Source organism: Strongylocentrotus purpuratus, unplaced genomic scaffold (genome assembly GCF_000002235.5).
Source record: "Strongylocentrotus purpuratus isolate Spur 01 unplaced genomic scaffold, Spur_5.0 spur5_scaffold_20, whole genome shotgun sequence".
Taxonomy (NCBI): domain Eukaryota; kingdom Metazoa; phylum Echinodermata; class Echinoidea; order Camarodonta; family Strongylocentrotidae; genus Strongylocentrotus; species Strongylocentrotus purpuratus.
In genome coordinates this window covers 18568940-18713118 of record NW_022145606.1, presented here as the reverse complement: position 1 = coordinate 18713118, position 144179 = coordinate 18568940, and the positions used below count along the sequence as shown (strand labels likewise).

Below are 144179 nucleotides of genomic sequence, written 5' to 3'. Positions count from 1 at the left end.
GCATAGCGCCATAAATCGAAACTAAAAAAAACAAACTTTTTTTACTCTTTCGCCGCATAGGCCGCACCCCGACTTTTTGATATTTTTTCTTCCAAAAATACTGCGGCCTATACGCCGGCAAATACGGTATGTATTTTATTGTTTTTGTTGTTTTATTTCATTTATAACTACAATTCAACTATTTTGACTCCAAAACAAACATCTAAACTTTAAAGAAGACTGAATAACCAATGTTTTAACTATTTTTGGGAAAAATGACTTTTACATATATGTTTTGTACACAAATCACGAAAATGAGCGATTTTCGGGCTGACATGCAAAGACAAAAGGTCACGCAACCTTGTAACCGTAGGTCCGATTTTCAAAAAAATTGTTTTAAAAGATGCGTAAGACTCGAAAGTAAAAAGTCGTGAGAGGAAAATTTTATATCTGCCGCGGTTTCGAAGTTGTCGCGAAATTTCTACAGGGGGGGTCAAATTGACCCCCCCCCAGTTAATGTAGGGTTAAAGATAACCACTGCCCAGTTATACGATTTTTGTATGATACAACGTTCTTGCTCCAGTTTTCATTCGAAACGATGCTAATTCCTGTATTTGGTTATAAGAATTTGTTTAGACAATGTTTCTTTAGGCAATATTCCGACTAGAAAATGTTAATTACTTATTCTTACAAATGTATATACATTTGGATTTAGATTGGTCATTCCATAAATTAGGGACCCACTCTGTGATATTTTTGGTGTCTCACTTACATTAGGAGCCCACACATATTTGTGGCTCTGAGTAAAGACTCAAATAGTGGAGTGAGATTGCTAAGTGATTTCCAAGCATAATATTGCATCCTCATACCTAGAATCACTTAACAATCATACTCCACTATTTAAGTCTTTACTCAGAGCCACAAGTACGTTTGGGTTCATTATGTAAGTTGGACACCAAAAATGTCACAAAGTGGGTCCCTAATTTATAGAATTACCCATATGTGAGTGTTGTATAGCGATTGACTGAATGCTGGTCTGGAGGCAGGGTGGGAGGATGTGAGGGTTTGTTTGGGTAACCTTGACCATGTATGCAAACAGACACACATGCATGCATAAAATGTGATGTGCTCTGCGACAGGTAGTCTCAGGTGTAATGATTAATGTCTCTCAGAGGTGTGTGATAGTTTAAAACTACAGACCCTTGTCAGTTGTAATGCATAACAGAGGATAGCTTGTAGGCGCAAATCTTGTCAGTCACTGTGCGTTATGAGACCACAAGAGGCACTGTTCTTTGACACAGCCAGAAGCTTGTAGATCTAGGCTCTGCTCAAGTCCTTTAGAAATTGTGGTCAAGCGTCAAATAAGAGGCTTTGCTTTCAGACTAGGCATACATACATAATCTCTGAGCTCAGTGGAGTGACATAGAAAGAGAGAGAAAGAGAGAGAAAGGGAGAGGGAAGAAAGAGAGAGAGAGAGAGAGAGAGAGAGAGAGAGAGAAGAAAGAGAGAGAGAGAGAGAGAGAGAGAGAGAAAGAAAGAGAGAGAGAGAGAGAGAGAGAGAGAGTGTGTGTTAGGAAGGGGGAGAAAGTAAGAGGCTTAGGAAGGGGGAGAGGGGGAGGAGGGAGACAGGATGGGGAGAGGGAATAGAGAGAGGGAGAGAGGCCTAGGAAGGGGAAGAGGGGGTGGAGGGAGACAGGATGGGGAGAGGGAATAGAGAGAGGGAGAGAGGTTTAGGAAGGGGGAGAGGGGGAGGAGGGAGGCAGGATGGGGAGAGGGAATAGAGAGAGGGAGAGAGGCTTAGGAAGGGGGAGAGGGGGAGGAGGGAGACAGGATGGGGAGAGGGAATAGAGAGAGGGAGAGAGGCTTAGGAAGGGGAGAGGGGGTGGCAGGATGGGGAGAGGGAATAGAGAGAGGGAGAGAGGCTTAGGAAGGGGGAGAGGGGGAGGAGGGAGACAGGATGGGGAGAGGGAATAGAGAGAGGGAGAGAGGCTTAGGAAGGGGAGAGGGGGAGGAGGGAGGCAGGATGGGGAGAGGGAATAGAGAGAGGGAGAGAGGCTTAGGAATGGGGAGAGGGGGAGGAGGGAGACAGGATGGGGAGAGAAGGAGAAAGATTGGAGAGATAGGATGGAGGGGGAGAGAAATGGGTGGACAAAAGAGAAAGAGGGGGGGGGGGGGTGGGGGTGGCAGATTTGGTGAGAGCATGAGCAATAATACCCAAATTCATAGCAGATGTAGAGGGAAAACGGTAGTAAAAAGGGGGAAGATACCCCTTATATACCATATCGTCCTTGTTTTTACGAAGTGACGGTAGTGAGGAAAATCGTAACGCAAAGTGAATGCAATTTTTTTTCACTACCGTCACTTCGTGAAAACAGCGACGATATATTGTGGTACCGGACGTTAGATTACATGGTTCGCCGTTCAAGCCCTGCTTCGGCACTAATGTCGTTTAGCAAGACATTAATCTATGTTTGCCACCCTCCATCCAGGTGAAGTAAATGAGAACCCGTTAGGAAGGAATTCCTTGAATGCTTTAGCACCGTATACAAGAGCCTGGGTAATAATATTTTACTTCGTATTATAGAGTATATTCATGTAGCAGCTGCACTATATAAATGGACATATTTGATATTGAAATACCAGATAGTGGTAGTCTATTTCTTTGTGGTTGAGATCCATTAGGGACTTAATCCCTAACTCTGTTAATTGCTATTTTGTTGAAATTACCTCTTGCTCACAAGCGATGAATAATGAAGGCAGTAGACGGTGCGAGACAGTTGGAGAGTTATACAAAAAGGAAAGGAGAATAGATACAGTTCGAGAGAGATCCCAGTCAATTTACCGGCATTCCGCCTTAATGCCAAACGCTCAATTGCTTCTGAATGATCACAACATGCATGTGAATTATCATAGCCAGAGGGTGATGCATGTTGAAGCTAAGCTTATTGGAATACAGCAATTAGTGTTCATACATACATAGAATCTGAGGATTATATTGGACTGACCAATCATAGCAGGTTAAAGCAATGTTTCTCTTCTCTTATCTCTCTCTCTCTCTCTCTCTCTCTCTCCTCTCCCTCTCTCTCTCTCCCTCTCTCATTCTCTTTCTCTATATCTCTCTCATGCCTTTGCCACCGAAAGGGGTGCCGTATGTGTCGCAACTATATAAGTAGATATTTTGTGAATTACCAATGTGATCGGCAGTGACAAGCCCCTGCCCAAGTCGGCCATCCACCTGAAAATGTGTCACCGCCTGTTTATATAAACATGCATGTTGTGTTAGGGCTAATTGCATTAGACAGTGCCATGCTTTCTACTTTTCAACCTCAAAGATACAGGTGTACCTGCATGTATGTACAACTTTACAACAGTGGACAAATTTGGCATCCATTTAAGTCCAAAACATGAATTTTCACTTACAAAAGAGGTATTGTGTTACAGGAAAATACATTTGGGGAGATATGGTTTTGTTAAGTGAAGAGTGGTTTTAAAAAGCCTAATCAAAAAATGAGAATACTATACATGAGAAAGAGAGGGTGGGGAGGAGAGGTGGAGAGAAAGAAAAGATCATGAAGGGATTTCATATCTAATCTAGATGTACTTATCTCTCTAATCTTCAAGAGAAATTAAGACAGTTAACTTTGTTTATAAAGACCGCTTAAGGGATACATGAAAAGTGGTCTTAAAAGCAGACAGTTTTTATTTACAGGTTCCTACCACATTAGTTTGGCCAGGAAGGATTAGACCTCCCTGCATGGTCACTGACAGGTGGTTATCTCATCAAATCAGCTCTCAATTAACATAAGAAAAAGAGGATCATGGGGGACCAATGATCACCAATTAGGCATTTTTTGCTATATAGAGGGCGCAAGCCGCTATTAGTAGTGCAGTGGGGCTTTAATACATGTGTAAATGTAAGTCACTATTCAAGGAAGGGGAAATTTTTGATCATGAAGGGATTTCACATCTACTCTAGATGTACTTCTCTCTCTCTCTCTCTCTCTCTCTCTCTCTCTATCAATATTTTTCTCTCTCTCCCTCTCCCTCTCTCTCTCTCTCTCTCTCTATCAATATTCTAGAAAAATTGATACAGCGTAACTTGTTTGTAAAGGCATCTCATGGGAGAACATGTATCAAAGTGGCCTTCAATGGCAGGTGTGGTGTTTATTTACAGGTTGCTTTAGGAATGTTTCAAAGAGATATATCTTGTTCTAGGGAAACACAAGAATATGGTATTCATAGACAGGTGTCTTGTTAAATACAGGTGGCGACTAAAGCAAGTTGGACTGTTCCCTAGTTACTGTTATTGCACTGCCTACCTTAGGTACATAGCAACATTAAACAAGAGAGATAGAAAGAGAGAGAGAATGGATGGAAAGAAAATAGAAACAGGTGGTCAGTTTGGTCACTGAAGCAAGTCTGACTGTATTTTTAATGAAGTCTGTTTAACATTGTATTATTCTTAAGATGATGAACTAGATCCTTATCAAATGATTGGTTGAGAGCGTACACGTACCCAGGCATTCATTTTGCCTAATACGTATTTTACTAATGACCAGTCATTAGCAGAATCATGTTATACAACATTATTGTGTAAAACAAATAAAACATTGTCTTGTAATAAAAATAATACACATCATTTTGTTCGGGCATTAGTCAAATTACCCACACACGGTACCTTTGAAACAGTCCAAAAACCCTTGTGTTAGACTGTTCCACTCGTTACCTTGTGTGGGTAATTTTTACCAATGCCCTCACTGCTGTGTCTTATTCGTATAGTGCACCTTTTGAATTTAGTTTTTATCTAAAACTTCGAAACTGCAAAATAATTGCTTGTTCTCTTCATCTCCCTCTAGTACAATGGGTTTCCATGTGTGGGTTTTAGACGTACTGGTTGTAGACTAAATGGCAATGAAGCGCATGAGCTTGGTAGGGATGTAGCAATGAAGGTCAATCTTAGTCTCATGAGATTAGATAGCGGACAGTTACTATGTCATTACAGTTATCTGGGGATTTCATCTGTAAGTGAACTCAAAATAGTATTCTTATTTCGGCGCAGGACAAATCTGATACGTAGAAGCTGCTACAACCAGCCAGTCTGATTGGTGGGTAGATTGTAACCTGATGATAGTGCTATTAGAGGTATTGCCTTGCATCGCCTGTCATTCAATCTATCCTACATGGAGTCATTCACACTGCTGTAAAAATAACCTGCGTTCTTCTCACTTTCCAGAGTTTCATCGGACGTTGCTAGGCAACTACCCGCAAACATGACAAAAAACTAGAAATTGAAAAAATTCACCTGGTGTGTTTCGTTAAATTCCTGTAATTGCTAGCTCACAAAACACAGGTGAATGATTCCTCAGGTTTCTGCTCACACCACTCTCCTTTCTTCCGATCTATCCTTTGTGGAGGAGTGACAACTCATGCATCCGCAGTACTCATTGAAAGAAAACAAAATTTAGCAAACTCCAACAGTTTTTTAATGGGTTTTCCAGTAGTATAAATGGTAGTTATACAAAACGATTTTCCAATTAGTTTTTCTGTGTAGTGTAAATAGGCCAGATGTAGAGGGTTGATTGCTAGCAGAAACCCACCTGTTGTTACAGTATGCGTTCAGGTAGCATCAGTATTTCTTCTGTTCGGCCCTGGCTGGAAGGGCATTGACTCTGTATATATTAGTATGTGAGTTAATGCCCTCCAAGCTCCAAACAGAAGATTTTTTTTCTCTATCAAGGCCTAGCTCTTTAACTGAAGTAAGATTTAGGATTACACAACTATATGAATATTTCTTATTGTGTAAACGATGATGATAACTCTTCTACTGGGAAGAAAACGTCCACGAAAGCATAATGAAACTAGAGTTGTAACATCAAATTCTGTTTGATCGTTAGTCAAAACCAGACGGTTTTCGGTTAAACAATTTAATTTTTTTTTTTATAGATTTTTTTTTAATAATTTTTTTTTTTTTTTTTTTTTTTTTAAGATTTGTGTTTTAATTGGAAAATTAAAAGAAATCACAATATTTACAAATAATTTACATAATTGAAAACTCAATCATTGAACAAAATGTCCTTTGGCAAAGCAAGTTATCTGCATTGCTCTCTTCACCCAGTTGTTAGGTATGGTAGGATGCAAAGGTAATTGTGGTTGGACTAGCGACTAGCTGGAAAGCTCCCTAGGGAGTCTAGGATGTGCAGAAAAGTAATTGAAAAGGAATTGAATCCAGTAAATGGGGTAATGATGGTACTGTATTAAAGCGCTTTGGTCAATTAATGGTAAACTATATAAGAATCCGGTATTATTATTATTATTATCATTATTATATTTATTCTTATTCTTATTCTTATTTTATTCTTTTTCTTATATCTAGATCTCGTTTCAAATGGCAGTGATGCTTTGTGCTTATATTCAAAGTCACGCTGCGATAAGTGCCTTTAAGATTCTAAGTGGATCCCTCCCTATAGAAATGCATGTCCCTCACTTCCTGTGAAAAGGCATCTCTCTCTCTCTCTCTCTCTTTCTCTCTCTTTCTCTCTTGCATCCTTACCTTCCTTCCCTGCTCTTTTTCTCTCACTTGTTTCCCCTCTCTCTCCCTTCTTTCTATCTCTCTCTCTCTCCCTCCCCTCTCTCCCCCTCTCTCTCCCTCCCTCTCCCTCCCTCTCCCTCCCATTCTCTCTCTTCCCTCTCTCTCTCTCTCTTCCCTCTTTCTTGCTTCCTTTCATTCCTTACTTGTTCATTTTTTCCTGCTCGTCCCCCCTCTCTCTCTCTCCCAATCTCTCTTTGTATAGCTCTATCTCTGTCTTGCTTCTTTTCCCTCCTCTCCTTCTCTTTCTTCTCTTTCCTTCCCCTTCTCTCTCTTCTCTTTCCTTCCCCTTCTCTCTTTCCTTCCCCTTCTCTCTTTCTATTCCTTTCCATCCCTTTCCATCCTCTTTTCTATTCCTTTCCGTCCCCTTGTCTCTTTCTTTGTTGTTGTTCCATTCTCCTCTTCTCTCTTTCTCTATATCACCATGATTCCTTTTCCCCATATAGCCTACTTTTCTCTGTTTATTTCTATCTTTGTTCTCCTTCCTTGCCTTCTCACCTTCTCTTAGTCTCTCTTGTTCTTTCTTACTTTAGTGATTTTGACATGCGAATGTTGTTGAATCCACGATCAATGAATGATATCACAAAATTTGCAAAATAACACCCCTGCCCAAGTAACTGTTGATGCAGTATACCACACAATCTACCTGAATGCAGAAGGATAGTAATTAAGACATATCATACAGAGTTAACCCATTGACTACCAAATGATCACTCCCCCATAGAAAGATCCTTAGGGGAAATACAGTAAGAAAGAAAGAGAACTAGAAAGAGAAGAATTGACGGGCAGATACATGTCAGTGTAGAGAAAAGTCATGAGGGGAAAAGTGTTACGCTGTTAGCTTTTTTGATATGCCTTCTACAGTACTATCATTTGGAGAAATATGACCTTTTTTTTCTTGCCACTTTCTGTCCTTTTATCTGGTATATTTCTTTTTGTATTTTGTATTTTTATTTTGTATTTTTTGTATTTTTTTTTTTTGGGGGGGGGGGGGGAGGGAGGAATTCTTTTAAACAAAAACCATTGTCAAAAGCCATTAAAGGCATTTTTAGCAATATTAAATCTGAGATGCATGGCCCTACGTCTTATCAGTGTCTGTGATATGGTGTAATATTGAAGCCCTAACAAAATTGATCATGAAGTGCCTCAAAAAAGTTTTAACATACTCGCTTTTTTTCCAATATACTGTAGTGTTTAAACACCGTTAGAATAAACGAAAAATGAAATTTTGATTTACAAATTGCAATCATAAATATCTTAATAATGAGGCTTGTAAAAGTAACGGGATTCCTGACTGACCTAAATGTTTAAAATTATGATTGCAACATGAGCTAAATCCAGGATTTTGTTTCAGAATCTGAGGTAATGTTACCGAGTCACTTTAAGTAGAAATTCATATTTCTTTTGGGCCATCCCTGGGCATTAAGTTGTTCTTTTAAACATTGTTTCTCATTTGTGTATGTTTTCATTGTCTAGGTATATTATTGTTTGATGTTGTATTCCTGGAAATGAGATAAATAAATTAAGGGACATGCAGGAAGGGGAAAGATACATCAAAGGAAACAAAAAGAAGAGAGATTTTAAAATAGAAAGGAGAGGAAGAAAGGTAGGCTAGAAAGATGTGGCAATGCTGAATTATAAATGATGCAAAAAATGATTTATGTAGTAGTGAGAAAGAGAGGGGGAATGATATTGCAAGAAATGTAGAGATGAATTATATAGAGACTCGTCACTGTAGTGCCTAGTGGCTACGAAAGAATACTCTCATAGCTCATTTCAAAGAATTCAAGGCAATGCAGCCTTAATTCTCTCCCCAGAGAGCGACTCTTATATTATTTACACCTCCGTTTCTATGGTAACGTTATAAGGAGACCGTCAAGTGAGAAATTGCATAAAGATTGACAGATTTGGTTTGAGAGAGCTCACAGGTGATTAAGAAGGTTCAATCAAAATGGCCACATAGCAAGCACTTCAGTGTCTGCGAGTCCTCACGTTTATTAAACATCTTTCCATCTAAAATTCTAGGAATTACAAGCTGTTCATGAACAAAAAGAGCAAAAATCATCGAAAATGTGTTGTCCATTTAAAGCCCCACTGTCCTACTTGTAGCTACTTGCTCCCTCTATATAGAAAACTTCCCCAATCGGTGCCTGTTGGTCCCCCATGATCCTCTTTTTCTTATGTTAGTTGAGAGCTGAGTTAATGAGATAGCCACCTGTCAGTGACCTCGCTGTGTGGTCTAATCCCTTCTGGCCCAGTAGTGGTGACGGTCTTTAAATTGCAGGATACTGGACCATTCATGAATAAGAGTTATTTAATACATAATCACTAAAGTTTCTAAAATGGCAATGCAGTGGAGGCGCGATAGCTCAGTTGGTAGAGCAGTGGTCTCGTAATACGATGACCCGGGTTCGAAACCAAGTCAATGCGCTAGTGCCCTGATGATGATAATACTGTTGATAATGATGATGAGAATACTGTTGATAATGATGATGATAATACTGTTGATAATGATGATGATAATACTGTTGATAATGATGATGAGAATACTGTTGATAATGATGATGATAATGATGATGAGAATACTGTTGATAATGATGATGATAATACAGTTGATAATGATGATGATAATACTGTTGATAATGATGATGAGAATACTGTTGATAATGATGATGATAATACTGTTGATTTTAAATGATGATGATAATACTGTTGATAATGATGATGATAATGATGATGATAATACTGTTGATAATGATGATGATAATACTGTTGATAATGATGATGATAATACTGTTGATAATGATGATGATAATACTGTTGATAATGACGATGATAATGATGATGATAATGCTGTTGATAATGATGATGATAATACTGTTGATAATGATGATGATAATGATGATGATAATGATGATGATAATGATGATGATAATACTGTTGATAATGATGATGATAATACTGTTGATAATGATGATGATAATGCTGTTGATAATGATGATGATAATGATGATGATAATGATGATGATAATACTGTTGATAATGATGATGATAATACTGTTGATAATGATAATGATAATGACGATGATAATGATGATGATAATACTGTTGATAATGATGATGATAATACTGTTGATAATGATGATGATAATGACGATGATAATGATGATGATAATGACGATGATAATGCTGTTGATAATGCTGTTGATAATGATGATGATAATGCTTTTGATAATGCTGTTGATAATGCTGTTGATAATGACGATGATAATGATGATGATAATACTGTTGATAATGATGATGATAATACTGTTGATAATGACGATGATAATGATGATGATAATGCTGTTGATAATGATGATGATGATGATGATGATAATGACGATGATAATGATGATGATAATGCTGTTGATAATGCTGTTGATAATGCTGTTGATAATGATGTTGATAATGCTGTTGATAATGATGATGATAATACTGTTGATAATGATGATGATAATGCTGTTGATAATGATGATGATAATGATGATGATAATGATGATGATAATGGTGATGATAATAGTGATGATAATGCTGTTGATAATGATGATAATGATGATGATGGTGATGAATATGGTGGTGGTGATGGTGATGATGATAATGGTGATGATGATGGTGGTGGTGGTAATGATCACCTTATATGCACAGTAGGTGCTTAATATATTCTGGGCTCTGTCTTATAAAGTATTGTGATTGATCCAAATCAATCACAAGTCCTCCAATCAATGGCAAGTTTGCAGTTTCCTATCTCTCATGTACATAGTTACGATGATATCACCCACAAATAAGCTGCAATTAAATATCAACTCTTTATATTAATAATAATAGTGTAAACTTATAGAGCACACACACTGTCCAGGGGCGCTCATGGTGCTAGCCTAGCAAAGGTTCTCTTTAATACAAGTAAAGTAAATGTTTATTTGATAATTGAGTTATACCATCAGAAACTCAAAAACAAGATGGGGCCCTGATGAAAATGATGCAAGTACCAAGTGATAATAGTGGTAATTCAGCCAAAGCTTGTTCACCTGTTGATCGATGGTAATATGATTGCAGGGCCCTCAGGGAGAACAGTATGAATACTGATGAGGCTACCCTGGGTAAACAATACATATTATTATTATTATTATTATTATTATTATTAATGATAAACAAGCAATACTGTTTCTTTTATTATCCAGATGACTGGTGTTACTAAGGAGAAATGTCTGTCTCTCATCCAGCGGTATGAGGTATCTGAAGAGGGACGCCAGAGAGGATACCTGGGTATTGATGGTATGTATATATATCCAATCATGTTATTTCTTTTAAAGCCCTACTGCACTAGTTTGGCCAGAAGGGATTAGCCCTCCCTGCATGGTCACTGACAGGTGAATATCTCATCAAATAACCTCTCAATTAAAATATGAAAAAGGGGATCATGGGGGGACCAATAGTCACCGATTAGGCATTGTTTGCTCTAAAGAGGGCGCAAGTAGCTATAATTAGTGCAGTGGGGCTTTAAAGTATGGTGTCTCCTGTTTCTGGGAGAGTAGAAGAGGAGTGGATCACTGTAAAGGGGCGGTAACACATACATGTACGTTAGTCTACAATTTACCTAGCTATCCGTAAGGGGGGATTACCGTAGCCTAGACTACCTAGAAGAATATTAAACTAGGTTAAGGTAAGTTGAAGTATGGCCATGCATAAGTATGTTAAAGTACAGTAAACTAGGTTGAAGTAAGTTGAAGTAAGTACTACCGGGGAGATCCACAATTGCCATGTTACACTACGTTAAACTAAGCTGAAGTACGCTCAATGACAGTGATTATGTTGATTATGGGGTATGCTACATTCGGCTATGGTTGTTACTACGGGTGAATTACTACTACGTTCATTCATTAATAACAGGTTAATGGAATACAAATAATGTACTTTGTCACTATGCCCCCGGGGAATTTCAATATGTTAGTAAACCGGTCTATTGATTTGCATTGGTCAATGTTACGGTTATATCTTGTAGGTTTCACAAGCTATCTACTTTCATCAGAATGTGCAATGTTATGGTTATATCTGTTTGTCTTGTAGGTTTCACAAGCTATCTACTCTCATCAGAATGTGACATCTTTGACCACCAGCAGCGGAGGGTCTGTCAGGACATGACACAATCACTATCACATTACTTCATTGCAGCTTCTCATAATACGTAAGCATTTAATGGCTAAGGGTGGTTTTCTCGAAAGCGTACTAACTTTAGTCCATGGTTTAATCCACCGACCAAGTATGGAATGCCAAAAGTCCATATGACTATGAATATGACTTTGAATACTTTAATATGTCACTAAATTGAAATAAAATATAATAACGTAATTAATAAACAACAATATAACTATAATATAATTATGTTATCATGGTAATTTAGGGACATATAAAATTATTCAAAAATATATTCATATGGACACTTGGCATTCCTTACTGAGTCGATGGATTAAACCATGGACTAAAGTTAGTCCCCTTTTGAGAATACCACCCTTTGGTTGTAATTATTAAAGGGGAAGGTTGGTGTTAATAAAAGCAACAAAAAAATGGGAGGAACAGATCAATGACAGTTTGAGCAAAACCCGATGAAAAATAAGACAGTTATGAAATTTTGAAGGTGCAATCAGTCAAACACAAATTGGCAACTCTGTGATGTATCTTGTGAGCTCCTCCCCAATTTGATAAGTAAAGAAAATGTCATTAACTTTCATTTTTTTTAATTTGTGGATGACGGAATAGATTCGTTTTATACGTCAGCGGTTGTATTAAAACATATTTGCAATAATTATATTCAGGGTGAATGTATGATTGAATATTTTCTGGAGGGAAGATATATATTTTTGAAGTTTTTTAGTGCAGGGCAAATGGGATGGGACCTCTCAAGATACGTCACAGAGTTGCCAGTTTGTGTTTGATTTTTAATTGCTTTTTGCTCAAATATTCTCTGTCCTTTTTCTCTCATTTTTCTACTTCTATTAAAACTAGTTGAAAATCAGGGTGGGCTTCCCTTTTTAGTATTTGATCATTTTCACAATACTTCATATTGCTTGTAAAGTTGTAAGTATCCTTTACATTACTCCATTACAGCTTCTTGTAATACATAAGTAACTAGTCGTTGCCACATTAATATATTTTAGCTTCTCATAATAATTAGTTAGCTTAACAAAATGTAGTGGCACAAAATGACCTGTAAGGAACACAAAATAAAATACAATTACCTGTAGTGATGTTTCTTATTTCAAATTTACTTTCTGAGATATCCCTAAATGAAAAATTTAACTCATGTTAAGCATCCCTGAGATGGTTTAGCATTTACAACCTCCATATCCTCAAGAGGTGGTAATAACTCTTTGTAATAACATTTTGATATTCTGCATTTATGCAGTTTGCGTTCTTGAAGCGTCTTTTTGTGACACTATATTTTGCTATGCTTCTTTACTCCTTATGATATTTGATTGCATCTTTCATAATACTTATTTACCTGTTGTTGCATTATTCAGTCGTTGTGAAATCCCTTGATTGCAACTTCTTGTAATGTAATCGTTACCACACAACTTCATTGCAGCTATTTTTATAATGCACAATGGGAAGTCCACCCTGATAATTAAGTTGGTTTTAATAGAAGCATCACAATCAGAGAAACAGGTCAGTACAATTTTGAGCAAAACCTGACTAGAAATATGAAAGTTATGAATTTTTTAAGGTGGGATCCGTCAAACACAAGTTGGCAACTCTGTGACGTATCTTGCAAGTTTCCCTCTCATCGTCAATCATTCGTTCACCCTAAATTTAACTATTGTACCAATGTATAAACCAAATATTTTCTGAAATCAATAACTACGAAAACAAAAGTTTATGAAATTATCCGTACAGAGCAAATAAAAGGGGAGCTCATAAGATATGTCACAGGGTTGGTAATTTGTATTTGATTCATTGCACCTTCAACAATGATAAACTTCCCTTTTTTTTTATAGGATATTGCTAAAACTGTCACTTATTTGTTTCTCTCATTTTTGTTTGCCTTAACAAAAACATCAACTTAATATCAGGGTGGACTGCCCCTTTAATTGTTCATAGTAATGGAGTGGCAATTTTTGTGGCCAGGTTTTTCTTTTTCTCATCTTTGTTTCTTGTGTAATAGAGTTGATTGCTTCTTGTGTGCATACCGGTACTATTATTTATGAAACTCATCTTGTTTAGGATATCTTTTTGTAAATTTGAATATGAAACTGATTAAGCCTCAAACAGGAAGTTTTTTGGTAGTATACAGGAAGGGTTTGGTAACAGATTGTTGCATGAGTATCCTTGTACAGTCTTCACCACATGTAGTCTGAAGGGCTTTGGTCGAAAGCAGATGAGTCCTTCTTTAATAGCATCTAAAGTCTTCTTAACCCTTTGAACCCTTAATTATTTCATAAGTTACGCATAATTGTTTGGCTTATGTCAAAAATAAGTCAAATCTATGAAAGTTGAATAATAGTTTTTCTTGGTATCTATAAACTGAGGACCTAACAAGAAATATAAATAATTTTTCTTAGCATCTATACTGGGCTCTTTAATACAATGTGTGTGGATGGTTGTATCCGACTGAGGAGCTAATGTTGTTTTTTTTTTTTGTCTTTGTTTTTTCTTAGGTATCTAACTGAGGATCAATTGAAAGGACCATCCAGTGTAGCAGCCTATGTATCAGCTTTACAGAAAGGCTGTAGATGGGTGGAATGTAAGTCACAGCAGTTGAATGAATATTTTAAACACACTCCATATGACCTGAATGCTAACAGATGAGGCCTAGGTGTACATTGTATCTTTCCTAAATACAAGTAGTTAATTATAAACTTAATTCATTAATACCCTAATATTCATATGTTATTCTTCTTCTGCCTCTTCTCCTTCTTTTTCTATTTTCCTTCTTCTTGTCCTCCTTCTTCCTTCTTCCTTCTTCCTATTTTTTTTCTTCATCTCCTTAATTCTTCTTCTTTGTCTTCTTTTTGCCTCCTTCCTATTTTTCTTTATCTTCTTCTACTTCTTCTTCCAGAGTGATATTGAGAAGAATAATTTGCATGAACAAGAGAGAAATAAAATGCATGTTTAACAGATAAGTTTAGCTGTTCTACAAATCTCTGTCCTTTGCCATCCTAGAACAATCTAGCAGTGCCATTCCACATCTTGTCTTAAAGCCCCACTGTACTACTTGTAGCTACTTGCTCCCTACATGTTATAGAAAACAATGCCTAATCGGTGCCTGTTGGTCCCCCATGACCCTCTTTTTCTTATGTAAATCGAGAGCTGAATTGATGAGATAGCCACCTGTTAGTGACCTTGCTGGGTGGTCTCATCCCTCCTGTCCACAGAAAGCCTAAACGTTCCCCTTCCAGTCAGTTCTAGGTTCCCCTCTTGATTTGGTACCTTCTACGTTTCCTTCCAACGAATCTTTCAAGAGACTCTGTGGCCAATGTTACATTGATAATTTTTTCTAAATGATGCTTGTTTTTCAGTGGATGTATGGGACGGTGCTAATGATGAACCAATCATCTACCACGGTCATACACTCACATCTAAGATCCTCTTTAAAGCAGCCATTGAAGCCATCAACCAACATGCATTTGAAACATCAGAGTGAGTATTTCTTCAGAGATGCCATTTTTACTGGAATATTCAGAAATTTTGTATTTTTACAGATTTTTCAGTTTTTTTCTGTATTTTTTGTGTTTTTGTTTTTTTGTCTCTCTTCGATCCCTGTTCTCTCTTTCTCTCAATTCTTTTTTTTTTGTACCAAGTGCGTATGTCTGCCTTCGGCTAGAACATTCTGTAGATGTACCGTTTTCCATGCGCTGCTCTTTATATCACTGTACAGATCATTGCTGTGTGTGCGGTATATACACGACAGCAATGGTCATGCCTGTGCTATACAAATCCTATTTTTTATACGCTATGTTGGTATGGTACAATATGTAGACCTACGGAGCTATGCTTTGAACCTTCCCCGAGCACCGGGGAAGCGTCCAGCCTGGCCTGGTAGCTAACGTTTGCCACTTCTGCCATCGCCACGCAAGCAGCAGCTGATATAGTAAAGCAGGGCATTCTCGGATACCTAAAACCACCATTTAATGCATCATGTCTGTTGAGATTTTAGCAAGAGAAGAAGAAAGGGAAGGTGACGGAGATTGAGAAGGGAATAAAAAACAAATGGGGATTGTCATAGCTTGAGATGAAAGATTGCCAAGGGTTTTTTCTCCAGCTACGTTCGATAGATAAAGGGACCTGGCGTCGCAATTTGCATCTAGTGCCTACGAAAGCAAAACTTTTCTTCTTCTAAGAGCTGTTTGTTCTATGAGTATAATACAAGTAGAATATCATCCTTGTACCGGTATATTAACGTCAAGCATATGGGCTGAGTCATGACATACAGAAGGAGTATTGTATGGATTTGAAGGATGACATGGAGGGCAAGAGAAGTTTAAAGGAGTTGATGCTGCCTGGCAAAGTGTATGGTCATGGAGGAGGGTGGGGTTTGTTAAAGGCATCGTAACAATGTTAAATCTGAGATGCATGGCCTTACATGTTATCAGTGTCTGTGATATGGTGTAATATTGAAGCCCTAAAAAAAACTGCGCTTCAAAATGATCAAGAAGTGCGTAAAGAAAGTAAAAATCTTTGAGTGAACGGTTTCACCATACTTGTTTTCCCCAAGAGACTGAAATGTTATGAAAACCGTTAGGAAAATGCAAAATTTGGTTTTAATTTCCAATCATTAATGTCTTGACAATCAGACAGGCGATCGGCTTGTAAATGCCACGGGGTTGCAGACTGACCCAAAAGTTTATAATTATGATTGCAGCATGAGCTAAATCCAGGATTTTGTTTCAGAATCTGAGACAAAGTTACCGGATCCATTTAAGGCCTATGGGTTGTCAATGTCTAGAGTGTCTGGTATATCTTAACTTCTTGGATTTGATGTCATTGTGATTGTCCGTCCTTCACAGGTATCCGGTGATCGTATCAATAGAAAACCACTGCAGCCCCGAGCAACAGAGAACCATGGCGCACTACATCACGTCTGTGTTTGGTGATAAGCTTCATACTGAACGGATAGATGAAGATCTATCCTACCTACCATCACCTCATGATCTTCAAGGCAAGATTCTGATCAAGGTCAGTACAAACTTCAGGCTTACTGTAAATCTCTGTGTATAAGACGCACTCTTTTTCCGCCGGAAAATTTCAAAAATCGGGGGTGCGTTTTAGGATATTTTGAGTCCTCAAAAATGCTACTTTTTTAGTGTTTTTCGAAAATATCTGTGTCTCTCAACATGAATTACATAATGTGATTAAAAAATAGGATCTACTACTTGAAGTTAAACAACGTTCATGTTTTTTTTTTGTCTTGGTCCTATAAATAGGGTGCGTCTTATACACAGAGATTTACGGTATTCAGATATGGGGGATGTTTCATAAAGACTTACCGGTAGATCAACTTAGTTGTACTTAGAACTATGACAGGCGATTAACATGTATGCCCTTAAAAATTCTTGAACCAGATGTACAATTAGAGGGAAAAAACCTTAAAAATTGTGATCTTTAGATAACGTATTTTACTTCAATAATAAAGTATCAACAATTTCGAATTCTGTAGATTTGTGACGTCCCTTGAGAGACCAATAGTGAGAGCAATCAGTGGCATGAATGGCCTGCCATAGTCCAACTTAAGTCGATCTTAGTCTTTGTGAAACACCCCCGTGGGGGGGGGGGGGGGGTACACTGCTTTTAAATAAGGTAGCTTAGCAAAATGTAGCGCTTCAATTTTACTTTATCAAAGTCTCAAGGGAACAGGGCAGATGCAGTAATAAAGTTCATAAGACTGAACCTCAGTTTATTTTTGTCTTGTGAAACTACACTATTCTGAACTGAACTGAACTCTTCTTCATAAAAGACATTTTTTTATTTATTTATTTATTTATTTTTTTTAAATATTTTTTTTTACATACCGCACGTCAAATAAATGCCTTATAATGGTGATTTGATCCCAAATTCAATAGAAAACTAATTTTAAAAAATACATTCTTGAGAATGAAATGCCGATAATACCAAAATAACCAAACAAAATATACCTACTCATATGGAAAAAAACAGCATGAGGAATGAACATTTCTGCATTGGAAGTGTGTCGCGCGTGGTTGTCAGTTTTGTTTTTATGAATTCCTTTTTTTTGCGTGAAATTCCTTTTTTGGCCATCATGATTCCTTTTTTTTGATGGCACAAGGTTGGCAGCTCTGGTTTACCTAAACAGTTGGAGATAATGAATGCCTTCCCTTGTCGGCTGTCTTTTCATACAATTACAAATCCAAGGTTATTTTCATAGACATGACCTCTTGTCTTGCCTTTTAAATTTATAGTGTTATAAGCTACTGGGCAGGGCAGGGTAACAATGATCCGTGAAATGTTATAAGCTACTGTTGTATAGGGCAATAATTACCTGATGATGTTATAAACTTCTGTCATACCGGGTAGCTGTTACCTGTTTGTTAAAAGCTACTGTGATACAGGTCAATGGTGAATTTTATAGTGTTATAAGCTACTATTGGGCTGGGCTATCATGACCTGTATAACGTTATACCTGTAAGCTACTATTGGGCAATGCTATCATGACCTGTATAACGTTATAAGCTACTATTGGGCAGTGCTATCATGACCTGTATAACGTTATAAGCTACTATTGGGCAGTACTATCATGACCTGTATAACGTTATAAGCTACTATTGGGCAGTGCTTTCATGACCTGTATAACGTTATAAGCTACTATTGGGCAGTGCTATCATGACCTGTATAACGTTAGAAGCTACTATTGGGCAGTACTATCATGACCTGTATAACGTTATAAGCTACTATTGGGCAGTGCTATCATGACCTGTATAACGTTATAAGCTACTATTGGGCAGTGCTATCATGACCTGTATAACGTTATAAGCTATTATATTCCACATACTAAGAATCTTGCTCTACGATTGGTCAAAAGTAAATCACGTGATGAAAGATAGATCACCCATTATTGATGGGAGAAGCAAAAAGTTTGTTACACTGTGTAGATAGTACTACTATCTACACAGTGCAACACACTTTCACTGTAGATAGAGGTACTATCTACAAAGGGCAACGCACTTTCACTGAAGATAGAGGTACTATCTGCAAAGGGCAACGCACTTTCACTGAAGATTATCCAAAAGCGCACTAATACAGGCATAATTAAGCGCGCATTACCAATGAGCACAATTAAAACAAACACATGCGCGCACCGTTACCAGGGGTTGGGTTAAACTACTGTTTAACTTTTTTGATGTGAATTTGGGCATGGTGTCTTTTATGTAGATGCATACACGTCCTTTTCTTTTTGTAGTTAAATTGATTTAGATGTGGAATATAAAGCAAACAATCACCTTTTGGTTTCAGGCGATGGCAAACTATCACTTCCTCGTCGATCAGAATGTATACGCTTTCTTTCCTCAGCTTCGCTTCTGAAAGATTGCTACATCCAGATCGCCTCGGAAGTGATAGTTTGTCCCATCACCTTCACCAACGGTAGTTATTTGCTTACTATTGGGCAGTGCTATGATGACCTGTATAACGTTATAAGCTACTATGTTACAGGGCAAGAGGTTACCTGATGATCATGAAGGAGATGAAGGTGAAGTGACAGATGAAGATGAGGGATCAGACACAGACAGAGGAAAGAAGATCAAGAAGGTAACTAAAGTATAGAATTGCCAACACCACATTTGGGCAGTGCTTTCATGACTTGTATAACGTTATAAGCTATTATATCCCTTCTATGAATATTCATAAGTTTTCTAAATAAATGATTGGTCAATTGGTGGCCACATTTGTCTAAGGTCCTTTTGAGACAAGCATTCCACTTTCTGTGGTTCTAGTTACTATTCAGAGCCCTAAATTCTTTTCCAAAAGTGAGAATAGAAAGGACAAACATTCATGCATATATTGCGTCTATTTTGTTGCATGACCACAGTTCCTTTGATAGGAATTTTAAAAAGGAAAATAATCTTTAAAATCCTTAAACTGGCAATATATTGAGAGATTCAAATCATTGTTTTTCAAGCAAAATTTGTAACTTTTCAAAATAGCCCATAACCATGTTTATTTTCAGAGACATGGCACTATATTTATATAACATTAACAGCTAAAGGAAATTAAGATTGTTACCAGTTTAGAGAAGAAAATGTGATCAAGTTAGCTCTTTACAAACTCCTGTAAGGGCCAGCATATAAATCTGTAATCACATACCTGAGGATAATACATCTTGCCACAATCTGCTCTGTAGGCAGTCCTCCTATATCTCACTTTCCTTTCTTTCAACATCTTTTGTTTCCATGGAAACCCATCTCCTACATCACTCCCTTCAGTCAAAGGAGTAGAGAAAGTTTGGGAGCTGTGATGAGATCATTTCAATCTTAATGTTACATTTAAATGGAGAAAACAGTAAAGGTTTCTTTGTTAGGTTTGTTTGGATGTTTTTCTCATTTCAAGCCCTCTTTTGTTATTGTATCTTTAGGGTAGGTTGATCTTATCACACGGCTGTGTTCATATTATCACACGACTGCATTCATATTATTTAGGGTAAAAATCGTATACTGTCACTGTATGTGTAAGGTACAGTCAAACCTGCTGTAATAGTGTTCACCTGTATAGAAAGACTACCTGTCTATAAAGCCCATACTTTTTGTTTCTCATCTGGTTTCTCACTGAAACTTGTACTAAAGGAACCTGTACATAGAGACCACCTGCCTATAAAGATCACTTTTTATGCTTCTTTGAGCGATCTCTATAAACAGGTTTCACTGTATTAGTTTTTATTTTTGTACAGGTCTCTGTAGGTTATAGTAGGTGGCTTGGGGGAATCATCCTGACAGAGTAGACAGAAGTTCCAAATTTGGCATGAACACTTCTTATGACCTACTAATATTAGTTGAGGAGCCCTTGTGATTTAAAAAAGCTGTTTGTGTAAATCGCTAACATCCAAGATGGCTGCCATCCATTATCATAGAAACAATATTTTCTGGTTTAATCTTTACAAAAAGAGGCAAAAATTTGTTGACATACAAATTTTTTGAGAATATTGCACATATCCTCACATATTAAAATGAACTTGTATAGGTTTATCTTTTGCTTAGATTCATCTTTTCACTCTTGTTAATATTTTGTTTTATGTAGCATAGATTGTTCTTTTCGCAATGTCTCTCCTATGTTTAATACCATAAATTCTTCTCTTCACAATACACTTGAATAAGTTTATCTTCTGTGTTTATATAATTTTTAATACGGTAGATTCTTCTATTCACACTAGTCTATAGTAGATTCTTCTATTTGAACGCAGACCAAAAATCAATCAAACAAACACTGTATAGGTTTATCTTGTAAGTTTTTATCTTTACAGTAGATTCTTCTATTCAAACTGTACTCGTAAAGGTTCATCTTCTATGTCTTCTGTTCATACTGTATAGGTTTATCTTTTGTGTGTGTTTGTCTCTGTCTCTGTAGTCTAGATTTTTCTCGTTCAGGAGGCCAGATGACCCAGACCTCAGGGTCAAAAGGTTACGAGATAAATTGACCCTGAATCAGATAATGGCTTCTATTGCTAAGGTACTGTCGTGCTGTGGCTTGCTTGATCGCCTCCATCATTGCATCAGGTTCCTGCATTCTAACAGTCATTGGATGCACATTTTGAATAAATAAACCATTATTATTTGTTCTTTTGTGGTTTTTGTAACACTCTCAAGGCTAGTTCAGATATGACACATGGGGGGTGTCTCACAAAGATCCTTAGTCTTACTTAACTCGATAAGTTGGACTTTAAAATTATGGAGAGCTATTTGTAGGCTTAAAATTAAATATATTCAAAAGCAAAAATTGAAGTATTTTAGACTTTTTATAAATTCCACATCAAGAACATGAAATCTCCTTGATAGTAGAAAAAATGAATGATTTGAATCAACATTTTATCCCTTTTGAAATAGCTTTTACAAAAATATTTTCATAGATGCCAACTGCTTTCCATAATTGTTAAGTCCAACTTAGAGATAAGTTCAACTTAGGATCTTTGTGAAACACCCCCCTGGTGTTTTTTTATGATGACGATTCACATTTCTCTATCTTCTAACACAGAGCTCAGTGAATAAGTGCAAGTCCTTTGCTCCACTCAGTTGTCATTCATTTACACATGTTTTTTTGTATGTGCTATATCTGAACAAGCTATTTAACCCTAGTCGTTTTTCTTGTATGCAGGTGAAAATAAAACAATTTGCCATATTCTAATTTTTATCTATTTCTTATTTAAAAGAATTGAAAATGGAGAAGAAAAAAAAATTAGGCTATGGATTAAAAAAAAGATAGTTGAAAAGAGTAACCATTAAACCTTTACGGTATACTATTACCGGTAGGCCTTCTTTTGTGGTTTTTCTAACATTTTTAATGGTTCATTCAGATATGACACAGCAAAACCGTGGTGGTTTTGTATGATGATTCTTCACATTTCATCTTCTAACACAGAGCTCGGTGAATAAGTACAAGTCCTTTGCTGCACTCTTGCGCCATATCTGAAGCCTTTTAACCCTAGTAATTTTTTATGTGCAATTTTTTTATTTTTTTTATTGCCATATTCTACTGGTATTTCTTAGAAATCTAGAAGTATTACTGTATCGCAACACACTGACTCTTTTTCTTTTAATGACAGAACCCTAATACGCTTTACATGTCTGTATGATATAATACACAGATACACAGATTATTGTGTTCACATTGGATCTTTCTTGCACACACACAGCTATCTCTTCTAATCCCCATATGCCATTCATTTACATGTACACATACAAAACAAAATTCTGAGGTTCTCCCATGTTACATGTATGTATGAACAAGCCTTTAGTCTTTTTTTCAATTTCTTCCTCGGTCAAAATATTTTGATTCTAGTTCTTCTGTCTTTAATCACAAAGTTGGTACATGGGGCATTATATTTCAGTGTATTGAACCACTACATGTACACGCATCACGCTATGTCGTAAATGTTTATTATATTTCATACTGTTATGTTTATGATGTTGTTTTTGTCACTTGCTGCAGGGTCACAATCTTGAGTTCTGGTAATAATAAGAAAAACTAATTTGGAAATTCACACATGATTCTCACCACATTCATGTATAATTGGCATTGGGACAGACAGACTATCCACTTTACTGCAATCAATCAGAACTGGCTCTCACAAGTGGGAAGAATATTGCCACTTATCTCCTCTCACCTTTGCTTGTATTCATATAATATTGACTTGGAAAACAATCTGTGAGGAACATGTACTATCGAGGCTCGTTAAAGAGAAGGTTGAGTTCTGGGAAATGTGAGAAATAATTTGAGAGCTTTCATTCTTTTTATGTCGGTGTGGCTTGATATCATAGAAAAAGTGTCCACTGAAAAGGATGGATCTTGAAAATTCCAAAACCTGACAGTTTATACCTGAACTTATCTGCTAGATGATCAAAATTTTCCAATCATGCAACAGCATGACCACAACTGAACTTTGTCTTTAATACACCACCAATGTCCACTGACAAGGAACATGTTTTGCTCAATATGTGGCTAGATTTAGTTGATCAGAGATCACAATTATCATCTTTCATCATCACAAACCATTCTTTTTCTAACAGCTACTTCAACTTGTTGTCTTTATAAGTTTGTTTCATTTAAAGAGAAGGTTGAGTTCTGGGAAGAGGTGAAAAATAATTTGTGAACGTTATCATACTTATTATGCAAGTGTGGAAGAACATCAGATAAGACATGTTCCCTGAAAAGCATGGCTCCACAAATGCCTTCATATTCTAAATATGTCATGTAATATCGTAAAACTCAGGGGTAGGATTTTTACGCCACGTGTTCGTGTAGTCCCATATACATCTTTCTGTGTACAGTGTTTGTAACTTTACCAAGACTTGGCCAATTTCTTATCATGTTGATGATTGCAGAACCTTGCAATACACACACATTCTTATGTGCTAGATGATCAACCTTTTCTGGTCGACTCCACACCGTTTCTTTCACAATGCAATCGCATGACCAGAACTCAACTTCATCTTTAAGTGCCAGAATTTTGGTATTACAACTAATTGATTCCACTTGCTTTGTTCCATAACCCTTTGCCTGACTCCTGGGCCTCCGCCATATGTACATGCTGCGATTGATATCAATCGAAAATAAGTTGCGATTAATAGCAACTCTTTATAATAAGACGGAGCGAAATTCTTTTTGAATTTGTAAATGAAAATGTTTAAACCAAGTCTGGGCATAAAGACTACATTGTATATTAATGCTTACACTGCCAGTAGAGACCTTGAGAGGAAATTTAGTCTACATGCTCTTGACCCTTTTATTATCTTTACAGTAAGTCGAGAGAAATTGTCTGCGAAGCCGTTGGAGTTTTGGAGTTTTCTAATGTTGTTTTGATAGCATGTGAACTAAAGACATGCATGTATACTGCGGTGTCATTTCATTAGAAGTTCTTTTTCATTGTCTAGCCTGGAGCATTTGATTTCAAGTGGATATGATGCTTTATAAATCTCATGTATAATTATTAGATGATATTATTAACGCATTAGAGGCTTATTTCTATTGTGTTTCATTATGTATTAATGACTGGCTCATTCTTCAACAGTTTTGAAGCTAACTTGTTACCTTATATTTGATTTAATAATTATTTCTGTAGTCCAACCAAGAGACCAATGGTCTATGAGGACCACAACTTGCATTTAAACCTCCATATAAAGACCATATTTCTTCTTTACTTTGAGGTTTCTTTTTGTGTTACACATGTGTACAGTGTAAAGCCCTCTGCACACAACATATATGATTTGACTACTATCCCATCTGGGAAGACTTTGCAATTGCATTTGATATGAATATTCAAACATGTAAAATCTTAATGACCGATGATCTGAGTATATGATTAATAAAATCCAAATTTTAAAGGTGTTCATGTTTTCTTGGAGGAAGAAAAGCTAAATTAGGTCAGAATGTAAGTGACATCAAACCAGCATTGTTCTGTCTACAATTTAGCCTGATTTAATGCACTGAAATTTTAATCGCTTGTATTCTTATCATTATTTAGAACATACACATACATTTCAATCAGGAAGATGATGTTTGTATAGATTTAGAGGAAACGGGATAGCTCAGTGGTAGAGCAGTGGTCTTGTAACCTGGAGGTCCCAGGTTCAAAACCAAGTCGATGTAGTGCCCTCTGCTAAGGCATCAATCCTCATTACCGGGTCCCTCAGAGAGGACTGGCTGCTAACTTACAAGCATACAATTGCTTTCTTAGCAGTCAGGTAAAAATATATCATCCAACTATCAAATCAAATTTCCTTCTCAGTAAAATAATAATAATTTCTTTAAGAATCAAATCGTAAAGTGTGTGGCGAGCATTGTTCATGTTTCCCTGTAATGTTCAGATATTATTGTTTCTTGTTTCATAGGATGGAGTTAAGAAGAGGGCATTAATACGAGAGTTATCCGACCTAGTCACCCTATGCAAATCAGTTCGCTTTCTAGGATTCAACGAAGCAAGACAAGATCGTGAGTAATACCTCCTTTTCTATGAGGCATTTTCACAGAGTGGGTCAACATGGATGCTGGTTTTATGTGTAGCAAAGGTCTTCATCACAAAAAGTATAGCACAACATTGAAACCACTGTACAAACCAATATTTCATTGGTTGAGAATACAGCAGAGAAGTTTGCCAACAGAATATTTATTTCTCCATGATATAAAGAGTACTGGTAGTATTTTTATTTGTTCAATTTTTTTTTTTTCTTTGGGGGGGGGGGGGGGGGGGGTTCTTTCTTCAGAGTGATATTAGGAGATTTGTTCCTTTGTTACGAATACAGCAGAGAAGTTTGCAAACCTGATATTTTTGCTGTCCATGTTAAAAAAGAGTGGTAATTTTGTTTCTTCTTATTTTCGTTTGCTTGTTTGTTTGTTTTCAGAGAGATACTGGGAGATCTGCTCCTTTGTTGAGAATACAGCAGAGAAGTTTGCTTACATGATATTTTAGCTGTCCATGTTAGAGAGTAAAGAGTAATAACTTTGTTTTTGTTTATTTGTTTGTTTGTTTGTTTTCAGAGAGATACTGGGAGATCTGTTCTTTCGTTGAGAATACAGCAGAGAAGTTTGCTAACATGTGTCCCGAGGACTATGTGAGCCATAACAAGAGATATCTATCCAGAGTCTACCCCAATCCAAACCGAGTAGATTCAACCAATCTCAATCCACAGGATATGTGGAATGTGGGATGCCAGATAGGTGAGTAAGGAAGCTTGGCGAAATGTTGCGGCACGGATAGATTCATCTCCAACAAAATGCATAATTGTTAGAAATCATAATTTTGTCACACCGTGGTAGAACCACATTGTTAGGATATGAACCTTATAAATATATGTACTATTTTGATTAGGCATATTGTTACCTAAATTTTCATTCAGATATTTAAAAAAAAGAACCTTTTGATTATTTAAACATACATCACTTACTATTATGCCTTGTGCGTTCCGTACATATCTTTTCTTGCCGCTTCATTTTGCTAAACTACCTCAGCCACGTTCAGATATGACATGGCAAACTGATATGGGTTTTTATCTTATATAATGATGTAAGTGTACTGCCAGGGGGTGTTTCACAAAGATTCTAAGTTGAACTTATCTCTAAGTTGGACTTAAAAATTATGGAAAGCCATTAGCACCTTTGAAAAAAATTTGTAAACGTTATTTTGAAAGGCATAAAATGTTGATTCAAATCATTCATATTTTTTATCATCAAAAAGATTTCATGTTCTTGATGTGGAATTTATAAAAAAGTCTAAAATACTTGAATTTCTGCTTATGAATATATTACATTTTAAGGCTCCAATGGCTGTCCATAATTTTTAAGTCCAACTTAGTGTTAAGTTCTACTTAGGATCTTTGTGAAACACCCCCCAGGTCACATTTCTGTATCTTATGTCTCTTAACTCAGTGAATCCCAATTTCCATTCCTTTAATAAATGCAGCGATTTACCACTTCAAATATGAATGAGCCTAAATGATAACAACTTAAAGGGTTGTCATAAAATCAAACAAATCTTAACCTTTCGCCCATCGTGAAACACTTGCAGATTGGTACATGACAATATTTACCAACTGACAGACTGATTATGCATCACAAAACTACCCAATATCTGGTCTTGATTACTTACATGTACATGACAACACTATTTAGGTATCTTTAATAGTGAAATATAGTGTCACGAAAAAGACGAGTCCAGAACTCTAAAAGGGCCCAAGGCTGAATACAAATACATAATGTGACATATCTAAATGACAAGGGGGTAGTTGTCCTAGAATTCTTTAATCAACCTCCATTATAATATATTCCACTATAAGAGAATAAAGACTGCTCAAGGGAGACAAGAAAAGTGGTCTTCATAAGCAGGTGGTTGCTTAAAGCAGGTTTGATTGTACTGTGTTTGTTTTGTTTTTAGTGGCTCTGAATTACCAGACTCCGGGATTAATGATTGATCTCTATGATGGGAAGTTCCTGATGAATGGGAGCTGTGGATACGTCTTGAAACCTGCCATCATGAGAGAAGGTATGGAGTAATGAAAACAGGAGAGAGGGAAAAGGGCATAGATTAAGAAAAAACAAGAATGATTGGAAGAAGAAAGAGTAGGAGAATAATTTTAAACAGAGAAAGGAGGAGGAGGAGGAGGAGGAGGAGGAGGAGGAGGAGGAGGAGGAGGAGGAGGAGGAGGAGGAGGAGGAGGAGGAGGAGGAGGAGGAGGAGGAGGAGGAGGAGGAGGAGAAGAAGAAGAAGAAGAAGAAGAAGAAGAAGAAGAAGAAGAAGAAGAAGAAGGAGAAGGAGGAGAAGGAGGAGAAGGAGGAGGAGGAGAAGGAGAAGGAGGAGAAGGAGGAGGAGGAGGAGGAGGAGGAGAAGTTTAGGTTTAAAAAGAGGAAGAAGGAGAAGAAGAAGGAAGAACAAAAAAAGGAAAAAAATGAACAAGCAGAAGAGGGAAAAGAAGAACAAGAAGAGGAAAAAGAAGAAAAAGGAAGGAGGAGGAGGAGAACAAGATGTGGTTACGGTTGACATAAAGTCATTGCCTAGTTGCTTGAAGTGCATGTTTCCTAGAAGGTTCCATGATGATAATCAAGGCCCATCAATAACTATTGACTCTAACTTACAAATATTATCATATGTGTTTTCCAGAGATCGCATATTTTAGACCCAACTCATTTGATGTGATTCCTGGAGTATCACCCCAGATCCTACACATTAAGATCATCAGCGGTCAACAGTTCCCTAAACCCAGAGGATCAGGATCAAAAGGAGAGGTGAGTTTAATACAAACTAATGATTGCCTGAGTAGGGGGGTGTTTCACAAAGATTCTAAGTCAAACTTAACCCTAAGTTGGACTTAAATGTTATGGAGAGCCATTTGTTGCCTTATAATTAAATATATTCAAAAGCAAGAATTCAAGCATTTTAAACTTTTCATAAATTCCATATCAAGAACATGATATCTCCCATGATAATAGAAAGTATGAATGATTTGAATAAACATTTTATGCCTTTAAAAAAAACTGTTACTAAATATTTTCAAGGATGCTAACGGCTTTGCATAGTTGTTAAGTCCAACTTAGGATCTTTGTGAAACACCCCCTAGGTGTGTAGAGTAGTTTGATCACATGACTGGCCATGCAGAGGTTGTGGTGAAAGATAAAGTAATCTAATCAGCACTGAACCAATTTGATTCATTGGATCATTGGGACTCTCCTCAATAGGACTGATGGTGTGATCAGCTGTCAACAAATATCTGTTTCCAGAGTCCTGTCTGATAAAGAGTTGCAATTGATCTACATCAATCGCAAGTCCTCCAATCAATTGCAAGTTTGCAGTCTCCCATGTCTCCTATCTCTCATGTACATAGTTGTGATTAATATCAATCACAAATAAGTTATTGATATGAACTTTTTATAAAACGGGACCCTGATCTGGGACCTGTTGCATAAAACTTACTATTAATAGTAACTACCATCATGATGGTAACATTGCAAAATCAGGTATTCCATGGATTTAAAAGTTGATAATATAGACTTACTTCAAACATGTCTGTTTTCAGTCAAAATTGTATTTTATTTGTTCTGTAGGTGATAGATCCCTACATCTCAGTGGAGATCTTTGGTATCCCAGCAGACTGCAAAGAAGAAAGGACGAAGACAGTACCTCATAATGGTAAATATACAATATTCTATATTTTACACTTCCCTGCTTATGTAGAGACTTTTAATAATGATAAGTTATAATTCCATCGCTGTTATTCAACAATGGCGCAATGTACTGTATTGAAAGTAGACTAAAAATCTGTGGTGCTTTTGCTTTGTCTGCTCATTTATAATGTGTTATTCCTAGCATTCTGGATCAAAAGATAATACAATGAGACACTGCCCTGCTGTGGGTTAATAAATCAATGTTTGTGATGAGTTAATCTTTTAAAATATTTCTTTTCAGGTTACAACCCAATCTTTGATGAGAGCTTTGAGTTCTCTGTCAATCTTCCAGAGTTAGCCCTGGTCCGCTTTGTGGTCCTAGACGATGACTTCATTGGTGACGAGTTCATTGGTCAATACACCATACCGTTTGAATGCTTGCAACCAGGTGAGTTCATTGGTCAATACATAATACCACTTGAATACATCTAACTAGGCTAGTTCATTGGTTAATACACCATATCATTTGAATACATCTAACTAGGCTAGTTCATTGGTTAATACACCATATCATTTGAATGCCTCTAACTAGGCTAGTTTATTGGTCAATACACTATACGATTTGAATGCATAAAACCAGGCAAGTTTATTGGTCAATGTACCATTTTTAGTCCTGTGTAATCAAAATACTGGAAAATTGTTGATATAAGGTTAATTTGTCAAGTTTGACCAATGATTTAATTAGGATTTAGGAGTGAGTTGTACATGTGTACATGTGTTCATGTGTACAAGTGATCCAAAGTTGATGATCATCTTTCGTTCCATGAATGATTTTCTCCTTTAGGGTATCGTCACATCACATTGCTGTCTAACACCGGGGAACCCCTGAAGCCAGCATCTCTCTTTGTACACGTAGCAGTTACTAACAAGAGGGGAGGAGGGGTAAGTCTTTACCTTTGACCTCTTTCAGTATTGACCTATGACCTCATATTGACCTCTTATTGTTCCATTACTTGATAATGTTATTACATTAATTACATTAATTGCTCATATTTTTAACATAATTTGAAGATGGTGATGACAATGTGTTCTTTGATACTAGACCACTAGTATACATTTATAAAATGACCTTTGACCTCAAGGACCAATGACCTTTGATCTTTTATATTATAAAAGATTTTAAGTTTGACATTTGATCCAAATTAGATGGGGTTCCTGTGGCAGAATAGATTTGTGCTCAACAAAATATCCATTAAAAAATATTAGCATTACAACTACTACCACTACTCCTATTTCTACTTCTACTACTACTACTACTATTGAAAAGAATCATGACGTAAAATACACTTTGAGACTGGACACAAGTATGTACACCCATGAATGGTATATGGAATATCATATCTAGTAGTAGTAGTTGTTGTACTAATAGTAGTTTTAGAAGTAGTAGTAGTAGTATTAGTAGTAGTAGTAGTAGTAGTAGTAGTAGTAGTAGTAGTAGTAGTAGAAGTAGAAGCAGTAGTAGTAGATTATGAGATTGGTAAGAAAGACAATTATTGTTCAATTTATAGATAGATTGTTGAAACATTTTTTGTTGATAACATTAATGTGGCTTTAATTGTCAGAATGAACATTCACTTAGGTACAGTCAACCTTGCATGAGTCGACCTTGACGTGCTTTGACACTGGTTGATGACACATTGCAAACTTGTTCAACTTTTGCGATGTGAATGCAGTGCCTTTTCTTTGGAAACGTTCCAAGAATTTTATTGTCTCTGGCTATTATTCAACTTTAAAAATGTTAATAATAGTCTAATACAGAGGACTAAAACACTAATGGGGCGTTGCAAGAAAGTTGCGATTGATTGCAACTCAACTTTCTTCCAATGCCCCACTAGTCTCCTAAATTTCCTAGGATTTTGTTAGGATTAACGTTTTAACAATTAAATGAAGTTAAATAGATCTCATTTTTACCTTCCCCCCTCTCTCTCTTACTAATTGGGCGTTGCAAGAAATTTGAGTTGTGATCAATTGCAAACTTGCAATTAATCGCAAGACTTACGCTTGGTTTGGGGGATTTGCAATTGATTGCAACTCAAATTTCTTTCCTTCTATGAAGAAAAATTGGGACTTTTTATTATCATCAACTTAAGAGGTTATTGCAAACATGGAATGTCTACTTGTGCAAGGTTGACTGTATTTTTCTTAAACTTTTATAGATTTGTTTGATGAGTAGATTTTATACGTTAGTAGCTCATGTTGCTTTGATGGTCAACTATTGTTACTATTTTTAGTGGCTTTGCCCTTGGGAATGGAAGGTGAGATCTAAAGCTGTCATTATTTTGAGTCATTTTATGATTTCATCAAGGTTCATCTTAATGGGCTTACTTCAACGTTCTGTGAAAGCATACCCAGTTGTTCACAAAATGTTGGGGGTAGTGTTTGTGAAATTAACCACTTTGTGAAGACCCTACAGAAAATCTATGAAAGGTCACGTCCTAAATCTGCATCTGAATATGATCATTCGGTTTCGTTACGCAGAGGTCGTGTAACGTGACCACCTGACTCAACGCGATGATGCGATGATTTGTAGTAATCCTCTTAATGTTTTGTAACAGTAGGGGATCATTAAAAGCAACGGTTTCTTGTCATTGCATCTTCAATTCATTAACTTTTAGTTTCTCAACACTTACCCAAATATGATTTTCAATTTTATTTTAAATGTTGATACATGGTTTCATTGTTAAGTTTTGCATTAAACGTTTTCATTGGAATAATTTTTGGGATACATCCTAATATTTCTGTTTCAGAATATAAATAATTCATGTCTGCGAGTGCATTAATGAATATGCACTACCTGCAGGTTAATTCACAATCAGATAATGAACAAGACCTGTCAAGTTCATTATCCGGCTGATTATGTATTAACCTAGTGCAGTGCATAACACTAATGCACAAGCTTCAAAAATCCTTTTTGTTAATTTATAAAACGTGTGTACAATATGAATACGTGTGTACAATATGAATATAAGTCGAAAAATAAGAAAAATACCAAGAATCACAGGGTCATGGGGCCCACTCTGTAAAGATGACATCACAGTGCATAAGTGCAGCCAAACAGTGTAGTGCGTGTCTCAGTGAGTGCATCAATATCCTTGCCATTTGAAGCTACATTCTGTACGCATACAGGCATCTCAGCCGTGCATTATCACGTTTTGATGGGAACTATTTTGCATGGTTGGTGTGGTAGGAAAGAAAGATAAACAGACACGTGGTGTCATTTACCAATTATATTGCCTACATTCTTGAACCCGTTTTATAAACTAAATTAACTAGCTTTTAGCGAGTCCAAAGATTGAAATTTATCGGCGGGCATTGCTCTCTATTAAAGGGCATCAGTATCCTATAATTTTCAATTACAAATCATGTGGTTATGGTAAACAGTATTTTTAAAATTTGATTGAATAATACTAACTTTTGAATCATACTGTAGTTCAATCATTAATGTTATGCTGTGAAGCAATTTACTCATTATTTTTGTATTCATTTCATTTATCATGTACATTGTATACCAGGTATTAAAATTTCGTTAAAATACAGTAGGGTTGTTTTTTATCAAGGCTTTAACCCTATTTTCCAGGAGGATATTCACATTTAGTTTTTGTTTATTTGGGTTTTCATATAGTTTTTCTTTTGTTTAAATCTATTTCATATCTTAAGGGTATCATGTGTAATTACAATGTATCAATATGTAGACATTACACACGTGGCGAGAGCATATCTGATTGCCAGTGGCTCTGAATAGAGCTATGCGACCATACACTTTTTGTTTTTCTTCTTTTTTTTCTTCTATATGTTCATTTGTACGTAAATATGTTTTGATACAGAAAATAAAACCAAACAAAGTGAGTATGAGAACCCTGGTTTTTTTTGTAATTTTTGTAATTTTTTTTTTATTACAGCCCAAGGATAGTTTTAACTCAAATTGCACTGTTTTCTGTGTATGTACATGCAGTAAGATGCATTTTTGATATTTTAAGTTTCTGGAATTATCTCCTCTTTGTTTATTGTTGTAAACCATGATATAAATTAAACCTCCAAGCAGTTCTTATCATGTATTACTAAGCTACCTTAACCGACGTAAAAGGGTGGTACTACAAGCAAACTGTCTTCATTGTGTATTGTATCTTGAAACACTTTGTGGGTCGCACTTAGCAATCTGTTATACTTGCAGATGTTCAACGTTCACCAATTTGCATCAACAATAGACAGGTTACAATAGTATTACCTAAAATGTTTTTGTGACTAGAAAACAATTGATATTGATAAATGATCGAGATAGTGATCTAGAAAAGTGTACAAAGGTCTACCTTTAATGTCCTTTAATGGATATGATTGTAGAATGAGAATGATTCCTTTATTATTTTTGTTTTCATTTGTAATTATTTTTTTATTATTTATAGAAACCGACAAAGAGAGGAATGTCTGTCAAGAAATCCAAGAAATCCCGAGAGTATACCAGGATGAAACCCATTGGAGTCAAGGCTGTGGATGATGCATTCAAGGTAGGTTTGGTCTGGATCAAACTGGTTTGTCAAATACAATAGATTGAGATTCAGTCCAGTTTCATCTGGATTTAACTGGTTGGAGAATACATTATTTCATTTAGTGAAAACTGGTTTGGTAAATACAGAAGATATAGTTTCAATCCAGTTTCATCTTGAGGTTTTGCTGAGTGCAGTCGATATGGGTACAATCTGGTTCCTTTAGGATCAAATGGGTTAGGTGAATACAGTAGATTTTGGCTGATTCCAGTTTCATCTGGATCAAACTGATGTGGTGTATACAGTCGATATAGGTTCAGTCCTGTTCCATTAGAATCGAACAAGTTATTGGGATCAATCTAGATAGGTGAATACTCTTCATAACGATTTAATATAGTTTCATGGGAATTAAATTGGTTTGGAGAATTTCAGACTCTACAGCTAGAATGGAAGGAGAGAGGACTATGAATACAGAGCGTGAACGAATGATGCTTGTTTTAGTCCACCTTTTTGTTCACTTTTTCCACTTTTTAAAAAATTTCCCAGACTGCTTTCCAGCCGCTTCGTGAAGCGATAGATTTACGAGAGAACATTCAGTGTGCTATGATAGGCTTCAAGGAGTCATGTGGTCTGGCATCGATGGCTAACCTCAAGCAGTGTGTCAGATCATTGTTCAATCGTTTAGCAAAGACGACTGAACCAGTCTCATTGATGGTTGAGATGGAAGGAGATTCAACGGTGCTCAGGCTAGAAGGAAATACACCTAATGTACTCAGGAAAGCAATAACAGCATACACTGCAGTATGTATACCTCTTTGTAGCTTTCTATCTCTTTGCATGCCCTCATCTCTCTTTCTTTCTTTCTTTCTCTCACTCTTCCCCCCCCCCCCCCCGCCCTCTCTCTGTCTTTCTCATTTCTCTCTCATCCCCACCCTCCCTCTCTCCTCCTCCTCTCTCTCTCTCCCTCTCTCTCTTTCTCTCTCTCAGTCTCTATTTCTCTGTCTCCGCCTCACTCTTCCTCCATTTTTTCTTTTCTTTCCAGTCCTTATTTCCTGTATATGTGATAAGATTAGTCGAAAATTTATTTATGTCATTTCACTGGGTTGATGCTCAACAGTGTATTACATGTATGGACATGAATCTCCTGTCATTTTAGTATCAAAAAATTCTTCATAGTGTCCGTCTTACTGTGAACCATACTGAAAAACGTCTAAAATACAAAGCTTCATAATAGTTTTCTATTTGCTAAATGCTGTTAATAATAGTAATGGTAATATTCTGCCTTTAGACAGCACTTTAGTTCATCTACAATGTCTCTGAGCACTATACTGGTATATTAGATTCAAGATTTCCCACACAAATATGTATACACATTCTCCACTCCTTGGGGAGTATTCCAGCCAGGTGCCATATATCACAGTTGCTCAAAACGTTGAACAAACTACATGTACAACAACATTCCCTTCCTACTGGGTACCCATTTAACACCTGGGTAGAGGATGGCATATGTGGATTCATGTCTTGCCAATGGACAGTAGTGCCAGGCTGGAATTCCAAACCTCAAACTTTGGATTGAGAGTCAATGAATGAACCACTATACCACAGCACTTCTCAGTTACTACCTGGGTCCTGTTTCATAAAACTTGTTATCAATAACAAGTTACAATATATTTTATAAGCTACTGAAATCATATAATTTGATTGGCTGAGGGCTAATTTGTCATAGAAATTTAGCATTTGATATTAACTTTTATGAAACAGCGCCTAGGACCCTGTTGCATAAATCTTATCATTGATTGTAACTTTGTCATCAATGGCAACTACCATGGTAAAAGGGCTGAACAGCCAATAAAAATCAAGGTTTTCATGGTAATTACCATTGATGGCAGAGTTACCATCAATGGTAGGTTTTATGCAACGGGCCCAGATCTTGTTCTCTTCCCCCTCCAAACACCCAATCATGATCACAGAGGTCGTGACCCCCAGGTTACCGAGCATGACTATAGAATGTATTTATTGATTTACCTTTTACAGCTTGTAGAAGAATGCAAGAAGCTGACGGAGCAAGCAGAAGGGATCTCAGTCAGACTAGATGAGGCACATACAGCAGGCATGCAATATCATGTAAGTTTTCATTATTTCCCATTTTGACTATCGAAGTACATGTAGGTACAATAATTCATAACAGGTGAATGAGATAATCTGTAACATGGCACTTATTAAACAAAGATATGTGCACTTCATAGACCAGTTCATGGTTAGCACATCTCTGCAATGACCCCGAATATCCACAGATCTTCAAAACATGAAGAGGTCCCACTTTGTACGTTTTGAAATAATCACTCCTTCAGCGATGGAGGTGCTACATAAATAGCCTTCGTTTCCCCTTTTTCAAAGAATACTTCCACCTGTGTATCATGGAGTGAAGTGAATGTGCATGAATGAATAATGATCACATAACTTTCATGAGTACGTTTCCAGTATTTCGTCTCCGTGTATTTCAAAATTTATTCTGCAATGACCTTTATCTGCTCATGCTCAGACTGCTACCATGAACCGGCTCATTTGATTACATTATGAAAACAGTGTATTTTTCTTTAACCTCACTCCCTCTTGTTTATATATCCTTCTCCGTATCATCCCCCCTTTATACATCTCATCATGTCTGTCTACCCTCCTCCTCTTCAATTGGTGAATTGCTGTTTGGGCCACAACCAGCTCATCTACTAGTCTATTAATCTATTGTTCATGAAGTCTAATAAACATTTAGTCTAATTCCCAGTTTTTCTAATGCCCATTTCATCAACCATCCATAAGGGCTAATTAACATTTGATGCTGAATAATATTATATATGATTAAATGATTATTAAACCATATGGATAGTAGACGAAATGGGCATCAGACAGTCTGAGTATTAGAAGGACTGGAAATTAGACCAAATGACTACTAGCCTGAATGCTCATTAGACCAAATGATAAGTAGCCAACATGATTGTTAGACCATGTGGATAGTATTAAACGGGCTGGGGTTAGACCATATGGGAATAGACCCTAGACTATTTTGGTAGAAGATGAACTAGTTGTAGACCAAATGGCGATAAACCAATTAATCTTCCTCTTATTAATTCTGGCAGGACAATTTGACTGAGCTCCTTAGTAAAGAAGGCATCAAGGGACGTAAGCTAACAAGAGTAAGTATCACATCGATACATGTCACATTGGATGCTCAATTCTTAGTCAAAAGTGAATCTAGACAAGCCAAAATTCTGCCCTCGGTATTTTGTTGTCTTTCTACAGAGCAATTTCACCACTTTATATGGCACACAAATAACCCCCCCCCCCCCCCCCCCCCTGTGCCATAGTATCTTTATCATGGAAGAGATATACCAAAGGCTTCAAGATTATATAACTGTTTCCAGTGCAAGATTACTCTAATGTCAAACGGTTGTTATAGAGCTTATCAAGGCCAGAAGTGGGTAATTTTACAAAGCCATTGTGCTGCAACAGTGCAGAGAGTACAGTAACAGACTGAGATTAATGCCTTTTTCTTGCAAAAACATCTTCATAAAAAGTCTACAAAAAAATTCTGTACTCCTAATTTTGCTTTGAAAGATTTTTAATCTTTGCTAAGAAAGGTTGGCAGGTATGATACATGTATATGCATATGCTCCCGAGTTGTAAAGATGTCTTGTTTTTTCATACAGTCAACAGAGAACTTTTCTTGGAACATCCGGGTTTTGAAAGGTCAGAAAGAGATCATCATGAGTGCTAAGGATGAATGCCAGGAGTGGATGAAACAGGTATTGGATTGTAGTGTATTTATAATGCTATTTATGTATTTTTAAACCACCTTTTTTAGAGTTTATTTTGTAATTTTCCTCCATTTTTAAAATTATAATAAAGGCCATTAAAAAAAAAGTTCATGTTTAGCGTCTCTGCCCGCTTTCTTTTCTGAGGCCGCCTGCTTCTTTTTTCTCAGTTAGTTTTACAGCTTCATTCAAATCTTTGTTATATATTATACACATCTTGATTCTTTTTTTCTTTTTTTTTAAAACCAGATTTGGTGATAAACTTAAACTGAATTGAGTTCAATTATAAGAACAACCAAATATGTTGAAGGGAAATCCAAAGTTGATTGCAAACTACTCTGCTTTCATTTAAATTAACTTCTTACAAGGGTTGGATTGCCCTTTGATGAGGAAGAGCATTACTTACATTTACCAATATAAAATTATTTCTCTGTAATGTACTTTGATAAAGTTTAATGTTGATGCCCAATGTTGTTATTGTTGAATGGAATTAATAAAGAAGCAAACTCTCTTGGTTTAGATACACTTAGTAGTAGAACAAACCCTTATGCTTTTTATCATGGGGAATTTTTCAAGAAATCACATGTTTAGTGTTCACTTTTTTAGGATAAGATTTTACCATTGACCATATTTTTTTGTAATGTTACCCGGTAAGTAAAAATCAGTCCTCATTTTTAAGCTGTTATTTGTCATATTTAGAATATGAAGGCATTTGAGGACCCATGCTTTTCAGGGAACATTTTTTAATCTGATGTACTTCAACACTTGAATAATACAATGATAACGCTCACAAATTATTTTTCACCTCTTCCCAAAACTCAACCTTCTCTTTAAGTTTGGTGTATGTATATTTCAATATTTCATTATTTATTTTTGTCCCATGTCTTTGCAGGTGTATGAGACAGCAACGTCACTAAAGCAGGCACATGAGGGCGATATCCAAGAAGACGAAGATGAAAGTAGATGATCCTTTATTCCTGATAGAGGGCAGTGTTTACATCTGTTGTAAAGAAAACTATACAAACTTTGACCCTCGAACTAATCTGAATCAAGATGCTGGTGGTAGCCATGGTTATCCGCAGGCTGTCCTCTTGTCGTGACCTTTGACCTTGCATCAGCTGTAAAGCTACTTGGAGCCATGGTAGTCCACAGGAAGGGACCTCTACTCTCTATGACCTTTGACCTCTGAACTGATATTGGTAATGAAGCTGTTTGAATCAATGTGTTAATTGAAGTGACTATGACCTCACAGAAAGGTCAACTATAGTTGCTCAGTGTATCTTCAATCATGAATGGGAAATTTCTCACAAAGACCCTTTATATGGTTCGGGTTTTCAATTTCTCTTATGTTATTTCAAGTGGTCAATACTGGTGTATATTGAAATTGTTCGGGGATTGCTGGTATATCTCCTAGTCCTCATCGTTTATTGAATATTGTCTTCTGTGTTACCACCGCTTGTAATCAAACAGGCTTGCTACATATAGTCTTGGTTCAGGCATACATAAGAAAATGGGTGTACGGTCTAACTTAATATATTGTGTATTGGTACTACTCTAGCTATATGTCTACTAGCTTAATACAAAAACCACAATTAAAAACAGTATTCATGGAGTGGTAGTCTGAAAATGATGTTATCTTTAACATGTATGTTGGTAAATCAATGAAACACATAATTATCATAACAAATCAAAATTAGAAGAAATCCTCACTTAAAGATAAGCTTGAGTTCTGGTAAATGTAGAACAAAAAAACTCACAGAATCCAAAACAACTGCTGCAACCCAGTGGTTTCTGTATTAAACCCATGGGGTATATGAGAAATCTGTAGTCAATGCGTTAGCATATTTTCGTAACGTGAAAGATAGCATCATTTCAGAATACACCCTCTGAATCTAATAATGAATGATACAGTAATCATCAAAATTTGGATATTGTATGGAATATTGGTTATATAAGTGATGATAGTGAACACTTTCACTCAATCTCACTCTTTTATCTTAAAACGCTCAATTTTTTTATATTTTTAGTTTGTAGATCTTGTTATCATTCTTAGTTTATGCATCATTAGTGTTTTTGTTTGTTTGTGCAATACTTTTTTTTAAAGATTTTGCCAAAAGTGACTCTGTCTCTCTTGCCATGTTCAGCACCCTAGTAACTATGCAAACCATATACGTGTGCAGGGAATAATTTTCCCGGTATCGCATCGCAATTTGCGACGCATTTTCAGCCATTTGCTACACATCTTTTTTTATGAATCGCAATTGCTGCGATGCAAATGCAAACATACATGTTTAAGGGTGGGCTCATCACACCTCTGTACAAGTACAAGTGCGAGTGAGAAGCCCGTTTCGCGATCTGAATAATCTGAATTACTAGGCTAGCTCATCACACCTCAGTACAAGTGCGAGTGAGTAGCCCGTTTCGCGATCGCCGGCCCTGTAAATCAGAATACAGGGCCGGCGATCGCGAAATTGGCTACTCACTCGCACTTGTATGTTTGCATTTACAGCGTCTACTGTGCGTGAAGTATACTGCAGTCACTCTCTAACCGTGAAGCTTATACACATACACCCATTGTCGCGCAAGCACATGGCATGCTACGATCACCTTCTGACCGCGATTGTTGTTTTGAGGCATGGTTCGCGCGATCATTGCACAATGCAATGACAATGCACGTGGGATCTAATTACATGCATCGCATGTGCGCGATGATTCAAGATTCAAGATTCAAGATTTGTTTATTTCTTTCCACTTGCATAAAAAAAACATTTCATTCAGTAACAGTAGTAACAAGTTCATCGTAAACTAGCATAAAAACATTAACAATGAAACAGTTATAAAGACTTTAACAAATGTGGAAAAAGAGGTGGTCTGTTAAAAAAGCACAGCTTGTTAAAACACAGATCACCTTTACAGAAACAACATTGTTTTAAAGAAGTAGGTTATATTACAGGGGGAGGGGGACTAATACTAATCTAGTTACCTATACAGACTATAAATAAATATCAGATCTACCACTAATTTACAAAATATGGTAGACTAAAAAAAAAAACAGAATAAAGATAATGGAAAAGTAAAGAAATAGGGGAAGGAGGATAATGTACAACACGGGGGGGGGGGGGGGGGGGGGGGGGGGGGGGGGGGGGGGACAATGCTATTCCAGTTACCTATATTGAATACTAATAAAAATCAGATCTATTCACTGTAGGTGTACAGTAGATGAAATTTCAGCTTACGTTTGAAGACAGAAGAGCTTACAGACAGTCTAATAGAACAGTCTAAAGAGTTCCAATACTTTGGTCCAGTATGTGCAAGTGTATTAATCCTAAGCTGAGTTCTAGCTGATGATACATGGTATAAGGCAGCCTGCCTAGTAGAGTATTTGTGTACTTGGTTATTCTTTACAAAAATAGATGCTATTGACATGGGAGCTTCACCCTTCTCCAACTGATACATAAGATATCCCAGATATAGAAAATATATATCTTTTACCTTCAGCATTTTATTTTCGTAAAATAGCTTGTCAGTGTGAGCACGCCAATCAGCTGCCGAAATAATTCTCACTGCTCTCTTTTGAATGAGCAGAATTTTATTTAAGTAGGATTTGGCTGAGGCACCCCAGGCTAGCACACCATAATTTAAGTATGGCAAAATTAAGGAACAGTACAACATGCTAAGTACTTTTTGGGAATACAAACTTCAATTTGTTGATCATACCAACATTTCTAGAGAGCACTTTACTTAAATGAGTAGTATGCATCTTCCAAGTCAATTTATCATCAATGTGGAGACCTAAAAATTTAATAAATGAGACCTTTTCAATATTTACCTGATCAAAGACTACGTTACCAGGCATTACTGTTTCACTATTACTGAATAACATATGTTTAGTTTTTAATAAGTTTAGTGACAGTTTATTTGCATGAATCCATTTAGTCAAAACACAAAGCTCTCTATTTACAGTTTCTAAAAGAGTATTTAAGTTTCTATGAGAACAGAATACACTTGTATCGTCTGCAAATAGCAAAAAAGAAAACGTCTCTGAGGATTTTGGAAAATCATTTACATATAAAATAAAAAGCAGGGGACCCAAAAGGGAACCTTGAGGTACTCCACACGTGACAGGTAACATATCTGAACAAATTTCGCCGAGCTGCACAAATTGCTGTCTGTTACTAAGATAACTTCTAAACCATTCGAGTGCAGGTCCTCTTACCCCATAATAAGAGAGCTTGTGCAACAAAATATTATGGTTCACCGTATCAAAAGCTTTGGAATAATCCAAAAATATACCAACCGTATGGAGGTGTTTATCAAGTGCCGAAGATATTTTGTCTAAAAGACATAAAACAGCATGAGAAGTTGTGTGTTTCTCGCGAAAACCAAACTGAGAATTTGAGAAAACTTGACACGACTTCAAAAACTTTATCAATCTAATATATACAAGCTTTTCCAAAATCTTGGAGAATACAGTAAGTAGAGAAATTGGTCTATAATTACCAGTTTCTACAGGGTTCCCTTTTTTATATATAGGCACAACTTTAGCTATTTTCATTTTTTTAGGAACAATTCCATGCATTAAAGACAAGTTATAAATGTGAGTGAGAGGTACGACTACAAATGAAATTACTTCTTTTATCAAATCATTAGTTATACCATCGTATCCAGGGCTCTTCTTCCTTTTCAAGCCACTTACAACATCTATAACCTCAGAATTCACTACAGGAACAAAAAATAAAGACTTTTCATTTGGACTGGTTAAATAATTTCCATAGGTTTCCTGTATATCAGGTATGGAGCTAGACAGAGTAGCACCAATGTTAGAAAAATATTCATTAAATGCTTCACACATAAGTTTCTTGTCTTCAATAAGACCATCCTTCCAGGTGAGTTTTGTAATACTCTGTAGTTTAGGATTGGTTTTCAAGACATTTCGAATAACTTTCCATGTACCTTTAACATTATTACACGTAGACTGGAATTGAAATTGATAATAGTCTTTCTTTGCTTGGCGCAGAGCAGAAGTCAATATATTTCTATAGTTAGTATACTTAAGCTTGGCTACACCAGTCTGCTTTGCTTTGTATCTACAAAACAAACGATTCTTTTTATTTATTGACCTGAGTAAAGACTTAGTGACCCATGGCATACGAGGTACTCTTTTATATTCTTGCTTACTTCTTTGCACCAAGGGAAAGCATCTGTCATAAGATAACACCATTATATCCATGAATTTATCAAAAGACTTATCAACTTCTGTTTCACATAAAACTTCGTTCCATTCAACAGTTTCCAATTCTCTCTTAAATTTTGTTATATTTCCCTGAGTGAATTTCCGTGTTAACTTATCACAGGATTCAGTACAAGAACTCCTTAATGCTAAAGATGTTCTAGCAAATATAGGGAAATGATCCGATATATCGGCCACTATTATACCAGCAGTGGGAATAGGGTGCAAATTGGTGAAAATATTGTCAATTAAGGTTTGTGAGTTATCTGCTACTCTAGTTGGCTTATTAATCAGAGGAATCAAAGAAAATGTACTTAAAGTATCAACAAAATTATTAACAGAGTTATCGTGATCATAACTTAATAAATTTATATTAAAATCACCCATAATAATTATTTTTTTATTTCTGGATAATGGGCTTGAAAGAGTGTTAGACAATTCTTCAATAAATTCATTCACATCACCATTTGGTGGCCTATAGACTACTCCCACTAACAAGTTTTTTTCTCCAGGAATTATAATTTCAACAAATAGAGATTCTAGTGAATCATTCATAATGTACAATTCTATTTTTGTATGACACTCAAATGAAATGGGAATATACATTGCTACACCACCACCGGATCTGCTTTGTCGATCATTAGTGATTAGTTGATACCTAGGAAGATCGTACATGGCAGTTGGATGACTAGAAAACCAAGTTTCAGTGATTCCAATTATTGGGTACTTATCCTGAAAAGTGTCCAAAAACAAGGAAAGCCTGTCAAAATTTGCATTCATGCTACGCACATTAAAGTGCAAAAAGGACGTTTCATTGGCAGGACAGTTTTCTAAATGTTCAGAAAATTGTTTTTCAGTAAAATATTTTGAGTCGTGCACTGTAGCTTCAACCTCGTCATTCAACATATATTCAAAATGTGTTGCATTCATATTCAACTCTGCAACAATATTATCATCAGACTGAGTGTGGCTCAATTGAGTAGCATTAACCTGAGGCATCATAACCTTGACTAAAATCTGCACATAGATCTGTGGTTATAAAGAAAGTAACTGGATTTAGCAATAGCACAAAAAGGGAAAAAAAGACATACACATAATTGACGGAGATGTTAAAAGCCATCCTTTCCGCATGGACAAGCATCACCTGTACAAAAATGTGATGTGTTAACATATTTACAAACTTCCTCAAAATGAGTAAGGAAAAAAGACTCATTTACAGAGGAAAAAAACTATTAACAAGTAACGACAAAAAACAAAACAAACGTGGGTTGCTTCTGGGGCCCAGAATCAACCTAAGAAAAATAATGATTTTCTCTAGCGTACATAATACATATAGAGGTCTACAGACTGTTTAACATACATTCATTATGACTCACATCATTCACATGTGAAGAGATCAGATTGGTCGTTTTACTCACTGGTTAAATATCCAACCAAGTAGAAAAAGAGGTTAAAGAAGTACCTGGAAAATTCATGATCGTACCTTGGAGTTGTTTGTTTACTGTCACTGCAGCAAGTGGCCATATCCATTTGAGGACTAGAAATGTGAGTACACCCACCATGTTTACATGTACATTCATCTTATTGTAGTGGGCTGAAAATGTGCGCTTTGCTATGTGAGAAAAAAATTGCGATACAAATTTATCCAACTGCTATGCAAAAATTATTTTGTATAGCAGTTTTGCTATGCAATTTTTTTGCTGAAAATTATTCCCTGGTGTGCTGTCATGTCAACCTTAGCTAGCTTCATGGCTTGTTACACAACAGAGTTTGAAGAAGGAACATGTGACCAATTCATTTATTCTTCTCACCTATCTGGCATCACTCAAGTTCCATTCCCCGTGGCATACAGAGGAAGCATGCAGTATAAGTATAGCCAAACCTTCTTTAGCGATCACCTGTAGAGAACAACCACCTGTCCATAAAGACCACTTTTTCTGTTTCCTGCGAAAACTTCATTGAAACATGTACTCATACAGACCACTTGTCTGGTGTCCCAAGAGTGGTCTTTATATACAGGTTTCACTGTACCTGTGCATGACTACCCCGTTTACATACGGCATGTTTCTACAGCCAACCATTTCGTTTTTTGCCGGAATTACTTCATTTTTTCCTCCCAATTACGGTATTACGTTTTTTCTTCATAAAATACTCTTTTTTGTTTACATACCGCACGTTAAACAACTGCCCTAAAATGGTGATTCGATCACAAATTCAATAGAAAACTAAATTTAAAACATACTTGAAAAGAAAAATATTCTCAAAAAGAATGAAATGTCGATAATACCAAAATAATTAACCACCAAAAAAAATTCCTGCTTGTATGGAAAAAACAGGATGATGAATGAACATTTCTGCATTGGAAGTGTGTCACGCGTGGTTGTAAGTTTCGTTTTTATGAATTCCTTTTTTTTTACTTGAAATTCCTTTTTTTTGCCATCATGATTCCTTTTTTTGGTCGCACAAGGTTGGCAGCTCTGTTTCTATAGGATATCAAGTATTATAAGATGATGATGTGGATCCTAATCAAATTATTGGTTGAGAGCGTAGATGTGACCAGGCATTTATTTTGCCTAACACATAATTTTGATAATGACAGGAGAACAAGGCAAGCTATTGTTTTCTTCCGCAATACAAAAGCAGGGACCTTGGTTTGAAAGTTGATCTTATTGAAGATACTCTAGCCAAGTTCAGCGTTGAATAATTTGTCGAACGTGAAATTCTAATTTTAATATGTTCATTTCTCTCCTAAAACTGTCACTTATCTACAGATAGGGGTGTAGAATACAGAGCAAGAAGCTTTGTTTATGTTTGGTTCACTCTTAAAAGGACAGCTGAGTTCTGTTTTCAGATCGCAAATGCCTTCAAAGTGCATGGTTATTGCTGTTATTCTTATCTATGACATTTCTAGTGCCCTTTGAGGATCTAAAATTGCTATGAAGGTAATTTTAGACCCCAAAATGTGTGAAATTGAGCCAATACGAGCATACCAATTCAGCTCCACTTTCAAAAAAATATGGTGACTGTTAATTGATTAATCAATTAAACAATATATTGGCCGGCTGGTTCGGCTTAATATAACCAACACAAAAAAGGCAACATCTGCATTGGCTGAAAGACAATGTAAAAGGCGCTATTTCTTTTTTTCAACGGCATTTTCAAATTATCGAGTATTTGTGGTGGGACACAGATATTAGAAATCGTTATATTTATGGATATTTCAAAGATGATTTTGTCATTTAAATTGTTTGTTCTTTCAAATTTGACACTCAATTTTTCATTATTTCACAAAAAAAAAAAAAATTGTGTAGCGCCCTCTGCAACAGAACTCAACTATCCCTTTAAGCATTATGCCTGTGCTCATTCAAAAAGCCAGCATCCTTTTGTACAAGATGTTTGATTATTTTACTTGGTGGATTAAATAATAATATAACTGGGCTAAAGTCTGCGGAATCATTTTTATAAGGGAAATTGCTACCCTTATTTAGGTACATATACATGTAGTGCTACACGTACGTATATCCAACTATAATCCATGGTTAACTTAATCATGCTATCATTGTGCTTGTATGTTTCTTTAATCACAGTACTGTTAATATTTGGTATACAATGTATGTGCTGCTTTGCTGTATAGGTTTTTATTTTCTACAATAATTTGCTGCCAAATGTATGCAATACTTACCTTTGTTTTGTTTTTTTATAATTTTACACTGCAAACACATACTACAGGTGTTTAATTCTTCACTAATTTGTCATACGGTAACTCTGACTTTATCAAATATTTCACAAGTTACATGGCCTTTGGCCTACATGTAGTTAATGAATCGACCAGTCTACTAACATATTCAAATTGTATGCAAATTTTATGCATACTGTTTAAACAATGGTTGCCCTACATAGCAACAAGTAATATATGCAGACCGGATTCCAAGAATCATAAGTCATTCATTACTAACAGGTTAATGGAATAATAATAATAATAATAATATTTAGTTTTTATATAGCGCTTATCACAAATGTCTCTAAGCGCTTTACAAATATACTATTACCCCAGTCATTGGATTCAGTGCTTGCCCGCACACATTGTGTGCACAATCTCCACTAGGTCCACAGGAAAGAAACATCCTTCAATTTGAATATGTTAGTAAACCTACTTGCTACCTTGCTTGGCGTTCAACAATAAGGAATAGAGCAAACGTCGATCTGGTGCTGCTCAGTGGCTGCTGGGCTCACGATCAATTGGGCAAAAAGAATTTCCGTTTTGGGGTTAACTTAATGAAATTTGAAGTGGACTTTAAAAGATTATTATTAAACCAGTCTGTTGTATAATGTCACCTTATATGTATATGCGATCAATTAATGTATCACTTCTTGTGTAATGACTTTACCATTGTTTGATGGACAATAATGGGTTATTTATGTCGGGAATATGTCATTGTTTATGTGGGTAAGTTATCAGGGTAATATTATGTCTGGTACAAAAGTTAACCTCATGGATTACAAGACGATGTACAGATCTTTAGAATAGAAAAATTGAATAATGAATGCATTAAAAGCAGTACTCTTTCTAGATTTTTTAAAATAGTGTTCATACATGTTTGTTCACAATTATAGTCAATCAGGTTTGCTATTGAAATGTCCATTCTATGAGCTAGTTCTCTGGGCCCTGTTTCACAAAACTTGTTATCAATAACAAGTTACAATATCTGTTATAAGCTACTGAAATCATGGCATTTGATTGGTTGATGGCAAACTTGTCACAGAAATTAAGCATTCCTTATTGATGATACGTTTTATGAAACAGGGCCTTGGTTGATGATAAGTATATAGTGTGTGTGTGTGTAGGGTCTGATGTACATGTAGGTTCCTGGTGGTGTCATTTTATGTTGACTTTGTGTGTATACGCTTCATACGGTCAAACCTGTCTTAGTGACCACCTCTCTACAGTGTTCACCTATGTGATCTCCCTCTAGGAAGAGATGTGTGTTGTAGAACCTGTGTAGAAAGGCCACCTGTCTACTGTGCCAACTTTTAGTGTTTCCCTGTGATGGCCTTAATAGACAGGTTTGACTGTAGTTATAAATGTTGCCAAAAGAAGGGGTGATTTTCTGACGTTTTAAAAACAAGATATCCAGTACCGGTATGTCATTTTTAAAAGAGCAGGACATTTTATGAAAAAGGATCATATATTTCAAAGAGGAATCTGTAACTCAGATGGCATGGTGAATTCTGTGAAAAAAGGTATTTTTTGTAAATTTGAACTTGCTATGCCAAAAGTAGGGTCATATGTACAGACAATTTTGTGTCTTCTTTTAGGCGGAAAGGGGTCATCTTTTGTTGAAAAATGGTCTTAGAATTAATGAAACACCGGGTAGGCGGTCAATTTTTTTTTGCATTTCCTCTTTAAATATGAAGTGACATCACCAGGTATAGCTTGTATGATCCAGTCATGAACGCTTTATTTCTAGTACCTCTCTGCACCGAAAATGATGTCCAGATAAATTTTGCTGAGAAATGATTGGATCACAATGTGTTGATGGGATTTATGTAACTTGGTCTTGTAATATGATATGCAACTAGAGGGTTGGAAAAACATGCGTTTTGACACCTTAAAAATATATTGTTTGTATTTAGTTAGTAACACTTGCCATTTATACTAGTACACTATAGTTTGCCTGTTTTTAGCATGATTTTTGTTTCTTGTAAGATTAAACCAATCAAAATAAATGAGTTTACTTGTGAAGAAATGAACTGAGATATGGATAATATGACGGTTGTTTTATAGTGACTTCATATCTTCAGTTTCAATGTTACTTATCATTTCTTTGGAGTTGAAGCAATTTCTTTCAGATCATCTTGATTGATGCACTTTTCTTCATCTTGAGGATTCAGATCAGATTGTCTGATTTGGATTAACACTGAACAGTTAGAGATTATATATATATATTTTTTTTTTCTTTTTGTAGTTAGCTTTCTTATTACCCTAACCTGCCTCTTGATTCCTCTCAGCTACCATCTTTTTTCTCCTCAGATTTTTGGTCTCTCTCTCTCTATCTCTCTCTCTCTCTCTCTCTCTCTTTCTTGCTCCTTTCTTTATTTCTCAGCTACCATTTTTTTTCTCCTCAGATTTTTGGTCTCTCTCTCTCTTTTTTGCTCCTTTCTTTATTTTCATTTTTTTTTCTCTCCCTCTCCTGATCTCTCTCTCTCTCTCTCTCTCTCTCTCTCTTTTTCTTCTCTTCTCGTTCATGTTCTCTCTCTCTTGCTCCTTTCTATTTTCTCTCTTTCCGTCCCTTTCTGTTTCCCTTATTAATCATTTTCTCTGCTCTTTCCTCTTTCATGTTCTCTCTCTCACTCTCTCTTTCTAGCTGAAACCAACCATCAACTTAATGCAGTGTTTACAGACCTACCATAGACAGTTTATATCATGTGGGTGTATATATACAGAATTGTAGTTGTACATGATGCAATGTAGAACCTTTTTATATTATGAATGAAGCAAGGTAGTGTGTGGTTTATAAACCACTCCCGAGGTGTGTACTATATATATAGTATCTAGGCTGGCTCCCAGTCACCATGAATTATTTCTCCATTCTCTGGAAATAATCTGAAGTCCATTGTGCATGGACATGTATATATACAAACCTCTTACACTTTGTAAAGTCGTGTGAGAGACGTTGAGTGTTTTAGCCCAGATATAATGTTCACTGAGCAGGGAGATAAAATCATTGAGTCTGGAAACCAGACTAAGTGATGGTGCAGAAGGGTAGATGTATTTATAATGAGATTTATATGCAGTACAATATCATTTAATGCTCCTTTATGGGACGTGTGTAATGTGGTAATAGATGATTATTATGTCATGTTAAGACTGACAAAAATGAATTCAAAATAAAAATGCAGAAGATATCAATCTTGTCTTGTTTAGTTTCTTATTTACATATCTTACTTTCTTTTTTTCAATTTCTTTTCCATAAACATTATTGGATACCTGTTGAACTCAAAAGGAACCAAAAAGTCCATACTAAGTTACTTTTATTGTAAAGTTTAAAAGATTTTAATAAAACCAATGGAAATTTGAACAAAATCAGGCCAGGAACAAGTTAATTAATTTTTTGAAATAGCATGCCAACAGAGGGCAATATTTAATTTGATGACACCATTTATGGACAACTCTCCATGCCTTCTGACCTTGAGGTTTCATAATTCTATCATTTTCTTCATTTTTATTCATGTAGAATAGTATCCAGCATACTATATCTGATATCCAGGGGAGTAGATTATCTCAATCATAAGAAAACATAAATTTAAAGTACAGAAGGCAAGGAAAGTTGTCCATAAATGGCAAGGGTCCTTTTATTATGACAAGTGCCTCCTTTTTCTTTCTAATAAGTGCCCATTTTCACCTCTGACAACTGCCCCTATCAAAATCTTATAGGTGCCCCTTTTCCTTCGATCGACAAGTGCCCTTTCCCTTTACAGTAAGTGCCCCTTTTTTAATCTGTGGTGAGTGCCCCTTTCACCTCTGATAATATGTCCCTAGTCATATCTTAGACATGACCACTTTACTTTGACAAGTGTCACTTTTCCTTAGTAAAGATCGAGTGTCCTTTCCCCTTCTGATAAATGCTCCTGTTCATTTTATTATGACTTGTACCCTCTTTTCGTCTCAATTAAGTTCCCCTTTTTGTAAATTCTGATAATAGCCTCTTTTCCATTTTATTAAGACCCCCTTCCTCTTCTCTATCATTTTGACACGTGCCCATTTTCCTTTTGACAAATGCCCCTATCCCTTTTACTTCGACAAATAAGCCTTAATAATTAATCATACTTTTCTATTCTCATCTATGCCTTTTCTCTTCTCTGGTAAAAGCTCCTTATCAGGTGCGAGAAGTGCCCCTTTTCACCCCTGATGATTGCCTCCCTTACTTTGACTAGTGCTTCTTTTCTTTCCAATAATTTTGTTTTTCCTTTTGATAAGTTACCCCCATTGGCGTATCGAGGGGGTATTTTGAATGTTCAAACACCCCCACCCTTGGCAAATGTTTTTATTTTTTATTTTTTTAAGGTGTTATAGAATATAAAAAAACACCCTTTATCTGTGTTTTAATATATGCCCCCCCCCCCCTGGTGGTAAAAACAAAAATGTTTGTTTTGCTAAAGTGGGGGGGGGGGGTGGATGTTGAGGGGGGGGAGGAGTGATCCCCCCCCCCCCCCCCCAAGGGGAATGAGCCAAAACAAAATGTGCTTGGAAAAGAGTATCTTGGACCGTGTAAAGATCGAGAAAAACAAATATTGAAAATCTGTTTCAGGACAATCACCCTCCGAGAGATAAGCACCACCCCCCCCCCCTCCCCCTCCCGAGCGAGGACAGTTAACCCCCGAAAAAATAAAATTATCAGGGTGGACTTCCCTTTTAATGGACATAGGGGGGGGGGGGGTCGTAATTGTCCTAGGGGGGGGGGATTTTCTGGAGGTATTGTCCTCGAGGGGAGGCGGGTTGCCTGGGGGGGGGGGTATTTTCCTGGGATAATTGTCCTTGAGTGTAGTTTTCTGGGAGGTTATTGGCAGGGGGAAATTGTCCTAGAACCAGTGTTTGCAGAAGAAAAATATTCACCTATAAACAATATTATAGCCACATTAACATCGCAAATCTCGGCCAGCTTGCATATTAATGTCCAATGATTTATTTTCTTTTCCACAATGATTTATTTCTTCCAGAGATTAAAAAAAGGGTTTGATAAAAAGAAGAAGAAGAAAGATGCCCGGGATGGATGACACTCGAGCGATGCGGCCTGACTGTTTGCTCCCCGTTTGCTCATGACTGTGCTGAAAAACTCGCGATCGAGGACAAAGCAATATGGCGGCGTGTGCTCTCGAGCGTATTCACCAGCGCGTTTGACGGCTACATGTCACTCTGTGTATTGTGAAGAGGATCCGCGTTCTATGTATCTTCATTTCTGTGGCCCCATGTTCTTGTCGTTATTTCGCTGATGACCCAATCTATATCTTTTCGAACATATCTGATAAGGCTGGCGTACGTATCAGCGGAAACTTGTCAGAATCGTATACTTGATCGATCGAATATACTGTAGGGGGATAATTCACATAAAGAGAATCTTTCATTTTAACAAGAAATATTTCAATAGAAGATAGAGTAAAAAAAATATGATATAGTATAAATTCTAGCATACAGCTTTTAAAATAAGTTATGAATTAACTTAAAACAAACTTGATTAATTATTATTCCATTATCCATGGCCCCCACAAAATAATAGAATCGTCCGACATACTGCAACCTTGCGACGAGACGCTAAATCCTTTTGCGAACCAAATCTGTCTGAAATCATCTCTAAATTTCACCATGGGATGTTGTTTTTCTGGAGGCGATGGAAAACTGGCTGAACAAGAAGAACCGGCTCCTCAATTTAGTTGGTATGTTTTATTTGAATTGAATCGGTTTTCAGGGAAATGTTACATTACATGATCATGTTGTACATGCGAAGCATCTCTGCTAAATTTTGAGGTGGCTTATTTACAATTCACTTACCGGTAGGCCTAGGGCTTTAGCTTTTTTTCAGGGACCTGGGGACCCACTGAAGAGTGATGTGTCTGATTATGTCTGATGAATTTAAGTTACACATTGTCACACGATTTATAATCAATTATTCAATATCATTGATATAATGAGACTAGATTCTAGATATCTAGATCAACTCGTATGAAAATCATAGACGGTTGAAACTTGAATAGAAATGCTGACATTTATTTCAGGCAGTTTCATGATATTGTCAAGTTCAATTTGTGTTTATTTAGTCTAGAACTGGCCGCTACTTCAGAAGTCTGTCCAAAATTTTGACCTGTAACTCCGGCGTGCAGATACCTTACTAAAACATACCCAATATGAAGTAAATATTCATCAAATGTCCAAATAAATGGTCATGATTTAAAAGTTGATATATGTTGTTACCTCAGGCCCAGCCAGGGCTGTTTCGTGTCAATCTTCTTATCTTTTTCAGAGTATTTTTCCTAAAAACAGAGACTTATTAGACCTATAAACACTTTCTCACGGTATTCACTGTAAACTGCTGCACAATACAATTGCATACGGGATGCGGGCGTGCGCGTGTGTTAAGTTAGAGACCGTATTGATTACGAGGGATCTGTAAACAAAACCTTAAATGCATTCGTTATTCCCATTCCTGCACTCTAAAAATTATACATTGCACACTGGGCCTGGCTTAGAAGTTCGCTAGTGAGTAGTGAACTCTTCTTTCTACTCATACTAACTGAGCACTTTGAAATCAGACAAGAATAGAATTTTACCAAAAATGTATGAGATTTTGATAACGAAGTGATAACGAATTGAATTTACATTTGTATATTTTTTTTTCTTTGACATTATTTTCTGTGTTATCCCTTCAATTGTTGTCATTTCATTTCTTCTTTCTTCCTTCCAATCTAAGGTTGCATTATTCATTGTATTATATTAATATTGTTTGAATCATCTGTCCCTCCATGAACTATTTTACTATTTTACTCATTTTAATTTGATTCCAAAATACTCTCATACCTTAATACCTCTATTTCAATTCGCTCTTTTTTCCCTTTTATCCATAAGTTTACTTTCTTCATCTCTCTCACTCTCTGTACATCTCTCTACGCTCTCTCTCTCTATCTATCTATACATGTATATATCTCTGTATGTCTCTCTCTCTCTTACAATCTCTTTCTCTTCTTCTTCTTTGCCACTCTGCCTTTCTTACCTTTTCCCTTCTCCCCTTTACATTCTCTTTTTTCTTGCTCCTGTCCCAATCTCTCCTTTTCTCCTTTCTATCTCTCCTCTCACACACCTTTTTCAATTTTTTCATTTCAATCTTTATTCCAATTCATAAAAATACAACAACATCAAATATAAAACACAATAGCATTATATACAACATTTAGTAAAAATGGTACAAAAAATAAATACATAAGTTTCATAATAATATTGTAAAAATGAATGGAAAAGGAGGCGTACGTAAAAAGCCAAGGGTAGGCTTGTAAGAGTGTACGACCCTACAATTTAAATAATGTATGAATATATATTGCAAAAAAATAACAAGTACCAACAATACTGTATCATCATATACCAAAACACAAAATAAAAAATCAACAAAAACAACAACAACAAAAAAATCAATAATTTCCAATCAAATATTTTTTATTGCCTTTTAAATGAGTTATTAAATTGAATATTAAAGTTACTTAAATTTAGACTATTCCAAAGGATTGGGCCTGTGTGGCGTAATGAGTATTTTGATTTATTATTTAAATACGTCCAACGGTGAAAATGATTGCAAGATCTTGTATTATAATTATGGATATTTCTATTTTTTACAAACATATTCATTAAATATGGGGAGAGTGTTTGAGAGTGAAAACGTTGCATAAACGAAGCAATTTGGATCTTATTTATATCTTGTAATTTGAGAGTATATAATAATTTAAATAATGTGGAAGTAGAAGCAGTATACTCGGACTTCGTACATACTCGTATGGCTTTCTTTTGTAATATTATTAGTTTATGTAAATGGCTCGAATATGTGTTACCCCATATTGAGTTACAATACGACAAGTGTGACAAAACATAAGCATTATAAAGAAGAAATAATATGTTACTAGGCAATTCATACTTCAATCGACTTAAAATCCCTATGAATCGTGAAATCTTCAAGCGTACTAAATCAATGTGATCCTTCCAAGACAAACTACTATTTAATACTACACCTAAAAACTTAACAGAATCATAGAATTTCAAAGGAACTGCATCTATTTTCAACAATATATCATCGACATTAAATTGCACACCACCCTTTTTAAACAGAACACATTGGGTTTTACTAGTATTTAAAGAGAGCTTATTACATTTAAACCATGCTGATATGTGGGCAAGACTTGTATTCAAAGATTCAACTAAAGCTTCAATATCATTATGAGAGGCAAGGAGTGAGGTGTCATCCGCATACAAAATACAGTCACATTCATGGCAAGAATTCACAATATCATTAATATAGATTAAAAATAGTAATGGTCCAAGAATTGACCCTTGAGGGACACCTGTGTTTATATTACCGAAAGACGAATTATGTGAGTTATAAACTGTAAATTGTTGTCGATGTAATAAATAAGATTGAAACCATTTTAAGGAAAGACCTTTAATGCCATAATGCTGCATTTTTTGTAATAAAATATCGTGTGAAAGGGAGTCAAAGGCCTTGGATAGGTCCATGAATACGCCAATAACACTTTTACCTTCATTAAGTTCTTTAACTATTCTATCATGAATTTCAATGACTGCCATGTCTGTTGAGTAATTTTGTCGGAAGCCATACTGACTATCATATAAAAAGTTATGCTGCAATAAATAGTCATATAATCTATTAAAAACTAAATAGTGACTTTTCTAAATGAGAATGACTTTGATTTACTGTTATTTACCCTGTCTAAAAAGTGTGAAATATAGAAAATAGGAAAGTGGTCTGTTATGTCTGTTACAAAAATACCGGAAATAATGGAGCTACAAAAGACGTTCGTATAAATATTATCAATATTTGTTGCTGACCTTGAATTAACACGGGTTGGTCTATTTATTATAGGATAAAAACCAGATGATGCGACTGTATTGATAACACCTCTCTCTCACCTCTCTCTCACATACCCTTCTGTTTTTTGTTACTACCCCTCTCCTTTTCTCTCTCTCTCTCTCTCTCCATCTTATCCCCCCCCCCCCCCTTTTTTCCCTCCCTTCTCTTTCTTACTCTCTATGTTACCCCATCTCTCTTTTTACTCCCTTCCCATACATATCCATGTCTTCATCATACCAATTAATATTTGCATGCATGCCTTTACCTACCGACTCTACTTTGCTATTATAGTTGTATTTTCTGTCCTCTATTTTGCAGGGAGAAGAGGGAGAAACTCGACATCAAGGATTTCACATTCGCTGACAAGAAAGGAGAAGAACTTGGCAAAGTGCCAGGAAAGATAAATGGCCAACGATTCATCATAAAGAACTGTGAGGTAAGATGAAGAGCCTTTTGTTCAGCTCTGTGTCAAGATTACATTCTAATTCTGGTATCATAGAATTGTTTTATAAATAGGGAATTGCATTTAAGACTTGTAAATGTGATCTGTATAAAGATTACATTTCAATCCCAATATCATACATTATTTTGCTTTTTTTTTTCAAATCAAAAAGTGCATAAGACTTGTGAATGTGATCTGAGGCTAGTGGAATGAAAAAATTATATCGTGCAATTTGATGAAATAGGCAGAAACAGTGAGAAGAAATAAATTAAGAAATTATGGACCTTTACTTAAACAAAATAAATGATCAAATCATATGAAATTAAAATACCTGCTTGTTTTTTATTCATTTATTTGATAATTTATTTACAAAAAAACACTTTATAGTATTAAGATCATATCCTTTTAACTGATCACTGAACAGAATATTCTTGTCCCTAAGTGTTGTATCCACACTGTTAAAGAAGAAAATTCTCTCAGATGCATTATTTCTTGTATTCTTGGATTTCCTTTTTGTAGGATTGCACCATATATCTGTTTGATCACATGGCGACGATCACCGTGGATGACTGTACAAACTGCAGGATATTTGTGGGTCCAAACAAAGGAAGGTCGGTACATGGTATTTTTATTTTGCTCATGATTCACCGATCACCATTCTCTCTAACACATAGCAGTTCAGCATTTCCTTGTAGTGCTTTGAAAAGAAAAAAAAAAATCTTTTAAAATTATTTCATTCCACGATAAAAAAAGAATTACGGTATACAATCTTCTGAAAAAAAAAATCATATTTATATTTGTTTTGAGTTACTCTATTTAAGTGCCAAATTTTAAGATATTCTGTTGCTCCACTGCCGAGGTTAGGGGAGATGGAATGCCCCCCCCCCTCCCTCATCATCCATAGATAAAGTCTTGACTTGAATGCAATCATGACTGCCTGACTCTTTGAGCCAATAGAAGAGTACAATTTGAAACTAGACATGGTGCTAACAAAAAGTCTCAGATTTTAAAAAATCCTGTGACTTAGAATAACGTATGCTTGCTTTAAATATATTTCTTCTTGTTTGATTATTTGCAGTATATTCCTGAGAAACTGCAAATCCATGAAGTGTGTGATTGCCTGTCAGCAGTTCAGAACAAGAGACTGTAGAGGGGTAGATACCTTATTACACTGTGACTCCAAGCCTATCATAGAATCATCTATTAAAATGAAATTTGGCTGTTTTCAGTACTACTATCCAGAACTCTATGGTGAGTAACAGCAATAAATATATAGATACAGATTACAATTAACAATTGAATTATTCATACCCTTAACAAGTTCTGTATTGTTTTGACTAGGTGAGAAATTGATTTGACATATCAAAGCTTAAAGCTAAAAGTATTTAACAAAGGCCATACTTCTACCAGTCCAACTTTCCTTCTGGAGTTTATATGACCATTTTCACAGCAAGATGCAATGGGCAATGCAAAAACATGTTAATTGTGATTCAATGTTATCAGCATGTTTTACCTTTCGAAAATCTGAACTTCACAAACATTTCATACATCCTAATGTTTTGTGGTTGACAGAAGCGTAGATCTTGATGAATTAATGGTATTGGACTGTTCTCCTTTCTTAGACCAATTCAAGGCAGCATGATTGAAGGCTTTTAATAATACATGGAGTAGCATACATGATTATACACCAGTCTGAAGTGTAGATCTTGATGAATTAAAGATGTTTGACTGCATGTTCTCCTTTCTTAGACCAATTCAAGGCAGCTGGATTGAAGGCTTTCAATAATACATGGAGTAGCATACATGATTACACACCAGTCCCGGGCGAAGATAACTGGTCACTCTTGCCTGAGGTAAGTTAATGATGTCTGACATTTTGTAAATGAACTTTTCATTGTATTATCATTACCAAAAAATGATTACCTATGCTGAATGTGTGCTGGGCAAATACATGACTCACTTTTTATTCCATAGCGCTATCATATTTTACATGGCATTAATGTCCTTTGGCAAGGCATTAATCTACATTTGTCACTCCATACCTAGGAGAGAAATGGGGACCTGGTAGGATGATGAAAGTCTTTCTGTTGATAATTGCCATATGCCCTCACGGTGACCATATGGTAGGAGTACTCCTCAAGGAGTGGAGATGGTGCACATTGAGCGTGAGTGAATCCAATGACCAGGGTAATAATATCTTTAAATTGCTTAGAGATGGTATTTGGTATGAAAGTGACTCTGTAACATTGCCTCAGATTCCGAAACAAAATCCTGGATATAGCCCATGCTGCAATCATAATTATAAACATTTAGATCAGTCAGGAACCCCATGACTTTGACAAGCCAATCATCTGTCTGATTATCAAGATATTTATGATTTGAAATCAAAATTTCATTTTTTGTTTTCTTAACGGTTTTCATAACACTAGACCTACAGTCTATTGGGGAAAATGAGTATGGTAAAACTAGTCACTCAAAGATTTTTACTTTTTTGAGGCACTTCATGATCATTTTGAAGCGTAATTTTCTTAGGGCTACAATATTACACCATATCACAGACACTTACCGGTATAACAAGTAGGGGGAATCTTAGATTTAACATTGTTAAACGATACCTTTAAACGCGATACAAATCGAGATAATCATAATAATTCTGCTCTTTTCTTGGCTCTCTTGACAGGACCTGAATGTGGAGGAGTTCTTACCGTTACCTGCCTCAGATGAGCTAGCCTCGGTAGGAGCATCGCTAGACCCTGAGAAGAGTGTTGTACCCCTCACGCATGGAACAAGAAGACCCGTAGGAGACCTGGTAAGTCACTGATCCAACAATTGCTATGGTTTTTATTTTGTAAAAAGTACAGGGTTCGCAATGGGGTTGCTGGTTATGATTGGGGAGGTTAGGGTAAGGTTGCTGGTTATGATTGGGGAGGTTAGGGTAAGGTTTGGGGATTGTATTTAGTCAAGGATTAAAGTTATGAATGTGGTTAATGTATGATATCGACCACCTAGCAATTTTTTGCAACAGCATTTGTTCTACAATCGCTAAATTACTTCAAATTTAATCCCTTCTGTTCCACCAGGACATCCTAAATGACTTTCAGCAGTGAAATTTCTATTTCAATGTGTTTAATAGTAAAATTTGGCATGAAATATATTCCATATACATGAAATTAAGAGACTCTTGTTTCCGTCTCTGGAAGCAGAATGTGCTGTAAAACCAGAAGTATTTTGACAAATCATTAAAAACTTAGGGACAGCTACTTTCAAGAAAAGAAACCTTTGAATCGCAAAATTTGAGTGTTGTTTCAGTTATGATTCAGTTCTATCGATAAATGTGTGTGTGGGGGGGGGGGGGGGGATTTGTTATCATTTTGAAATTTACAATTTAAAATTTTAATTTGGAATATATTAAATTAACCTTCATTCTTGGAGTATACAATTGTAATGTATTGTCTACATTCTCTGTTTTATCTTATGTTTTGTTACAGTCTTGCCTGGTGTTAGTGTTTAGAAATGAACACTCAGATGAGAGGATAAGGGCTATTATCAGAGAAATACATAATTGTGTAAGTATTACAATCAAAACTTATTTTAAGTGGCAATCTAATCTTTGTCATATGGTCATTTGTATGAAAAAAAATAATTAGAGAAACAGAATGGCAAAAGATTTAAATACGACAGATAAATAATAACAGAGTTATGAATATTTGAATATCAGATCACTAAAACAATGACAGTGAAAATGTTCAACAACAACAAAAACTCATGTTATCATTGCAAGGACATTGAAATATCTCTTTTTGAGAATTGACAAGGAGGATCCAGTATTTCATACAAATATTGACTGCTTATTATTGGGGTCACAGTTAAACTATAGCTCCTCGGTAATCTTGAGACTGCACTCTGCAGGCACAATACAATACAGTCTCAAGATCACCTTGGGCGATAGTTTTAACCGTCCCTCCAAAAGCAGTCAATATTTGTATACTATGTAGATGCGTAACGCTTAGCTAGTGATTAGGCATAGGACCTCTGTTTCATGAAGCTACTTTTGTTTCCCATCCCAACTTGCCATTCATGTATTAAAAAAATTGTCATTGTCTGTCCGTATCCTACAGTTGTGTATGTGAGTAACCCATCATTGATTATCAATTCTCTCCTGTGTTCCCCTTTGTTTGTTGTTGATAGAGCGACTGTGTGTTACTGAAAACAAGACAAACAAAGCTGGATCCGCAAGACGTGACTAGAATGTTTGGTGGAATCCCTGCTCACAAAGAAGCTGCTAAGAAAGGTATAATTGGAATTGATGGATTGAAAGATAGATGGATAGATAGATAGATCGTTGGATAATAGCTAGATGAAAAGATAAAGATAGGTAGATCAATTTCACAGAATGATTAAGAGATACCGTCGTTATAAAGAAGCTGCTCAGAAAGATGTATGAATGGATGGATAGACAGATAGATTGAAAGATAGACAGATAGGTATTAAATGAATAGTAAAATATTTAGATATAATATAGAATGAGAAGAATGTTTGGTTGTAATCCTGCGCATAGAGAAGTGATTAAAAAAGCAGATGCATAGCTAGATAATAGATACACAAATGTATAATAGAGGAAGGTAGATAGATGGATGGATGGATGGATGGATGAATATATTTATATATGTGTCTATAAATGAATGGCCATCTGATGGATGGATGGATAGATAGCTGAATGGATTAATGGATGAAGAGGCCCATGTAGATGGAAGGGTGATTAGATAGATAGATGAATGGATAGATGGATGGATAACAATGAGATTCACCCAGCGTATCACAGAATTAAAAATTCACGATATCTCCTACCCTACATCTTCCTCCTTATCTTTTATTTCAGGCCTTGTTACATCTCTTGAAGTCAATGGCTCAGATACCATAAGCAAATGCAACACTATCGTTCAGCAGGTCGCTATGGACTGTGTGGTGTACATCTCAGAAGATAAAGAAGCAGCATCACGTGATCACGACAACTGGCTCAATTTCTTAGATTCACAGATGACTATGTGAGCAACAACAAACTCATTTATGTTGAATGAGGTCCGCATCATGCATTTCTGTTGATTTAAGTCCCACATGCAGTGGTTTTTGTTGGGTAAGGGCTACCTGGTGTAGTCCGATATGGTGTGGATTATGTTAGTGAGGGCTTGCTTGTGTAGTCCCAGTTGCAGTGTTTTGAGTAAGTAGACCATGCCTGGTGATAATCAGCCTGCAGTGAATATATTTGCATTAGTCCAAATGGTTGTGAAGGCTGCAGGGAAAGTGATCGCGATACTTGATATAATATCACACATTTAGGAGCACTATAAACAAAAGGTACCATATAGCTCTATATACAAGATTACAGAATGTGAATTATATAGAAACATAGAATATGTAAATCGCAATATTTTATGAAGATCTATGTTTTCATTGATCTTTTGAAAGAGGCGACACAGGTTCCTTCTCTGATGGGACTTTGGATATTGTTCCATGTTTTTTGAGGCAGCCGCTAGAAACCATTTTTTCGGATGGTGAGAGTGTGGACTTATGATATACTTACATGGATATGTAGAGAGATAAGACCTTTGTTTAACATAGTTTATACATCATTAGACATTTTTTTTCTTTAAATGTAAAAAAAAAAAATGTGGTGGTGCATAGGAGAATCAAAACAATGTAGAGATTGTTGATTGGGATTTCCTTTGTATTATTTGCAGGGTGTTTTATATTTAAGCGTCTGTGGCATGCAGTTTTAGGAAATGTAAGTGTTTTTGCTTACAGTTTTGGTAAGCATGAATATTCAAGAGAATATATTTGGAACATGTGAATATTCATTGCTTTCGTTCAGGTGATCATGAATATTCAAGAAGTATCTTTGGAACGTGTGAATATTCATTGCCTTATAGTTCAAGTGAGCTGAATATCTATTTCTATTGTGTATTAATACACAATAGTGCAGAATTTGTAATCCTTAAGCTTGCCCCCCCCCCCCCCAAGTAAATAATAGGACATGCCTTTAGAAAGGTGGATCATGTATTGATGGACATACACACTACCCATTCAGGTGCTTTTATTTTTGTGACTTGTTTGATAATTTTGATCGTTTTTGTGTTGAAAGAATTACTGTTTTTTGGTGTGTTTTTAAGCCAAAATGGTGTTAATTATGTGTAAAACAATATGAGTTAAATCTCTTCTGGATCTGAACAGATGATTTGTCATATTGAACTGCTAACAAATGCTATCCTCACTGTATTAAACTTGATACCCCGGCAGTAAAGTTCTGAGTGGCCCAGAACCCTGTTTCATAAAACTTGATATCAATAACAAGTTACAAGCTACTGTTATAAGCTACTGAAATCAAGGCATCTGATTGGCTGAGAGCATATTTGTCATAGAAATTTAGCATTTGTTATCGATAAAAGTTTCATGAAACGGGCTCCAGATCCATGGGATTGAAAAGCTTGCCTGATGAACCTAGGAGGGTTGGCCAGGACACAGACTAGGTGTAAATAATCAAATTTGACTGAACACCAAAATACAACCAACAACATCAACTTTATATATCTAAAAACTATGTAAAGACTTAGTACCACAGCACTAATACCCTGTATCAAGACATGTATATTAAATGTTTGTTACCTAGTAGGAAGAAACTGTTTAAATGCATTAAGAGCCCGCAATAGCAGCTGGTCTATCAAAGCCAGAGTAATATATTCTTTGTTTTGAATGATGTTGGTTTAGAAGCTTTACACACTCACTATGTCATATCTATGGTACTATTATCTTGTTCTCGTGAATTTATGTATTTTATACTGAATGACTTGCGTTCAGAAGTACTGCACATGCATTACCAAATATCTTCTGCTGTTTAGAAATGAAAGGTGAATTTGTTGTACTCTATTTGGCCAGAAAATATGTTTCAACATTGACATGTACATGTATACGTTTACATGTACATGATAAACTTAACCTCGTTTAGATATGATGCATCAAAACCGCAGCGTTAAAATGATGGACCCTTTCTGGGGTATATCTGAACAAGCCTATATCTTTCTTGCATATAGCTACTTGCGCCCTCTATATAGCATACAATGGCTAATCGGTGACCATTGGTCTCCCACGGTCCCCTTTTTCTTATGTTAATTGAGAGCTGATTTGATGAGACCATGCAGGGAGGTCAAATCCCTCCAGGCCAAACTAGTGCAGATGGGCTTTAATACTTTCCACCAAATGGCATTCTGCAGTAATTTAATGTTTGAATGTTAGGTTTCTTGTTTCCTATAACACTATGATCCTTGTACAACACACAAAGAGGTTTTGTATTCTTGTAGTCAAATTTCTACATACCTTTTCTATTTATTTATAGATACTGTTAGTATGTTTGTATTGTACATACAGTGTATTTATAGTTGTTTTCTTACATGTAATGTAAATGTATGCGATGTTGTGTGTTTGTGTTTAAATTGCGAACAATGTATTAGGTAACTGACTTTACAGCTGATGTACATGTTTATTAAAGTAGACATGGTTACATAATGAATTCATGCTGGGGTATAATGCCTAATCCCATGAAAGGCAGTTGGTAATTTTGCTTGTTTTAGATTAGTGATAGCTTCAAATAGACCATTTTCAAAAAGATAAAATGTTTTCCCAGCCAAAAGCTATTACATTCACATATTCTATATTATTGCATCTCAACAAAAATTAATGCAAATCTCATACATTAACTGTTGCTAGGTCGGACAGATATTATAGCCTATCCTACATGAGTGACAACATATAATGTTATGTGGACTCATAATGAGACACTTAACAAAAGTGTAATACTGTATGTATTTGATAACATTACTGAAATGGCATTTTGCTGTTGAGAATACTTTGGATGAAATTTCCAGTCACAATTTGAAATATAATCAGTATTCAGTCTAAATAATGTAGGAATGTGGCTGGATTTAATATTAAACAACAGTCATTTGAGTCACTAAAGAGCTTTGCCATTTTTAAAGTTATCCAAGTGCATGTATTCTACTTGGTCTGTATTTCAAACTTGTGTATGTGTTAAGACTAGATTTTATATAATATTTTGAACGTGTATCTGATTATTTGTCTAGGAAATTATATTAAAATATTTGATTTGTTTTCTCTCTGATTTACTGAGAATACAAAGTTTATTGTTTGTATCATGTTATCATTTTTACATCATCATTACCATCATCAACATTTTCACTTTAACCACCACCATCACCACCTGTCGCCATCATTATTTTCACTATCACCATCATCATCACCTTAATTATTGTCACTTTAATCATCATAGTCATTACCATCTTTACCACCACCATCATCATTTTCACTATCTCCATCATCAACTTAATCATCAACATCAACATCATCATCATCTTTACCTTCATCATCAACATTCAATCAAAAATAAAACCTTGAACTTTTTTCGATTATATGCTGTCTTATATTCTGATTTGTGGTTTTGCCTTTTTTGTTGTTCAAATAATGTCACCTTGCTTGTTTTGATGTAAAACAATATTTTCAAAAAATAATTGTGCAGATCTTTCTTCAATATATGTATATTTAGATCAATGTTGAATAAACCAATTACATTGTGGATACAAATGAAATATTTCTGGTACATGTATTCCTTATTAGCAACAGTGCTTGCCAGCAGTTTTCTTGCAAATAGTTGAGAGAAAACACATACATTTGGAAGAGATAAAGCAATGATACAATTTTTTTTTTTAATCAGTTGAAAATTTAAATATACATTTACAATCAACGTATAGAATAGATCATTAAAGTACATCTGTCAATAATTCATTACTTCCGCATTTCAAGATAACACACACATAATCATTTTCATTAGTTGTTACACACTGGCCAACCTTCCAAAGAAACAGATAATTACAAATTAAGTATAAGAGAAAAGTCAAGTGGAGGTATAGTGGTTCATTCACTAGACTCTCTATCCAAGGGTTAATGGTTCAGATCCTAGCCTAGCACCAACGTCCTTTGGCAAGACATGAATCCAGGTGTACCACTTTCCACACAGGTGTTACATAATGGAGGCCAGGTTTACATTTCAGCAAGAAAATATATATTTTAATTATGTTCTTTTCTTGCATTGTCTAATTGTATTCCCTTATCTTCCTTTTCTCCTCCTCCCTCCTCTTTGTTTATGCTACAATTCTGTTATACATGTATTTTCATAACATTCTCAACAAATTTCTGTTCCTTTGTTTCAAATGGCAAATAAAAAACAGAAGATCTACACGTATTTGTCTTCCATTGTAAGAAATAACGTTTGAAAACTGTAAGCTAGTAGATTGTCATCCATGTGCATTTTTCAAATATAATACATCGCTAAAAAGAATACAATCAAAGAAATGGCACAATCATAAATTTTATGTTTATTTGTCCTCTTCACAGACAAGTCAATTCTTAAATTGAAGTAACAGGCCACTTTGCAGATAATCCGCACAACATCAAGTAATTTTTGATTATCGTATTATAATATGTAAAATGCTTTAATTGTCTTTTTCACCTCTCTGCAGTCGTTGAATTCCAACACGCGCCATTTTAAACAAAAAAATATATTGATTGACTGAAGGATTGCTTTGTGCAACACAATGGTTTTGCAAAATGACCCATCTCCGGCCTTGACTAGCTCCATGATAACCCTTTCAATATCGCTATTGACTAAAATTTTGCAATGGAAAGTGTTCCATAATCTTGGAGCTTAGGTATATCTCTCCGATGATAATATATTATGGCCCTGGTATAAAAATAAAGCTTTAAAATGCATGATTGGCAAAGGACACAGAGTCCTTCCTATTCATCCCAGAGTTCAACGAATACACATTAATGATGATTGTAATATACAGTCATCTTCCCTACAGAATGTAGCAACCTTTAGAAAGGTACATGTTGACGACCTGAACATGAAAGCTTTACGTCACAATACCATCATTGTCATGAGAGCAGATACAACTTCCCCCTCTGACACCCTACCCTCACCCCTATTTGAACACCAAGTATACAACACAATATAAACCCCCTTTAGTTAGAGTTTTTAAAACATTTTAAATTGTCCTGGGCCCTTACCCCATGATAACATTTAGGAGCTGTTCCTGTACAAAATAAAAGCAATATAATTTTTTTAAAGTTTCTGTATTATCAACTTTCTTATAATTTCATACTTTGCAAAGACATAGTACAGTATTCATCACAATTACAAGGCACAATTTCAGTTTTAAATCTCTCAAAAAATGTCTGTACATTTTCACTAGGCATTTTATCTACATAAATCAATTTACAAATTAAACAATTAACCATCATTTTTAAATGTTCCTGTACATCAAACAAGCAAAAACAACAACAAATTACACCTGTTGTAAAATTCTGACTCGCCATTTTTCACATGCAGACTGGATACATCAAATTATATACCAGTAAGCCTTCTATGCCAGGCCTATGAATGTACATGTAGATGTTTTGGTATAAGATTCACATAAAAGTACCTATCATTTTCAGAATGAAATAAAAATATGTAAAATATAAAGATTGTTTCAATGTTAATATAAAATTGAACAAAAGAACTAAAGAAGGTCCAAACTTGACATTGACAAATTCATCTACCCTGTATAATAATTGTCTGTTAACCTACTGGTACAGAAAATGTTTATAGTTACTTTAAAGCAGGGCTTCTCAAAGTGAAGAAAAAAAAGGATATCATTACTACACCCCTTTACGGGTAAAACCGCCATTTTAATTTGCGAGTAAACATTGCGTCACCAGTGTGTATTGTTGGGTCACTGCCTGCACTGCACGCTCACATCATATCGACATATGCTGCCTAAAATAAAAGTTACTAAACATTGGCGCCATTTTCAAATGGGAGTAAATAATTACTCAAAATTTAAAATGGCCCCTATGCGGCGCATGCACACTCTTGTAACCATGGGGGTGTATTCCCAAGTACATGTAGTAGGATGTGGGTTTAGTGAGTGCCCCATTCTATGCGCGCTCATAAGCATGCATTAAGTAGTCTACAGCTCAAGACAATTTTACCTTTCACTGAGTGTTTTTAAACAGCAATATCTCTTTGTAGAAGAAATATTTGAAGCTCATATTTTGACCACACCATAGCAACATGGAGCCCTAGCTCATACATCAAGAGCAAAGCATGTTTGGGTGATTGGTACACTTTAAGAGGTCAAAATAAAGAATACTTTTGACGAAATAACATTACACCAAACACATCATGGATGTACGGTAGTGAGTGGAGGAGCAGTGGTTGAGTGGATAAGTAACTCAAATGTAGACCTACTTGTAAAAGCGCAGGTTCAAATCCCTGCCTTGGCACTCTCCTTTGGCAACACATTCATCTACATCTCCATCCAAATGGGAATAGTTTAGGAAAAAATTCCTTGATTGACATGGCAGCTCAGCTAATGCCGCCGGCAAACGGTACTAATTATAACGCAGCATAGTGGAATAATAGTTATGCTACATAAATGCATCTATTATTAACCATCATCAACTCATCTTAAAAAACATGAAGCATTCAAAGTATCATGTAATCCGCTACATCAATGAAATTGATGATTCCCGAGTACAATTCAAAATCATTTAAAGCAGGTTTCTTTTAGATCTTTGATATATACCACTCTGTTCAACAACATTTCTCTATTGAAGTAACTAAGTGATCATAACATGAATTTAGTCCAAAAAAAAAACTACTAGATTAATATGATGACACGATTTTAGTTCATGCATTTAGTCTTTAAAAAATTACATTAATTTATAATGGATGAATCAAGTCATAATTATCAGCATGATTGGATAAAAAACAAAGTACTCATAATTTAAGTTAATTACTCTTAACTTAAAAAGCCACTGTGGCTCAGTCGCAGAGCAGTGGTCTCGTAGTCGGACAGTCCCAGGTTTGAAAACAAGTCAATGTGCTAGTGCCCTTTGGTAAGGCATTAATCCTCATTACAAAGTCCCACTGATACCCTTTTCACATCTATTTTTCTTAACCCCGGACTATCCTTAACCCCATACTATCCTTAACCCCATACTATTTTTTTTGCTGTTCACATCTATTTTCTTAACCCCGGACTATGTGCTTAGCCGGGGTTAAGAAATTTCACGCGATTCACACTACGTTCGCCTTAGCCCCGGACTATTCGATAGCTCATGAATATTAATGCTTTTGCTACCGCGCATGCGCCTTTCGACTAAATGAAGGGGAAAAACCCGCGCGCTAAATTCAATATAAATATAAATTCAATTCCGATCATTCCGGTGTAAATACAATTAAAATCAGGAGACAATCAATGCAACAATTGAACTATAATCAATATCGGTCAACGAACTCTTTGCTTGTGGTAAAAAGACCAACAATATACAGTACGGTACGTAATAATTTTAGCTCGCTCGTGTTGTGTTATCCAGCCTTGCGCAAAGCGTTTTCCCTTTATTATTTTACCGATACAAATCAATTACCCATTTTTCATCCAATTCACTTGATAAATTTACCTACGTAAATATGACTGATAATGATAAATGCAATAAAAAATTATGAGCTACATGTTCTTTCACTATTTTTTTAAATCAATTTTATAATAAAGATTTTTTCATAATGACCTCTGCCTCGTAAAAGACTAAACGTCAATACAGAGAGCATGCATGCGTAACGTGAACTGCATGCATATAGCGCGCGATAAATGCAAATTCACGACCACACGACCACGCTGTCTGTGATTGGCTGTTGCTTAGCCCCGCTTCTCCTTAGCCCGGTTCGGATTCACACTACGCAGCTTAGCACCACAATTGCCCGGCTAACCCCGCAATTGCCCGGCTAACCCTGCTATTTTGCAGGGCCAGATAGTCCCGTACTATTTGTGGGGTTAGCCCACTTTGGCAAAACGTAATGTGAACAGAAAGCCGGCTAAAATTACCCCGGGTAATTGGTGGGGCTAAGGAAGGAATTGGTGGGGCTAAGAGCCCCCTTAGCCCCACCTATTTCCCGGGGTTAAGCAATATTTGGTAGATGTGAAAAGGGTATGAGAGGACTTTAAGCCATCAGTCCCCTGGTTGCTTGCTTACAATCACACACATGCTTTCTTGGCAGTCAGGTAATACAAACAAACAATTAATTATCATCATGTTTACTAGATACAGGTACCCAAATGATTGCATGCTCTAGAATTAAACTTCATTGGTAAACAGTAATGCAACAGTAACACTATCACATAAAGAATAGCTGTATATGAAAGAGACATGCAATTTTGCACAAATCAACAGGCACCAATTGACAGAAGGATTGCTTTGTGCAACACAATGACTTAGTAAAATGATCATTTTCCAGTCTTGATTAGCTCCATGACAACCCTTTTAACACTGGTACAGATTATTCTTGCACTGGAAACAGTCAAATAATATTGAAGCCTGTGGTATATCTATCCCATGAAAAACACAATATGGCACACACAGATGATTTGTTCAATTGTTAAACATAATTTCTGTTTTATATGGCACTTACAGCTAGACTTTAGGTGACAATGTGACTAGTACATGCACTACACTATCATTCTGCCCTAAAGAAGCGCTACAAATGAATAACTGTAGACTATGATATATATATCTATAAAGCGCTTTGAGAGGGCCTGCGGTCCTGAAAAGCGCTATATTTATTATTTAAAAAACAGAACTTTTATTATTATGAATTTGAGTCTAAATCGATAGTTGTCTTTGGTCTCTGGTTTGGTCCGTCTTCTGATCTCATCATGACATCACTGTTTCAAGGCACTGGGAAGATACTTCTCAACACCGAATGCCTGCAAACAAATAGACAGAAACACAGAGAGATAGATTGATAGACGATAACTGCATACACATGTGCTACAGAGAAATGCGTTTCAGGCTTTATTTCTGTCAGAGATATATACCGGTAGCTAGGTATACAAATGGCTCCAATAGGGAAATGGTGTTCACCTTTAAAAATATTTTTATTCCAAAGTAAAATTTATAATTAAGTAAAATTGTTATGTTTTATGGGCTCACCAGTGTTTTCATGCATTTCAGAACAAGTATTTAGCTGAAAATGTTTGTTTGGTGTAGTAGACCTACTATAGAGTACCGAAGCTGTGACATCATAAAAATCTATTTTTAGATTTTTGATGACCCCACACTTCACCACTCTATAAGCAATACAGTATAGGTTAAGACCCACAGAAGACCACATGGCCCTGACGTTGCTCCAAATGGGCCCAAAGGACCAGCAACTCTAGACATTCAAGAGGACTGTTTTAAACAGTCACTGTAAATCTCTATTTCAGTATCAAAATACAATGATACATTGTGGGTCTGAGCTTTGATGGCCAAACATGTCTCACAGACCCACAATCTGATTTTAAGGGCACAAGTGTAACATAAGTGATTTAAGAGCATCAACCTATAGTTATATGATATATTTTCTTCTACATATATTCATTAAAAATGTGTTATACTAAAGGTACTTGTTAATTCAACCCATATTACATCATATTTGGACGCCTGAGGGGGCCCTGAAGCTATTTGATGGGTTGTATGTCAGGACAGAGGTTAGGGTTAGATTAGATTTAAGTTAGACATTAACTGATTTAGTTGATCTAGGAGCTTGAGTGGGAAGCAATCATCATAAGAATAGATGATGTAAAACCAGAGAGAGAGAGAGGGTAAGGGGGTCATGTACATAGAGGGAAATATACAAATGTACTTGAAAGTCTTGTAAGATTTCTAAAGAATGAGGGAGAAAGAAAGAAGAGAGACAAAAATAAAACAAAAAAAGACAGAAATTGAAAGAGAGAGGGACAACACACGCCAAAAACAAGGATGGCAAAAAAGTAAATGATACATGTACATGATACAGGAGAAACATGTACATGTACTTCATATATCTTGAAGACTTCAGCCAATAAGATACCAAGAGTAAATTTGAAGAAGGTATTAAAGGGATTGAGTATCTTTGCCTCAGATTCTACGCAATATCCTGGCTTTAGGTCATGCATTATCAAGATATTTATGATAGGAATTTGAAATTTCAAAAACCTATTTCCCAACGTGTTTATAACACTACAGTCAGGTAGGGAAAATAAGTATGGTAAAACCGGTCACTCAAAGATTTTTACTTTTTTAAGGCACTTCATGATCATTTAGAAGTGATTTTTTTTTTTTTTTTTTTTTAGGGGGGGGGGGGGGGGGGGGGGGGCTTCAATATTACACCATATCACAGACACCGATAACACGTAGGGCCAGAGAGAGAGGGAGGGAGAGGGGGAGAGAGGGAGAGAGAGACAGATAGATAGTAGGGGAAATAGATGGGGAAAGAAAGAGAGAGATAGAGAGAGAGAGATAGGGAGAGAAAATGAAGGGAGGAGATGAAGAGAATAGAAGAAAGGGTCAAAGAACATACAGACTGGAAGAAAGGGCCAGGGATGATTACACCTACCCTGAAGACCACTGCCAATCTTCTTCTTTCCTATGATGTAGTAGAATAGGAAAAAAAGGAACTACCGGGTATTACAAACATTAAGCAAAGTCAACCTCGCGCAAGCAACCTCGCATGTGTTGAATAGTCGCATGACTGTACCCTTTGGGAGAATTTTCAGTCCAAATATGAATTTTCATTTCAACAAATCCTAGGATCTCCAAGGTCGTGTTCAAGGTCATATCAGTTAAAACAATAGAATACATGAGATATTTGTAAATTCCTTTCCCCCTCAGCCTAATGACCTTTTTTTCTTAGAACAGCTTGTTTATGAGTTTCATAATAACGCAAGAGAGGAGGGAGAGAGAGAGAGAAGGTGGGAGGGAGGGAGGGAGAAGGAGGGAGGGAGGAACGGAGAGAGAAGGAGGGAGGGAGAGGGAGAGAGGAGGGAGGGAGAGAGAGAGAAGGAGGGAAAGAGAGAGAAAAAAAAGGGGTGGACGTCGAAGAAAAGAGAAGAGAAAAGAGTGCGCACACACACCCTGTAATACAGGACATACAGAGGCTGAATGATAGAGAGAGAGAGAGAGAAAGCAGAATTTTTTTTTACCTACCTTGAATACTAAATCCAATAGTAAACCAATGCAAGAGAGTTTGAGGACAGTAATTAGAAGACATATAAAATGGGAGAGAGAGAGAGAGAGAGAGAGAGCAAGAGAGAGAGAGAGAGAGAGAGAGAGAGAGAGAGAGAGACAACATACATTGGCCAAGAGAGGAAATGAAGGAGAGGATAAAAGAGTCTTACATACCTTGCAGACAACAGCAAGAAGAAATCCGATGAGAGTAAGCTTGAGGAAGGTATAAAAGAATCCTTTTCTCTTTGGACTCTTCTTCAAGAAGAACTGGGTTATCTGGGTCTTGCGAGGAGTGTAGGGAGGGTACCGCATGCTGTCATGGAGACCGGAGACAAGGCGGAGAGAGAGGAAAGAGGATGAAACAACTCGTTATCAAATTACACCTTGAAAGGAATTGGGTAGCTTAGCTAACATGTGATGTAACAAAAAGACGCATCTAGGGAGATCTTTCTGATGATATAACTCTATTATTCATGGCATAAAGGCATCTTGGTGAGGCTTTATGTTAGCTAAACAGCAAAGCTTTTTCTATAAGCCAGACATAGCCTTTTTAGAGCAATGAGCCTTGAGGGCTTTAACTCTGTGTTATAGTGTACATTATGAAATATGAAGCCCTGTGGCTTCACATATACATTTCAAGTGTGGTCATCAATACTGTTTGATTTTTCAGGTGTGTTAATGAACACTGTTTGATTTTCACAGTGTGAAGTAATCACTGAATGAACATAGCAGTCTGTTCACATTTAATACTTACCCTTGTGCCTTTTCGGTGAGCCACATGTGTTTGTCAATGAGCACAGGTTTCTTGTGAGAGAAGACTTCGAATGAGAACTTGCCGTGGTATGACCCTTGACCTGATCCGCCTACTCCACCAAACGGCATTGAGTCAACTGAGACAAAGACAAAGAAGCACAGATGTTGTTGTAAATTCTATAGTGCATATATTTGTTTGTTTCTTATTGTTCGTTTGTTTATTTTACCAGACTACAAAGAAGTATGTGTATGATTGTAAGTACCAACGGATTCAAGTCATATTTGAGGGACTTGGTAATGAGGATTAATGCCTCATCAAAGGGCATATCCTCCTGGATACGAGACCAATGCTCTTCCACGCCTTGTTGATAAATCATATTTTCATTCCATTGCAGTATTACCATGTCATTAGGCACCAGACCTAGTTATAATCTCTATTTCCTTGAGTAGACTAAAAGGTATTACAAATTTTTGGTAAGGGGTCATGAATTTGGTTCAAATGAACATATTAGAAAGCTATCTGATTTTAAAATATTCAATGATCGTTGTCGTGGTTGAAATTGAGTCTAAGGTAATGAAATTGTAAATAATTTATGTTGATACTATAAAATGTTTAATTTGAAATGAAAAGGATCAATAAAAGAGAGAAAATAATTAATTCTATACATGACTCACTTGCAGCATGTATAATGACATCATTTCCAAGGAAAGCTCCACTTGATGTCTCATCAGCAAACCTTTGTACGGTCTTCAGGTTGTTAGAGAAGGCATACAAGGCCAATGGTTTATCCCTGTCAACATAAACAATAAAGATTCTTACTGTCAACCCATACACTATTACATTAGCAAACCTTTGTACAGTCTTAAGATTGTTAGAGAACGGATACAAGGCCAATGGTTTATCCCTGTCAAGATAAACAATAAAGATTCTTACTATCAACCAATACACTATTACATTAGCAAACCTTTGTACAGTCTTATGATTGTTAGAGAACGGATACAAGGCCAATGGTTTATCCCTGTCAAGATAAACAATAAAGATTCTTACTATCAACCAATACACTATTACATTAGCAAACCTTTGTACAGTCTTATGATTGTTAGAGAACGGATACAAGGCCAATGGTTTATCCCTGTCAAGATAAACAATAAAGATTCTTACTGTCAACCTATACACTTTTGAATTCTCTCAAACTATATGTTTTAATACACCGATTTACTAACATATTCAAATTTGTGGATGTTTCTTTCGTTGGGAACTCGTGCTGAGTTATTCCATAAACCTGTTATAAATGAATGAACTACAATACTTGTAATCCAGTCTAAACACATTCCTTGTTGCTATGTCTGACAAACCTTGGGCAAGCTATCAGGTTGTTAAGAACAACCTTTGTTTAAATAGTATGTATACAATTTGAATACGTTAGTACCGTATTCGCCGGCGTAAAGGAACCTGCCCCAGAACTTGCTAACCGTTGCCAATTTGGCACTACATTATTTGCACATGAAATTAGGAGCGTCTAGTTAAGTTTATTCCTGGATATTCTTTATTCAGAATGTTACAAAGAGTAAAAAAATATAAAAAATCGCAAGTCAAAACCATGAAAAAAATTTGTACATATGGGACAACAATGAAAGGCGATGGAAATTTCTAGAATAACTGTCCAGAATAACACATGTCTTACAGACAATTATGTGTTATATTTTTAAATGAAGGGCAAAGTTTTGTCAATCTCATAAATTAAATTCATAACTTACCAACCAAACTCTACTGGTAGATCTAGATTTAAGTTTTTGCCATAGCTAAAGCAACCTCAATCCTCTCAGCTCGCGCGAGCCAAGCTATAGCGCAATACACAAGAGAAAGCTGCAAGAGAAGTTGGGATGGCCGAGCGGTCTAAGGCAGTGGTTCGGGTCGCAATCTACATTTGTACGCGTGGGTTCATATCCCGCCTCCAAAAGTTTTTTTTTTTTTTTTTTTTTTTTAAATGTAAAAATCGGAGGTGCGGCCTTACAGTATCGCCGGCAAATACGGTAAACCAGTTACACCCTTATTGAGGACTGTGTATCAAAGTAGCAAATAATTATAAATCACAAACCTGGCCAATAATGTATAACTAGAAACCAGAAAGCTTAATACAGATGACATCAGACAACTGTATGTAATAGGTGAATTGCGTAACAGACAACAACAAATTAACACAAATAAAAGCACCTCTCAGGACCCGGGATATACGAATGCTCGCCACGAAATTTAGCGATGTCTTGGTTAGGTCACTTCAGGGACCAATCCTGCGTAATTAAAATAATTTCCGTGCAGTTACACAGTGGTTAGGTTTGACCTGTGACTGTGCTACCCTTTCACAGCAACAAATTAGGAATCTATCACAGAAAAATTAGGAATACAGTCTTTTTTTTATACTTTTCCAGAGCATACTTCAGAAAAAGAGAGGAATCTAGGGTTCAAAACAATAGCTTGAGCACCAAAATAGGAATCATTCCTACGAAATAGGAATGGTTGGCGGCTATGGTGTATGTGTGTCACAACTATCCCTCTCAATGGACTATGGGTGTGCAATTCTTGCCTACATTGTACCTGTCATTTATGAAGTCAATGGCTTGGTCAACTGTGTCTAAATTGAAGATAGGTAGGATTGGACCGAAGATCTGAAAGAAAAAAGAAATGTGCATTACAATTTTTTGCAAATACAAAGGGAATGTACTATGAGAATGAAAAACACACATCTTCAAAAGTAAAAGCTTGCAAATAAAGAAGCTAATTACTTTTAAAATTCCTTCTCCTCCTTCTCTTCCTCTCTCCCCCTTTCTATCTCCCTTTCTTCTCCCCCACCCCTCCTCTCTCTCTCTCCCCCCTCTCTCTAGCTTACTTCCTCTGTCCTGCACTGGGCAGTTTCGCCAGGATTCAAGATGACAGCAGGAGTACAAAATAAATCACTCATCTATCTTTCTCTTTGCCTTCCCATTCCACCCCTAGCCCCCTCCTCATCTCTCTCTCTCTCTCTCTCTCTCTCTCTCTCTCCCTCCCTTTCCAGGGCTTACCTCTTCCCATTCCACCCTAACCCCCTCCCCATCTCTCTCTCCCTCTCTCTCCCCTCCCTCTCCAACGCTTACCTCTTCCCATTCCACCCCTAGCCCCCTCCCCATCTCTCTCTCTCCCCTCTCACTCTCCAGTGATTACCTCTTCCCATTCCACCCCTACCCCCTCCCCATCTCTCTCTCTCCCCCTCCCTCTCCAATGCTTACCTCTTCCCATTCCACCCCTAGCCCCCTCCCCATCTCTCTCTCTCTCCCTCCCTCTCCAATGCTTACCTCTTCCCATTCCACCCCTAGCCCCCTCCCCATCTCTCTCTCTCCCCCTCCCTCTCCAATGCTTACCTCTTCCCATTCCACCCCTAGCCCCCTCCCCATCTCTCTCTCTTCCCCTCCCTCTCCAATGCTTACCTCTTCCCATTCCACCCCTAGCCCCCTCCCCATCTCTCTCTCTCCCCCTCCCTCTCCAATGCTTACCTCTTCCCATTCCACCCCTAGCCCCCTCCCCATCTCTCTCTCTCTTCCCCCTCCCTCTCCAATGCTTACCTCTTCCCATTCCACCCCTAGCCCCCTCCCCATCTCTCTCTCTCTCCCCCTCCCTCTCCAATGCTTACCTCTTCCCATTCCACCCCTAGCCCCCTCCCCATCTCTCTCTCTTCCCCCTCCCTCTCCAATGCTTACCTCTTCCCATTCCACCCCTAGCCCCCTCCCCATCTCTCTCTCTTCCCCCTACCTCTCCAATGCTTACCTCTTCCCATTCCACCCCTAGCCCCCTCCCCATCTCTCTCTCTTCCCCCTCCCTCTCCAATGCTTACCTCTTCCCATTCCACCCCTAGCCCCCTCCCCATCTCTCTCTCTTCCCCCTCCCTCTCCAATGCTTACCTCTTCCCATTCCACCCCTAGCCCCCTCCCCATCTCTCTCTCTTCCCCCTCCCTCTCCAATGCTTACCTCTTCCGTCATGCACTTGGCAGTTTCGCTAGCATTCAAGATGACAGTAGGAGCAATGTAGAGATCAGATTCATCAGTCTGACCCCCAATCACTACATTCTGACCGTCCATTAGGGCAGCTATCCTCCTAATTGGGTGAAAGAGAGAGAAAGAGATATATATAGAGAGAGAGAGTATGAGATCAATACAGAGATAGTCAAAGTATCACATCGGCATGACCATCACTAACCTTCTGTCACCAGCAGCACCATCATGATGACCAATGCCACCACAACCACCACCAGCATCGCCATCACGACCAACATTGCCAATTTGCCACCATCACCAAAATCTCATAATCATCACCGCTATCACGATCACTTACATGTACATGTACCACCACCATCACAATAATCCACTACAATTACCACCACTACCACCATCACCACCACCACCATCACCACCAACATCTCCACCAGCATCACCACACCATAATCACAACCTTCATTACCACTTCAATAATAAACATCATCACCAACATCACAAACCATCTTCACCAATGACACTACCACCACCGCCTGCATCCCCACCATCACCATCACAAACCATCTTCACCAATGACACTACCACCACCGTCTGCATCCCCACCATCACCATTACCAACCATCTTCACCAAAGACACTACCACCACCGTCTGCATCCCCACCATCACCATCACAAACCATCTTCACCAATGACACTACCACCACCGTCTGCATCCCCACCATCACCATTACCAACCATCTTCACCAAAGACACTACCACCACCGTCTGCATCCCCACCATCACCATTACCAACCATCTTCACCAAAGACACTACCACCACCGTCTGCATCCCCACCATCACCAACCATCTTCACCAAAGACACTACCACCACCGCCTGCATCCCCACCATCACCATCACCAACCATCTTCACCAAAGACACTACCATCACCGCCTGCATCCCCACCATCACCATCACAAACCATCTTCACCAATGACACTACCACCACCGTCTGCATCCCCACCATCACCATTACCAACCATCTTCACCAAAGACACTACCACCACCGTCTGCATCCCCACCATCACCATTACCAACCATCTTCACCAAAGACACTACCACCACCGTCTGCATCCCCACCATCACCAACCATCTTCACCAAAGACACTACCACCACCGCCTGCATCCCCACCATCACCATCACCAACCATCTTCACCAAAGACACTACCATCACCGCCTGCATCCCCACCATCACCATCACAAACCATCTTCACCAATGACACTACCACCACCGTCTGCATCCCCACCATCACCATTACCAACCATCTTCACCAAAGACACTACCACCACCGTCTGCATCCCCACCATCACCATCACAAACCATCTTCACCAATGACACTACCACCACCGTCTGCATCCCCACCATCACCATTACCAACCATCTTCACCAAAGACACTACCACCACCGTCTGCATCCCCACCATCACCAACCATCTTCACCAAAGACACTACCACCACCGCCTGCATCCCCACCATCACCATCACCAACCATCTTCACCAAAGACACTACCATCACCGCCTGCATCCCCACCATCACCATCACCAACCATCTTCACCAAAGACACTACCACCACCGCCTGCATCCCCACCATCACCATCACCAACCATCTTCACCAAAGACACTACCACCACCGCCTGCATCCCCACCATTATCACCATCACCATCCTCTTGACAATCACTTACTTGAAATGCCTCTGGTTGACTATCCTAGCATAGGCAGGGTTCTGCTGGGGATCCTCTCCGTACAGCTCCTTGACCGCTGACCGGAAGGCCTTCACTATCCTCTCATTGTCCCGGGAGTGGCAGATCACATAGTCTGGAGCAACACAGGTCTGACCGCAGTTCATGAAGCGCCCCCATGTGACCCGTCGTACTGATGTAACGATGTCACAGTCTGAATCTATGTAACAAGGACTGAGGAATATAACAACATTATAATGGTAGTCTGCACTAACTGACAAATTGATTACTTCCTCATTCACTTCTTCAAAGGAGCAATACACAGAAATATGAACCACATGTGTCACTAGTCATAATTTATGATACGGTACATTTGTCCTATAAACAATTGAAAATGTCATCTTATTTATCTTTACTACTACTACTAATTATCTGGATTTATGCAGCGGTTAATATTGAATACCATCTCTAACACAGATATTATTACCCCGGTCGTCAGGTCACAAATCACAATGTGCATTATCTCCACTCCCTGGCATTCTTACGGTCACGTGAGGGTATATGGCTATTTCTAACATAATTTTGGGGGGTCATCCTACCAGGTCCCCATTTTTTCTCCTGGGTGTGGAGTGGCAAATGTAGATTAATGCCTTACCAAAGGACATCATCAACACAATCATCAGAAACACAATCATTTTTATCATCACAATCAGTATCATCATCACAATCATCATAAACACAATCATTTTTATCATCACAATCATTATCATCAACACAATCATCATAAACACAATCATTTTTATCATCACAATCATTATCATCATCACAATCATTATCATCACAATCAAAATGACAAACATCAACATTATCAAGTCTACAAACATCATCAGCACCATCATCCAAATTATCATCAGTCCTTATCAACAGCATCATGAGAATCACAAACACCATCACCACTACTACCATCCCCATCCTACCAGCCCTCATCCTTGAGAACACTGACCTCTTTCCTCCAAGCTCCAGGGTGACTGGGGTAAGATGCTTAGCTGCTGCTCCCATGACGATCCTCCCGACCACCCCACTCCCGGTGTAGAGAATGTGATCAAACTTCTGTTCTAACAGTTGAGTTGTCACCTTAACTTCACCATTCACAACCTGGTAACAGTCCTGTAAAGAAAGGTACCATTCACAAATAGTCTAGAATATGCTTAAGATATGAGCTTCAAATAATACTTCACCATAAATTTAAATAATAATACTAACAATAATAACAAGAGAAATAAAACAATAATTTCATAGTGCATTATCCATAAACATGTTCAATGCACTTTACAATTAAGTTATTAATAGAAGAGGTGAGTTTTGAGATATTTGTTGAAGGTATTGATACATTGGTGGTTGCAAAGAAATCTGGGTAGGTTCTTCCATGGTTTGGTAGCAGCAGTTGTGAATGCTCTGTCACCAAGTATGGGTAGCATCTTGGGAGACGGATGGTTCAGCGTGATGCCTTGAGAGGAGTGAAAGGGTATAGCCGGATGGTTGCCTGATAGTTACTGTAGGGAGGAGCCAGACCATGGATGCATTTGAAGGTTTATTGAGAGAAAAGACAATAAAAGGTGCAGTTGGCCAATAAAAAGTTGCCCTTTCCCTCTAATGCTGAGCATGTAATAAATACTAGTGCAGTGAAGGATCCAGGCAACTCTGACAATGATAAACGTAAGCACCATCTCTTGCTGCCTGGGTAATTAGGAAATTGCTGCAATTAATTGGTTTAAGTTTACTGGTATTCTTCAAGTTAATACATTCTCTATGAGTGGTCCTAAGCTTTTACAAATAACTTCAGATATGAACATCAACTATTAAAGAGAAGTACATCAAACAAAATCAAAAACAACATTTAATGAACAAATGCTGATAACACAAAAAGTGTCCTAAATATATTTGCAAGATAAAGAGGGAGGGGGAAAAGTAAATATAGTATACATGTACATGTATATATGCATCCTGCACACATCATTTCTTGTAAACTAATTCTTTCAGCCTGTACTGCGTATTATCCCTTAAAGACCGTCAATAGTACTGGGCCAGAAGGGATTATACCCCACAGCGAGGTCACTGACAGGTGGCTATCTCATTAACTCAGCTCTCAACTAACAAAAGAAAAGAGGATCATGGGGGATCAACAGGCACCGATTGGGGAAGTTTTCTATATAGAGGGAGCAAGTAGCTACAAATAGGACAGTGGGACTTTAAAGCAAATCAAATACAGGTAAATGAATAAACTGAATTGTATTGTATTAGTAGCATTCTATTTTATTGCTTAAGCTATTGAACATGTTGAATAATTATACCGAGTTAGACAATACCACCTGTGTGCTTAGAAACGCCTGTATAAAGCGCCATGTAAGTGAAATTATTATTATTATCATTATATGAATTTTGAAATGGCAACTGCATGGAAAAATGCTGACAGAGGGAGCTGCGTGATCGGAGAGATAGAGAGAGGAACACACAAAAGAACCAGCCACCCACATTGTCGAGATACTGAGGAAAAAGCTTTTCATACAGTAACGCTGTCTCCATGGCTAGTTCGGATGGTTTGATGATGGCGGTGTTACCAGCGACCATGGCAGCTACCAGGGGCTCAATGACCAGCTGGAAGGGGTAGTTCCATGCCCCTATGATGAGGGACAGTCCCAGAGGCTCCCACACGTTGTAGGCTACCTTGCCCACGGTCATGATGTCAGTAGGCACCTAGGAACAAAACAAGCACAGAGGGATGATTGGAGGTGAAAATTGGTTCTTCCTTTTATTAAAGACACATAGGCCCCGAAATCACAAGGGAGGTGTGTTGACAAACCTTGGTGTTTGTGCGTCATATGACGCATTTTGACGCGTTTTTACAAACCAGGTTTGTAAAAAAATGCGTAAAAACACGTCATATGACGTACATAACCCTCGGTTTGTCGACAAACCTCCTTTGTGAATTTGGGCCATAGAGGTTGGCTCTCACGGGAATTTGACATCGTTCGGGTGGTATAACAGGTGTTGTCAGTCAACATGACTAGCCTTCAGTTTTATATCCAACAAATTTTATATAATGCCCTGTCTTTTCCCCATATGATGAAGTCCTTATCTCACATTTGGATCACCCCAAGACTCTCCGAGAGACGAAGGGGTATTTCTTAGGTTTGCTGTGTGCAGACTTGTTGCAGACCCATTAATTGTATTTCCACAAAGTCTGGTGACAGTAAATTATCATGAACACCTACACATGGAAACTGACAACCCACTCCTTTAGAGATCAAGGTCGATCAAAAATGCAGTATTGGTATAATATATACTATGAAGTTAGGGTATCATCACAATGATAGGAAAATGGCTCGGTCTTGCTAACATTCACATGCACAGTACATAGAAATCTTCACATGGGACAACACAAAGTTGTGGCATTTAAAAGCGAGGTCCACAACCATTAGCTAATACTTGTCCAATCATGACTTGTCCTAACGACACGTACATGTATGCCATTGGCATTCTGACTATTGAAATACAAATATTTGTAACAGGCGAATAAAACAATTTGTAACGAGGCACTTAAAAAAAAGACTTGTGCATTAAATTTGATTATATTTAAATTGGACTATTCCTTCTCATTTTAATACACAAAGATTGGTGAATCCATTAGATAATTATAGGGTGTTATACTTACGTTCATGGGTTTTATCCAGTCTTCTAATTCATTCATAAATTGAACAATGTCCTTCTCTGCCATCATAATCTCATATGCATTCGATTCAAACGCAGGCTGTAAGAGATATAATAAGAGATAGGATGAAAGGGGGAAGAAGATGAGGATGAAAGGGGGGAAAAGAACAATAGTGTAATGAATACATGCAAGTATACAACTACATGTACATGTAGGTCTGGTACAAAAACAATTCACACGTTTATATAATAATAATAATAATAATAATACTCAATGTTTATATACATGTAGCGCTTATTAGAATCACTAAGCGCTTCCAAACTTAGAGATTATTACCCTGGCTTTAGCTGTGCTGCCATTACAGCGCTCTAGCATTTCAAGGAATTAATTCCTGTCAGGTACCCATTTACATGTACATATCACATGGGTTGAGTGTGGCAAATGTAGATCAATGTCTAGCCAAAGGACATTAGTGCTGTGGCGGGTCTCGAACCGCGGACCTTGTGATCGACAGTCCGGCGACTTAACCACGTTGCATACTTGTCAAGGTTGAAAGTAGTGATATCTTATCATTTGGTACGAAATGTATCATTTACTATGTAACCAAAGAGGGACAGAAAATTATCTAGTACATGTACAACAAGTCCCGAAAATAAGAATAATTTACAAATGGTCTTACATGTACATTAAACATGTACATGACTATTCACTTCTTAGTTAATGTACATGTACATGTAATGTAATTTCTCAGAATGTCTTCTACGGATATTAGATATTTGCTGGTCAAAAATAACCCATTTAAAATAGAATAGGTTTAAACTAATATGCTAGTATCACTCATAATCAAATTCTGTCACAGTATAGTACCAGATTTGAAAATGAGAGCCACTTATCCTCTCCAAGTGCTATACACTGTAGTTCTCTTTAGAACTATAAGCTAAGAAAGATAACAAAAAGTCCTTTACACACCCCAAGAAAGATTACCGAGTCAGAATCCTATTCAGGACTCCTCAATCCTCTCTCTACCTCTCACATGGTGCACCCGCAAGCCTACTGTAGATATATATCTTGTACAGTACATTCCATTCATGTCTGAAGTGCATATATTCACACAGGACTCTGCATGGTCTGAGATACATGTATCATATGGAGATGCCTTCATTATTTATGATACATGTAAGAACCCAAGCATGCTTTTAGCTACATGTACATTATGTGCAGTTGTGCAGAATAAGAGAAGCTACATGTACATGTATATGCCAATTGTAATTCACAACTAGACCATTATTCAATCAACATTCCATTCACCTTTCCGTCTCTGTCTCCCTCTGTAGCTGTCTGCCTACATGTATGAATTCAAGCATATTTCAGCTATGTGCAGTTGTGCAGAATGAATGCCAAATATAATTCATAAATGTACCATTATTCATTCTGCATTGCATTCCCCCATGCTGTCCCTGGCTGCGCACATCTCTCTCTCTCTCTCTCTCTCTCTCTCTCTTGATATCCCATCTTACCTTCTCCTTCCCACCTCTCAAAATGTCTGTTTGTCCCCTCTCTCATTCCCACATAGCTTCATCTCTGTCTTTCGGTATTTCTTTCCTTTTCTCTCTCCTCCTTTCTTTGCCATATCCCTCCCTCCTCCCTCCCTCCCTCCTCCCTCCCTCCCTCCCTCCCTCCCCCCTCCCTCCCTCCCTCCCTCCCTCCTCCCTCCCTCCCTCCCTCCCTCCCCCTCCCCCTCCCTCCTCCCTCCTCCCTCCCTCCCTCCCTCCCTCCCTCCCTCCTCCCTCCCTCCCTCCCTCCCTCCTCCCTCCCTCCCTCCCTCCTCCCTCCCTCCCTCCCTCCCTCCTCCCTCCTCCCTCCCTCCCTCCTCCCTCCCTCCCTCATTTAACCTAGATAGATGATGAATGAAATGTGTGTTTTCTTTGTGTAAATTCATAACCAACCCCTATACATATGTACAAACAGAACTAGTTTCTACCACCAGACATAGCAAAATACAGTGCTTAGATCTGACACCTCCCCCTCCCTCCCTCTCCCCTCCTCCCTTTCTCTCCCTCCCTCCATCTCTCTTCCTCTCTCTCCCTCTCTCTCTCACCCTTACTCTCTCTCTTTCACCCTTACTCCCTTTCTACATTTCCCTGATACATGCAGTATATTTAAGATCTCACTTCTGAAAATCAATATCAAGATACTATACACTGATTAGCTTCCTACCTTTTTCAGATCTTTGTGAATGGCATCAATAAAGTCTTGTCGATGCTCTTGTATCATGCGATAGCAGTCTTTAAGATGTTTCATCCTCGCCTCATAAGATCTGGTCTTCCCAGCTCTGAACGCAGCCCGCCCTCGCTCCACCACCTGGCAGTGAGCGAGTGCATCACAGTGATAAATATACATGTACCATATTTATTCAAGGCATTCCATGTACCTCATTTACCTATTTTGTATAGCATGAGTTATAATTTATTTAGAAAATTGTTATATTAGGTTCTATTACAAAGAACAATAACTTTGATTTATACTGGTCCGGTGTACTGGAATTCTTTGGAAATGTCGCTTAAACAGTTGCCCATAAACTTCTACTTCAGTATTAAAATGGTTAAGGTCATCATGATGGAAACCATCGGTATTATCAACACTTGTTGGCTGGCTGCACCACGCACCACATTGCATCCTAAATTGATTTATATGTTTATAAACAGAATATTGATGTACATCTGGTTTATACTGTAATAACTCAGTGACCTATATGTATGGTATGTCTGTCTCATAGGCCTGATCTAAGACCAAAAAAATGTAAAGGTTCACCAGAATTACATTGTCAGGTCTTCTGGGATCCAACAGGGTTACAATTGTTATTCTAATATTATAAACTACAAAGAACACTACAACGTCCACACAATTGGTCCATCAGATGAATTATCTTTTTTAATTTGAACCTGATGTAACTTACCGCCTTTGCATCAAATGTTGCCATAGTAACAGGTCGGGTTAGTCTTCGAATGATGGGAGAATCTGGTAAAAGATGGATAGGCCTAGAGAGTGAATTGATAAATCTTAATTATATTACTACCTGTAAATCTACACATGGGAGACAAAGAAAGCAGTCTTAATGCAGCTAGATAAAAATCTTACAATGAAAGCTCAAGTCAATAATGTATGTAAAACCAGTTCATTTGCTCTGCACAAAATTGGAAAAATCCGCCAATTCCTAACCAAAGAAGCTAAAGCAGCTGGTTCATGCCCTGGTTATATCTCGCATAGATTTTTGCAATAGTTTACTATATTCCCTTCCCGATGTTCACACCAATAAATTACAAAGAATCCAAAACTCAGCAGCCAGACTAAACACTAGAACTAAACGCAGAGAGCATATAACACCCATACTTAAACAATTGCACTGGCTGCCAGTTAAGTCCCGTATTAATCATAAGATCCTTTTACTGACATATCAATGCCTAAACGGTACAGCCCCGTCTTACCTCCAAGATCTCATTCTACAATATACCCCTACCAGAAACTTAAGATCAAATAGTAAATCCCTCCTAGTAGCTCAAAGCACTCAAACAAAATATTATGGCACTCGCTCTTTCAGAAATTCTTCGGCCGAATTGTGGAACAGCTTGCCTGATACTGTCAAACAGGCAAGCACAACAGAATCACTTAAAACTCTGTTGAAGACCTATCTTTTTGTAAATTGTTAATTTTGTTCCAGCTGTTTAGTGACTTCTTTGGTTATAGTATCATGTACATATTTAATATTTAATTTATTTTTCATTTAATTGTCATGTTTTTTCATGTTTAAATTTGTATTACCTGAATTTACAATGTATTACATGGAAGCTATGTAGGAATTGTGTATCATTATTGTTGTTTGTAATTAATTATTTTCATGTATTAGGCATAAATGTTCATTTTTATTCCGCCCTTTTCCTTCTTTTCTAAGCGCATAGGGACTTTCTTTATGTGAGTGATATGCGCTATACAAATAACGTTCATTATTATTATTATTATTATTATTAATAGACAGGTCGTTTTAAAGATCCTATCTGATGAATAAACAACTTTATATAAGTGGAAAACTGAATGAACGTAGAATGCAAATATAAAGGAATAAAAAGTATTTTCCCTCTCAGTATTGCGCAATTAAAAAAAATCAAAACCTCATTTTCTGCTGCAGTTACAGTGACAAGATAGCATGTGCACCCGATCAGCTCGCCTATATAGCCGAGGCGATGAGCCGTGCTTAATTAATGCAAATTCATTGTGAAATTGCGTACTCCACATACAGTGATGTCATTAATTTGATAGTTTGTTTTTAAGTCATTCTTCAATGTAACTCTTAGACAAAGAGGGAAAAAAATTGCCTAGGGATCGTCCCAAAGTCAATAGAAAATGCAATCAAAGTTTTCTATACTATTAAACAGATTTGTTAAACTTACTTTTCTGTGGAAAACTGTTACTGATCCAGGAGAGATGCTTGAGTGGTTGTGGTATTATCCTGATGAATGTATTCAACATGGGGCTTCCTTCAGCTATGCTTCACTCTGGTAAATGTAAAGGCAAAGAAGGAAATAATTATTACTTCATTACAGACTCACTGTACTGTACATGCATTGGAAGAATATGAAGCCAAATGCTATAGAACTCAACCCTGTTAAACTCTGCATATATACCAGCATGTGATGTAACCATACTCACGTGATGACATTTCATATTTTGTAATTCTTCTTCACACGGTTTTGTTTGAGCTTTATGTTTGTTTTTGTTATTTGCTGTTTTGCTTGGGTACACCTTCCACTCCCCACCTTCCCTCCGCCACCCCCCCCCCCCCCTTTCTCTTTCTCTCTTGCCTTCAATCCCTTGCTTTTTCTATATATCTTGCTACCCTCTTTATACTGTATAGTCTGTTTTTCTCAATTAATTATGTTATAACCCCTCTCATGTTCTTATTCTCTCTCTCTCTCTCCCTCTCTCTCTTTCTCTCTATGCCTCTCACATAATTCATACCCCTTATTCTCTCTCTCTCTTTTCTTCATTTGAACTGCCCCAATAGAGATCACAGCATGTTCAATTTCTGTGTGTTCCCATATAACAACAGTAGCCTAGAGGCTATACAGTGTACATGTACAATGTACACACAGATCGTAAATCAGTCATTGTCACATGATCAATCCAGGGTCGTCAATGACAAAGTCAACAATTCCGCTGGACTGATCTATAGAACCACAATCTTTGAGTACAATGAACTTCTATACATGTACATGTGTATACTGTACATGTACATAATTATATCTCAAGATCACTTTGCTTCAATTCATAGGTATGGGTACGGTACACCTTTATAAATGTGAGAAGGGTTTGGGTGCAAAAAATAGATAACAAACAGGACAAACGATGCATTTCCAGTAAGTCCAATTCCCAATTTGTCTACCATCATGGTTTAAATGCAATAAATTGTCCCTTAATTTAGATAAAACATGTTTTATAAATTTTTGTGCTTCCCAAACACACTTTGATCAGGTTATAAACATTGTTATTGATGATATTTCTATAGTTGAAAGGAAATCGACAAAATTTTTAGGTATAACTTTGGATTCAAAGCTTACTTGGAATAATCATGCAAATAATATTACAACATCAATTTCAAGGGCAGTTGGGGTAATTGGTAAAATGAGGGATCTTGTACCCGAGAAAATACTTTATACATTATATAATGCATACATGTAAGTGTTACCTCATTGTACATACTGTAATGTAGTTTAGGGGAACTGTAGTATAACTAAGATTAATATAATTTTTCTCTTGCAAAAAAGAGCACTTAGGATTTGTACTCATTCTAATTACTTAGCTCATACAAATCCGTTATTTTATAGATAAAACATTTTAAAAGTGAGTGATTTGCACTTATATCAAACAGCAATCTGTATGTTTAAATACACACAAAATTCACTTCCTCTTTTTCATGACGTATTTATTCCTAATTCCCATGTTCACTCATATCCAACGCGTAATTGTACTGATTTTCATTTACACAATCCTAAAACTTTGTTAGCGCATAAGTCCATAAGATATCACGGTCCAGACATTTGGAATGCACTCCCTAGACATGTTAAACAGTGTACATCTCTCTATTCATTTAAAGCTACACTAACAAAAACACATTATTTCACAATATAATGTATAAAGATTTAAAAAAAAAAAAAAAAAAAATTAAAAGCGTTCTTTGTAAAACTTTAGAAACTACATGTACATTAAATTTTGGTCTGACGTTACATAGTAATACTGATGATTCAACATTTTGGCGCATAAGGACACTTGCACTTGCACACACATGCACCACTCGCACCCTTGTTTTTGTTTAGTTTCTCTCTTTTTTGGGAAAATTGGGTGGATAGTGAATCTTTACAATTTTGATATATTTGGATGCCCCTGTGGATGTATTACATGTATAAGCACTAAAAAAATTAGCCCCTAAAACACTTCTGTCTTCGAGAAAAATTGAATATAAAAATTTACCGGTGCTCCCGGTAAATTTTGATAAATTTCAAATAGCACATATGGCCTTACAATCGTAGCTGCGACCATGAAAATCTCAGAATATGTACATGTAGTTGGGATATATAATTTCCAAACGGGAATAGCTAATCGGTCGATTTCAGTCAAGAAACATTGTTTCATAGCTAAATTAATATCTTGACCTTGAGAGGGAGCTATACAACATAAAGAGTTTATTATTTATAATTTCATAACTTTAGACTCGATTTCAACCTCGACAACGATCAATGTATATTGTAGGAACGCATATGCTTCCAATATGTTAATTTGAACCAAATTCATGACCCCATACCAAAACTTTGTAATACCTTTAACGTATTTTAGTAGCCATATAAATATGAGATTCATATGCTAATTCTATAATTATTTATATTGAATACAACTGTTTATATTCACATTTAATTGTAATATATATCATTTGAGTATCATGGCCCCCTCTTCTTGTTAATTTGCCAAAATTTCCCAACTCATTTTTATCTTAGCTCGGTTGACCGTCTACTCAAGCTTTTGCTTATAACGGCGACCTTCTGCTTTACACGCAATGGCCCAACGTATAAGTTTACTCTTACTCATGTATTATACATCTGTTTCTATATTTTGTATATTGTTTGTATACCTTATGTTTGATATACAGTGTAATTATACATATTCGTGTATAACTGATTTGTTTGATTGCAGAAAATAAAGTCTTTGAAATGAATATTAGGTCTTATAAATCGTTTGGTGATTATTAGACCAGATGAATAGTAGACAAAATGGGCATTTGACAAACTGGGAATTGGACCAACTGGAAATTGGACTAAATAAGCAATAGACCAAATAGGTTGGTAGAGACTTATTGGAGATTAGACCAAATGGCTATTAGCCTAAATGGTCATTAGACCAAATGATATTAGTAGACAACATGATTATAAACCTGTGGATAGTAGACGGGCTGGGTGTCGACCATAAGGGAATCAACAACTTGGGTACTAAGTTACTACTTAGCTGATACAAAAAATAGCCAACTTAAAGTGAATACAATGATCTTTTCTGTGTTGTACAGGTAGGTCACCTTGTTTCATTATCTGACCATCACAAAGGCATCACATCACAAAACAGTGAGAAGAGTTTGGTGCAAAATATAGAGAAAACATGTACATGTAACTGCCACAATCAGGCTTTTAATAATTCTTTTTTGAGAATTCAGATTTCAATACATTTGTTACAGAAATTATAAAAGATTTCAGAATACAAGACGCACACAAAACTAAAGTACAAACATACATGTACGTACAATCAAGGCCTTCATTTGGGGGGCAAATTAAATTAATTTGACATGGTATGAAATTATCAGAAAACAAGAAATAACCAAAGACAAAACAGTCGTCTTATAATTACTTACATGTACTTGTACATTAAAGACTGAAGCCCTTGTGATGTACATGTACAAACAGTACCTACTGTAGCTATGTAATTTGTAAAACTAAAGTGCTGTGCTTAGTGACACTGTGATTATTTATCGCAAATCTGTTTTCCTTATCACAAGTACAGTACAAAGGTGAAACTTGAGAGCGTTGCAGTACAGCCTTCAGTGTAGGACTGTTTGATACAGGGTAATATCAATTAGCAAGCCTTATCTCTTCAATTAATAACTTTGAAAATCAGTGTTTGGAATTCAGAGGGGGGGGGGGGGAAGAACCTCTCGGCTCCCACTACATGTACAGTAATTGCAATACAGAATATTTCAAGTGTTCTAGTAAAAACAAAAACAGGGTATCAAAAATCTAGACAAAGAGACCATCTCCAAATATGTATTATAAGATGGGTAGAAGAATCCCTGCAATCTGATTGGTCAATTACCATGTAATTATTTTTACTGGATGCACGCGATATCGGCGATCGATACCACCAATATCCTTTTTTTTTATAATTCTCTTCTTTTTTTAAAATTTTTTCTTTGTTTTATATAAACAAAAATTTTAATGATTTTTTTTGATAATTTTTTTTGGGTGATAATTATTTGTTTTTCGTGTTTTTGATAATTATAATCTGTTAATTTTTTTTTTTTAAATTCTATAATTTTTATTGTTCAGTTTAAAGCTTACAGTTAATGTGCAGACCCTATAATTTATATCAATCTCCACTGCCAGACATGGGCCAGATTGATTGACTGAAGACTGTATTAAGGTTAATTTGGTGAAATGTATTTGCCTAGTTTTTGATGCAGCATGGTGACCTGACACTTCTCTTCTCTTCTCTTCTTTTCACCACACTCGACCTCCCCCTCCCCTGCTCTCTCTCTCTCTCTCTCTCCCTCTAGGCTTAATCTGAATCAGATATAAAGCAGTGCCAGTACTCCAGTAGCCAGTAAACTACAGCTTTTTTATTTCATTAAAATATAACAATAGATGCTATTGCAGCTTTATTATTTTCATAAAACTTATCTAATAAATACTACAGTTATTTACCCCATAACTGAACAAGGCTTTAGACTTAAAGTAGACCTATGTAGAGTCTAGTCCACAATAAAATGGAACGACTGTGGCATTCATGTACACACTGTATCAATCAAGGTAAACAGATACTGTACAGTGAAGTAATATTACATACACTGTAGATTGAGAATGGGTGTTCTTCAACTGAACCAACAAAAGGCTAAAGTGGGTTTATGTGAAACAGAAAATATTGTGACATCAGTGAAACAGAAGAACATTTTATATTTTATTGTAATAAATCATTGAACGAGCAATGCTTTTCTCAGATTTAGACACAAAAACAAAGAACAGGTCGCTTCAAATAAAACAAGAGGCCTCATTAATAAGTATACATGTACCCACAAGTAAAGTAAAATAAGCCTAAAGTTCTGTTCCCCCTCGCTTCTTTAGGAGAAGAAAAGAAGGAATAAATAAAGAAATATAATGCATGTATATAGGCCTATGAATATAATATGAAAGAAAAATGTTCAAATTTTAATTTGTTCTATTTTAGATACTAACCAAAAGCACATTTTAATGTTTGCTTACAATTAGCGATAATGTGATAAGATGTGTATAACAATTTACTTGAATGGGTTGGAAATTCAGTTCAGGAGTGCCCCTGTACAATGTGTCTCAATTTAGTGTTTCTGTGTTTCTGAGTGGTCTAGGCACAGTGCGTTACAAAATAAAAAGATCACTGCGCACGCACGCCCAGAAGCCGAGAAGCCCGTTTCAAATCGGGCAAAGTTAGATTTCCATGCAATTGAAACCGCGCTGACCAGGTTAAACGTATAAAAAAAACAGAAATACAAAGCTGCAAACTAACCAGAGATTAAATTGCATTAATGACTATTAATTATATCATTACAAATTTTTATTCTCAGTTTTCTTTATGGATAACTGATTTTCTTATAAAACTGAAGATAGATCTATGGCGTATAGGATCGACCAACGGACCAAATCAATTGATACATAATATATATACATGTACCTGTATATATTTTTCCCCGTAACATGAGAGTAATTTTAATAGTTTCATACTTTTAATTAAATGTAATGTTAATTGTTATTGTATACTTGTTATAAATGGGGGCACGCTACAAGAGTCCTATCTCGCACCCCGGGCAACATGTCTGACACGGCCGGTTGTAGCAACTACTCCAAAGATCAAGATTTAATCTTGATCTAAGCAGACACGAACGAACAAGGGTCTATCAATACTGAATGAACCCCATTAAACTATTACCAACAACAACTTCTTGAAATAAGTCACTGCCTGGTCATACATTGTAGAGTGTGAACACAAACACTTGCATGTAAAGTCTTAACAAGGGAAACGCTCTCGGCGGTCTCGCCTGCATAACGCAATTCAATATGATAAACCAGAACGTCAATGACGTAGCGCTCATCCGCATCTCACAACAACAAATATCGTAAATTTTATGTGGTACACTTTTGAACTGGTCAAAAATTAGAAATTTGATGCCCTGGAAGGGACATAATTTCATTTCATTTGCATAAAGTACCATAATTAATTAATGGAGAACAATTTTAAAATTCTGTGTAGAAGTTTAGTGTACCAAAATTAGCTCTACGATATAAAGCAAACCAAATCAAAATCGGTCGAGAAATGAAGGAGAAGAAGCCTTTTTTGTGATTTCGAATAAATTTGCATAAATTAGCATAGATAATGAATTTCATGATTCTGTGTAGAAATTTTAAATCCCCTCCTAGCCCTATCATATGAAACAATCAGAATCAAAATCGATTGAAAAATAACGAAGAAGAAGCATTTTGAAAATCTTAATGTTGATGCCACAACAAAGTCTAAGTTTGTTGACCTTAAAATGGCCTTTGACCTTAACTTAGTGACCTGAAATTCTACTCACATGATTGGGGAGACTTGATAACCCTATAGTCCAAGTTTCATTGACTAAGAACTTATACTTTCAAAATTATATCAAAAATTCAAAAACTTAACCTTAGGTTAAGTTTTCGATGATGATGCTACAACATAGTCCAAGTCTGTTGACCTGAAATGACCTTTGACCTTGACTTTGTGATCTGAAATTCTACTCACATGATTGGGGATACTTGATTACCCTATAGTCAAAGTTTCATTGACTAAGAACTTATACTTTAAAAATTATACCAAAAATTCAAAAACTTAACCTTAGGTTAAGTTTTTGATGTTGACGCCGTCGCCGTCGCCGTCGCCGCCGCCGTCACCGGAAAAGCGGCGCCTATGTCTCGCTTTTTGCTACGCAGGCGAGACAAAAATGTAAACCTAATGCAATGGTCACATTACCTAAAAGTAGCCTGCTCGGCGGCCGAGCAGTAAGTTTTAAGCCAATTTTGCCAGGCCACCCAGGCACCGCTCGGTCGCTGCTGAAGTTTTAGCGCCGAGTTAAAATTTGGGCAGCATCTGCTCACTTTCACTCGCCGCCCAGACTACGGGCGCCGACCTAATCAAGCGTTCACCGTTGAGCGATTAAGGTAAAAAATCGAAGCCCCTAGGTCAAAGGCTGTCGAGCAGTCGCTGCTGGGAGATCAGCCGGTCACTGGGCGACGAGTCCAAAATCGGTCGGCAGCCTTTGACCTAGCGGCTTCCATTTTTGACCTAAATTGCTCGCCGGCGAATGCTCGATTAGTTCGGTGCTCGGGCGGCGAACGGCCAAGCACCAGGCGTATTTTGGAGCCCCGCTGATCACTGGCCGGCCGCCAGGCACTTTCTTTAAAAATCAGCCGGTGGCTGGTGGGAGACCGCCCAACAATCGGAGGGTCATCGGTCAGTCACTGCGGGGACATCGCGATTTCGCCCAGTTTTTACCTAAAATCGACCGGCGACCGGAAATCGACAGGTCACCGCCCAGGCATCACTGGGGCTCTACAGCCTGCTCGACTTCTCCAAAAATCGCTGGGCGATGCCTAAATGCCAGCAGTGACCGAGCAGGCTACTGATCGGTTGGTCGCTGCTCTGATTTGTGACCATAGCTTTAGGTTACGTCACTAAGGAGAGGTACTGTGTACAGTAACTGTGTTGTGGAATCCCCCTGCCTAGGACTCAGGGGCCCGTTCCTAGAAACCGTCATAAGTCTAACTTCTTGACTAAATCAGCGTTAGTGAGCAACTTGTCCGCTACATGTTTCACGAAACCCTCTTTGGCAAGATCAACGACAACATCCCGACTAAGTATAATAAATAAATAAAGAAATAAATTCTATCTTCAAATGTGTAAAATAATTACTTTAAAACATGAGTTTTAACGTTTGGAATGTAAAAGTTTTGTCATTTGAATATTGTACTGACACCTAAAACAATGAACAAAACTTTCAAAACATTGTATTTTTATTAAGAAGAATATAAGGGTGTATTTTTATAAACTATCAAATGAAAATATCCGGGGGTACCCATCTCAAGAACAAAACTGATTCACCGGTCATATACTGTATATGTAATGAAATACTCACACTTATATTCTACAAGTACTTCTGTTGTATAATCTACACAAATTTGGAAGTAGGCCTATATTACATCTCTTATTTCTTGGTATAATTTTCAACCTTTTTTATTACTAATTCATTTAAATAATTGCATTTTCTCTAATATAATATTACTTTTGAAATAATCCGATTGTATTGCGACTAAGCAGTAGGGGCGCTGGTCCGAGAATGAGGATCGTCCTCATAAACAAGGATATCCTCATAAACGAAGACAAAATGTGTCCTCAAAAATAAGGGTCGTCTGCATTTTCGAGGACGTTTTTTTTCATCGGCGCTCTGGGGGTTTCATGTTACAGAACGGCCCGCTGGCGATGCCAAAAATGGATTCCCCGGGGGAAAATAACCCTAGTTGTCCGTCTTCTTTTATGGGTTGTCCGTCTTCCCAAGGATTTATTGCTCATAATGTGAAGGTCTCTGTACAAAGTCAATGTAAATTGCATCAAGAAAATCATTACAGAATCCATTTTTTGCATCGCCAATGCGCCGATCAAAATATGAAACGTCTGCAAAAATGCAGACGGTCCTTATTTTTGAGGACGCATCCGTCAGTGTTAAAGAAGACGATCCTCGTTTATGAAGACGATCCTTATTCTCGGACCAGCGCCCCTACTGCTAAGGCTAAGTCTTGGCTCCTCTTCTCGCCAATAGTATCAATCTCACGAGGTACTAGCTATTAAGCTCTTCCTGAACGGTTTAGGAAGATCAGAGACATATCCGTAGTTGGCGGATAAAGTTATGACTGTCTTGTCATTGGTTTCTAGGAACGAGCCCCCCTGTAGTACTAGGATAGCGTTAGCATGTCCGATTAGGGCGCTTGGTCAGAACTGTGACCCTGGACCTGTGACTCCGGCGTGGAGAGTATAACATACGGTATAGCCACAATCAGGGTGCAACTATTCTACGTACAGTGTTACGCATCTCTCCTGGAAACACAAAGTCATTTAATCAAATATCTTGTGGCCTGAAATGTTGGACCATATGAGTTCTTCATCAGGCAGCAACTTTTTTTGGAATTTCTTTTGTGTTGGCTGTGTGAGAGTGGTAATAGAGGGCCAAAAATACCACTTTTTGGCTGTTACGCATTTGCACTTCAAAAATGTGACTTTTTTCATAAGGTGTTACTGTGGAATTACACAAGATATGCCATATCTTTTCATGCCATCTTATAGTCCTTTTTATCTCCACTCAGTATTTTTTTACGGCTTGAGAATTGACCCAAGAATTGCGATACAGTGGTTACTTCTGTGAAGAGAGACAAGCGTAACGCTTTTTTGAAAAACAGCTTTGTGTATAATTTTGCCTCTATAATTCATATATTTTAGCATTATATCGATTGGTAATTGGTTATATTTTCTGAGTAACATGTTGTCCTATCATCAGAAACTAAAAATCAAACAAAGATACAAGCGTTACAAAAATATATGCCCACATTCCGATCATAAATTTTGTCCGGAATTTCCTGTAGTGTCCGTAACGGTGTAATTCCTGCTATGTGAAAATATTTCCAAATTTTGTACTTAGCATTGTGTAACTACCTCCGGGGACTAGCTGTGGTATAATAATATTCAGCTATTAAAGCATAACAGTTTTTTTGTTGCAATTTAATGAATGGCATTTGTAGTGTCCGTAACGTATGTAGTGTCCGTAACACAAATTACACAAGTCTGTGATGGTGTAAAATCACAGCTTGATAACTAAATACTACTAATTTGCAATTCAAATTTGATTTGATACAGTTACTCTTCTCAATGAATAACAAAAATCTCTTTTCCTTGAAGGTTTTCTCCTGGATATGATATTTCGCAAACAAATAAGCTATTTTCCCTGAATTTAATTTTAAAAAATAAAAAAAATAAAATTACGAGTAATTTAATATCAATATTTTATTTAAATAATATTAGTTAGATGTAATAAAGTATCAAATTAAATGCATCATTGTGTATTAGTTTCAATATCGGGGGTAGAAAAGAGTAGGAGCCAGTGTTACGGCCGCGAAAATTTGCACGCATGTCAAGTCAAGTGTATTGAATACTATGGTTAATTTAATTTTTTGCATATGTATGGTAATTTATGAAAATAAGGTCATAAAATTCACCTGTTTACCCATACATCATATATTATTTATATTTAAGTATTCTTTTTCACTACATGAATTCGTTAGACCATTTGAAACAATAATACGATAATGATAACAATTTTTGGAAGAGCTAGGTTATTCCTTATGTTATCTCTTATTTTGATAATTTCTTATGTATTTCATTGTTTTTTCAACTTCTGTATTTTATTTTATTCTTTTTATTTTTTATTTCTACTTACAATTCAACTATTTTGACTCCCAAAACAAACACCAAAACTTTAAACAAGACCCAATAACCAATGTTTTATCTCTTTTTAGGAAAAAATGGCATTTCCATATATGTTTTGTAAACAAACCACGAAAATCAATTTCGGGCTGACATGCAAAGACAAAAGGTCATGTGACTCTGTAACTGTACCCCCGATTTAAAAAAAAATTGTTTTAAAAGATGTGCAAGACTCGAAAGAAAAAAGTCAGCGAGCGGCGGGGCGCCATCCGTATGCGTTCCCGAACAATCAGAAAAATCGCGGAGGGGGGGGGGGGGCGTGCATAATGGTCCCCGGCCTTATTAGGGTTAAGTCCTATCCAAGATACTTGGTAATGAGGATATGAAAAGATACTCTCTGTTGGCCTCAAGATATGCAGCAACAACATATGATTGCAGAAAAAAGGCAAATGGATTAATTATATATTGCATCAAAGAATAGCATGTACACTATAGGGCAGGTCCAAGCTATTTGGATTGTGACGTACGGGACATTCAGAGACTTTAAACAAGAAATAACAATGGATGAAATTATTTATATGGCTATCTTTTGGTATGAGTCTGTGGCTATTATGGGCTAGTTCATTTGTGGAAAGTTTTAGTTCTGACCAATTCATAAATTAATTTTTAATGTAATTAATGTGCTGCGTGACGTACGGGACCAGAGAATTTCTGACTTTTTCAAAAATAGGTTCGTCGTAAAAATTCTCTGAATTTATTAAGTTATGAGATTTATGGTAATGATATCTTAATTCATTATGGAATCAAGCATTAATCACAACTATTACCATATTTTTCTGACCTTTCGTTGTTATGTAATATACCAAAACAAAAATGCGTGTATGTGACGTACGGGACACGTGACGTACGGGACAACTTTTCCCTATGGGAAAATGCATTGAAATGAAGAATTTTCGTCAAAATTTGTTAAATATGAACAATTTTAACTTAAATCAGTGACAATTAGAGTGTTTTAGAACCCAATTAGATCCTCTGACCATCACTCAATATCCTCTGTGTTAATTTATGAGGTAAATCAATACAAATATTACTTTAATAAAGAAAACAAATTAAATTACATTCATACACACACACTATATTACCATTTTTATTCCATTTACCCATCTATCATGTGCAGTCATGCTTCTTTTCTCATTTCTTTCATCCATTCCATTCAACAGTGCTACATGTACATGTAAATGTTTTAAAATAATAATTAATGAAGAAGATGAACTTGAACTTGAAAACTTTCATTAAAACTTGTTTGAAACACAGGGGCACACTCGGCACATCATATTTTGTGAACAAAGATACAGTACATTACAAATATGAAATCTTTTCTTCATAGCTTGTTTGAATTACTTGATAGTAATATCATAGAATTTTGAAGGAATTCAAAGAAAACGCTGAACATATTGTCTTTTTTTAATCTTTTTATCACAGATTAGAACATGTACATGTATATGTTGCTGTCATTTATTCAAGAATTTTAATGTACTGGTACATTAATGTACATGTACATGTTTGTGAAAGATGGATACAAAAATATAAATCTTGAATGTATTTTGTATTGATTAAAGACATCTCATTAACACCACCAGATATAAGAAATTAAAACCCTAAAGGTTTGTGTGACCTTTTCCACAATTCAAAAGATTAAAGCGTAATTCAACAAAAATGCATGGGTGTAAAAGTGATGAAAATCCTAAGTGGGTGAGAGTGAGTGAGGCTATCCTTCCTTAAAAGTTATGATTTAGTTTTTAGGAGATCAAAATTCCTGAGCTGGATCCATAACATGTACAGTGTACATGTACTATTATGATTTACATATTTAGCATCCTGCCAATGTTGGGGACATCAACTGGCAAAATACCAAAGTTGATAATACCAGGGGTCTGGCTTGAAGACTAATTACATCAATAAATGTTCATAATTGAATGGCACATGCCTTTAAGACTAAAACAATAACAACAACAACAGTACGAGTAAATTCCTAGAAGGGACCCAGTTGGAATGTTCATACAACAAGTTTCCTAACACATATATATTCTCCTTTTGGTCATTTCCTTTTTTCACATCTTGCATTGGTTTTATATGGGGTTGTCCCGTACGTCACACACTTGTCCCGTACGTCACATTTCTTAATTTGATTATGTAATCAACACAGAATTTTCGTAATTTTTGTTAAACCTATTTTTTGTTAGGTATTCATCTAAATTAGAACTTCCTAGAATATCTTTAAAAAAAAAAAATATTTTCATAATTAAAATTAAACAAATTAATGTCAAATTGTGACGTACGGGACATCACACTTTGGAACCTACCTCATTTGCATAATTAATTAATTTTGAAAGTTTTTAAATTTTTTTCCTATTTTCTAGTATGATGGTCTACATGTCCTAAAATATTTAATTTTGAAAAAATAATTCAAATGAAATACAAAAATAAAAATGTAATGTCCCGTACGTCACGCTAATTAACACAAATCAAAGTTCGTGACCTTGGCATTCTTCGTATTTTGATAATTTTTTATTTTTTTTATCAGATTCATAAAATTCATAGTTTCAGCTTTAAAATGATGTATAGTTTGTTAAATATATATAAAGATGAAATTTGACCCCCAGAGGGGACAATAGCTTGGACCTGCCCTATAGTGTATTATGTATAAAATGTAGTGTCCGTTACATCCTATAGGATTTTGTACATAAGTTATTTTGGACAACTTATGATATGAAACGAGTCTTCCTAGCAATTTGATTTGTTTTTATTTGTATACAGATGGGACTAAAGTTTGTAATTTGTCTCATTTACCAATGTTTGGTTGGCTTTTAAAAAGTTTCAGGTTTTGAAAAAATGTCATTTATCAGATTTGACCTTGTGTTACCTCTGATGTGCATACTGCGTCTAATTTATGGACTGAAGTGAGTGTGAATTGTTTTATTTTTCACAAATGGCCAAAAAATTCCCCCAAAAAGTGCAAAATATTTGAGTGTTAAGATAAATAATGCTTGAAAATTCCATTTCTGTAGCTTTGTGTAGTGTCCGTAACACCTACCACCCCCTGTGGTGTTGATACTCATAAAATGATAACCAAGATAGTTTCCTCAAGGATATTGCAGGGTATTAACCCCAGGGTATGGATGAACAATTTGGCGTTGATGAAACTGCTCTATTGCATACTTTATTTTTGGACCCAAGTGCAAATGGTTTTGCACCCTGATTGTGGCTATACCGATACAAAGAATCAACGAAATCTTCATCAATTGTTTGATGGTCAGGATGGTGGTTATTAATAATAGTATCTTACGTCTTAGACCGAAAGCTTCAGTCTCTATACCGTCGGTTGTTCCACTGAGACTACGTCTGGCTCCCGGCCACCTCACTCAGGGGTCGGAAATCGGAATGACCGCATGCGTGTTGCCAAAATGTCCGGTAAAGGGGTACTTTTCGTGCGACAAAGTCCGGCCCGAGAATTGTAAAAAAAGGGGTGTATTTGACTTTCACCCGGAGATTTCTTCAAAAAAGGGGTGTTTTTTCTTTTTTTTTCTTATCTCTTTGGACTCCTGAGAAATTATTCCGAATTTAGGGGGGTACATTGAGCATTTTTCCTGATTTAGGGGGGTCTCCAAAGCAGGAAAAGGCCGCGAAAAGCCCGCGAAAGGGGGGTTCGAAAATGTTGGCAGTCCTCAGATAGGGGGTGCTTTCAAAAATAGGGAACGAGCATATGCGTACCCTAAATAACACTGAGTGGGGGGGCCGGGGTCTGGCTCCACTAGACCTCTGGTTATAGAGACAGAACGATCGCCTATGCCAGCCTATGTTGAAGATATCACGGCTAGATTTTAGCCGTTAGGCCCCTCCCACAAACATGAACAAACTTGCCACGGCCGTATTGTTATGCCCCCAAAATCCCCCAAAATGTCATTTTACCTCGTGCATATCCAATTTTACATTAGGCCTAGGCTATAATACATCGGTTCCACTTAATAACTTGATTGAAATAATCCGTTTAATGGTCCCTTTTAAGGAAATTATGGGTCAAAATCGACATCCATGTTGAAAATCTTGCAAGCCGTGTTAAACTCTCGCTGCCGTCAATCTCATCCCTTCTAGTCTACGCCGAAGGCAAAATGATTATGAAGGAAAAACTGTGCGCCATCTACACGTTCGTAATGGCGTTATCACAGTTTTTCCTTCATAATCATTTTTGCCTTCGGCGTAGACTAGAAGGGATGAGATTGACGGCAGCGAGAGTTTAACATGGCTTGCAAGATTTTCAACATGGATGTCGATTTTGACCCATAATTTCCTTAAAAGGGACCATTAAACAGATTATTTCAATCAAGTTAGTAAGTGGAACCGATGTATTATAGCCTAGATCTAGGCCTAATGTAAAATTGGATATGCACGAAGTAAAATGACATTTTGGGGGATTTGGGGGGCATAACAATACGGCCGTGGCAAGTTTGTTCATGTTTGTGGGAGGGGCCTAACGGCTAAAATCTAGCCGTGATATCTTCAAACTAGGCTGGCATAGGCGATCGTTCAGTCTGTATAACCGGAGGTCTAGTGAAGCCAGACGTAGTCTCAGTGGAACAACCGACGGTATAGAGACTGAAGCTTTCGGTCTACTTACGTCTCTAATACTATAGTATTAGTAATACGCGGGTAATGTTAGAACCTTCAGTCCAGCGGGCGCGTTCCATGTCGCACCCGGCCCTAGCCTACATGTAGCCCTGCAGTACCGGCTTGCTAGACGTGTCACGATTTGGGTTGCCAGTCGCGGCAGCTTTGATAAGAAGGAATCAGAGCCCCTTGCCCCTAAAATGTATTCTTTTATTAACGCCATGACGAATCATACGTAAATGGCACATGCGGTAACTTAATTCAACTTATTTAGCGATTAAATACATCAAAATTGTCACTTACCCAGGCCATTCCTTTCGAATTTGATTGTTCAGTTTGTTGTTTTGGTCACGTATAAAAGTTGTATGCATAATGCGTGATTAGTGCTTGCTCATGCTAGCTGTGTACGCTGGTCATTAAAGGGCGCCACCTAGCGTGCACCTAACGAAGTACCGTGATATAAAGATGGTATATGAAGGCAGAAAAATCAGAGAAACGGGTCAAAGAAAGTTGGAGCACATGCATGCATAACCGATTAAATATATAAGTTAGTTATGAATATGTGAAGGTGCGATCATTCAAACACAAAGAGGCAACTAGTATGTGTCGTATCTTCCGAGTCTCCTTTATAGCTTCCTTTTGCCGATCTTCAAACATATATATTCCCTATGCATAAATTATGATTCACCCTTGAATGAAACACTCACAAAAACCTACCCACCTACACAAACCCACCCCGTACACACGCACTCACGCCCGCACATTATCCCGACCTCCTCTGACAATCAAGTAAAGGTGATCCAAAATAATGCATGTTAGTATCAATAGTGCCATTGTTCACACCTGGAAATCATCTTAATTTTGGAGGAATTAAAACAATTCCAATATCAAATTATTGAATGATAGGGCTTAATTGATAAGCTAGGCCACACAAGAATAATATAATAAAAACTCTCCCTTCCTCCTTCTTTCTCCCCCTCACTCCCCCTCTCTCTCATTCTCTCGATCTCTCTCTCCCTCTCTCCGGCTCTAGATATCATCTTACTCTCCCCGGCCTCTGCCGCCCCCTCTCTCTCTCCCCCATCTCTCTCTCTCTCTCTCTCTCTCTCTCTCTCATATCTCAACTCTCTCACCCTCCCCTCTTCCTCTCTCTCTCTATCTCTTTCTTTAAGGAGGCGCTGTACCATCGGGTATTAAATGGTAAATTCCAAATTTTATTCTCATTCTCTCCTTTACCTTCTTTATTTTCTTCAGTCTACTCGAAATCTTCATCGTCCATGTTCAGCGATGCAGGCAACGAACTCTGTAGAAAGAAGGCGAGCGAGAGCGCAATCTCGGGTATTTATTATTTATTTATGGTTTTCGAGGATTTACAAACCAATAATTCCTCTATACGAAGCTCACTTATTGCAAATGATATAACTACATCGAAACAAATATATTTTTGCTAAGAATTGACAAATTTTTAGGTAATACGAAAAATACATTTACAAAGTAAGATATATTAAATGCACGGTAAGAAAGGTAACTATATTATGCAAGCATATCAATATTAGAATGTCTTATTAAGGTCTATTTAAAAACGTACTTTCATTCAAAGAGATTTTTTGTTGATATTTTAGTATGATCACGATTGTTCTATTAAAGCCAGCTGTTTCTTTCGATCCAAACACACCTGCCAATGGCTGCCATGCATTTTAAGGTGATTATACCCTGTCAATGCCATACATACATAAATAATATACACTACATTATTATGAACAAAATTGAATGTAAGGAAATTAAAGGTAAAGACCAGTATTGGAAACGCCCCAATTTCAAAAAATGAAATGGAAGCTCTCATTACCAATCATGTGAAAGAATATGTTTTGACTAATACATGATTATAAAAAATTTGCCGGGAAACCGCCTAATAATTCATATATTTGGAAAATTTGTTTCTCTCATGGTCTGTGAGAGATATAGGGTAGTCCCATATACATCTTTCTGTGTATAGTGCTCGTAACTTTACGAAGAATGGGCCAAATTTCTTATCTTTTTGATGATTCCAGAACCTTGCAGATGCTAGATGCTAGCTGATCAACCTTTTCTGATCGATTCCACAACGTTTCTTTCACAATGGAATCGCATGACCATAACTGGCCTTTACCTTTAATGTACACGAGCTAAAAATTTAAACAATTCACGCGTGTTTACAAGTTTACCCATGCACCTCTTAGCTCTAGACAAAACACTAGCAACATATTTTTGTTAAACATATTAAAGTAACCACTCATAAAATGTTGACACTAATTACTGAGTAATTAATGTAAATAATTGAAATTATGGAAATGAAAAACCTCGCTAGAGGATAAGAGAAAAACAACCAAATGATAAGTTGACACACTATAAAAAGCGTTTCGAAAAGCCTTTTCACGATGACGCACAACATAATGTGACTGCATATGTATGGTAGCAATTTCAACAGGTACCTATTCATTACACGATGCATTAACGTATTTAAATCATCATTTTACTTTCTGAGTAAAATGTTGTTTTTCTTATTTTTTCAGATTCCTGACAATGCCTCTCCTTCTGAAAAGGAATGTCGAAAGAAGCTGTTGAACTGGAGTCAATGTGATGCTGTTCATGCTTTGAACTTTGGACTTTGAAATGTTTATTTTCTCTTTATTGTTTACACATTATAATCATGATTATAATAATTATCTTTGTATGAACCTTTTTGAAATTTTCGTGAGATATCTTGATAAATACAAAAAAACAAACAAATAAATATTCATAAATAAACAGACAGGTATATAAGTAAATAAATGAATAAATAAATAAATATGGAAACAATGAAATGCTTGCGAACGTCCAGGGAAATTGCCTTTTTAACTTTTACAAGAAATTTCTATCATGTGTTCAAAAAGTCGACGTGAAGTATTATCACCGGGTTGCTTATACGACAATGGCTTGCATCTTTATGAAGAATTGCTCTTGCTGAAACTCTCTCAGTAACGTCTGTTGGATTCTGCTCCTGTTGGAAATGTGAAAATACGTGGAAATGTTTAATACATACACATCTAATTAAATGTATTTTAATGACAAACGCGAATACCTATTGTGATAGCCTCTAGGAATGTGGAGGAAACTAAAATTCAGATGCATAAACATCCTTAATCATTTTACACACACGAATATTGTCGCTATTCTTCTGCGAACTCAAAGAAATCAAGCAAAAGACATTAAAACATTGAATTGATTTTGACATCGTTTTATCTAGAAATACCATAAGTATCACGCTTGCTTTCAGCACATGATCAAAAGCTGTAAAACAGATTTACTCTGTTTTCCAAGTGAAACAGAAAAAAGATTTCGCCTAGAGACATTTGTATTAAGCGCTATATAAAAATTAAATATTATTATTATTATTATTATTATTATTATTATTATACAGGTTATAGGATATAAATATGATTAACGGAGAACTATTTCTTTGATTTTATGATTAAAAATTGTCATTATATTTGTTATTCCACACGATTTCTTTCTAATTTACAAAAATAATGCAACAACTCGAAGACGCTCTTGAAAAGAATAGCTTTTGAAATGCCCTCGTGTTCAAAGTATGCCAGGAAATAGCTGAAGAGTTTTAATAATTTGGATCAAATCCCACATGACAATTTACGTGTGCAGCGTCTGTGATCGTTATCAATATTGACTCTTTTTAACATTCCAAAAACTTCATATATGCATTCTATTAATTCTGGTATACTACTAAGTTCCATTTTTTTTCTTCTCCCAAGTACCTTCATACACTTTCTTCCACAGTATGAATGTTTGTCCAGTAGTAAGCTTTATAACAATAATGATAATAATAATTTTGTTTAAGATAGTCTCGAAAGTCTGATCAGCATGAAAACTGTTCTTCCTGAGGGTACTGTAATTATTATTACCCCTGCATCTACCATGTTCCCATTTACACCTGGGTGGAGAGCGTCAAATATAGATTAATGTCTTGCAAAAGGACGTTAGTGCCGGGCTTGGACTCGATCCCTTATATGGATTGAGAGTCAAGTGCATGGACCACTATATCCCACGAAAACTCCACTTATCTAAAAGAATGTATAGTTTTACCTTTTCCAATCCTAACGTTGATGTTTGCAGGTGGTTGACGCGACTCGTAATGTACCTTGAATGTATATAACACATTAAATAAAAATAAAGGGGTAAAACAAAACTTGTCTTTCATGTTTTATGACGTGTATATATCACTTCTAACATTTTCTTTGTTTGTTTTATTTGTCTGTGACTAGGTGAGTGTGTTTTTTTTTACTAAATTAATGTCAATAATCCTGAATTCAAGGTATCTTATCCCCTGGAATCAATAAATCGAATAAAAGAGAATCAAATAAAATTAATATTTAAAAAATACATAAAAATGAAATGAATAAAAATGGAATAAAACTAAACCAAATGAATGAAATGAAGAAGAAAAAAATGAATTAAGAATAAAACAATGGTAGCAAATTAATAACATGAAAAGTCATAATAAACCTAAAGCAACCTGTAGGCAAAAACAAACAATCAAGAAGAATGTAATGAATATAGTTGGAGACGGTTCTTACCGCGTCAGATCTACGAGTTGTTGGTTTGCTTGGTACGACCTGACAGCAGCCATGTGCTCCCAAAGTAGCTCCAACAAACTCAACAACCATCAGGATTCCAATGACAGCCTGGATCGCTTGGTAAATCTGAAAACAAAAGTGAACGTTATTTGATGGGCAAAAACACGAATGTTTACTATTTTGTAATGTGAATAGCCTTTCTGTACCCAGGTGTAGTAAATGGGGACCCGTTAGGGAGAAATCGCTTGAATGATTGAGCACCTTTCATGGTGGCTTGTAAACGCCGGTAAAATGATTGCAGGCCCTCAGTGACAACATTATCAATACTGATGAGGCTTCTCTGGGTAAACAAGACACAATATTATTTTTATTATTATTATTATTATTCATATCATTATTATTATTGTCGTCATTATTATTATGAGCACATACATGTACAATTGAATAGATAGGAACCCTGAACACTCTGATTAATAGTCAAGTGAATGAACTACCACGACACCTAATTTGATATGTAATATCAACATGAATGAGGTCACCAACAAAATCTTAAACCTTTAATTCTCAGTTATATCTGAAGTAAAAATGAAGACAGGCTAGCCAGAGGAGAAAAGGCATGCAAGAGGTTGCTGCTTCTTTATGGTGATTGCTCCGTTGGACTATCTAAATAATCTAGAAAGGCCTTTATAAAAAAAAAATTACTAGGGCTTTCATTAGCTTGATATAATACTGTGTTTTCTCTTATAGCAGGGAAACGGAGAAATCGGACAACTCTATCCTGAACCCTCAGAAGATCTGTAACATGGCCTGCGAACACGGCATGTCGGTAAAAAGGGCTGTTGGGTGGGAGGGGGTGGGGGTGGAGGGACCGCCCTTACTCAGAACATACAATGTAAATTTACAATACATTAGGTAAGGGTGCGCCGGTTCAGGAGGTGTTCCGCGCGTCTTCGTGTTCGTCCTCCCCCGTTTCCTTCTCCCTACCCTGCCTCTCTTTTCTAGCTTTTTTTTTCCCACCCCTCGATGGGGATATGCACCCGTGCCCCCTGTAACTACGCCACTATCGTGAACCATGAGGTCAGATATCTTTTCAGACGACCCTCTGTCCTATCTTGCCGGTCTCATAAGATTGACCGGGCCGGGACAGCTCCTTACCGTGACGTGAGAGCAATCCTTAGTCTGACTGCTGCAGTATACTCCCCAGTACCAGGTCCAGTAAAATATAAAAGCAGCCATTACTAAGCTTGCAAGACAGGATAGGAGACACATGACCAGATAGGCTATGATCTGTAGTAATGATAACAAGCAAAAACAATAACATTTAATTATAATAGTTTAAAATAATGAAAATGATAATAATAATAATAATAATAATAATAATAATAATAATAATAAAAGTCATAGCCATGCAGCAATGAATAAATTAATATAATTATATTTTTAAAATAGCACTAAATCCAGATTATCAATATTGTGATAAATAAAACTTTATACGTACCAGTCCTGTTCGTTTTCCTTTACTGAAGATGCCGAGAACACCAGTTGGTATGAAGATCTGACATATCAAATATAATGGCAAAGAAGTATTAAATTCAGCTGTAAATAATTACTCTCATCGATGGAAAACCTATAACGTGCGTATTTTCCTTTATTAGTAATAATTAACTGACAAGTTTGGTTAGTATACTAGATGTCTCATTGATTTCCTCCACTTAACATGATCACAAAGACTGTCGAAAAACCAAAAACCAAAAACCAATAACACAGATCGTAATTGTGAACAACAAATGGAATATAAATAGATAGGACAAAACTTTAAAGATGAAATATAATAAAACAAGGTGAAGGGAGAAAGCTAATACCCAAACAAGAAATTACAAACATAAACATACATGTATGTGATTTGAAAAGTGTCATAAGAATTAAAGAGGAAGAACAAATTTCGAACTAAACAAAATAGTCAACATATGGAATGAAAATAAAATCATAAAAGAGAGAGAGAGAGAGAGAGAGAGATAAGGAGGGGGGGGGGGTTGCGTAAAAAAAAAGAAATAAGGTAGGTGTGTTCAAGAAAGAGAAACTTACGACCACCCTACATCTTACCCCTGCTCCGGTGTCAGAGAGAGAGAGAGAGAGAGAGAGATAGAGGGGGAGTAGGGGAGGGGAGGGAAAGGGAGAGGTTACGGGGAGGGTGAGGGAAAAGGGACAGGCGTGGATGGTATACAGAAGTAATGAGGTAGTTGTTTCCAAGAGAGGGACTTACGAACACCCCCACACACCATACTCCTGCTCCTGTGTCAGAGAGAGAGAGAGAGAGAGAGAGGGGGAGGGGTGGTGTGGGAGAGGGAGGGCGGGGATGGGGTAAAGAGGTAACATGATCGAGGTGTGTGTTATCAAGAGACTGAGGGACTTACGAACGCCCCGCACCATACTCCTGCTCCTGTGTCAATAACGTCCAAGACCAATGCAAAGAAGACACCCCCTAGTAGAAGGGTACACACCCCACATACGACTTGCATCACACCAGAGGAGAAACCGAGACTCGAGTTGTATTGTGGGGACCTCCTCGGGCAACAAGAGTCCTGAAACAAAATTAAGACCAGTTTGACCGTTAGAGATGATTCAAGAAAGATCTCTTTGATGATGTTATCACCCTTTTCTTACCATTTTTACCATTATTGTCAATGTTATTGTTATTGTCATGGATATTATTGTTGTTTTCATTATTATTATTGTTATAATAATAATAGTTATAATTATAGGTCTAGTAATATATATTATTATTATTTACAGTACTATTATTACTATTTTTACAATTATTTCTATTATTACTATCATTATTCTTCTTCTCACTATTATTATCATTATTATTATTATCATTATTGAAATAATAATTATCAATCCTAGAAAGGTACGCGTTTTGATAAAGGAGTGCAACATTAATAAACGTTTTTACTTCTTCGAAGTCTAATTTTATTCTTACTTTATCATAAAACTATATCCTCATGTATTTAATATATTTATGTTTGCTTTTGAAACATGCTACACTTCTTCCATTATTATCGCTACACCAAAGAGCGTCTAATGAAAATAATTTTAACAATGACAACCGTCTAATACAAGTTCACTAACTAGACATGTTTCCCAAGAGAGAGAATACAAAGTCCAAAAACAGACATTGTTCTTTTTGTTTGTGTTGCTTCTGCATTGAAGTGATAAGAATGATACTGCTCTGCTATCGCCGACGCACGGGTCCAAAATCAAGCATGATATTGATATACTATATATATGTATGTATACACATCAATATTTACATTTCTTTATTTACTTTACAATTTCATATTACAAACGAGCGCAACACTTAAAATAACCTGAGAGGAAAAGGGAACACTTATCAAGAAAGAAAAGGAGCATGTGCCAAAGTACAAAGAGTAATTATCAGAGGTGAAAATGGGGCACTTCTTAAACCCTCAAAAAGAGGCACTCACCATTGGCCGGGCAATTTTTAAAAACCTTTTGGGGGGTCAAGGGGGGGGGGGGGGGGGGGGTGTTGAGTAAAAAAAAAAAGCGCTCCGGGGCAAAAAAGAAAAGAAAAAAGTGCTCACTAGTGTTTGGGGCTAGTACGGGTGTCATCACCACACCATTGTTTAGCACAATTATTGCACAAGCCTTGACCACTCTAACCAGTATGAAGTCATACGTCGGTACTTTATCATTGACTTGTATTTACCTCTCTTGGTGATGACGTCATATGTACGATGCGTGGCTGTGATGACGTCATGCTATCTCCGTGTAATAGGCCATTTTCGTAATGTAACCAAATTTAATGCATAGGTCTTTGTGAAGTGCCTCAATACAAATTATTTCATTCACCTGATAGGAATAATAGTATTTCAATAGTCAGAATGCAACTGCATATATTAAGTGTTGCTAGGTAGGTCAAGCCATAATGTTTGTCCAACCTGGCAACAACTAATGTATGCAGTTAGGATTCTGTCTATTGAAATACCATTATTCTTATCAGGTGAATGAAATAGTTTGTATTGAGGCACTTCACAAAGACCTATGCATTAAATTTGGTTACATTACGAAAATGGCCTATTGGTCCGAGTATCTACATTTGCAAAACAATACGAATAAGCTTTAATAGCTAGATTGGCTCGCTTTGATATATCTATACTAAGTCAATCCTGGTTTAACTTAGTTTACTGCTTTATAGAGCCAAAATGATGAACTGTGACATTCTGAACTAAGCAATGCCATCTACCACCTAAAAGGAATAATTTGTGTACAGCTCTAATGTATTAAATCAAGTTTTGGAAAATAATAATATTAATGCGCGTTGAACATCAGCGTCACTCCGTGACGGATTATGAGCGTTAAGAGTGGCCATTATTCTCCTAATACGAGATTCAACAAAAACGTACTCGTCCATTTATGGCTGTCTTCATCAATTTTGGTAATACAAAGTTTTGGTATGGGGTCATGAATTTGGTTCAAATGAACATGTTGGAAGCATATGCGATCCTACAATATTCAGTGATCGTTGTCGCGGTTGAAATTGAGACTAAAATTATGAAATTGTCAATAATAAACTCTTGATGTTGTATAGCTCCCTCTCAAGATCAAGATATTAATTAAGCTATAAAACAATGTTTTTTTGACTAAAATCGACCGATTAGCTATTCCCGTTTGGAAATTATATATCACAACTACATATTCTGAGATTTTCATGGTCGCAGCTACCATTTTACGGCCGTAGGCGCTATTTGAGATTCATCAAAATTTACCGTTTTATATAGTTGAGCTAGTTGCCAACAACACCTAATAGGGAGTGGGTGTCTATGGGCCTTTTCAACGATGAGATAATTATTAAGCACATGGAAAGATAATCGTATCCCTTCGGATCAGGGGCGTAGACAACGGGGGGGGGGGGGGGGATGAGGGGGATGCATCCCCCCCACCTCACAAGGTGGGGGGGGGGGGGATGGCATGTACAATCATCCCCCCCCCAGGTTTTGGGGAATGATATTTGCTTACTTGATAAGTCATAATGATGATAATAATAGTAATAATAATAATGATAACAATTATAATATTAATAATAATAATAATTATGATGATGATAATAATAATCCTCATCATTATTGTAATTGTGTTTATTGTTTTTAGCCGCATTCACACGGTGAAAGCCAATTCAGACGGTAAAAAAAAGAAAATCTTACAAGTATTTTGTGGTTATCTTGTGGTTTGGAAACCACAAGATAACCACAAGATTAAACAGGCGCGGATCTACGGGGGGGGGGGGGGTTAGGGGGTTTAAACCCCCCCTTGGCGGCCCAAAAAACAAACGAAACAAAAAAAAAGGGGAAAAAAAGAAAAAAGAAAGAAAAAAAGAAAGAAAAAAGAACGCACGCTGGAGAGAAACCCTTTCAAGTGCAAATATTGTGAGAAGATATTCAACTCATCTGGTAACTTAACCAAACACATGATAACTCTGGATATAACTGTGTATTTAACTGTTACTTGATTTAAAAATACGTTATCATGCACTGCTTTTTATGGTCTCCATTGTGTTAATAGATGCCAGGAAAACATCACTTACGGGGTTCAAATAAACACCCCCCAAAAAATCGGCTCGCCGCTTCGCGGCTCGTGGACGATGCTCCGATCCGCATCGTCATTATTTTGGTCAACCCCCCCCTTAGCAAAAAGCTAGATCCGCCCCGAGTCATCCCCCCAGGTGTACGAACCTGTCTACGCCACTGCTTCGGATTATGAATCTTCTGAACAAATCTTCTGAAAGACAACTACATTCTTAACGCTAACAATATTCAAGGAAAATAGTTGAAAATGACAACATACCATATCATATACTAAGTTAATAATCGTAGTGGAGAATTACAAAATATACTTACCATAAATTTAAGGTGCAATAACCAGAGTGTTGAGGAACACAAGAAATCATCAGGTCGACTAAAATGAGGGAAGGCATATGATGATGAAATTGTCTTCAAAAGTCGAAAGATAGCGGTCATGATTTGATTTTCTGTGGGAGGTTTTGTTTTCATTCTCGCCTCCGCTTTTCTGGTTAACAAAAGACAAGCCAATACAGGTGGCCGTGACATAGAAATTGTGAATTGAAATAATTGTACTTTTTTATATTTTTGCTTTGATAATTTTATAATTGAATAGATGTACAACTTTCGGCAAGCAAATTATTCCTCGTTTCTTATTCTTGTCTTCTATACGCGCTGTTTCGATTCTTTTTCAATAGAACACCTTTTTTCATGATAGAGAAATATTTAAATTTTTCATTTTGTATTCTTGCGAGTTGGGAGGGCTAGAATCGAGTTTTCTCGAAATATTTGGAGGAACATAAAATATGTTTCCCCCTCCAACTCGCTTTATAAAACTACACATTTAGCGGGATCTTGATTTAGAACAGCGATTCAAAGAAGTTTTAAAGCAATATTTAATATATCATCTACGACCTATATTTTGGGCAATATTGTCAATGACAAATGTTCATGATGGTTAGTGCTATTTGATTAATATTTTTCGTTCAATATGAAGGCGATATAATTGAAAGACCGGAAAACCCAACCCCCATCTTACTAATTCGGCTCTAGCCGTACGGGCTAGGTGATAGTATGAAATATGATATTGATATCTCCTAATTAATTAGCATCCATACCACTGCGTGAAGAGTTATGTAACAAAAAAAAACCTTAAATGCGTTATGGTGCAGTCCCATGGCACCGGCTGAGCCCAACGGGCCAATACCGTTTGATATAAATTACAAGCGGTGAAAATCTCCCGGCTTGAGCTCCTTCGCCACCACAACCATCACGAGCATGATCACCTTCCCCACCACTTGTATCCCTATCACCACCGCCTAGATCTCCTTTACCCTCTCCTCTGCCCCCACCTCCACCATCGAAAAAAATTCAGCCCACCTCCGGCATCCACCTGGGGTGCATTAGACTGCAGAAAAAAATTGGACAAGCTGGAGAGAGAGAGAGAGAGAGCTGGGTGAAGCGTAAAATTATTGTGTATTTCCTAAGATTGGTTGGTTTTTAAAAAGAATGACTTTTCAAGTAATGTAATTGTTTATAATGATACATGTCTTAAGTCAGTGTACGCTTAAGTTAATATTTCTTTGTATTCATTATGTTTCTCCAAATGTGTATCAATATTTTATGATTGTCTTGTCGAAAACTATTTTGTTTAAACTCTTTCCGAATTGAAACATGAAAAGTAAATAATGCTCGTCTGCTAGTATTGATCTCGACTCCTGCTGGTAATCTGCCGCTGCCGCATGTATGTCATACAGTCTACCGCAAGTTCCTGTATGGAGAAGCCCTTATTCTGAATTAGCGAGGGAAAATAAATTCAATCAAATATTAGACAGTTTAAATTTGCAAATTTGCTCAGGACGGGTTCTGTAATAGGGAGGGCTTACGACTTTGATGTAAGATTCGTACAATTGTTTATTCATTTTCTTTATTTTGTGCATACAATCATGGTTTGACCTAAATGTCTTGATTACTTTTATAGTAATGAGTTGTGAAACATGATAGTTCGCCTTAAAAGTGCATGTAGCTTTTGATGTGATTGTGTCTGCGTGTTATGTATGGGTGTGTGTGCGTGTGTGCGCGTGTATCTTTAAATGAATGTTTTATGGTAAAATAATCTTTGGATCAGGACCATCTTTGGACCATTGATATATAATTAATCCTCTAGTGTGGACCTCCAAGAATGCTTTATAGAATGGGAAACCAAATTCATGTATTATTAAAGGACAACGGGTTCAATAAATGTACCATATGTCATTCCTCCATATAGATTCTGTATTTATGATACATTTTTTTATGTATGAACAAAATTAACCTTGATTTTCACCAACAAAATTCTGGTTTACCTCCACATTATAATGGCCTTTTTCATCTCTGGTGAGAGCCCCTTACTAAGTGCGAGGAGTGCCCCATTTTCACCTCTGGTATACTTTGGATACGTGCACCTTTTTCATTTCCCCAGAGGTTGTGCCCCTAATTTAAAGCGATTAAAAGCAACTTTTTCTGTAATCTAACCCAAAGCCGGCTCGCTCGTATTTGAAATTAAAATTAAATTAAAGATCTTTTCAGTCTGTCATAATAAGACTGTGCTTAAAATGCCCCATCAGTATTTTTTTCTTCCTCTTTATAACATGTAGTTTTTTTCACACTCGCAAATAAATGTTCATATCATCACACCGAACTGCAAAGTACATGTATGATGCCTAATCAGTGTCTAGGATGATGTAAAGAGAGAAACAAACATTGAGACCATCTCTGAAAATGAATCACAATGAAGGGTTAATTTCCCCTGGACCCCACGCCAATTTACGCTCGATACGCTCTATACCTGATCGTAAATACACAAAAAGAAATATATTTCTTGAATTATCGTATTATACAAAAAATACCATTGAAAGATCCCACTTGCAACAATAAAACCCGTCACAATACAGCTCATTGTCAATTATGATGATATCGAACCACGCGTGCGATCATGCGAGGTATATACATTTCTTATATGTACACAACTTGATCCCGCTATACGTTGAACTGGAATCATTGACGCTGTGTGTTATTACTTCCTCGTATGCCATATATGTCGGCCTGTTTGGAACGGGGAATCGAAATTTGAGAACTAGCTACTGTCTCAACTCGAGCAAGCTTTATCGGATTTGGCAAATTACAGTAGGTGATTTCAATGGAATATTTATTCAAAATATCCGCATTTAAAGTCTCGCCATTATCGCAGTTTACACCAATTTCAGCACACGTATATGCATGCACCGCTGAACTATGAAGTAGGGATTCTACTACACGGACTGCTTATATGGACTTTATCGGTAGACTTGTAAACCAGCAGTTTACCATTAATTATTCCTCAATTACTATGCATCGAAACGTCGTGCACTCAAGGCAGTGAATGACGCCATTGATCTGCACTTAAATGCCTATATAGGTTATACACATGACGTGAGTATAGTTTATACATTCTCTTATTTTGGTGAGTAAAGTATACTATAATGATAATAACAATAATGATAATAATAATAACAATAACGATTATATTACTGATAATGCTAATAATTAGAAAAGAATCCTGATAATTATTAGAACACTAATAACAAGATTATAAATAATAATAATTGCAATAATAACAACATTATCAACAACAACAACTACAATAAAAATATTGATATTAATTACGATACTGCTGCTGCTACTACTTTATTAGCAAGAGGAAGAAGAAGAAGAAGAAGAAGAAGCAGACGAAGAAGAATTAAGAAGAAGAAGAAAAAGAAGAAGAAGAAGATGAAGAAGAAGAGGGGGGGGGGGAAGACAACATGTAATTTCAGCAATATTAGTGGTTATTTGCTCTATGATCGAGGGATACACATGCACAATACTTACTTCGTGGTAATTAGATGGAAGGAAGAGAAGGAAAAGGAAGGCATGTGATTTTCATGTAACGCTACGTAAGAATACTTATCACAGTATAGTATTAATGACTGCTTTGAGAGAAATAGTTGTTTTTATACGCTCAAGGGAAGGTTAGAATTGTGCTATTACCCGAGGCGTGCCGAGGGCAATAGCCTAATTGTAACCTTCCCGAGAGCGTATAAAAACAACTATTTCTCGAATATTAAAGCAGTCATTAATACTTTTATATGCCAAAAAAAAAAAGACTAAAAAATAACAATAAAAAAAAAAAAACTTTTGTCGGAGATGGGATTCGAACTCTTGCGTACAAAATGTGATGTAACTAAAATCACCGCCTTAAACCTCTCGGCTATCGCGCTCTGTTTCCTCACGTGGCAGTTTTCTCTAATATATACATTAAAATGGATTGACAACGGCTTCGGTGGTGGATGCTTCGCTTCTGCTCCATTAAACGGGCCCTTCTTTTACTTTTGCAATGCATATTGGCACGAACTTAGATCAAGATCTATCGGCAGATGTTGTTTTTTTGTTTTTGGAAGTTTATTTTCGTCTTCATGTCAACAATGCAAGATAAAATTGTCGGTAAGATCGATCGAGATTCAATTGTATTGAAATTACCGACCAATTCTTCGCACACGTACGGTATCCTCGATCGCTCAGACCATTTTTTAACATGTAAACCTATGGGGTAACCATGGAGACTGAACTATTTTCCCGGTAACCATGGTTATTGGGATTTTTGAACTGTTTTAACCATGGTTACTGGGAATTTTCGGGAACAGTTAAAGTTTATGAATGCAATTTCGACCAATCAGATTGCTGGATTACTTAAGTGAGGTATATAATGTCGTTTATTGCCATACAAATATTCAAATAGCATTGTAGAGACAATGAACAAATAAAAATAATTATTAACCAACGTCGTTAACCGTGTAGCAGGGACCTTTCGATTTGCATGTCGACAAAGCGGACTGCTATACGTATGACGTCCCGAACAATAGAATAAAACGAGAGGAATCAGCTGAACATTAACCCTAAAAAGGCCGGGCTATTTGAGTTCTTAATACACGGGGGGGGGGGGGGGGGGGGCATTATGGCCCCCTAATATCTCGGCCGCGAAAATTTGCATGAATGTCAAGTGAATTGTATAGAATACTATGGTAATTTTTAATATATATTTTTGTTTACTCATTTGCATATTTATGGTAATTTATGCAAATAAGGTCATACAATTTACCTCTTTTTAGAAAAAATGACATTCCCATATGTTTTGTACACAAATCACGAAAATTAGCGATTTCCATGCTGACATGCAAAGACAAAATGGTCACGTGACTTTGTAACTGTACGTCCGATTTTCAAAAGAATTGTTTTAAAAGATGTGCAAGAATCGAAAGAAAAAAGTCAGCGCCGCGGCGGGGCGCCATCCGTATGCATTCCCGAACAATCAGAAAAATCGCGGGGGGAGGGGGGGGGGGGGACATAATGCCCCCCCGGCCTTATTAGGGTTAAACAAATTTATCATGAGTCCTGATAGAGTAATTCGCTACTGCATGTCATAGTGGTATAGACCAGTTCACGGTTAGCACATGTCCCAAATGACCCCGAATATCCACGGATCTTTAAAACATGAAAAAGTCCCACTTTGTACTTTTTGAAATAATCACTCCTACAGCGATGGAGTTGCTACATAAATAGCCTTTGTTTCCCCTTTTCAAAGATCACTTACACCTGTGTATTACGGAGTGCACTGCTTGTGCACAAATGAATAACCATTACATAACTTTCATAAGCACTATCCAGTATTTTGTCCCCGTGTATTTCACAATTTGGTCTGCAATGACCTGTATCTGCTCATGCTCAAACTGCAACCGTCCAGTTACGCACTTTTTCGTTTTAGAACTCTATTCAAACGTTACATTTTTAAAACAATGTCATCCTTGAATAAGTAGACCCTTTCTTATCTTTATCATTCTTACCTTGACCATGACGAGAGTAAAAAGGGCATTAATATTCTGTTTAAGTAAGTCTATATAAGTTAAAATCCCTCTGGTTCAAGTTTTATTTTAAAAGACTATCACACTTTTCAGACCACCACACACAACTGCAAAGAATGGTGGTTATGAAGCAGTCTTGGGCCACGTAAAGAGAAATTGTTGAAAGTCATCCCTGATAATAAAGTAGGGGTATATACTAATGTTTAACCATTCCTGTTTTTCCGCTTTGGGGTTACCCGTCGTCACTCCCCTCATCCCCGGAAAGTGCCCTTTTTGTTGGAAAAGGAAAAAAGAAAGAAAAAGTAAGCTTCGAAAGACGGGAGTGTAGACCCAACAAATTATTAAAGCGCATTCTACTAATTAAGTTGAACCCGACACTGTGTCTCAAATCATGTTTAACAAACGGAAAAACTATGATTATATATACGAGAGTTATCTTTAAGTGACGTAATTTTCTAAGCATAGCGTAAACAATTGAGAAAAAGGGATAAGTTCTGTGCTTTCCTCAGCATAACCAAATGTATACAATTAAATAAAAGGATCAGTGCTTTTTTCAGCACTACTTTTAATGTGAGGGAAGAAAGAATAATTACAGGGAAACCTATCAAGAAACGAGAAACGGTACGTAACAAAACATGATTAAAGAAAATGGAAAGTAAGAACAAAAATGGAAGAAGAAGACTAATGCAGCAATACAACAAATACAAATAAAATAAGGGATAGAAATACAAGTGGGAAAGAAAAGAAAAAAAGGGAGAGAGCTAATGGGGGGGGGGGGGCAGAGATATCAAGGAAGGATTAGCATAGGGATAGGGATTGACCGTTGGTATTATAACTGTTCTGCCCAATCTTTCTTTTCATTCACAGCAGAGATGACATTGGCACAACGGTAATTCGTCACGCGTTTCTTGTGGTTACCTCGATGTTGTCGAATTTCCCTTCGCTAAAGGTGATGTCCTTGATTGGTGTAATATGATCGTAATACACCTCTTTATCTTGCACTAAAGAAGGTCATTCTCGCTCATGTCGAATGTCTCGTGAATAAAGGAGCAGATATAAAAAAGCATCAGGATATCATGGTACACCGTTACAAGGAGCAACGCAAGGGGGACATATACAAGTTGTGAAATACGCCATGTCTATACATACTCAATACATGCTGTGCTGATGATAATGACTATACACTTCTCCATAATACTTCACAGACAGTCAAGCTTGATATTGTTCGGTGTCTCGTAAATACAAGGGAGAGGTAAACAAAGTATCACACGATGGTTCTGGACCACTAGGTAAATCATATAGCAGAGATGATCATGTCTAAGGAAGCAGATCTTGGACGTACTGATGTTGTCCATACTATCCTTCTAAATGCATCTTCCGAGGGTGATATTTATACTGTAAAGTACATCATACGTAAAGGCGCGAACCCGAATTCGGTTAATAACGATTGTTATACACCCCTGTACATTGCCTCACGAGAGGGTCATCTTGATGTTGTTGAATGTCTAGTGAATGCACGAGCAGATGTAAAGAAAACAACACATGGTTATACACCCCTGCATATTGCCTCACAAGAGGGTCATCTTAATGTTGTTGAATGTCTAGTGAATGCAGGAGCTGATGTGAAGAAAGCAGCAAAGAATGGCGGGACATCTCTCGATATAGCGTTAGAGAGAGGTCATGTAGACATTGTAAAATATCTAATTTCTAAAGGAGCGAACCCGAATTTGGTTGATAACGATGGTGATACACCCCTGCACATTGCCTCAATAAAGGGTAATCTTGATGTTGTTGAATGTCTAGTGAATGCAGGAGCTGATGTGACGAAAGCAGCAAAAATTGGCGTGACAGCTCTCCATATAGCGTCATATACAGGTTGTGTAGACATTGTAAAATATCTAATTTCTAAAGGAGCGAACCCGAATTTGGTTGATAACGATGGTAATACACCCCTGCACACTGCCTCAATAAAGGGTCATCTTGATGTTGTTGAATGTCTAGTGAACGCAGGAGCTGATGTGAAGAAAGCAGAGAAGAATGGCATGACATCTCTCAGTGCGGCGTCATATAAAGGTCATGTAGACATTGTAAAATATCTAATTTCTAAAGGAGCGAAGCCGAATTCGGTTCATAAAGATGGTATCACACCCCTGCACATTGCCTCACTACAGTGTAACCTTGATGTTGTTGAATGTCTAGTGAATGCAGGAGCTGATGTGAAGAAAGTAGAGAAGAATGGCGTGACATCTCTCCATATGGCGTCATATACAGGTAATGTAGACGTTGTAAAATATCTAATTTCTCAAGGCGCGAACGCGAATTCGGTTAATAACGATGGTCAAACACCCCTACACATTGCTTCATTACAGGGTCATATTCATGTTGTTGAGTGTCTAGTGAACGCGGGAGCTGATGTGAAGAAAGCAGGAAAGAAAGGCGTGACATCTCTCGATGCGGCGTCATGTACAGGTCATGTAGCCGTTGTAAAATATCTAATTTCTCAAGGAGCGAACCCGAAATCGGCTGATAATGATGGTCAAACGCCCCTACACACTGCTTCATTACAGGGTCATATTCATGTTGTTGAGTGTCTAGTGAACGCAGGAGCTGATGTGAAGAAAGTCGATATGAATGGCATGACATCTCTCGATGTGGCGTCATATACAGGTCATGTAGCCGTTGTAAAATATCTAATTTCTCAAGGAGCGAACCCGAATTCGATCAATAACGATGTTCATACGCCTCTACACATAGCTTCACAAGAGGGTTATCTTCATGTTGTTGAATGTCTAGTGAATGCAGGAGCTGATGTGAAGAAAGCAGGAAAGAATGGCGTGACATCTCTCCATTCGGCGTCATATACAGGTCATGTAGACATTATGAAATATCTACTTGATCAAGGAGCGAACCCGAATTCGGGTGATAGCCATGGTTATACACCCCTGCACACTGCTTCACAAAATGGCCATCTCGGTGTTGTTGAATGTCTAGTGAGTGCAGGAGGAGATGTAAACAAACCAGCAATTGATGGTGATTTACCACTTCATGCTGCCTCTCGCGGGGGCAACCTTGACATTCTAATATATCTCATTACGAAAGGAGCAGATATCGAGGCACGTAATAATTTCGGTTGGACAGTTTCTCACTTTGCAGCAGATAATGGTCATTTGGGATCTTTGGAATATTTCTTGAGAAACAACACTAGCGGTACACCGGGAAATGGTCACAGCGCTCTTGAAGTTGGATGTCAGGTATTGTGCTCATGCAATTCAAACTGCGTTTACTTAACGGACGGGTCGCCCAGCACGGTGCACTGGCCATTTTAACCACCAATTTGTTGTATGGTGTGTTCACGTGTGCTGGGTCAGAGGAAAACAAATACAAAAAATAGGTCCCTCTAGATGAATAACCCGATTTCTGGCTTTTAGATAACTCGAGTTATAATGAAAGAATGAAGTCTAAAAGTTGTGAAAAAGTTGAATATTCCCTAATTAAATTTTTCCAAAGTTAAAATTTAGTCCATGATTAACTGTTCTCATGGACTCAGTACGTTCAAATAGGCATGTTATTGAGACATAACTGTAGCTGCGGGCAACTGCGGAATTAATGCCCTGGATATAATTGTTCTTGGGGGTGATTCCGAGAGGATAATTGTCCAGGGGATAGTTGTCAGGAAATGCCTGCAGTTTTAGAAGCCTGCGGTCGATTTTCTAAATGTGAAGTCAAAAGATCGGGAAGAGTGGAAATAAGAATAATAAAAAAATCATGTAGGAAAAAATTGGTGTTGGTGTTACAGGTCCAGCATTTATGAGAAGATATGGAGAACATGAAAACAATGAATAAGTTTCTTAAATTGGGTTGGAGAAGTTTAATAAATGATTTGTTAACTTTTCACAACTTTTAAACTTCAATATTTCATCGTTATGATTTAAATATTAACTGTAGTATCTGAACGCCCGAAATCGAGGAAATAATTCAGAGAGGGACGCGTTTTTACCTTTTGCATGGGTGGCTAATTTTGGCTAGTTCGTCGAGCCGCGCCGCGACTCGACCGTTTAGTTAAAGCCATTCAAATCAATATGTACACATAAAATTGAATGGCATGCAAGCAAACGCAGTGGTTAAATACGTGTTGTAGCTTTCAGAATGCATCCCCATAAGAAATATGTCCAATGTGTGAAAATCTTATGTGTTCTTCTTAGCAGGGATGGACTCCACGTTGAATTTCGTTTAACCTACAAACTTATTCCTTTAAATATGGTCCAGTTCCTCTGCCTCTGGACGAAGGTAAAAGACAAAAATGAGAAAACGCCAAACCTAAGTGGACATTGTACTTGTTCTAATTGTGCTCATTTAGCACATAATTTGGGATTCGGACTGGCTAATAGGATCTCACAAGTGAGGTATTACTTTAATAAATTCTTATTAAAATATTTACATATTAATTGTCGAATATATGTATTTGAAAATGTCAAATATTATATTCTACCAACACAATGATCATAAGCAATCCATATTGTCCCTGAGTTACTAAGTATCCATTGTCCCTTATGTAGAGCAAAATGTATTCATCGACGAAATTGGAGTAGGACTACATGTATCTTAATATGGTGGCCGACTTAAAACTGTTGGTAGTGTACCGATATTATTAATCTTACAGACCTTAAAAGGAGTCACCCCACTTATGGCTGCCGCAAGGGGAGGAAGTCTGGACTGTGTACGTCTGCTGCTCGAAAACAATGCAGACATTGAGACAGAAGATGCGGAGGGATGGACAGCCATCCATTATGCTGCAACAAGGTGAACTGTTCATACACATTTTTCATACTTTAACAGCGTGTCCACACACAAAACAATTTATTCCGAAACTCTATATAGTCAGGTCAATATACGGTAAAAAAACACCCCAACCCCCAAAAAATTGCAACAAAAGGTTTTTCAACGGTTTTTAGTAGTATTCGACCTCAGGAATAACATACTAAAAGTCGACCAAAATTGAATGTTCATAAAGCTGTTATTTTCAAGATGGCGTCCAAGATGGCCGCCGATACCTAGAAATGGCCATAAATCACTTATTATCCATCCTAGAGACATAATGTTGGTGTCTATCCCATGGTTTCGGGGGTCAGAGAATCCATTGAGACAAGTAAGAATGGTTTGTGATGGTCTAGGAAACCCCCAAATCCAAGATGGCGTCCAAAATGGCCGCCATAACATAAAAATGGCCATAAGTGACTTGTTATCTATCCGAAAGACATAATAAGGGTGTCTATGCTATGGTTTTCGGGGTCATAGAATCCATTAGGATAAGTTAGAACGTTAAGCAGTGGTTCAGGAAACCACAAAATCCAATATGGCGTCCAAAGGGCCACAAAACCACTAAGATTTCTCAATAGAGGGCGCCCTTAATAAAGAGGAAATGAACTTATAATGTTTCTCTCTCACCCTTATGGTGTCACCGACCCCCCAGAAAAGGGGTCAATTCAACTATTGACAGGTCATTGTCAACACTGAGGGAGTGGCCATGGCCGAGGGGGGGGGGGGGGGTGGGGGGGGGGGGGGGAGGGGAGTGACAAAGACAAAGTTACAACATAATAATAATATCTAGACACACATTCATAATACCTACCATACAATTAAAAATGTTTAAAACCTCGTGTTGTTCATGTCATCTTATAGCGAATACACATGCAGATCTAGCTGCATGTTCCTTCATTTTGATGAGGAATGTACTTTAGTAAGGAAAAATCATCTTCTGCTTCACTATCAGGTGACTCGTTATATGGATTGTTGTGGCATACATCAAGTTGGCAAGGTCCACAAACACACTGTTACATGGTAGTCCGTAACATATGCAGGTATAGCGAGGTGGCTACAAGCAGTACAGAAGTCGCAATGAATCAACTTAGGAAGATTACTATAGGTGCAGCCTCCGTATTTGACATTAGTGGAGCCAGATGATTGTCCTCTAATTTCCAGCCCCAGTCTGTGACGTCCATGTCCTCCCACTCTTCATCCATGCCATGACTTGGTAGCCCGAGAAAGGGGGGGGGGGGGGGGGTACTCACATATTAAGACATACATACGTGTGCCGCTCTAATGAATCCCTAAACATGGGTCCCATTTTTATCAAAAATATCCCTAAACATGGGTCCGTGTTTACACAATTTTCGGGTGTTTGCATTGTGAAAATTGTGAAAAGTGGGCTTAACTTCGAGAAAAGTGACCCCTATAAATAGGTAGGGGTTTATAATCTAATTCCCCCCCCCCCCCAATCCGGGCTTGGTAGTATGTTTTGAGGGAGTGCATTTGGTGGAGGCTGACGTAGGAGGGAGTTGCATTGGCAATTTTCTTGACGAACAAGTTGTATCGTAATGATGCAACTGAGTCATTACAGCGGCCACCAAACATGACAGACATTGCTTTGATACCAAGTTCCTCTAAGTAGTTACTTTGGCTGACTTGATAGAAGGAGAGTACTAGCACAGGATTCCAATTGAGGTTGCATTTCACAAGCTTCTGGAAGACTGCTTTCTTTCCTTTAAGAATATCCGGGAAGTTGAATCGCAATCGGTGTAGGCATCCAGAAAAAGTAGTTGTGAGCACAGATCCCGTACCCAGGTCCAATTTCAACTGCTAACAGTTCTACACCTTCGGAGCCTTGGCTGTCGATTGTAAGAGTGGAATTATAGTTCCTGCTATCTGTTCTAAGGATTATGCGAAGTCCAGTTCCTTTCATCAGGGTACCGATTGATTCCAGCAAAATCATGAAGGTCTGGAAGCAACCTAATTGCAAGTCAATCCCTTTCAGTGGGCTATTCAGTTCAGCAGCCTTCCAATATGCTGTTTTAATAATCTCGTTCAAAAGGAAAGCCAAAGCTACGACTCTGGGAGAGATTTTGAAAGTACAAATTGTACCTGCAAACCATAATTGCCGCTTTGCTTTGCTGTTTCAACAGTTCCTGGTAGTTAAAAGAAGGGGGAACTTGAGGTAGCAGAGGTGATGAGCTTTGAGCTCGGTCCGTTCCTACCTGCACTTTTCGAGGCTAGGAATGTCATTCGGAAGGCTAAGAAGCCTCAGCTAGCTCATGTTACAACCGATCATGCAAGTAAAGTGTCGGGTGAAGCCGTGAAAGAAAACAGACCAGTATGTCCTTGATGGTGGTTTCTTGGTGCATCGGATATCATGGAAGACAGGAGACAGCTTTGGCAGAATAGCACGATCATATCCTGATTTCACACCTTCCCCCCCCCCACTATATGGTTCTGCAAATGTAGTTTTTACGGCTATGGTGGAGGGCCGTCAATTAATGATCAAACACACCAGCGGCGTAGGCAGAATGCCCATCCAGTTGTCAGATTCAATGTAGACACAGTATTCTCAGGCAAGAAGGATGAGTTTTTATCAAAAGACTGCAATAAGCAGGGACTCATGAATCTCATTAGTGAGGAACTGAGGAAGGATAATTGCACCGTCAGCAATGTATCCGGGGATGCAGATGTCTTATTCTTCAGTCAGGTGGCGCTATAGCTGCGCTGCTGTGGCCATCACAAGTTTACGCCATCCTTCTCTGTCAGCTGTTGCTCTTGTTGCCTCTGACAGCCTTTTCCCTGCAGATGCAGATGTACATATTGCTAAAGCTGCAGTGAATTCTTTTCGTCGTCAGTCTACTACTCTGATTTGAGAAGGCACTGACCTATTGGTGTTACGCTTGCATTACGCGGATGAAGATAGCAGAGAACTATACTTCCACTCTTACAATGGAGCAATGCAAGGCTCCGAAGGTGTATAACATTAATCAGTTCGTTGAAAGTGGACCTGGGTAAAGATCTATGCTCAAAACTACTTTTTCGACATGCCTACACTGGTTGCGATTCGACTTCCAGGATATTCGGAATCGGAAAGAGAGCAGTCTTCAGGAAGCTTGTGAAATACAGCCCCACATAAGAATCCAGTGCTAGTACATTCCTTCTTCCAATTAAGTCAGCCACGGGAACTAATTGAGGAACTTGGTATCAAAGCAATGTCTTTCATGTTTGGTTGCTGCTGTAGCTGAAATGACTCAGTTGCATCATTACGATACAACTTGCTTGTCAAGAAAATTGCCAATGCGACTCCCTCCTACGCCAGCCTCCGCCAAATTCCACTCCCTCATAACATACTACCAAGTCATGGCGTGGATGGAGAGTGAATTATAAGACATGGACGTCACATACTGGGGCTGGAAATTAGAGGACAATAATGTTGAATACGGAGGCTGTACCTAGTAATCTTCTTGATAAGTTGATTCATTGCAACTCCTGTACTGCTTGTGGCACACCTTGCTGTACCCGCATATGTTACGGACTACCATGTAACAGTGTGTGTGTAGACCTTGCCAACTTGATGAATGCCGCAATCTATATAACGAGTCACTTGATAGTGAAGCAGAAGATGATTTTTCCTTACTAAAGTACATTCCTCATCAAAATGAAGGAACATGAAGATCTGCATGTGTATGCGCTATAAGATGACATGAACAACACGAGGTTTTAAATATTTTTAATTGTATGGTAGGTATTATAAATGTGTGTCTAGATATTATTATTAAGTTGTTACTTTGTCTTTGTCACTCCCCCCTCCCTCGGTCACTCTCTCAGTGTTGACAATGACCTGTCAAAAATTGAATTGACCCTCTTGCTGGGGGGGGGGGGGGGTTGGGGTCGATGACACCATAAGGGTGAGAGAAACATTATAAGTTCATTTCCTGTTTATAAAGTGCGCCCTCTATTGAGAAATATTAGTGGTTTTGTGGCCCTTTGGACGCCATATTGGATTTCGTGGTTCCCTGAACCACTGCTTAACGTTCTAACTTATCCTAATGGATTCTATGACCCCGAAAACCATAGCATAGACACCCCAATTATGTCTCTCGGATGGATAATAAGTGACTTATGGCCATTTTTATGTTATGGCGGCCATTTTGGACGCCATCTTTGATTTGGGGGTTTCCTAGACCATTACAAACTATTCTTACTTGTCTCAATGGATTCTCTGACCCCCAAAACCATGGGATAGACACTAAAATTATGTCTCTAGGATGGATAATAAGTGATTTATGGCCATTTCTAGGTATCGGCGGCCATCTTGGACGCCATCTTGAAAATAACAGCTTTCTGAACCTTCGATTTTGGTCGACGTTTAGTATGTTATTCCTGAGGTCGAATACTACTAGAAACCGTTGAAAAACCTTTTGTTGCAATTTTTTGGGGTCAAACCATATCTTGACCTGACTAATAACGAAACGTCGTATAAAGAATCATCGCATAAATTCCAGGGCGTCCACACACAAGAAACGTCGTATAAAGAATCATCGTATAGATTCCAGGATGTCCTGAAACTCTAAAGCGAAATATCTTATTATAGGTGCGCAGTTTGCTACTGCGATCATGAAATGGAAGCGGAAATGAGAGGTCAGGTCTCCTTTCGCTCGAGGTCACGTTAAGCCCCGTCCAGTTATACCGTTCTAGTTCGACTAGTTATACTACTTACGTTCACACACAACACATTCCGTGATTAGGCGTGATTCTTTATACGTCGTATAACGAAACGCATGTTTGGGCATCGTTTCGTTATACGTCGTTTCGTTATACGACGTATCGTTAGTAAGCGTCCACACACACAATTTCATCGTATAACTATTACATGTCGCCTTTTATTTGAAAAAGGGTATGTAGTTTGATTTTGGGGAAAACATGATGCGAAACAGAATTCACTTTGTTATCTTAGAATCATGCTATTAATAAAGGCAAAACCATCATGAAATTTTTTTAACAAAGTAAGTACAAAAAAATATACTTAAATGTGTGTTTTGCTATATTGTTTTAATAAAGTGGGAATGAAACAATGAAGATTCTACTGGATCGGAAAGCAATGTTGAGCACGAGACTTTCTAGTAGAGGCCAGTCACCAATAAGTATTGCACTAAGCTCTGGTAATGCTGACACTGCACGGGTTCTTCTTGATAAGGTACATGTAGCTGTAACTCATTCAGTTTATTATGTTAATTACTATGACACATTACCATAAGTACCACCATCACTTATACTTAACATTTTCTCCCATTACAACAACAATACCTCCCTTAGTTTTGATGGCCTCCTAATAGCACTCGGAAATAGTGTCTTCCTTTTTTATGATGGTGTTAACTTATGTTACCTTTTCTTATATTATCACGATAATCATATTGATCGTTTGTTCGTACGTAGAATATCAAGGTGTAATAAAATAGGAAGATCTATAACAATGTACTAAAATGCTTTGTAGATACAAAGATATACCTATTTCGCCTGATACAAAAATCCTTCACGATATTCCGTATTTAATCGGCTACTCCCCTGTCTCAACAATTCCAGTGTATTGTACCTAAAGGAACCTAAGATTTGACCTCTGTATCTACGAAAATAGCAAAACAATAATGCTCATGGAACTGACAGTCCCATTTGAACTTAGAATAGATAAGGCCCATCAAAATAAAGTTGATAAATACTCGTCCCTCGTCAGAGACATTCAAAATAATGGCTGTGACGTAGAATTTTGGCAATTGAAGTCGGTTCTCGTGGGTTCAATAGCGAGCTTTCGATTTTAGGCACCCGACCTGAGCTACTACGCGTGACGTCATATTTATCCCCTGCGCTTCTGTGCCAACGTTCCCTTCCAAATCACGCGACGGGAGTCAAGGGCAATTTCCTTGAATCCCCGTCGCCGTAAAAACGTCAACGTGAGTGCAGTTTCATCACCTTCGTTTATGTTATTCTTTGTTTTAATTATTCTATTATTTCCTCTTGCTATCCTTTGCTTCTTTTTCTATCACCTTTTCATATGTTATTCTTTGTTTTGTCATGTCTATCACTTTCTCTTTCTCTCTTTCCTTATGCTATTCTTTGTTTCTTCCTTCTATCACCTTCTCTTACGTTATTTTTTGTTTCTTCCTTCTATCACCACCTCTTATGTTATTCTTTATTTTATCAATCTATTACTTCCTCTTTCTGTCTTTCTTTATGTTATTCTTTGTTTTATCATTCTATTAATTTCTCTTTCTGTCTTTCCTTATGTTATTCTGTGTTTCTTCCCTCTATCACCTTCTCTTATGTTATTTTTTGTCTTTATCACTATATCACTTCCTCTTTCGATCTTTCCTTATGTTATTCTTTGTTTTTACCTTCTGTTACCATCTCTTATGTTGTTCTTTGTTTTATCATTCTATTACTTCCTCTTTCTGTCTTTCCTTATGTTATTCTTTGTTTTATCATTCTATCACTTTCTCTTTCTGTCTTTCCTTATGCCATTCTTTGTTTCTTCCTTCTTTCGCCTTTTCTTATGTTATTCTTTGTTTTATCATTCTACCACTTCCTCTTTCTGTCTTTCCTTATGTTATTCTTTGTTTCTTCCTTCTATCACCTTCTCTTATGTTATTCTTTGTTTTATAATTCTATCACTTTCTCCTTTTGTCTTTGACATTCTTTGTTTCTTCCTTCTACCACCTTCTCTTTCTGTATTTCCTTTTGTTATTTTTTGTTTTTTCCTTCTATCACCTACTCTTATGTTATTCTTTGTTTTTATGATTCTGTCAAATTCTCTTTCTTTCTTTCTTATGTTTTTCTTTGTTTTTATTATTTCCTCTTGCTATCCTTTGTTTATTCTTCTATCATCTTTTCGTTTGTTATTTTTTGTTTTATCTGATTCTAACTTTCCATTTCTGTCATTCTTACGTTATTCTCATATGGAAACGTTTGCTTGGATTTGTCTCATAAAAGAAGTTTACTACAAACTGACTCCCACACGGTGTTGAGGGTTCAGGGTTCACGGGCCACTGGCTTCGTCGGGCAGGTAGTTCCATTATGTGAATGGGTAAATTAACTATTACAAAATGAGGGGACACATTACATTGTACAATAGGGACACACATTGTTTTTATTGTGCAGAACATACTCTTTTATTGACTTACTTATTGAATGAAACTATAAAACCAAAATGCATTTTGTATTCTAACAATTGGAGTACAAAGAATAATAACAGGTGAATGAAATGCATGAACACCACAAACACCTGGGAAGGAAGCATTCATAAATTTGAATACATATAGTTGATAAACGACTCCACATGAAACTATAACACCCAAATGTAATTTACGTTCTGGCAATTGGAGTACAAAGAATGATAGCAGGTGAATGAAATGCTTCAACAACGTACGCAAACACCCTGGGAAGAAAGCATCCATACATTTTAATAATTTAGTTGATAAACGACATCGCATGTGGACGTTTGGTGGAGCAGAAAGCAGTGGATTCTTAACAACACGAACCCATTTAACAGAATGTCGGAACGTATATTAAATTTGGCGCGGTTGGAAAATACATCTTTCTTTCAACCCTGCGACTTTAATGGTACGATCAAGTAAATTAAAACAGTAAAATGGCTCTTATTTTAAAATTACTCATTGAATAAAACCCCAAACTTCAGTGATATCAAACAAAATATGTTAAAGCTTACTAATGATTACAAAAGATGTATAAACATTGTGAAAGTGTAGCATTTTACGATAAAAGACACCGATTTAGCGAAGATGACGTCATTAGAACCTGTTTATGTGCGCTTGCAACAGGGAATTCAAGGTCAAAAGGTCAATTCAGACGCTGATAAGTTATTGTTCAAGCCTTTTTGTTTCCTTTATACCGACAAAATTATACAATCAATCAAAACAAGTTTAACACCAGAAGAAAGCTAACGATTATTTTTTTCATTAACCGCTTGCCCCAAAGTCACTTCAATTCAATTCAATTCATTTATTTTTCCTCTTTCAATCGTTCATATTTACAATGATGGTACATTTTAACATATTCACATATTTATATACATATAGATCAATTTGCACAATACAATACATTCAAAAAATAAACATGAAATTGAAAGGGAAGGAGGGCCGACTAAAAAGCAGAGCTTGTAGGGTGTAAGCCCCCCTGTAAAAGTAATTATCATGAATTATCATTTTATGAGAAAACAAAACAAAAACAACAATAATAACAGTAACTGATTCAGTAATACAAAAAAAAAACACTTTTAAACGCAAAACATTGATAAATACATACATGACCACAGTGAAACGAGTGAGAGCTTGCGAGAGCGGCCAAAGTGTGATTGAAACTCGCTATTTGATCTTCTCCAACGCAAAAAGAGACGACATTGTGCTGGATAAATATATTTTTTTCCGACAAAAGTACAGAAAATCTGCATATGGTCTTTTTATATTATACTTTATGAAAAGTTACCTTAGTGACTTCCGGGCACCTCAATGCTGGAAAGAAACACACATTTTAGAAAACTTCACTTTTTCATGGAAAAATGATTATGTTCTATGCACGCATGTCAGATTGAGCGGATGATACAACGTTTCCATATGCGTATCAGATTTTCGCGCACCGTGAATTCATGACCTGATTTAATCACCTGATCTCAAAAATTGGTCACGTGACCGACGAAAGCGCCATCTCGAAAAGTCGGGTGCCTAATCGGGTGCCTAAATCGAAAGCTCGCTATTTCATCAAGCAATACCCACAGACTAAAAAAGATGCAGGGCTACTTGCATAACCGAAATAAAAAGTAATTTTGGAACAAATTCAGTAAAATGGCCTTTGTTTCGTCCTTTGCAATGTACTGCGCAATAACAGTAATAATCTTAATATTAATAATAATAATAAAGATAATGAAAGTTATACAAATAACAAAAATAATACAGCTTACAAGTAATAAAGAGGACTAGCGTGGTGCATCCGTGGGCTGAGTGCATGCCACTGTTAGATTTGTGTTGGATCACGTGAGCACTCAATTCCTCTGAAACGATTAAGCGTTTCTATAAAGTGCGTCCCAGACAAAACGAAACCGAGAGTTATCGTTGTTTTATCATAACTTAGTCACATTTATAATTACTAAATGACACATATTTGGAAAGCTTAGATCCTCCTCTTCTATTTGATGCATGAGTGATTAAAATACAATTGAAGAGAGAAGATGAAAAAGTCATTTGATGGACGGTATCTGAATTTCAATTAGAAAACCACATTTCTAGAAAGTTGAGGTTCTGCCCTTCCATAATTATGACACCTCAATCAGGAAAAATGAGCAAGGAATGACAAAGTTCTGTTTGTTTAAAGTAGTGCTTGCATTTCCATAATTTTATCAAACGAATTCGTTTCACTGGGTGCCTCCAAATAGCAACATGCAGAATTGACAACAGACTTAACTCCGTTTCATTGACAATCAGCATGCATGAAGTCTTTCGTCTACGGCTGAATGTCAACGAAATGGGTGGGGGTCATAGGCGCCGGAAGTGGGGGGCAGGGGGGGGGGGGCAAAACGCATTTTTGCCCCCCCCCCCAAAAAAAAGTCCCCCCCCCCCTCCAAAAAAGAAGAAAAAGAAGCTGTAAAGGAGTAAAGATGGTTTGTATGTTCAACCCAAAAGAACATAACAATAATAAGAACCTGAATTAAATCACATATAAAATTCCATTCAAAGAAAAGGAAAGTTAACAGGAATTCAATTTCCTTAACATTCCGCATGCCACCTATATCTATCAATGGAGGTTTTTATAATAGCGATACGCGCACATCGTGGAAATATTGTGAGAGGATGGGAAAGCGTGTGTGTTTTTTTGTTATGGGATGAGAAGACATGAGCTCCTAAACGATGGCGTACTGATGGGGGGGGGGGGGGTATTTCTTATTCGATACCATTGATTCACAAATGTTGCTGAAATGACATGATTTTAAGGTATTTTTTCTCAATGTTTTGGTAAGTCATACCTTTTTATGCGTTTGTTGGAAAATTAGAAATTTCCAAATTTACAGTAGGGCGAAAAATATGCTTATTTAGAAGCCTTCATGTCAGGACCTGATGAAACGGTTAGGCTTGGGGACTCGAGCCCCCCCCCCCTCACTTCTTTTCAAAAAGTATGTTACAGAGACAGAGAAAGAAAGAGAGAAAGAAAACATAAGTGACCTGCCAATGTCACAAATGAGGTATCAAAATATGCTCATCTGACCGTAACATATAGATTTTTATACAGATAAAATATGATAAAAGATAATATTAAAGCTTAGTTTCAATATTGGTTAAACAAGGTGATGTTCCCGAACTCAACGAAATTGGTAATTAATCTTACATCATAAAGTATAAAGTGAAGAAACCTTGAATGCATTAAGTATAGTGATTATAAAGATGTAATGTTGACATGGACAAAGATAAATATTAAGAAGTAAATAGGATATTTCACATCGATGGGAAAACAAATTCTCAGGCTATGTTATTATTGATATTGCACGTAGGAGTAGAGATACAAAAGTAGCAAACAGTATGCAAATGCATGAGGAAACATAAACAAAGACCGTTTTTTTGTTGACTCGATCTTTGTTAGATTTAGTTCAAAGATTCCAGGTGAATTAAGCAGCCTACAATACTGGGTATCGTTGAGGTATAATACCGGGTAGTCCGACAGAGATGGGTGTTGAGAAGATGTGAAGAGCCTAGGCGACGAGAGGAGATATGTCTACGTAAGGGCGGGAGAAGATCCCGGTGCCGGGGAGATTTCAACAGACTACGAGCAAATTAATCCAGTAGTTGTTCATGCCGCTCCGGCATACGGCAGATGGAGAGATGCTCTAGAGCATGGTCGTAAGAGACATACTGGTCCTCAATAATGATGCGGCAAACACGTTTCTGGATTTTTTCAATGTCATTGTACTGATTTGTATTGATGCTTGAGACCAAATGATGTTAACTTAGGCCCTGCGACTAGAGTGGGTAAAGTTGATCTCAGATAATTTTTCTTCCCATCTAGTTTCCTCCTTTCTCCTAGTAATATCAGCAGGTCGTTCCCTACAGCTTCTCTCTCTTCAATGGTTTTGGACTCAGTGTATGATTCCATACAGACGGTCACATTCTTCGTCCCAGCATGGAATATATGGGTGTCTAATGATAATGATAGTAATGATAGACAACAATTATGCATTATCTACCAAGTTTCATCATTTTCATGTCTTCTACTCCATATTACGGAAAGTGTTATCACATCATTACATGTATACATGATAACAAATATGTGTATGTCCACACATAAATATATATTAATATAGGCCTATGGACGGACTCAAAATTTATATTTTGATTCCATCATTTAGGCCTATTTGTTTATTTGTGGGTTTTTTTTCCCATCACAGGATGCAACAGCTGTACATCACAGCGACAGTACTGGTCTAACATCCATTCACCACGCTACTGTAAGCGGGCTATCATCAATCATTGAGGATTTGGTATCACTAGGTGCTGGTGTAAATACTCAGTCACACGATGGTCAGACACCCTTACATGTTGCCATCAGACTATGCCACTGTAAGAAAAGACAGGTTGAAGTGACGACAGCTTTGCAGCAGGTTACGTATATATTTTTGTTTAGTTTCTTCTTATTTAGCTTTTTCTTTACAGAGACCTGTTAGTCTTTCTAATGGACACACATATATATATGTGCGTGTGCGTGTGTGTGTGTGCGTGTGTGTGAGAGAGAGTGCGCGCGTGTGTGTGTGCGTGTGAATTCTTTACCAATCTACTAACCGATTCTCTGAATATCTGACAATTCTGGATATGGGAAGGACAAGGAGAAACTTGGAGAAAGGAGAAACATTTTATATATATATTCGTCGGTATGTGTGCGAGTGTGTTACTGCGTGTGTATGTTAAGTTACCCGTTGTTAAATCATAGCCATTAACAAGGGATTAATATTAGAAACAAGCTTAAACTATCCGTTTGTTTTATGTTATGGTTACTCTTTTACAATATTTTCACTGGCTCACAAGGTAATTTGTGTGCGTGTATGTCGTGCGTGTTCGTAGATGTGTGTTATTACTATATACTATAACTATTATTGTTATTGCTATTAACGTTGTTATTATTATTAATAGTAGTGTTATTAGATAAATAGAAAAGTAATCCTAGTATAGTCGTTACTGTTTTTATCATCATTGTCATTGTCATCATCATTTTATGTGAGAAGTAGATAATGCCATGCTAATAGATTGCTGCAAGTATAATACAAATAATCTTATTATCTGTAATCGAAAATGTAGAAACCGAGTAGGAGTGTAATGAAAACACTTAGTTTGGACACTCTGTATTTGCTTGTTTGTTTCACTATAATCTAGTTCCTGCAGTTAAGAAATCATAAGTCCTTAACCTTTTTATGCATTAACGAAATAGATACAACAAGAGAGTGATGATGACTTATCCCCCGCGGAGGCTCTGATACAACTTCTCATAAATCAAGGATCCAAGGTCGACATCAAGGATAACGAAGGTTTTACCCCGGTACAGTATACAAGAGATGAGCGCGTTAGACAAATGGTATTACGGAGGTGAGAAAAGTATAAAGATAATATAACAGGGCTCCGTAAACTATAATTCTGCTTATTTGTTTATCAAAAATAAATACATATAATAAATGAAATACAAGCTAAGATATATGCCAACTTAATTTATGTACAAAGTTCCTTTAGTTATTGTACGCGGGCCAAGTTGATAGATTGCTTGATTTTTCATGTGATTTGTCGATTGCCTATTTTTTTTTGCTGGAAACATCAGTCCTTAAAGATAATAATTCTTATTGTGTATCATGTGATGGTATTGAAGACCTAATATAGGATTTCCCGGCCAAATTCGCGAGTTTGTCATTCAAATTAATTTGTCTTGCGTTCAAATTCGACGGTTTTAGTGCAGTCAGGTGTATCTCGGGTTTATATTCCCTTTTCTAGTTTTCAAATCTATGGAATTTTTGTTAGAATCTACGTATGTTTCATTCAAATTAATGAACACTGTGCTTCTTTCGCTATTTAGTCATTCGATTTGGCACAACACGATTTTCTGAAAACGCGACGGTGTATTTCTAGCATTCTAATTCATTTGTAGCATTCAAATTAGCACTTTGTGCACTTAAATTGATGGTCAATATGCATTTCTCGTTTATTACACACTTTTTATAGCTCATTCTTTTTCTTTCAAGATTGTTTTTTCATGTGTATTTCATCATATTTCATTTTCTTGCATTTATACACTTATACTTATTAGATTTGTTTGATATTCATCAGCATTTAAGTTTGATTGTTAAGAAGAAAAAACGACTTGCATCTACGGACCTGATGGTCTTAGTATATTTGTAAATGTTCATGTAAGGAAGTTGTTTGTCTTATGTTTCATCATAAATTTATCATAATTTCATCATAATTTCATTATGGAAGAAGGGTACAATATTGTGACTGGGGTAGGGACTTGAGTCAACAACTTGAACATGATTCATTATTTAGCCATGTCTTTAGCCATCGATCGGCTGGCGGGCAAGTAAACTATGAAACTCTTTAAGAAAAACAGAGGGGTGTGCTGGGTATAACAGACGATGTGAATTACTTTTGTAAAATTCCGAGTCTGTAGTAAAAAGGGGCGATTGAGGGTACCCCCACCTTTCCCGGGTATATGAACATGTCCGTGCAGAAATGCCATATTCCTTGATTCCGCCCCTTCTTTACTTTATGTCTGACTACACCCATCTCCATTGTCCTGAAAATAAATAAATGGAATAACAGCTTAGACCCCAATGGGAAATCATGCATTTTAACTGCATTACTTAAAAACTGTAAAAGTTTGTTGCAATTCTTCCCCCTAACATGCCTAACTTGAATAAAAAAATATTACGAATACGAATGACAGGTGTTAATTTGAATGATAAACATTACGCTTCGACAAGTGAATATTAATTTGAATGCTAGTTGAGTAGTTTCTAAATTGAATGACAGATCTATGAAACCCTTCGACCAAAATCCTAAATTAAATACAAAAACTGGAAAATTGAATGATAATTGGCATGGCAAAGCCGATCTGCGCTAACTTAAATACAAAGTAAATGAATTCGAATGACAAACACGCGAATTTGGCCGGGAAATCCTATATTCAACACAATGTTGATACAGCACTGTCATATAAAACAAGATATTCTATGACGTAAAACATAGATGCATGATGAGTAATACATTCCAATTTGATAGACTCGTACTACCTCTTTTTTTCTTTTGGCAGCTTATCCGAAGATGGTGTTCATGAATTCCGCGGTATGTATTTTATGTGATTTTCAGTGACATTACTTTCCCTACAATTTCAAAAAATCCAATGTTTTTCCCTACCTAATTAACTTGTCCCTTTTTTCGTATCGTATGAACAAAATGTAGATCTACCGATTGCAAGATCTATTGAGATTAATCGCACCATTGGCTGTGAAGGAGGAGTTTTACATTTAGACAGCTGTAACGTCACAATGTCGATTCCACCAAGGACAGTGCAGGCTGGCTCTTGCCACGATGTATCTTTAGCTCTAGTTACTGATGATCCCCCACCTATCCGAGAGGGGGAGTTTCTTACTGGCCATGGCATTGGAATCACATTCCCTACACAGTGGCGCTATTCCACATGTAAGCCTGTAACATTGACTATGCCTCATGCTGCAACCATAATCAAGTCATCAGCTGTTCATCCTGACATTATCTGGAAGCACACAGAATCAGCCTCAGGTTAGTTGACAATACGAAGATGCAAGGGAGTTGTAACCATTTCAGGATTTGCCACTTTACATCCAAGTGACTCTCTTACTTGGACCAGTGAGAGTGTTAAAGTTCTTACCTCTTGTTAAAATGTGCCGTCATTACTCACATATTTATATTTTTTCATCAAAATAATGTCCGTTTTTTATCATCACTTCTTCAAAATATCAATACACACACGAAATTTGTTAACAAAGCATTTAGCAACAAATTGAAGAATTGTTAAAATCATCACATGAATTACGGTCATATAAAAGAAATCAAACAAATTTGTATTTGCATTGTTTTCTTGTCAATATGCAACTGTTTACAGTTCACCGCGAACGGTCCTCTGATGATGGTTATATGCAATGTATCCTTAAGAAAAGGGACATCAAGCTCGCCATAGATGCCCCGTCTGTAATTCAGGACAAGGTACAGCTTTGGATACCGATAAAGCTTCATGATCGTGCTCTTGGTAAACGAATGGTGTGCACCCCTTTCCTTCCCATCGACATGGCACAGGGGGAAGACATCGCACTTCGGATTTACATACATGAAGACATACCTTACATTGTTCAGGTAATATATATATGCTGCTTATACGGAGAACAATTTTGAAACTTTGCACGTAGGGTTGTGTGAAATAATGATTGTATTTGGCTTTGAAAGATATTGTTGTTATGCGCCAAAATATGAGCATCCCATCCCCATATAATTTCTTCGGGTACGGAGCATCATTATTGTATTTTTGTGTGTTTGCTCGAATTCCGAACAGAACTTTAGATTTTCTTATATATATAGATATATCAAGTATCTGCATTTCAAATAGTTTATTTACCATTACTATAATGGAATAGACGAAAGAAAAAAAATCCGAGTCCCCCCATTTGAAAAACGTTCATGGAAACTCTTATAGCTCTACATTGTTTTCAAGTTTATCATAGGAAAAGTGTACTTTAACTATCACAGAGTGCCAAGTTTATCAATTAATTGAAGTCATTTTTTAAAAAAAAACTTTGTGTAATTGATTACATTAAAATATTAAACTTTTCGAGACAGTTCTAATGACATAAGTTGGATGCTGTCTATGACTGCCTATTATTTCGACCGATAATATAATGTCTGTATAAGACAATACAACTTTGTATACTTCTAACAGAACAGCTCATGGCATAGCTGTAACTGTCTTGTATACATATATATTGTATACACTTTTTAATAAAATCAGTTTCTGAAAAAGTCGAATGTTTGACTTTTAAGGTACAAATTTCTCTCTCATAAAGTGTTATCCCTTAAATTATTATCAGTGTAAAAATATGAATGTTAAAAAATACCCTCTTCCTATTTTACCTCCGATGTTATGTGTAGTCTTTCTGAACAATTATGCATGACATCACGTTGTTCATGGTGTTAAAAAGCATATTCGATATCCTTTCAAAATTCCGTTGATTACATGCATGATACGTCATGAAAGAAAATCTACAAAGCTAAAGAAAGACATTCTTTTAACATGTGAACAGTATTTCTGATTGATGCAATCTTTTGATGAAGAACGGGGAAAGATACTTACTTGATATACTTTAGAACTGTTGAACAGATTTTCATTAAATGCAACGCACTGTTTATCAACTTTGGCAGATCGTAGAAAGTGAAGTGATCATCATTATTACTATAATTCCAATCACTACATTTGTAAGATCTGCTGTCACTGTTTTGTGTATGTTTTCAAAATAAAACAGAAAATTCAGGAAGAAGAGGAAAATCTGCTATACCATCAAGTACATCCTGAAAGATGTTTTGGTCTTGGACCTGAGTCAAGTGATCTAGAGCTGGAATGCAATGGGGAAAGAAGGGTAAGACTTATTCTTATTCTTGCTAGGTTTGAATGTCTGTGCATTCTAGTAAAACAAGACGATGTTATTGATACATGGCATGAGATGCAAAATAAGGGTAAGCAGAGTAAAATATACTATAGTTAGGATATGCCTCTAATTTTGGCGTTGCGGGTGTGTGTAATATTATGTTTTAAGTGTGAAAAACTGATTTTTCCCGATTTATGTTTCGTAAGTATGCGACATAGTTAAGCTTGCAGCCACATGTATTCAACAAAGGCCCAAATTAAACAAGCACTCCTTTTATTCTTGACTTACATACAAAACACAACAAAAAAATATCAAATTTACAAAAGGTATGCATAATTTAGTACTTACTATGTATATGTACATATATAAATATATATAACCCTATCGGGTATATTACTTGAAAATCATAATAAATCCTAACTCTAAATCTAACCCTAAACCCTAAACCCTAAACCTAAAACTTGTCTGTAGAAATATTTCCCTCCTAATGGCAATGTCTACTGCACGACTCACTTTTTCAGTCCAAATATCCGTCTAATGACGCCTTAAATCCGTCCACAGCGTTAACGTTGTCCCATTGCTGTTGGGAGAAATAACAACTAAATATTGTAAATATCATATTTGATCAGATCATCTCTGCCAAAGATGTATTCAACCGGCAGGAGACACTAGTTTCGATGCCCATCAAGGCGGAAACCAATGCGAAAACTCAATTGATTAACATCTCGATTTCAGCAACAAGTACCAACCAACCAAAAACTAGCATGGCGTTCGTGGCCATACGTACTGGTTTGTTAATCTTCTTATTCCCCTCTTCCTTCTACTCCTTCTTCTCCTTCTTCTTCTCCTCCTCTTTCTTCTTATGCTTCTTCTTTATCTACCTTTTTAAATCTTCTTTTACTCTTCCCTCATCTAGTTCTAATTATTTCCCCATCCTCCTAATTCTCTTCCTTTCCAAAAGATATAAACAAAATCATTTATCGTGTAAACATGTCACAATATTTATCATTTTCATGGAATCGAGGATCACTGCATACTTTTCATCATGTTTATATTCTAAGATATCTCGAGCTGTGAATTTGACGGAAACTTATACTTGAGAGATTTTAAGGAGGAACAACGTGTAAATTGCACGATATCGACAAGAACATAGAATTAAATAGGTTCGTGTATGTTATGTCATTGCTTCAATTTCTTAACGCAAATTATCATCCCCGTAATTTTGCAATACGTGGACTCAAAATTACTCTCGTTCCATTGAGATAAGTGGGTTCACTAAACAATTTTATCATTTTCTCCAAGGATTCTCCGCCGACATAGATTCAACCCTAGATGAGATGGTCCCTGGATCGATTGTAGACCTCCGGTAATGTTACATTTGTACACGATGTATTAATCCTTGGTGCTATATTTATATTACCACTATGCTTTTTAAATTGCGTGATATGCTCTAAAACATTGTTATTATTATTTATTACTATTATTCAAATGTTACATTAACAAAATGGAAAAATTATAATTTCGATTGAGTCAGGTTAAAAATAAGAACTTCAATACACAAGATAATGTACCACTGTGGTTATGAAAGAGCAAATGGAGAAAAATCTGAAAGATATGAAAGTCTGACTAAGATTGAGTGAAATACTAATAGTTATGTCATCAAGGGGTACAACTTTCGCAGTGGATCAAGAACCAACACTTAGTTAATTAAGAATGATTCAGACTCAGCGGAAGTATTGTCATGTTTCCGCAGGGATCTTCCATAGGCCAACTACTCTTCATCTATATATCAAGTACATATGTGGAATAACTCGTCGAATACGATGCTATTTGTATACGATTGCATCCTCTACCGGGCAATCAAGTAGGCCAAGGACACAGAAATCCTCCAATCTGATCTGAATAGGCTGGCTACCTGGGCAATTGTAATGATTAAGTGACAAATAAAATCGAACATTGTCAAGTGCTCCAAATGTTCCTCCAAGTTTAAGGAAGAGATGTAGCCTTCATCAACCGAACGGTACACAATGAACGGTAATACTTTCAAGGAGGTTAAACAAAATCCTTCCTTCGGAGTTGACCAAAATGTATTGTTTTAGAAACGAGCAGACAAAGACTATCTGGCCTCTCACCAAGAATATTCAAACAGCTGCATTTTTTAAAGGCCTCATCTTGAACATGTTGAATACGCATGTAGCGTAGCATGTGGAATTCTTATTTAAGCGAGGGAATCAACATACCAGAGGGCGTTTAGAAGAGAGGGGCCAAACCGGTCACTGACAATATGCGGAATGAACATCCATGTATCACACCTCAAGAGTAAACTGAATTGGCAACGACTTTAAAAACGACGACTTGTGGATAGCCACTCAATCCTCTTTATAGCCATTCATGACCATATCGCCATACTCAAAACTGGTCTTCATTACACAACCTCAGAATATCCTGAAGGGACACCACATTATCTCATCCGACATGAAATCCAATTTAATAATCACCTTTCTCCCAAGAACCATTTGGGCCTCGAATTTACTTCCTCATGAAGTGTAAATTTGCAAGTCAGAAAAATACTTCCAGACCCTGGAATGCAATCAAAAGTGAAAAGATGATCATTTATTTCTGGACCATGTTCATATAATTTCAAAATGATGTGATTAAAATGCATGAAAGATACATACTCTCGAATGCTAACGCTCTTCAACAATATCTGGCTTCGAGAATCATGACCAGGAACAGAACTGACTCAGAGTTAGATAACGGAGAAAGTATCTCTTTATTGAGATCTGGCTGGGATACTTGGTCATGACATTATGTAGCTTTACTAATCAATAAAATAACGGCATTTTTTCCCCACTCTATCTTGTCCCATTCCATTTCCATTTGTAGCAACGCCGAAGACTTTCCAAGTGAAGAATTCATCACAAAAGAGATTAACACTTATAAGTACTACCATCTTGGTATAGCATTGGGTTTGTCCTACCAGACACTTGACAGCATCCAGTTCAGAAGCAGACAACATGAGGAGGCTGGGGTTTATACCCCAAATCAAAAGGCTGTTATCTTTATGATCCGCTATTGGAAATGCTTGCAACATTCCGTCTCCCTAGCAGACGATCATCTAAGAGAAGTGTGGAAATCCGTGAGCGTTTCAGGAGATTCAGCCTCGGTTTTGAAACAACGACAAAGTGTGGGTAAGAATGCACTAAATGTTGAAAAACATTTATAATCATTCTAAAACAGACCAGGGGATATACAGAACTTATTTTTTTTACAAAATGAGGAATCGTGCAATCCAGTTTATTCTTCGAATTCTATTGATCAATAAGGTCTTTATATTTCACCTTCTCTCTAAAGGAAAGCAACATGACACAAATGTGGAAGAAGTCTTCGAAGGAGAATTCCCTCGAGAAGAACCAAGGACCACACCCACAGTAGGTCTACTTGATTTGGAGGTGGAGGTAAGTGTTTCCAAGCGGTAGTTGTTTGTCATTTAATATTTCCAGAGATTTAGCATGTATTTTCAAACCAGGGTCCCGTTGCATGAAACTGACCAATGATGATACCGTTGCCTTCAGAATTAACTACCATTTCAACATTACTGAACAGCCTATCAAATCAAGATTTCCATGAAAGTTATCATTAATAGCAACGTTACCATAAATAGTAGGCTTTAGCAACGGGTCCAATATTTTTTCCACTTCTTCCTGTGCTACACTCGTTACCAACGAGTATACCGTGCATCATATCCCTGCTAAGCATGAAGACAACTTGTCGACGGTTATTGCATCTTAAAGCCTAAACCTTACAATAAAATGTTCTCTCGATTTAGCTAGGAGCCTTGATGATTCGCTGACAGAATATTTACATTTATACAAAATACTATTCACTGACTTTAAAGACTAAATTCTATGGAGCACTGTGATCTCTAAAACACTTAATTTCTTGTATAACCTTCTAAAGTAGAAAAGAAAATAGATGCAAACAATTTACTCTAATACGGTAAAATGTGTTTTTGAGACCGATACAAAATGAAATGTCCATGAAAATTAATATAACTACATGTATGTGATCCAATATTAGTATAAGTCAAATACGGCTACAGCCCTTTAGAGCGCGAGTCCATGGAGCCGACTACAAAAATATGTCGGTTTCACGGAGCTTAGGCTTTCCTAAGGTTTTTGTATTTTCGGCCTCATTGGATGTTGGTTTAATATGAACTGATTGGGATATTAAGTCAATGTAGATTTTCTATATCTTAATTGATTTACCCAAATAAATTTAATCTTGCTCTTTAATGAGTAAATCCCAAACGACTACGTTGGACGTAAGAAGAAATGAGCTCTCAGTTACTGACGGTAATCTAGTATTAACCTATTTCACTTAAACTAACACGAAGATGTGGATAATAATAATAATAATAATAAATTTTACTTATATAGCGCTTTTCATAAGACATTTATATCAAAGCGCTTTACAATATTGATACAATTAAAACTAGACAGAGTAATGACAACAGAACAAATATGAAGCGAAATTATGAAACATAAGATAACAAGGTAAGGTAACAATTTAAGAACTAGGTTGAATATGCATTTTCCATTAGGTAAGTTTTTAATTGGATCTGGGTATATACACTGTATAAATAGTGTATTAATTCGATGTTATAATATGCAACATGTATACTCTTTAAATTACTTCGACACACATAATCTGGCCAAAATAACATGGAAATTGTCTGTGTATAGCTCATTGGGGGAGGGGGGGGGGGGACAGCAACGAGAGCGTCATTTACTGTCTTATAAATCCTCATTTCAGCCCGTCGATAAAATCTGAAGGGCTCTAGCTCCTCCGGGCTATCACCCAAAGCGAGTTCAGATGGCAAACGTAGAACAAATATTTGATGGATAATCACTCTGTCACAGAAATTGCAAACAACCTCCCCCTATCTCTTTTTTTCTCTCTATCTCTCTCCAATTTTCTCCCCTCCCTCACAACAAAAAAAATCGATATGACTTTAAGAAGACTTTAGCGAGACAATGTGAAGTGCTTTTGACGAATAAAACTGCCATAATTGTTTCCATATAGTTGTAAATATCATTGTCTTTTGTACCAATTTTTATTTGTTTTGCTGTAATCATGTTGAATATGCCTTTTTGGCAACTGACGATGAAT

At 36.9% G+C, this 144179-nt stretch overlaps 5 protein-coding genes across 11 annotated transcripts in view; 3 read left to right on the top strand and 2 right to left on the bottom strand.

The window, feature by feature from the left end:
• Window positions 1-38458, top strand: part of LOC592492 (inactive phospholipase C-like protein 2) — a 42818-nt gene extending 4360 nt beyond the window's left edge. The window contains exons 3-23 of one of the 4 annotated variants that reach the window (XM_030992978.1): window positions 10786-10879; window positions 11672-11789; window positions 14257-14342; window positions 15118-15238; window positions 16606-16774; window positions 19265-19360; window positions 21170-21271; window positions 25147-25246; window positions 25793-25972; window positions 27186-27293; window positions 27909-28033; window positions 28850-28934; window positions 29211-29357; window positions 29754-29851; window positions 31201-31224; window positions 33370-33471; window positions 33997-34251; window positions 35485-35574; window positions 36585-36641; window positions 37155-37250; window positions 38152-38458. In XM_030992978.1, the coding sequence (XP_030848838.1) occupies window positions 10786-10879; window positions 11672-11789; window positions 14257-14342; window positions 15118-15238; window positions 16606-16774; window positions 19265-19360; window positions 21170-21271; window positions 25147-25246; window positions 25793-25972; window positions 27186-27293; window positions 27909-28033; window positions 28850-28934; window positions 29211-29357; window positions 29754-29851; window positions 31201-31224; window positions 33370-33471; window positions 33997-34251; window positions 35485-35574; window positions 36585-36641; window positions 37155-37250; window positions 38152-38226 (2328 nt within the window). In that variant the 3' untranslated portion in view covers window positions 38227-38458. The remainder of the gene's footprint in view (window positions 1-10785; window positions 10880-11671; window positions 11790-14256; window positions 14343-15117; window positions 15239-16605; window positions 16775-19264; window positions 19361-21169; window positions 21272-25146; window positions 25247-25792; window positions 25973-27185; window positions 27294-27908; window positions 28034-28849; window positions 28935-29210; window positions 29358-29753; window positions 29852-31200; window positions 31225-33369; window positions 33472-33996; window positions 34252-35484; window positions 35575-36584; window positions 36642-37154; window positions 37251-38151) is intronic. The other 3 variants (XM_030992979.1, XM_030992980.1, XM_030992981.1) reach the window with 3 other exon arrangements.
• A 13194-nt stretch (window positions 38459-51652) lies between these two features.
• LOC592510 (protein XRP2) lies at window positions 51653-61571 on the top strand. The gene is made up of 9 exons (XM_792028.4): window positions 51653-51921; window positions 55431-55548; window positions 56074-56165; window positions 56633-56805; window positions 57304-57407; window positions 58235-58363; window positions 59043-59120; window positions 59743-59845; window positions 60434-61571. Exons 1-9 carry the CDS (start codon window positions 51851-51853, stop codon window positions 60601-60603), a joined length of 1038 nt encoding a protein of 345 aa, XP_797121.2. The 5' UTR covers window positions 51653-51850; the 3' UTR covers window positions 60604-61571.
• A 7090-nt stretch (window positions 61572-68661) lies between these two features.
• LOC105445170 (aldehyde dehydrogenase family 3 member A2) lies at window positions 68662-101773 on the bottom strand. Of its 4 annotated transcripts, none has more exons than XM_030992974.1 (15): window positions 101693-101773; window positions 86344-86448; window positions 84855-84916; window positions 84116-84259; window positions 81902-81997; window positions 80722-80943; window positions 79193-79356; window positions 78193-78423; window positions 76445-76571; window positions 75041-75111; window positions 73120-73235; window positions 72446-72581; window positions 71866-72004; window positions 71081-71110; window positions 68662-69428 (listed from the first exon to the last, which is right to left on the bottom strand). In XM_030992974.1, exons 2-15 carry the CDS (start codon window positions 86420-86422, stop codon window positions 69384-69386), a joined length of 1662 nt encoding a protein of 553 aa, XP_030848834.1. In that variant the 5' UTR covers window positions 86423-86448; window positions 101693-101773; the 3' UTR covers window positions 68662-69383. The 4 variants fall into 4 exon arrangements, with proteins under 4 accessions (XP_030848834.1, XP_030848835.1, XP_030848836.1 ...); XM_030992975.1 differs by lacking the exon at window positions 101693-101773 and adding an exon at window positions 89844-89864; XM_030992976.1 differs by lacking the exon at window positions 71081-71110.
• A 2421-nt stretch (window positions 101774-104194) lies between these two features.
• Window positions 104195-108572, bottom strand: LOC105445173. The gene is made up of 6 exons (XM_030992557.1): window positions 108414-108572; window positions 107498-107554; window positions 107155-107286; window positions 106000-106125; window positions 105509-105563; window positions 104195-104408 (listed from the first exon to the last, which is right to left on the bottom strand). Exons 1-6 carry the CDS (start codon window positions 108516-108518, stop codon window positions 104383-104385), a joined length of 501 nt encoding a protein of 166 aa, XP_030848417.1. The 5' UTR covers window positions 108519-108572; the 3' UTR covers window positions 104195-104382.
• Window positions 108573-118806: 10234 nt separating this feature from the next.
• Window positions 118807-122297, top strand: LOC574876 (ankyrin repeat domain-containing protein 50-like). Its single transcript, XM_030993723.1, has 3 exons — window positions 118807-118876; window positions 119495-120744; window positions 122154-122297. The coding sequence occupies exons 1-3, from the start codon at window positions 118807-118809 to the stop codon at window positions 122295-122297; spliced, it is 1464 nt and encodes a 487-aa protein (XP_030849583.1).
• Window positions 122298-144179: the final 21882 nt, after the last annotated feature.

What these genes read in the sequence shown, in the direction of transcription:
- LOC592510 (XM_792028.4), top strand. Translation starts at nt 51,851, where the DNA reads ATGGGATGTTGTTTTTCTGGAGGCGATGGAAAACTGGCTGAACAAGAA. An exon ending in GTGGGTCCAAACAAAGGAAG is followed by an intron (nt 56,166 to 56,632) that starts GTCGGTACATGG and finishes GATTATTTGCAG; the next exon opens with TATATTCCTGAGAAACTGCA. An exon ending in GAAGACCCGTAGGAGACCTG is followed by an intron (nt 58,364 to 59,042) that starts GTAAGTCACTGA and finishes GTTTTGTTACAG; the next exon opens with TCTTGCCTGGTGTTAGTGTT.
- LOC105445170 (XM_030992974.1), bottom strand. Translation starts at nt 86,422, where the DNA reads ATGTTGAATACATTCATCAGGATAATACCACAACCACTCAAGCATCTC. An exon ending in ATTGACTTCATAAATGACAG is followed by an intron (nt 73,236 to 75,040) that starts GTACAATGTAGG and finishes TTATGTTGACAG; the next exon opens with GGATAAACCATTGGCCTTGT. An exon ending in CTCACCGAAAAGGCACAAGG is followed by an intron (nt 72,005 to 72,445) that starts GTAAGTATTAAA and finishes TCTCCATGACAG; the next exon opens with CATGCGGTACCCTCCCTACA.
- LOC105445173 (XM_030992557.1), bottom strand. Translation starts at nt 108,518, where the DNA reads ATGCAAGTCGTATGTGGGGTGTGTACCCTTCTACTAGGGGGTGTCTTC. An exon ending in AAGGAAAACGAACAGGACTG is followed by an intron (nt 107,287 to 107,497) that starts GTACGTATAAAG and finishes TCATTACTACAG; the next exon opens with ATCATAGCCTATCTGGTCAT. An exon ending in CAACTCGTAGATCTGACGCG is followed by an intron (nt 105,564 to 105,999) that starts GTAAGAACCGTC and finishes TATACATTCAAG; the next exon opens with GTACATTACGAGTCGCGTCA.
- LOC574876 (XM_030993723.1), top strand. Translation starts at nt 118,807, where the DNA reads ATGTCTAAGGAAGCAGATCTTGGACGTACTGATGTTGTCCATACTATC. An exon ending in TCTAAATGCATCTTCCGAGG is followed by an intron (nt 118,877 to 119,494) that starts GTGATATTTATA and finishes TTGAATGTCTAG; the next exon opens with TGAACGCAGGAGCTGATGTG. An exon ending in CTCTTGAAGTTGGATGTCAG is followed by an intron (nt 120,745 to 122,153) that starts GTATTGTGCTCA and finishes TTAATCTTACAG; the next exon opens with ACCTTAAAAGGAGTCACCCC.